We start from the raw sequence: 132,756 nt of genomic DNA on the forward strand, positions 1-132,756 counted from the left end.
TCTCCTTTCATTTTTTTGGACAGGCATATAATTTACATTGCGGCATTTTCACCAAGTGATGGGCCACGTACCAAATTTGCCCTGCATGTGAAATAGACCACAGTGAGGACCTCGTTACAAGTCAAACCAGGTAAATCAAAAAACTGTTATATGCAACATGCACTATAAGCGCATATTAATGATGGGTTAACTGCAAGCATTTTATTTACTTCGTTATCCCTGATATTTCATTACATCCGCGTTCGCTATATCAACATTTGATTGTGGATGGGTTTCACTGCCAAGGTACATTTGAGGCTTCACTGATGGAAGCAGAGTGAAGTAATTATTTGTGGTTAGAATGTTCAGGCTTTTAAAACACAAGACGTACAAGAGGATGTTGATACAAAAATAAGCTAAGTTTTCAGCATATGGAATACCCTAAAGAAAACTGTCAGAACATTGGGCCCACAATGAGGCGATCAGCGCATTGCACTTGATATAAAGCATGCAAAATATGTGTATGGCACTCCCTTTATTTTACCACCAAATCGACCAAAACTGTGATGTCAGTGCAATCACTGATACACGTGGAGTCTATATCTGAGGGCGCAAACCTTCATTGAAAAAATAAAATTATACTGTTCTGCTGGCATTTTTTGATAATGCTGTTATGCAAAAATAAGCTAAATTTTCAGCATATGGAATACCCTGGCATAGAAAGAAATAACTGTCAGAACATTGGGCCCACAACGCGGCAATGAGCACATTGCACTTGATACAAAGCATGCAAAATATATGTATGGCACTCCCTCTATTTTGCCACCAAATCGGCCAAAACTGCGATGTCAGTGCAATCTTATACATACCGTTGCAATCCAGCATGCGTACACGTGTGCACACCATGGCTGGGCAGAGCCCAACTAGTTGGAATGTAAAGCAGGCACAAGTGCAACGCAAACAACAGTTTTTATTTACATTTGTACAGAAATTTACAAGTCGCTAAAGAAGCAAATGTTTTGGTATAGGCACCGCAATGACACTGCTCGAGAGTTAACAGTAAAATGCAAGCTAGGTGCAGTTTGCACAATTAAAGAGAGAAAAAAAAAAAAAAGACTAAGATGAAATTGCAACAATGCCCGTGTAGAAGAGAGATGCACAACAATTGAAAGAAAATTTAGAAACACCACTCTTCATATTGTTGCCATATCTTTGCAACCTACAACTAGAAGCATTCACAGGGGTGTGGGGGGATAAAGGAGGTGTGGTGCTCGAGCACGAGCCATTAAATAGAAAGCACACTCAAATCTCACTAGAAAGGAAAGAAAGTTTACGAGTCCTTCCAGACTATGACATGACAAACACAAATGCATAGGACATGAAAAAGGAGCTCAATGCGGCCTGGCATCGTTTGTTCGGAGACTGGGAAGCCCAGAGACCAGGTGCCATTAGGTAAAGTCAAGAGATAACTTCGAAGCATGTTCCACGGCTGCGCACCTTGTCGACCGAGACTGCGGCATGGCAGATTGTCACACACTGTAAGCTGCGTGCAGGCTTTGCCCAAGTGGGGCAAGGCAAATGGCAAGCAGCGGAAGCCTGCCCTTCCACCCGATTGGTGGGATATGCATCCAGATGGTGCACCGGGTTAATGTGTGAGGTGCTACATGAAAAGGCAACTAATCATTGCAGACGCATCAGGCACAGCCGAGTTTGTTGGTTCCTTCAACGTCTGTCACCGGCGGCACCTGCGTCACTTGTACCACACTCTCAGACGATCCGCCTCGTTAGTAAGTATCTGTGTAGTCGCTTAAAAGTTGCATGGTGGCAACCCTTCATTCTGCGCATACACGCACGTACATTCAAAATAAGCCTCTCTTCCATTTACATTGGCGCACCCAAAAAAATTATAAAAATACTTTCCACATTTCATTTGTCACTGCTACATGACACCCCCGGACCTTGGAGTACTGGCCTTCCGACTGTGCAAAGGTGAAACTGCCCAATGAGCATATTGCGAAAGCTCCACACCAAGACCAGACTGAAACATCGGAGGTGTCCCCTTACCCTTTTCATGAACCGTCAGAGTTTGAGCCCAGCAATGCCAGTCGGTCCCCTTCACCCAGGTCCTCCCTTATCCAGCGCTGCTATCAAGGCAATGACCCTACCAGTCAAACTATTGCGCACGCCCATTTAAGTGTCAAATAAACTGAAGGGGGGCAGGGTGGGGGGGGGGGGCGTTCTTATGGTACCATCGACAAACCAGCATCGACAACCACTCCGGTGCATGGTGCAACCGCACTGCACTGGCACACCAGCCACTACCACAAAACCCTGTCCACACGAGTTTACTCACTGCAGCACCACCACCACCGCTGTAAACGTGCAGCAACATTGCGGGGTCAACGAAAGCATCCTTCATTTTCAAACTCAACAGCTCCGAAGTTTGCAAAACAGAGGTCAATGGCACACACGCATGCACACACAAACGCCAATGTGCAGTGCCTACATCCTTTTTTGTGCGAGCACCACAGTGTGGCGTTTGTCTGTGCCACTTGGCCCGGCACACATCTCGGCAGAAGCGTGGATGCAGTCGGAAAGCAGACGACGACAGAAAGCTCGACGACCCACGCTGACATAGCTGCACCCTAGCAAAAATTTGCTGCTGCCAGTTTTGCACTGGCTGACTAAGGAGCAACGGGACAGACAGCGCTGGCTGCTCATTCACCGGAACAAATTGTTAGGCATTCAATACAGATACTCGCACGTTTAACTTAAAACAGACGACAAGAGAGATTAAATACTCTGTCTGAATCCTAGCTAAACGAAAGAAGAGAGCAGGCTGTTGATCACCGGGTTTGTTTCTCTCACTGACTGTGTTTTTATTCATATTTTGCACTGCGCTGTCTTGCCACCGCTTCACTGCTACTGGCCCAGCCCACTAACCACACACTACCGTTGCAAATTATAAAGACAAAAGCTACATCCCAACACTCCTTCTGTTGAGGGCTTCTATTGTGGGCATCAAATTGAGCAGGGTCAAAGATGACGCTCGCTGGTAGTGAATTGTACTATGAACCACCAGGTTAGGTTAGGCACACAATACAAGACTAGTCTAGCAATCTGTGCATGCATACATGAGGCTGCATTTCACGAATGCGCGTCAAATAACCATAAAACAAGCTTCGGACCACATAAAAGTTGTTAATCGGTGCAAAGTGCGGGAAAGAAAAAAGGAAAAACAAAAATTGCATGTTGTTATCTTCCATTTGGATAATGAATTAAGATATGTGTCTTTCACCAGAAGACACATTACAAGCAGTGAGAATAAAAGTTAGACGTTTTCAACACACACGTGAGCACGCATGTGATTTGGGGATAAGTTGTATCTCTGAATAACACGGTAGACTTGTAATTTCTTTTCGGTATATATTAAACATATGAAAAGCACTGTGTGTGTAGTTCACTGAAGTACACTGTGTCTGCAAACTCAAAAGGCTTCTCCAGTCTATTTTAATTAAATTCTCTTCTATGTTGTACTGTATATTAATTTTACATTTATTTCTACATAATTTAGAAACACCTTCACATCCAAATGTACAGACTTCTCGGTACCTGCCTCAAGTGAAATTGTACACTTCAGACAACTCGACAAACGAAAATAAATTTTTGAAAATAAAAAAAGATCTTAAATGTCAATTAATATTACTCAAATTCTTAGGACCACGACAAATTAAAATCGGGATACATAGGTGGCAGAAACTGTGACGACTCGTCGACTAATGCAAAGCAGATGTCTTGTTTCAGGCCCCAGCCCAGCAGCAAGCACCCAACAGTGACCAAACCAGTTGACACACCTAGCGAACAATCAGAAGAGGGACTCTTGCCTCTCCTACAAAAATCTCACGGCAAAAGAAAAAAAAAAGCGTAAGAGATGTTAACGGTGCTAAAGAAATGGGGGAAAATAAAGAGAAATAGGGTGTGTACTTATGCGAGTACAAGGGAGGGGGGGGGGGGGGGAATGACACGAAACGTGCAGTGGAAGGAGTGGGTCATCCAAGAATAGAAGGAGGGGGAGGGGGCTAGGAGAGAGAAGGTAGGCCCTCTTCGCGTAATGCTGCCTCGAAGTGCTTGGACGAGGCGAGTCGTCGCATGACTTGCTCGTAGGCGGCCGACAGGTTCGTCACCCGGGGGACGCTCAGTGGAGACACGGCCGGCGTGTCCGCCCCGGGGTCCAGCAGCTTGCTCAACATGTCCTCCAGCTGCTCCTGCTTCTCATCTGCAAAGGGAAGAGGAACAACGTTTTTGTCACCGGTGTGGAAAAATCCGTTCGCTTATTCAGCTGCCACCGAGCTTATGCGAGAAGAATCTCGCAATGGCACGCTCCTGGGTTAACTATGCTATTTGCTGGTAATAGACTTCAATATTGAAGGTCTCCCGTGGTAGACATCGCGATGCTGTCACGTGAGCTTAACCCTCTGATGCCCAGTGCTGCTCGGGAGCAACAGCTCAAAGAATATTTTCCTCCTCGTCGAGGACTATAAATTCCTAAGAGATAGCGCTATCTCGGAGATGTACGCCCAAGTATCCTCAACCTCATCAAGGCAAATCGCAAGGCACTACCAGCTCCTTGTTTTTCTCATTGTTGCTGAAGAACGAAGCTCGTACTACGGTTCCTGTTGGCTGCATCACGTGCCGAGAGTGGGTGAGTGATTTTTTGCTTCCAAGACACAAACGGGCTTTCTTGAAATGAATTTTCACTTCTTCCTGTCTCAGATGTCATTATATAGTGAAGTAGGTAAAATTGTCAATTTCCTTAGTTATATCGAAATTTCGTTGTATTGAAATTCAACCTTTTATGCAAATAAGTACAGTCACCGATAGATCTCCCTTACATGAAAAGGGGCCGCAGAATTTTCCAAATTGTCGGGCAATCGAAAAAAGGAAATCTTAATGAAAAATCAATTTTTTGATGGATTTGGGAGTCGGCAACAAATGATACGGTTTCGTGCCACATCGACAATATCTTCCCATTGGCGGTGCGAAATAAGCGAGGCCAGTCACGCTTTCAGGTGCACTCCGCCCCCGGGGCTGATAGCGTCACCAGCACCGGGACGGCGATATCGGGAAAAGCGCCAGCAGCGGGGAGCATATGCTGCGTCTGCTTCTCGCTCGACCGGGTCCTTGAAACTCGGAGATTATGCAACATCGAATACTAAACACTAGGCAAGATAGCCTACAAGGTGTGCCACACGATCTCGGTACGCCCACTCCTTGTACGTTCGCCAGATTACCCCTAAGGCAGGGTGCGCGGCTGCGTGTGCGCTCAGCCGCGCTTACAGCCAAGCGCAGCCACAGCCAAATCACGCGCCAACTTGTTCCCCTCTCTGGCCCCTCCCCCCCAGCCCCCTAGGGCACACACGCTTGATCACGTTACCACGACCTCGCAACCCCTCTTTCCCTTTGCTCATGCAGGAAGGCAGCACTGGTGAAGCCAGCATCCTTCTTGTCTCACCCTCGCACACCTTCGCTTGCACCAAGCACACAGTGTGCGGGGCGCGATAGATCTGGCCGTAGTTGGACTTTATACGGAACATGATGAGAATCCACCTCGGCAGTCACTCTTGTTGCGGAACGGCCACAATTTGAGAGGTGCGTTTGTGAACAGCCGCTTGTAATTCAATCATTTGACCGCATCCACAGAAGTTTATTTTTCATCTCTGCATTCCTTTGCTGCAGAAGTGAAATTTTGTTATATTGAAGTCGCATACAAACACACTTCGTTATAGTGATGTTCTAACTACATGGTGTTCTACGGACAAGAAATTATGAAAAGTTAAATACTTTGTAATACAGAGAAATTAATTGGTAAAGTTTTGGACATCAAAGGTGGTCACAACTCGCAATAAAAAATTGCAGTGACTTTATCCAAACAACAAACTTTCACTAATTAAACAACACAAACAATCGTTGTAATGCCCAACGTCTCAACTCCAAAACAAAGCAATATCCATTTGGCAGGTGAAATACCGTACAGTGGGCTCTTGCAAGGGCTGAACATATTTTTTTTTTTTTCACGATCTGGACAGAGTGTGGCCCTTAGACAGGGACAGGAGATTTCAGTCCCAATTTTTACGCTTGTGCCCAATTCTTGCACTCCTGGCTCACGTCAGGCCGTGAGCGCTGTTTCAAGTAGCGTCGTCGGCTATGTGGAGCGCCGTGCAAGAAGGAGAAGAAAGCACACGAGAGGAGCGAGCATGCCATGCTGCACGCGCATGAGAACAAGAATTAAGCAGAACACGAGGTGACACTCCGTCTCGCAGTCCGGTAGGCCTCGCCTGTCCCCTACGATGCGGCCAGGTCTTTCTTCTGAAACGGCCCCGACCCTTTACAGTCCTCGTGAGAGCTTTGTAACAATAGAGCAAATGCTGCTGTTTTAATAATGCATGTATTTGTTCACGCGCACACACCACGTTCAGTGCAAAATCCTGCACCCTTCTTCGTGCAAGCATCGCAGCGTGGCGCTTGCCTGTGCCGTGCGCCCTGGCACAACTTGGCAGAAGCGCGGATGTATTCGGCCTGCCTAGTCCTCACCGCTGTCACTGCCACCGCCGGTCGGGCTCGGTTCGGTAGCACACTCCTGGATACAGCCGCCCTCTGTGCCGTCCGTGGCATTAGCTAGGCCCGAGACTTCAAGTCATTCCTAACAACGTCCAGCTTTCCCTCCCTCCTTTTTCCCCCCCAATTGGCTGCCAAGTTGGGGGTGCGGCTTTTACTCAAGTATAATGGGAATCCATTTAGCAGGTGAAAATAAATCCTTCGCAGGTGTACCTGAGCGACTGATAGATCACGGAAAGCAGAGCTGCATAAGTGGGTTCCAAAACCCTTCCTCATAAATACTAGGGGCCTCTGTTCTTAGATGTGATTCATCACTGACGCCCTGGTCGTATGGCTGCTTCAGGGCTCCCCCACAGGCTGCATTGCTGGCTGCTCTTTACCACTCAAGACATAAAACCTCCTGGCTGACCTCCAACGTGGAGCCAGTAGAACACGATGTGAGATACAAAAGTACAGTTTACTGGCAAAAAAGAAAAACAAAAATAAATATGCACAAGGAAGGTGTTATCTATTTGTGTGACATGTAAGCAAGGTAACCTTTATTTTATTAACACTGATAATTACTTTCCAAAGCAAGAATTTGGAACTACGATGCTAGCTGGCCTTTACCCACGGAGTAAGACATTTAGGAGGTGAAACTCCCGTCAGCGCGAGCGAGCGCGGGCGACCAGATAAGGTCACAATTGTTGTATGCACCGACGGGGCCGCATACAGTGGCGGCGCCATGCGGCGCGTCGTAGAAGCCGCAGCGGAAAAAAAAAAAAAGAAAGAAATGCAGCGCCCGGGCAGGCGGCTCCAGCGCGCTCTCAACTCTCAACGGCGGTAATTTCTTTCCAGGCCCCCAGCACGATAACGGCTCCGCGGGCTTGTGACCTTTTCTGGTCGCCGCAAACAGCGAAGTTTCCACTGCTAAATATTTCTTGCTCCGTGCCTTTACCACACAAAAACTGCTGCAAAACCCCTCAAGGGGGGATCCGGGTCCTTGGGACTGAAAATCGGCCCAAAATTCGAATTTTCAATTTTTATTTTCCACGTTCCTGACGTGTTTCCGCGCTTATCTCCAAAATTTGGTTACAAAGTACAGCATAGTTCTTCTGTTATCATGATCTAAAGATGTGAATCAGCAAGTGTTGCCCTTTAAATTGGGGACAAATCGCGCCCGATTTTTGTTGCGCATAACTCGGTAACTATGCGCTCTGCCAGCGCCGTTTTGGTATGATTCGAAAGCTCACATTTCTGGCTTCTTTATTCGTCGGTCGGAAACATTGCTGGCACTGCGATCACGAAATAAACAACAGAAAAAGAAATTTGCGGCACACGCTTTTATTGGCCAGTTTGATCATGTGACCAAGATGGAGAGTCATGATTGGCTCCGAGGACCACGAGTGCTCAAACGATGAAAACAGTCACCATTTTGTCTTAGTCTCGCAACTGTGACGGTGGATATGCTGGAGGTCAGACAAAGTTTTGTTCTGTGAATCGTTACGGGAGGAAACGTACGAGACGCAATAAACTTTCGAAAGCGATTTCGTCGTTGCAGTCGGCACAGGATACCCGGCAGCTTGCCGCAGAACGCCGACGCCTCATTGCTTTGCCTGATCACGCATATCCACATGCCGGTTACACTCGCGTAAGAATTGAACGCGGCTGTCGTAAAGAGGAAGTGGACAAGATAAGAGCACATGAGAAAGCTATGCACAACAAGATCACATGTATGACGGCCACGGAGCGAGAAATTTGGCGTTTTGTTGAAGATCCGACTGCCGACAGTGCAACAGCCTCGGTCGCAAAGCCTGCTACTCCGTACGTTGTCGTCAGACTTGCAGCAGTGAACAATCTTCTCGGCGTTTTCTCTTGTAATAATTGTAATACTTGCGGCGGTTCTGGGTAGCTGGTGCAGAGCGATCAAGATTGCGGTCTCGCTACTAAACTGCCTGTGGTTTGCGAGATTTGCGGTGAAGTTGCGTCGAGCTTGCAGGGAATTGAGGACCCGAAAATGTGCAATCCTTTTGAAGTGAACATAGCAGTGCATGCTATGTCATCGACCGACCGGCAATTTCGAAAGCGGTATTCGGACTCTTCAGGTGCAATTCTCTCGTAAACTATGTCGTTTCTTGCCACGAAACAAGCGTGGTGAGGTTTCTGGAATGGTATTTAAGCAGTCCACGTCGACTTAGTATTTTCCTTTAGTGTCCCTTCAACAGGTTTGCTGTAAGAAGGGAAAAAAAAAAAAGGAAACTGTGCCCCACCCACCTGGCATGGCGAGTCCCAGCATGGCGCACCAGCGGCTGCGCACCTCCTCGACGGCACGCGTGTCTTGGGCACCCGCCACGGGGCTCATCAGGGGCGCCAGGTGCGGCAGCACCGTGTCGGTCATCAACCTCAGGGCACCCAGAGCATCCCGCAAGCTGCCTTCCTCGAACTGCCGCGCACAGTAGTCATTCAGCGCCTGCAAGTCGTAACAAGCATCACGGCTCAGGGGGGGGGGCAAATTTCCCAGTGCGGAATGTACAGTCTCTCTAGCTAAAGCACAAGACATGTGCGTAGCTGCCAGTCTTTGAACTTCAAATTCGAAAAACTTTACACAACGAGGAACACCGAGGAAAACACGGAGGGGGGGGGGGGGGGTTACAGCACATTTACTTCTTTAAGCTTGCCTAGAGCACAAGCCTTCCAAGGGATGCGCGTACACTTTATTAACGATGACTGATTTGCTTTTAGATGCAGCGCAAAGTCGGCAAAAGACTTGGAACAGCAGAGCCCGACAAGCAACGCAGTGCTCTTAGATCACAGTGACTCATTCAGTGACTGCAATGTTACAGACTTCCCCTGCTTCAGGCACTTGTCTGTAAGAACTCGCTCAAAGCAGGTACCCTTCGGCTGTTCTTTCACCAAGACTCTCTAGGGTATGGTTAAACCGCAATATAACAAAGCTGGTAAAAAAAAATCGGCACGTTACTTCGCTATATTGAAATTTTGTTATATTTGAACAATCTTTTATGCAAATAAATACAGTTGCTGGCAGATTTTTCTTACACAGAAGGGGCCACAAAATTTCACTACAGTCAACTTCCCTTAATCCAACCCTGACGGGACTAGGTAATGGACCGAATTATGTGGCAGGTCAAATTAAACAAGGTGCAGAAAAAAAAAAAAAAAACATTAGACACACTGCCGATTCATTTGGCAGCATTTTCCCGGTTCTAACATGCCCCCCAAATAAAGGACTTTATATATGTCCAAAGTAGGAAACTAATGTAGAAATGACATTAAAACAACCACTAAGCAAAGTAGAAACCTAATGTGCACCCTATCTCTTAACAAGAAAAACAGGCAAGGATTCACCACGTTTTCCGGTGCATAAGTTATGTTTTTTTTTTCTTTTTGAATTATTTGTTGGTGCATCTTGCAGAACGATGCGATTTATATAAGCCAAAATCGGATTGGTCGCTATGGCCACGCCCTTTGTATCGAGCGGCCATCAAATGACGCTCCAACGCACGTCACCTTCTGCCATGCACAACAACTACACTTCATTGCAGTCGTTACCGTTATTGCTGCTCTCTTTGCGTGTGTCGTTGCAGCCTCGCTAACCATGATGCCACTAACCAAGTGCTAGCAGGACTCCAACCTGAAGTAGCTGCATTGTTTGTAAGCGACTTGGAGGAGGACGACTTCAATGGCTTTGACTGAACGCCACCACATAAGCTATCAATAGCAGTTTCATGATAGCAGAATAAAATATTTCGCAAAAGTATAGCCTAGCCGTCGGAAGGCACTTGCATGTGCGTCGGCACTGCCTACCGTGGCATGCATGCAGAGGCGGCAGCCGCTGCAGGCGTGACTTTCCTCACACTTCCTCACGACCTGATCTTCAACGAGTTTTTAAGTCACTTACCGAATTAACAGGCGCCTCTTATAAACAGGTGCGACTTATATACGTGTTCTTTTCCGGAAAAACTGCCGTTTTGAAGGGGCTGCGACTTATACAAAGGTGTGACTTATAGACCAGAAAATACAGTAATATGTCTTGGACAATGACAGCTCGTTTTCCAAAGTCAGCATCGCCCCGATACATTTGTGTTACAGTTGAACCTCGCATTAACGAAATTGGCGGCAAACGAAAAAAAAAATTCGCTTTCATAATAACTTCACTGTTGCGAAATGAGACAGCACAGATAGTACTGTATTGCAGAATGAAACTTTGCTGCCAAAATTCCGTTAGCCTACTTTGCCAAGCTTGTTCAAGGATATTGTCATGTAGTAGTGACAGTACAAAAAACACAGCAGCAAAACCGTGAATAGATTAACTAACGTTTTATTGGGTGAACCTGTGCCCACAAAAACAGGTTGCGCTCAAATCACGACAGCGACAAACACAGTCATCGATTGTCTAAATGCAATCAGTGGGTCAAGCTCGTCGGCTTTTATCACCCGTCGAGAGTTCTAGTGTAATCGCTGGTGCCCGCATGCCTTCCAGAAAGTACTACACAATTTGCGTCGCGCATAAGATCAGATTACACAAGGTTCAGTGATGACAGACAACAGCTAGTACCATCAATAACATTCAAGCAGCATTCAAGCAGCATTCAAGCAGCATTTTTCCAGCACACACTGTCTCCCATAGGCGCCAAAGTGTCTGGTGCAATCGCGAAAGTGATCGTATCTCGTATACCTGAAGGATCGAGATTACGGCCCCTTCACGACACAGACGCTAAATCTGCACACAATACCGGTTGGGTGGCACTGAAAACAGCCTTCTTGAAGCAAAGGATGCGTATTCCCGGACGGATTCCAAACGGTCACTCAGTCATGGCCCGATGCGTGGCACTCCACAATACAACCGCCATCTCAAGCGCCTTAAACAATTACATGTTGCTGGGACGTCGATTTCCTTGTTTTTGCAGCATTTTTCTCCCCGAGGCGCACATTAAGCACCGCACCAGGTGTGCAAAAGCCATTGTTACATGTCAATAGCAACGTGCGTGCCCGCTTCAAACGGGCAATTAATAAACAAGATGGTGACCCTGATGTGATTCCAGTGCATGCAATCTTTTCCAGCGCTTCATTGTTTTCGCAAACAAAAATGGCAGTGGCCATGCAAGTGTAATGTGGTGGTATTTTATGCAATTTTGGTGCAAAGCAATCACATTTGAGCACAATTTGGAGCCTGCTAGCCTTCCACGAGTGGGTAATATGCGGGGTTACAGTCCGGCAAATTTCAGTGATGCGGAATTGTAGTAAAGCGACATATTGTTGTCGAGAGGTACAAAATGCATCGAATCCTATGGGCGTTCGCCGAAGATAAGAAAATATTTCGTCGTCACGAGAATTTTGTTGTCGCGGGATTTCGTTATTGCGGGTTTCAACTGTATGCGGTTATATGAATGCTGTGAAGGTGGTTTTGGGTTTAGATCCAAGTGCACCGTGAAAGCAATTTCTGGCCCAATTTTCTTGAAATAAAGCAAATGTAAGGGTTACAATCGGCTAAGTACTGTAATCAGACAGTGTGAGCTACGGTTAATGCTTGAAAATCTTCCTAACGCAGGCTGAAAATAGGCATTCTCAATGAAAAATTATGCTGACAATGATTCACTGCCCTCTACGCTCCACCGAGACAGGAACTGCCACTAAAGGGGTCTTCGAATCATCCAGCGAAGGTCAATTTCAGCATTGAAATAATGAAAGCTAGTACCCATAGAAATGCATAGGCACTAGCCAGGTGCTTCGGTTGGGATCGAATTAATTTAAAGAATCTAACAAACCGAAGCCGAATTATGGAAGCCTACTGTATCAGGCAAGCAGAAAAAACAAATTTCAATGTGAAAAAAAATTCCACTTCATTGAATTTGGGATTTAGTGACGAGATACGGTTTTATGCCATGCTGACAATATCTTCACATCGGAGGACACAAACGCCTGCAATGCTTTCGCATTCACTCTCTTTCCCCTCTTTCTGCTCGCCCAGGAAGACAGCGGGCATCAAACCACCGTCCTTCTTGGCTCAACCCTCGCACGCTTTCCCTTACACTCACAGCATAAGGCGTGGCATGACAGGATTTTATTGCACTTCGACTTTACACGGAACATGACGGCAAGAGGGTTTTGCTGCTATGCTGCTCCTCTTCAGCGGCTGCTCTCTGTTGCGCGCCACGCAATTGGAGATGTGCGTTCGAAGCAGCCACATGTACGGTCAACGTCCGATTCTCTGGATGCCCGATTATTCAGACGTGCCCAATAATTTGGACTCCTTCGCTGCCCCATAGAGCCAGTGTATAAAAATGTCTGAAATTTCGGATGCTCAAACCTTTCGCCGTCCAATTTTTCGAACTTTTTACCCTTAGCCACAGAAATACGTATGGTGTATTTTCTGCATGCATTTGAGTTTTCGGACGGCCGGATTTATCCGACGTCGACTGCAATTCAACCATTTGATTGTCTGCGTCCACGGCAGTTTCCATTTATTGCCTCGGTATTCTTTTGCAGCAGCAGTGAAATTTCATAACATTAAAATCATGTACAAACACACTTCATTATAGTGAGTTATAAAATATATGGTCTTCTATGAACAGGAAGTTAAAAATAGTTAAATACTTCATCTCAAGATTTTTCGTCATATGGAAGTTTGTATAACGAAGTCGGTAAAATAGGCACTTTGTTATATAAAAATTTCGCGGCATTGAAGTTCGACATTGCATTCAAAGGAGTACAGTCACCGGCCAATTTTTTCCACAGAAGAGCCATAAAAAAACATCACAATAACCAAGCAGGCCGAAAAAGGCAAATTTGGATTAAAAAGAAAAGTTAGTTTTGTCAAATTTGGAAGTCGGCTACCAAAGTCCCAATATGACACTCTGTTGATGAAGATCTCTTCACAGTGGCCGTATGGCACTCAAAAAGTAGAGCAATCATAATGCGAGTCAAACGCACTGTACCGAGAATGCCACGGCTAGCAGCCGTTGACGCGTCCTGGCGCTAGTCACGTGAAATGTGGTGAAAATAAAAACATCCCCAAAAGTGATTATCCGCGATCGCAGCAAATCTTCTTTTGGTAACTTGCAGAACAAGGTCACTTATTTTTCGACATCTTTATTTTGCACGCCCGATTACTGGACATGTAGGTGGTAGCCGTCGAGTCTGAATTATTGGTCAGCGAATGTGCTCACGAATTACTGTTTTGGCCTATGCCTTTGCGTCCTGAAATAGAAAAAAAAAAAAAAAAGAAAGAACACCGTACCAGCAGCGCCATGCGTCGGCAGTAGGCCAGCAGCCTCGGGTCGAAGCCCAGGTACCGGGAGTGGGACTCGGCCGGCGGGGGCCTGGCGAGCAGAGCCTCGTTGAGGGTGCAGGCGGCGCCCAGCAGGTGGACAGCCGACGGCAGCCGGTGTGCCCAGTAGTGCTCCAGTCCGATGGTCAGCGCGCTGGCCAGGTGCCGGAAGCGGCAGTACAGCATGTGCCAGCCTCGGTACACCGCCTCCATCTCCACGTCCCCGGCGGCACCCGACGGAGACAGCTCTGTCAGCCAGCGCAGGGCCTCCTGGAAGGTGGGTTTAACAATGCTTGCCGTTAGTCATACCTCACTATAAAGAATGTGGATGTGAGTCAGTCGGAGCTCAATATAACAAACAAGAATATAAAGTAAATATAAAATTCGCTTCAATACAGTATTCTACTACTATAACAAAATCGAAAATGGGGGATCCAACACAGCATTGGTTATAGCAAAGCAAAGTTTGTTCAAAAGCGCCCCGAATATATATCTTCTGGAAGCAAAAAGCTTAAATGCAGTCTCAGTCCAATTTTTCAGATGCCCCATTTTTCGGACCTACCCGATTTCCACGGCACTGTCACCAACCTCCAGCACCAATGTATAATGGCAAAACTGAAATTTTGGACTCTGCACGGTGCTTCGGGAAGGGACCCGAGCGCACGATGGCGTGAACATCGCAGCCACGAACTAAGTTGCCGCCATGCCAACAGGCCCAAAACCACAACTTTCGCTGCAGACTCCCCACAAACTGGCGCTGGTTGTGCCTAGCACCCTAACCCGTGTGGCCACAGGAGTGCTTGGTGATGGGCCGTCGCGGTGAGCTCGCCATCAGTATATTCGCACTCGTAGGTCTCACCAGCAGGGGTGTGCAAATACTTGAATATCACCAAATTAAATCAAAAAGTGAATGTTTCAATAAATCCATTCACAAATCGAACATCTACTATTCAATTTTTTGAATGTTCAATATATACTCGGTATGGAGACTCATATAGTGCCACATATCGCGGACACTGCGGAGCCCCTCGTGCTTGATGCTGCTCAAGCAAGCGTTTCACTTCTTTTTTGGCACTAAAGAAGCTTTGAGTGTGCCACGAATGGGCCGCCCCGCTGATGCAGTAGCGGAGTTTGTCACTGAGAGTGCTCCGTAGGCCAGGTTCGCCTCTGTCGGTACTACAAGGTTCGTCCGGGTCAATAGGACCGGTCGAAATGATAACGTGACATAGACAGAGGCAACGGCAACAAAAGCGGCATGTTTTTCATAAAGTGTGAAATCACTTGCAAAGATCGGGCCAATCAGCCGCTGAGAGACGCACACGCAGATTCTGTCGGATATGCGGCGACAAACTTCACATCGCTGCAACAGCAGTCAATGCCCGATGAGCCATACGCATGAACATATTGGCAACATGCATTTTGCGATGGTTTGCGGCCCTTTACCATGTCGGCCGGTGACTAATTATTGTCACGGCCACGCTGCCTCGGCCATTAGGACTGCTTCGTCGGACATCAGCGACTAAAGTTACGGTTTGGTGCGAAATCAGCGCAGATGTATTCGCAGCAGCAGCACGACATTCGGAAGGCCAACAAACCATCTCACAAATGAAAGCAACAAATGGTGGATGAACGAGGAGGAGGAGGAGGAGGAGGGGAGAGGCGTAGTGAACATTGCACGAACTTGCCGTGACTCTCCAGATTTTAGATTCACTGCCAGGTGTCAGACCGCCCCAAAACTGACAATGAAATGCTCTTTACCGTCACCACCAGCTACACGCAGAGCGGTGATCGAGACACGTGATATGTGGTCCTTTCATCTGTTGCGCAGATTGACCTTACGATAATCCAACTGCCTTCAGACAGTTTAGCCCTTTTGTATATCAAAAACTGGAAAAAAACAAACTTTCCGTGCAATAAATAAAAGATTGCCGGAAAACACGGGTCCACTACTGCGAACGTCATTTGTATTCAGTACAACAGGATGTCACTAATTCATCAGGTTTGCCCTTCTTTCTGCGTACGCCTCTTTCTTACACGCTTCTTTCTGCGGCCGTACTAGCTAAATGCGTGAAGGAATGTAACTTCTGTACTCGCGAGGATGCCACATGGTCGCACCTTGTGCTTTCCAGATGGTGTTGCTTTCGCCTGCTTGCGTTTTGGAATAGTTCAGGTGTCCACCTCGAGTGTGACAGTTGGGGGGGTGTCCATGGCAAGGAATGTGAAAAACAAACAAACAACAAAAAACATTGCGCTCTGGAAGCGACATAGAGCTTTCTTTTTTGTCGGCAGTTTTCTTAGCATCTGCTTTGCACGCAGCGCTCTTACTATACAGTACTTCTGTGGTGCATGGCGGCAGAATCTGTGGAAGAAAGCAACAGTGCGGGCCGAGAGCCAACAGCGACGTTTATATTGATAGCTCAAACGGAGACGACTTACGAACTAATGGGTAGATGGGAGGAAGGGTTAATTTTGGGGCTTTAACTATAACGACCTTTCAGAATAACGTACGATTCTCGGCGGTCCCGTGTGGTTTGTTATATCGAAATTTTACTGTAACAGAGATAGAAGGCCAATGCAGGAAGCTGAGCTCTGCTTCTTGCTCAGTGCCCCTGCGTTAATGTTGCTCGAGTTTAGATGGGTTGCACCTTCCCTTGCCATTGTGAGCCATGCCTTCAACTGTGCGCAGGCAAACATGTGGGCCTGTGGGCAAACAAGTGGAGCACTAGCAAAGATTTTGGGCCCAATTTGAGCTCCAATGTCGGGCCGACCCGCTTAAAAGACGTATCACTGTCGGCCAGAGCTCGGCCCATGACTAACCAAAAAAGCTGCAGTTTCACCCGAAAGGCACAGCAATGATAGCGACAAAAAAGTATTGGACAGCTATATAAACCTTGTTAATACGTAGTTGGTGGGGAATGTGGATCTAGTACACACTAGGCGATGGTACTAATTAACTAACGATGGCAGATGAGCAGCTATAAACTTACAAAAAAAATCTTAATTTTCACTCAAACACATCCGCAGAGAAGTTTTATTTGCGAGCAGGCAGCAAAAAATCAGATTTTCAGTTGCCACTACGGCGGCCTTGCGGTGATGAGGTGATGACAGCATTTTCAAACTTGGTAATTTTTTCCGTCAGCCAGTCTTTCCATAAGGCCTCACATCAGATACGAAACGGCCATCATCCACCTCATCATTGTTATGGACAACATGGAAGTGTCGTAAATTATGCGAGCAGCAAACACGTCATGGCTACCATGTTTTGACATCGCTATTGGTGGCGACTGCACTTCGTGCTCCGCAATTTCACTATCCATGGTCTGCTTGCACGACATTTCGCCGATTACGCACTTGTATGTGCCGAAAAATGAAGTAAATATTACGCACCAACTGTTTGGCATGCAGTAAATGGCTACGGCTTAAGCAGTCAACCAATACATTAGGTTTGATGCTGACAAGACTAATTTATCACGACTAATTTAAACTGGAATCACTTATTAAGTGGGTACGAATTAATGAGGTTTTAGTGTACAAAGTAAGGTTGGTATGTTTACGGTCATATGAACTGCAGTAAACATCCACTTACTAATGTAACAAGCACACCTCTAGTTTGTTTGTTTTTTCCCATTCATTCATCTGTAGCGCCGAGTGACCGTTTCTGCCTACAACGGTAGCATTGTGCAAGCAAATGCCAATGGGCAAAAAATTATGCGCAAAAGAGTATTTCAAAATACAGCACTAAATAGCTGAAAGAGCCTGCGTACTGCTGCTGCAGTTAACAGTAGCCTGGATACGTTTTCCAGCAACATAAGTCTTTGAATTTGCATACTGAACCACAGGAGGTGTATGCATACACTTAGTTTTTTCGTAAGAAGCAAGCACCTGCGATTACATTGTTGGTGGACACATGGCAAAGCATGAACAATGGTGTGAGGATGAGCAAACAACAACTCGGTCACACCACAGACGTGAGATTGGACGCTGTAAGAGGGTGCTTTCGTAAAACTTGGAACTTCACATTGCAGTCCTGTTTGAGCAGCAGGTACGACTCGTGGTTGTAATCTTTGTGAGCAAAATTACATTCACAAACGCGCAAATTGCCACTTGATGGAATGCCAATGCGTTCGAGCCAGGCACAATGCAGGGCGTCCTCCTGGGGCAGCTGATGTTGCATCTTCTCGTACTTCCACTCAGTACTTTTGCAGCCAACAGCAAACGGATAATTTTGGCCTATAACGATGTAAGATTATAGAACTATTGTACTCGACATGCAAGCAATGTGGAACTGCAAATCCCAAACCAAAATATGCAACACATGTGAGCACTATAAACAAGCAACGAAGTGAGCAGGCGTGTGCGACTGCATGGAAGTGCGCTAGCAGACGAACCGAAAGTCGTGCATTCTTGCAGGTCGACCAATTGGCAGTGCTTATTCTGGTGACATCACTCGGAGCGCCCTGTTGACATCATGACGCATGAAGGAGGCACTGAAAAGGCCAGGAGAGGAGCACATTCTTTTTTTTTAAATTTGTGCCGTCCCCATGGCGCCTAGCACTTCCGTCTAGCACTGCCGCATTTGCCAAAGATGATCGTCATGGCATTCTGTACACTATGCCCGTTTATTTCAATCGTGTAAAAAAGTGTCGGAGGTGGTTTAGGCGCTCTTGAAGAAGTGGCGATGGAAAGGCGCTGCATTTTCTTTTTAAATTGGTGATAAAAGGACCCATCAGCACCAAGCTAGCTCTGAAATGTCAGGTATGTACAATAGACATGTTTTGACTGAAGGCGTCTAATCTCTAATGCATTATTAACCCAACCAAGACTCGGATACTGTTCGGCTCTGCGCGGATACGGCTGCCTCCCAAAGTACCGCACCTGTCGCAGGGGTGCCCCAACGGGGTCCTTCTCCAAATCCGGCTGTGCAAACTGCTCAAGCAGCACTCGGTGCAGGTACGGCTGCACGGGGGCGCCGTTGAGAAGCAGGAAGAGGCCAATGTGCTGTAGCCGGGGGTCTTCCTCGTCGGTGCCGCCCAATCGACTCGGCCACGGCGACACAGCCGCGCGTTGCTGCGCCAACCGAGCTAGCCGCTGCAGGCGCGCAAGCTCCTGCAACAAAGTTGATGCGTGGGCGAGTTGGAATGGATCCGCTACGGATTGGTACGGGTCTATTACGCGTTGGTACAGATCGCTACGAGTTGGTACAGATCAGTTACCAGCTGGAATGTATCAACTACTAATTTGTACAGGTCAACCATCAACTGGTACAGATCCTACAGATTGACGTATAAGATGGTACATTAGGAGTTGGAACCTATAAGCTATAAATTAGTAAAGATCCTACAGATCCACAACTCGGTACAGGACAACTAAAAGTTGGAGCTTATCAACTAGAAATTAGTACAGATCCTACAGATCCACGACTTGGTACAGGACCATTACAAGTTGGAACTTATCAGCTACAAATTAGTACAGATGGATCGTCAATTGGTGCAAATCCTACAGATCTACAAGTTGGTACAGGTTAATTTGGTACAGTACAGGTCGCCCCCCCCCCCTCCGATATAATTTGAAGTTAGCTAATAGAGAAAGCTGCTAAAAACACTGATTGTGGGTGCATAAGTTCTTGAGAATGAAAAATCATGTGCAAAGCATGCAATACACTGCATTTGACATTAGCAACTTGTACACAACAAGAAACAAGATAAACGGCTCCTGCGAGCTCACCTGGTCGAGTGCCTTGGCTAATGCTCCCCGAGGCCCCTCGGCAGCCAGGGTGTGGCTTAACTGTGCCAGCCTGCCCTGGGTCCAGCCCTGGGCCAACTGGGCATGCTCCTGCTGCAGCGCAGGCCACGATGGGCTGGCACTTAGCACTCCACCGCCAGTGCTGTGTTCTGTCGTTATTGGCCGATCCTGCAAAAACGATCATCCCCAACAAGGAGCTATATAATGCTTGTTTAAATGCATTAGCATTACGAGCATCAAGTGGAAAATACAATGTGAAGTGTGGGCGGCCGGCCACGTGGTAGAGGTATATATTGTCACATATACTCATTTATCCTTTTCTCATCGACTGCATTTCACCCACTAACAACTTCAAGTTATCGCTCAGCGCAAGAAGCGCCAGCATGATTGGAACTTACTGGAATGTTATCGATAGTTCTATGCGTCGTCTGTTGTCACCGAAGCTTGTGTAACCTTATTGTATGCGCGACGCAAATTGTGTAGTACTTTCTGGAAGACATGCGGGCACAAGCGATTACTCTGCAAACTTTAACGACTCTTGCATACAAGCCGACGTGCTTGGCTGGCAGATCAGATTTCCGACGATCGCCAACTGTGTTTGCTGCTATTGTTGTTCTTTGAGTGTAGCCTGTTTTTGAGGGCATAGATTCGCCCAATGACATGCTACTTTCGTCATTCACAGTTTTGTTTTTTTCACTGTCACTACTATGTGACACCATATGTGAACTTCACTCTTTGAAGAGGCAGGGTGTGTGAGCTCCTGAACAACACTTTGCAATGTGGTGAAAGCGGTTTAAATCACGGATCTGGGACTTTAAAGAGGTGCAATGTAACACATTTCTCATGCATTTAGTGCGAAATTGCCAGTGCATTTTTTTTTTTTCATAGAACTTCAACCGCATTCTAATTTGCCACGTGAGTATGTCTTGATGTCTGCAGTACTGTGTATTGTGTGCTATTAATTTAATGTGTGGTTTTATTTGCATAGTGTTCATCCCCATTAAAAGCCAACTGCAATGAAATGCTGGACTGCGTAAAAAGCCCCGTTTGAGATAATTTAAACAGACACTAGTCTCTGCAGAAAATGTTACACTTGAAATGCAAGTGGGCACTTTACAAAACGCTAGCAAAAACCAATGTTTTTCATACCAAAACTGAAAAAAAAAAAAGCCATATTCTTCGAGTCAAGCCTGTATTATCTGGTTGTTTGCATTCAACAAGCAAGGCCTCAATGCGTTCGCATTGGGGTGGCCAAGCTGAAGGTGTGGATATAGTCTGACTTAACGCAGACGCGATCCACGAGTGATGCAGTTGCACTACATTCGGGAAAATTGGATGATCTACAGTCTAGTTTGGCTGGCGCAGGAATAGAACCTGTCCTATCGCACGCCCGAGCCACTGGAACAGGCTGCGTCACACGCTACCTTGGCTGACCAGTAGTATGCTGACCCATCTCGAGCGTGTCTTGAGCGTGGATATCTCGAGCATGGATTCGAGCGTGTCAGGTTTGTGCCTTTGACAAACAGCAAAGCGCTCGCTCGCCGCACACTAGTGCGCTTGCGCTACGGTAATGACTGATCGCCACGCTGCTGCAGGCCACTTTTAAAGCGCGGGGTAACATTTTAGCAATCTAAGTGTCTCCGGCATGAGGTATCCAACTTCTCCGGCCACTGCCTGGCATGCTAGAAACGCCGGACTCATCAACTGATATGAAAACTACTGCCATCTGTAGTGAAGGATGATAAACACAAGTGAGGCTCGGCACGGCCAGGCTAGAGGGGTCCACCCTCAAACCCCGCTGTGGGCTCAGTGCAAAGTGTGCGTAAACTCACAGCCAGACAGGCAGGACTCCAGGCGTGATAAAATTTTCCCCCACTTCGCTGTCGCGGCATCACATTCCTGCACGGCTTGTCGCTGCATCGAGACCAGGGCTGCCGCGTTGCATTCTCCTTTGTGACAAATGCAGCATGCGGTTCCTGCTGACAGCATTTCTGGCGCTGGGTCAGAAAGGCTTTTTCGTTCCGTATTCTTTGACGCATCCGATGTAGAGATGCGTGAGGTGTGTCGAAGATGATGCCCTACTGGAAATGATTGCTTGAGAATACTGCGCCTCAATACAACGTGCCTTTCCACCCGCTGCGGTGGCGTAGCGGCTATGGTGTTGTTCTGCTAACCACGAGGTCGCAAGATGTAATTGCAGCCCCGGTGGCCACATTTCGATGGGGAAGAAATGCAAAAACGCCCTTGTCCTGTGCACTGGGGGCACGTTGGGATCCCCTGGTGGTCAAAATCAATCCGGGGTCTCCCACTACAGCGTGCCTTATAATCAAATCACGGTTTTGGCACATAAAACCACAGAATTCATTCATTCGCAACTTACCTTTGGTTTTCGTGCGCTATCGCAGCCTATAGTACTTACAGTAATTCTGAGAAAGCATTTGCCAAGCAGATCTTGAATGGGCGAGTGACCGTGCAGCTGAACTGCAGCTAGCGCAGCTTTGTCAACTGCAGTTTACATGCTGTCTGTGCATTGGCTGGTCAGCATCGAACTTGCCTGCTGTGGCTTACATTGATAGTATATGCTAAGCATTCGTAGGCAATTTAGCCCAAGTGAAATTTCGTTGCAGTTGGCCTCTGAAACATCTACGTTTCTTCAAACAGCCTTCAATGTGAACCGTTATGCATTCATAGAGCCTGAAAAACATTTTGAAAGGCTCCTCACCAAGTCTGACCATTTTGAACTGACAAGCGCAGAGCATACATTGCGTGATAACGATCGTGTCTGTAAAGTTTTACATCACTACATGCTGTGCAAGTATCTGAAATTTCAAACCGAACGCCGTTTTCCCTTCTCCTCGTGACCACCGTACTCCAAGCCGGACGGTGACGTAGGCCTGTCTGCAGTGTGTGACATCACTTATGGTGATACATAACTTCGAGAATTATTCAAGACAATATCTGCTATCTGTGCGATCTGTTGCTTGAATTGACGAATTGAAGCTTAGAGAAATAATATAACACACAAACGGAATATCTGCGTGTTTTTTGTTTTACTTCACACCAAAAGAAGAGAGATGAACTTTCGCTTCGTCTGCTTGTTCCCACAGTCGTGCAGTCACGTGTGCAGGTACCGAAACTATGCCATTTACTACCGTGTTCCAGCGGGTGATCATGCCTGCAATCCGCTTGTTCTGCCTCAGTATTCGTGTAGCACTGAATTACACCGCTAGTCGTGTTTCCTTGTGCCCACCACGCAAAATCGTGCGCTGCGCGAACAAGACGACAGCTCGTGCATGGCGCTGAAGGCGGAAGTGCCGCCAGGGAAAAAAAAAAACGTCACGCGATCCTCGAGATCCGGTATGGGAGAATGCAGGGAAGGAATTTCACTTGTGTAGGCTAGGCAGAGCGAGTGGAGTGAGCGTCTTGCTTGGCAATGGAGCCTGCCTGCTGAAGTAATCGGTTCGCGGCACTGAAATATTTCTATCTCAACTATTAATGAGCCGACTTGAAAAATTTTTGCGACAGAACGCTCCCTGGAGGACACGCAACAACTTCCAGCGTATAACTAAAATTTGCTAGGGAGCTGGTGAGGGCCCTTTAAGGACTCTCTTTTCCAATGTCCCAATGGCAAAGCACAATCTCCTCATCTGTTTCAATTGCCTACAGGCAAAAACAAAGCGTAATAAAATTGCTCTGACAGTGCGTTGGTCAGATGTGCAGTGTCTGTATGTATGAGGGACATTCCAAAACTAACTTTCGTAATTTATTTTCACACGAGAACTTTGTAAAAAAAAAAAAAAGAAAATGCCATGGCATCATGAACTATACACCTCACACTATTTCTCCACATAGTCGCCACTGACATCGAGTCATTTGTCGTAGCTTGCTATCAGTCTGAAGAAACCACTCTTGTAAAACTCGGTGCCCTGCAATGCAAGCATTGAGACATGACCTCTTCATCATACGCGATCTGTAGGTGTTCATGGATGACGGACACATTAGTCCCACGTGCCCGTTCATACCGGATGACAGCACGCACTTCCATTGGCGACAACTTTGTCAGTACACGTCTGTCTGCCATCGTGATTTGTACTCGAATAACCTCGAGCACGCTCGTCTGCCTCTACTCTCTCTTCATTGGCGCTCTGTGCATGCAGAACTCCTCCTCCGCTGACGCTTCTTCTGTCGTTTAACCAGAAACGGGCGTGGATTCTTGTGGCGATTGTTTGTTTCCCCTGGTGTACCATCTGCTCTTTAAAAGAAATTGACCACACTTACTCTGAGAACATCCCTCGTAGTTATTTTCTCAGCAAATAATAATATGTGGAAAATCTGAGGCTATTGTTTGTGTCTTGTCCTAGATTCTGATACTCTCTTGCACAGTAAAATTCATAGTGCTCAGCTGGTCGTTGCCATTTTCTACTATCGCTTGCTGCCATTCTTAAAAATCAGCTGTTTAATGCCAATACTTTGCATACATAGCTACATCTGCTGAGCGGCTGTTCATAACACGTCCACACCATTGAATACCTGCCTAGTATCTGCAAACATGAAAATTCTGCAAAAGAAAAGTCCGATGAGCACAGCAGAAAGGGGGTTGGGAGGGATAGTACGCCTTTCTTCTTTTTAATGCAAAGCTTTTTTTGTCTCATTTCTGGCAGGTAGGTAGGTTCCTGCCTCGCAACGCCTAATTAAAAAGGAAATAATATGTGATCGACGGTGGAATCGAACTTCTGCAGTCGAGCACAGCAGCCTGGTGCTCCAACCATTAGGCCACAATTGCACGAGTACTTCTGTTCCAAAGCCAGCCAGCCAGCTCCTTGAAGCGCTCTCTGTGTGCGCCCCATTCCACCTCCATGTCTTCTTTCCTCGTGACAGCTTTCCTTGCTTTGAGGTGCCGTGTTATGCTTGATTACCTCCAGGACGAGCCCACTTTCCTCAGTGCTTTCCTCATAGCATGCTACGTAGAAATTGGGTGACACTGCACCAACTTCATGATCACCCAAGGCAATCATGCTTTAAGATTTCTTCGTCGGAGGGCAAATGCCAACGACATCTTTACCTACGACACGTGACATAGCCATGGGTACGTAAGATTGCATTACCCGTGCTTGCTGATGACGTCACAATCCGGGTTTCGCTCGCCTACGCTCGTACGCTACCTATGCTCAACTCAACAATCGTCATGTCATAAGCTCACGTCGAATGGCCGGCGTAGAAATCATGTCGCTGCCGCCGTACGATCGTCTTCAATGCGATTGTCATTACAGACACACTGGTTCACCTAGTATCACTTTGCAGAATCCCGAACAATGCTGGATTGCCAGATACCTGCAAAATGCTTCACAAAGCATCGATTCCCACACTGCATGGTTTCTGCACAACTTTTTTAAAGTTTCGCATGCCGTGACTGCGAGGTGCACATCTTTTGTGAGATACATACACGCTTTATTGATGGTAATTAGCGTCCTTGCATACCGCGAGCCACATACAGGAGCACTACAGATGGTTTACTTCTGCCCCTAATCAATGTCGTGAAGTGTTGGGGCTGTGGGAGAGGAGGATAAGAAAATTGGTTGGACGGCAGTGCCAGGCCATTGCACAGGCACCTAAAAGTACCTCGCGCTACCACAAGAGGGCGCAGCTTGGATACAATTTCTTGTTTTGAGTGCTTTCTTTTTCTTTCTCTCTCTCTCTTTTTTTTTTCAATCTTGCATTGCCTCATCTTTGAGCGCTTTTACAATTTTTCACACTATGTTCACTGACCTTCCTAGTGCAACAGCTCCTTCTAGTAATTTTTTTTGTAGGAAACTCTTATGGTGCCAAGAACAACGAAATAGCTGGCTCACCTGCTGCGACCGCACCGGGGTGACCACGATGTCGTTCCCACTTGTGGCAGCATCCACGGCGACCTTCTCGCGGTTGCCGAGGTCCCACTGCTCAAGCTCTCTGCGGAAGGCGGCATTGTCCGCTTCCACATACTGAGCCAGGTCCGGCGGAAGCTCCAGCTCGGAGACCTTAGCACCTGTACCACATAGAGCAAGCTGTGTTCACACTCGCTTGGAAGCTCTCAAGTAGCCAGCAGTTTTAAGTCACCATAATGTGTCTTTGTTTACTAAAGGTGTCTGAATATTTGAAATATTGATTACAAATCAAACAGTCTTTGCTATTTGAACCTTAGTCTTTGCTGCAGTATATTGCCCTTAGCTTCATCAACGACTCTTACAATCTGCTACATGTGTCTGGGATTGTGCTGTTCCTTTTTTATCGTTACTGTCATTGCCATGGTGCACCAGATATGATCATACTTTCCTTTGTTTCTCAATTACAAGCTGCACAGGTGACCTGAAGTCCAAGTGTTAACTGCATTACAAGTATAAAATAAAGTAATCAAGCCTTTTGTTGCCAACCACACTCCACGAAACATTTCATACCATTATTTCGTTTTTAAATTGGGAATATTTGGTATCCCCCTCTATATTTGAAGGTCGCTTTTCTCAAATAGTATTCATATTTGATTCGATCAGAAAATTTCACTATTTGAACACCCCATCTGATTACCTTCAAACTGAATGTTTAAAAGTTTGTTTGTATGTCGAAATGTATGTTTTTTTCCTTTAATTATAAACACTTATGTAGACATAAATGTTAAAACACACAACTTTATACGAAGCTGGTGCTATGATCTCAAGCTTGTGTTAAAGTTAGAAGTGTGCGAAAACTCTAATATCACCGAATGATATTGAATAGTAAACATTTAGATAATTATACTCACAAACGGAATATCTACTATATAATTTTTTGAATGCTTTTGAATATTTTTTTATAACAAGCTTCGTCAGTCGGCAGGACCGAATGAAACGATGATGCAACATGGACAGAGGGAACAGCAATTAAAGCAGTGTTTATTTCGGAAAGTGCGAAAGCATGCAAGAAGATCAGGTTGGTTAGCCGCCAGAAAGTACACATCGTATCGGATGTGGTGTTTGCTCACACGTATACCCACATCTCAAAGTTTTCTGCCCACACACAAGATTAAGTGCAAATGAACTTGCTGCACAAGCCCGTGGACCTGAACGCCAATTCAACAGCTGCCAGTCAGGCCATTAGGCCTAGCTGGCGCTGCTCATTGATTGTCGGCGACTAAAGTTAGGGTCTGATGCCAAATCAGCACTGTATCTATTCACAACCACCACAGGATACACAGAAAGTAGACCAAACCACCTCACCAAAAAATTAAATTATGGGGTTTTACGTGCCAAAACCACTTTCTGATTATGAGGTACGCCGTAGTGGGGGACTCCGGAAATTTCGACCACCTGGGGTTCTTTAACGTGCACCTAAATCTAAGCACATGGGTGTTTTCGCATTTCACCTCCATCGAAATGCGGTATCCGTGGTCGGGATTCAATCCCGCGACCTCGTGCTCAGCAGCCCAACACCATAGCCACTGAGCAACCACAGCGGGTAAACCACCTCACCAACGAAAGCAAGTGTACGGAATGGCACCAACAAGGTTCACGGCCACCATCTTAGTAACACACCATGTGGCAGCCTCTCGTTCTCGATGCCATTCATAGAAGAACATTAGCCTTTTATTGCAGCTTCGAACAATCCCTCACAGGAACTAGCTTTAGATCTTCACAGTGGGTACGAAAGTTATGTGATTAAGGCGGGTATTCTCGGGCAATAATTTTCGGAAAGTTTCACTTTCGCAAAGCTTGGCTTGGCACTGTGAGAAGGTGGCGAGCTTGGCAAAGCGCCAGAATCGCTGTCGGTCATATACGAGGATGTCGCCCCTGTCGAGTCTTTGCAAAACTGAGCCTATCTCCAAAAGCATTTGCCCAAGAATGCCAGCTGTAGCGCACTGCAAACATCTGCATGGTCGGTGGACTGCCAATGGGAGCAGGGAAGGGGACGGGCCCGAGTGAATTTGGTCAAGAAGCCCCCCCCCCCCCCCCCCCCCCGGTTTCAAAACCTTTCACAGGTGGCAAATGGTGCTGAACTGACAATGAAAAGGCAGCTGCTCTTCAACGACGTCGGTGCAACCATGGTGGACCGGAATGACAACGATGGCTATGCGCGAAGCGGTGATCGAGTCATGTGGTGCACGGTTCACGTTTTCATCTATCGCACAGACTGACCTTCACAAGCTGATTACCAGCAAAGCCCGCCTGTTCGTAAAGGTAGAAAATCCTTCTGTATTTTGGAGGAAAAAGGAAAATTTTCTGTGCAATAAAAGATTGCCATAAAATAGAACTGTTCAACTGAAAACTTCGTAAGATATTTGGTACAGCAGTGGTTCTCATACACGGATGTGTCGGGGACGTCTTCTGGACCAGTGGAAGTGATGGGGGACCCTTTGTAATGATGGGGTGGGGAGTCAAAGATTTATTTTCTTTTCAGTGAAAAAAATTGGCAACAAACATTGTGATGTGTTTCATGTTTTATTTATCTTGCGCGGATTGCTGCCACAATTCTGGGAGCAGGCCCCAGAACTGGAAACTGAGTCGAGGCTAACTGGCCTCCTAACAACATGCAATAAAAAATTTTTTTTAGGGGTTTGCAAATATCAAAATGTTTTAATACGAATATTTAAGTTTAAAATATTGAACTGAATATTAAGTAATGATATGTACATTGTTCAATTCAATTCAATTTTATTTTCCCATCTTACAATACAGATGGAGGAGTTGGAGAAAAAAAGCTACACCTGGTGTTATGCCTGGTGATCCCTCGGAGCAAAGGATGCTTCACCGGCAGACACATGCAGCTGTCACGGGTGCTGATCACGCCTCGTCGTTCACTCAAGGTGTCACTCGAGTGAACATTCAATCAGCGTCACCCGAGTCTTACAGACAAGCAGTCATGTTCCAGATCTTCGGCTTTTCAAACACCCAGAAATGACAGCTCACTTCAAGACATCGCCCTCCGACTACCACGAAGGCCGGTCTCCCGATCGTGACATACCGTATTTTCCGGTGTATAAGACGCGGTTTTTTTCCAAAAATCTTGCTGGTGCGTCCTATACAAGGGTGCGTCTTATATGCGAATTTTTCGGTTTTTTTTGCGGGTTCAGAAATTACTCAGGTTCATGCTCAAGCTTTTTTCACCGAAAAAATATCACTACCAATGATGCGGTAGTAGCACGGTTAATACTTCAATACGGGGACCGCCGTGCGCAACTTTTTTTAGGTGAACTTTATCATGAAACGGCGGGGATGACGACTTCCAGAATCGCAAACACGCGGTCGTTTCGTAGGCGCAAGCAAAAGTAATATGAAATTCCCAAAGATGGCGACAGTCGCGCTTCTCGACATTGTCAAGACAAGCCAAGCCGGCGTTCTTTTTTAGTCATTCTTTGCAACTTCGCAACCGTGTACGTATTACGTCTGTGTTGGTGACTTCGCCGTGTGTTTTCCACTACCTACACCTGTCGTGCTCAGTCTTACTACAGTATGCCACCGAAGTTGCGCAAGAGCTACACCGCAAAGTTCAAATTATCTGCGGTCGAGTATGCTACCGAAAACGGAAATCGGGCTGCGGGCCGCCATTTCGACGTCACCGAGAAGATGATTCGCACGTGGCGACAGTCGTCCGCCAAACTGCAGGCGATGAAGAGCGGAAAGAAGGCTGACCGCGGGAAGAAGGCGAGGTGGCCTGAACTTGAAGACCGGCTCCTCAAGTGGGCTCTTGAACAACGGGCTCAAGGTAGGGCTCTGTCAACCGTGCAGTTGCGCTTGAAAGCACGCACTTTGGCGAGTGAAATCGGTGCCGCTGATTTTGTTGGTGGGCCGTCATGGTGCTATAGATTTATGCAGCGCAAAGCCTTGTCAATAAGAGCGCGAACGACAATGTCTCAACAACTACCAGACGATTTCGGAGAGAAAGTGGAGAAGTTCCATGAATTTGTGAAGAAGGAAGTCGAAAAGAATAACATCATCGACAGCCACATCGTAAACATGGACGAAGTGCCTCTAACATTTGACATCCCTATGTCAAAAAGTGTCGCTCAGAAAGGTGATAAGACTGTCACAGTACGAACAACTGGGCACGAAAAGTCTCACTTCACTGTCATACTTGCGTGCTGTGCTGACGGAACAAAGCTGCCGCCGATGATAATTTTTAAAAGGAAAACGATACCAAAAGAAAGCTTTCCGCCTGGTGTTATTGTCACAACTAACCAGAAGGGCTGGATGGATGAGCAAATGATGGGAGTTTGGCTCGAAAAGTGCTTTTCGAAGCGCCCGGATGGATTTTTTCACTCCCGGAAAGGCCTTCTGGTTATGGATAGCATGCGGGCGCACATTACTGACTTGACACTGAGGCAAATCAAGGCGAAGAACTGTACCCCTACAATAATACCCGGTGGTTTGACGAAGGTTCTACAGCCTTTGGATATTTCCGTCAACCGCAGCTTTAAAGCTATTTTACGACGTATTTGGGAGGCGTGGATGACGGAAGGCGAGCACAGCTACACCGCAACTGGACGCATGAGGCGCGCTTCTTACAGCGAAGTTGCGAAGTGGGTCCATGAGGCCTGGAGTGCTGTTAGAGTGGCAACCATAACTGCAGGGTTCCGGAAGGCTGGCCTGCTAGCTTCATCGCCAACCGAGCACGACGACAATCAGACCAGCGGTTCTGAGTATGAAGAGAATGCTTCAGCCGCGTTGCCTCCAGAAATGGGCGAGCTTTTTGAGAGCGCATCCGAAGATGAAGACTTCGATGGTTTTAAGTAAAAATAAAATGTTGTTATGGACATATGGGAGAGTTCTTTCGTCGTATTTTTCTTTCTTTTTTGCTAAAACGTGGGCGGGTATGGCGTGAGTGTTGCCTTTTGCGATCACTTAGCGTTGCTTAAGAACTTCTCACAGGCCGCTGCGGTGGCTCAGTGGTTGAGTGGTGATGGTCGATCAAGCGTGTTTAATTAACCCTGACTAGCCTAAGTGGGTAAATTGGGGTGCGTCTTATACACGGGTGCGTCTTATATACCAACTTTTTCAATGAGAGCCTTCATATATGGCGAGTGCGTCTTATACAAGGGTGCGTCTTATACACCGGAAAATACGGTATTGATTGTCGTGAAGAGGCCACTAATCAATGACAGAGTCATTGTCAAGGACTCCCAGGAAAAGGGCGTCAACATCGGGTTCTCAGTTTGCCATGTGGTTGCCTCATACTGTGCAACGTTGGAGACAAGAGAGCCGGTAAAACGGTGCAACGTTGGAGACAAGAGGCTCGGCAAAAATAAGTGGGAGTACTGCAAAAAGGTGGTACGTTGAAGCCGGGATAGAATGTGAATGGTTCGGCGTTTGTGACTGGCTATTGAATTTCCTCGACAAGTGAAAGAGAGAAATAAATGGCACAAAAAGCAGATCTGGACTAGTGTGTAGGGACACTCGGACATGCCAAGACTCTAGCATGTAGTGTGCTCTGAGAGTTGGAGCCGCGCTTGTAAAACTTTATCATGTACTTTTGTTTATAAACCTTTTTTTCATCTCTTAATCACTGCTTGGACCATTTCTTTCTTCCAGCACCTGGTACGGGCACCATCCATGGAACCTTTGTGGCTGCATGGACCTCCGCCTTCTCAACAACATGCATTTATTAGCAAGTTGGGTTCATTTGATTTACTGGAACATGGCAATTACACTGTCAATGTTACAAAACTAGACTAGTAAGCCATTATACTAAAACATTTGTGCATATGGCTCAGGTTAACTTGGAAAATAGAGTAATTCCCACTAGCTGCCCTCACCACCCTTTCTCTGCCTTAATATACCGCATCAAATGCCCGTAAACTCGGAGGCACTTGACCCTGCGCCAGTCGTCACTCATTGCGCTTGCTTTCAAGCAATTAACTCAAAATTAAGGGTGGCGCTGACAAAGAAAAAGAGAGAGAGAGAGAAGAAAAAGGCCCCCTCTTGTCCACAAACCCGTGCCCCTCGTTAATGAGAGGCTGGCTTTCCCGCACAATTTATAAGTTTAGTGGCTAAGTGTGCTTTATAGGCAAAATGTTGTAAGCAGCACGAAATTATTACAAAATTCAGTACAATACCGCAACAATATCCTTTGATTGGACAGCGCCAAATGCTAAGAAGCGTGTTTATTCCTGCACAGTCAGCAACATATTCGATTTGATTCGAATATTCGTATCCAACCGAATAATTCAACATTTTTGAATATCCATTTTTCAAATCAAATTCTAATATTGATTTCTTTCCCTTTTTGTTTTTCTTCTTTTCTTACAGGCTTGGGTTTTGTGGACCCCCACTTGAGAACCACTGAGGTAAAACATAATTTCACTAATTCTTCAGCTTCAGAGGGCACAAAGCACTTGATCCAGGAGACATTCTATTGGTTAAAAAAAAATGCACCGACGATTACGATACTCCCTAATGCGGAATTTGAGCGCTGTTCTGTACGCATTCTCATTTAGCGATGTATTGACTGGCGTGGACAATCGGTCTTGTGAGCCACGTTGCAAACAGAGTGAGCTGTGGCCCGACTGCCTCGCTAATCAAGAGATCTCAAGAAACAGAGCGTGGATGACACGTGGGCGCAACTCACAGCAGCTGCCATATACAGGCCTCCCTGACTATGCGTGCTACTCTGGCGCCATCTCGTAGCCATTGTCGCCGCAGTCATTAGACAGTTTTAGTTTAGCATTTCCAACCAAATGTAAATGCATTACGTATGTGAAGAAATAGCGTTGTCAACACTGCGCATGCTCTGAACAGTATTGGGTTTCTGCTATTTACGTGTGCTATGATAATGTATGTTATTTGGCAAGTTTAACGTTAGAATGTTCACGTACGCTAAGAAATGGCGTTGTTGAACATCGCGGCACGCATGGCTCCCGCTTCAGCGTGAATTCTCATGATAGCTGCACTCTGACTCGCGTTGATTGCCAGTAACTATAGAAATGAGCTTTCACTTTCTCTAAACTCACCTGAAACATTAGTTATGAGCGCATAGCGTGTCCAATTTGTGAGAACGTTCGCTGATTCCAGTGCCCGTATGCCTAACGAAATGCGTCGGCGTAGCAACAACTGGTGCGGCGGGCCCGGGAGACAGCAAGAGCCGCAGGAGCCCTGGACTAAGGGCGCCTCCCGCACAAGCAGAAAGACACCTGCTTGTCCTTTCTTTTTAATAAATGTTTCTCCTCCTCCTCCTCCTAGCAACAACAGGATGGTTGCTAATGGATTGTCTTGGCTTGAATACGTTTGGCACGAGGCACCAGACGGCACCCTGTTTTATAACGTCTTCTTTACGTTTGCGTTCCCGTACGGTAAACTAAATGGCTTGAAAGGACGTGCACCACAACATCCCACAAAGGCGCTTACGTTTAACGTACGTAAGGCGACAAACGCTGTTCTGAAACTGTCTATTGTGTTGCACGGCACTGCGCTTTTCTTCTCACGCTTTCGCCACAACTTCCTCCTCCCCTTTCCTCCTCGGGCTCTCTTCTATCTCATTGCTTTTTTTCATCCACCACTGCACTCTGCATTCGCTCTTTCGTCCGCTGCACTTGTTCACTCAGTTATGCCAGGAATGCCAACGCTCGATGCAGGAATGGACGCCTACGAGCTGCGCTCTAAAGAATATTTCTAGGCCTTCACATAAGACTACGTTATTATCAGTGCTGGCATGACAATTTGGTGTTCCGTTTAATAAGCGTAGACCATACTGTACATCTTGATTCCTAGATACCCTAGTTACTGATAGCTTGCAACATTCTTGTTATGCAGTGCTAGTAGACTCCCAAGCAAGCGCAGCACTGTGTTTTCTTGCCCAAAACTTGGAAGTGCTAAATTTTATGATAAACTTTCTGGTATTCAATCTTCTTAATTAGACTCGATACCCAGTATGTAGTATTTGCACGCCCCTAATGCAAAGGTTTATTCAACAGAGCCAGCAGAGCAAGGACACGAGGCTCACCATCGAAGAGATCACGATTGTTGCGGTCCACGTACAGCAGGCAGTAAGCCGACGTGCAGTGATGGCCCCCGACCGAATCCCGCAGCAGCTCGGCCCACGTCACCTCGGCGACTGCGACGTCATTGAACTTGAGCCAGGCTGCACGGCGCGGGCAGTACACGAAGGCCCAGTAGTGGCCCGACGCGGCCTGGCCCTCGTGCACTAGGACTGCGTGCAGCCGGTAGGGCATCTGGAAACAGGAGCAGAAAAAACATTCAGTGTTGCCAACTCCTTTCTGGACAAGTCTCTAGACTGAGACCAAGAAGCTCCTAAATCTACTGCTGCCCTGCAGCAAAATTCCTACTTCGGAAGTCCTGCTACAGCTGTCGTGCAACAGAAACGAGGACTGCAGGGAAACAGTCTCCGCGTTGCGTCCGTTTTTCTCACACCGAGACGCTAATACGTTTTCTAACGGTACAACTCTAATAGGTGTCAATATCTTTATATTCAAGCAGAAAGGAATAACTGACAATTTAAATAGTTAGTTCCTGTTCGATGAGTATTCAAAATATTTAATATTCACACACACCAAATAACAGTCACTCAATCTCCATTCAGTAGGAATCAACCATTTCAGAAATGGTAAGAACATTTTTCGCAGACTTGACTGCCTCGGTGCTGTCCTCTAGTGCTCCTTTATAAAGCTCCAGTCAAGCTCACCTGTAGTAATGATGGCTCCGTGTAGATGTCCCGAATGGTGGCGTCAATGCGACTCATGCTATCCTGCAGCTCTACAAGAGAAGCACGGGAGAAGTCGGTGATGCATGGTGAATAAATCCCACAGATGTGGTGCAAGAATGACAACAGGTGTTAAACCACACTGAAATGAAGAGATACACACCACTGTGGAGCCAGATCTCACTTGCACCAGCTAAAAACAAGAACACTTTGATTTGCGCATTCTTTAATTTAAGGGGTCCCTGAACCACCCTCGGGCTTGGTGAAAAAACACAGTCCACTGATAGCATGCACGAACATTTCAACCAAATTTTGCAGCTGTGCATGGCTCGTGGCGCTCGCAAGCGGAGCCCAAAATCACCCTTCTCTCAAACGCTCTCTTTTCAGCACAAGCCTGTTTTTCATTCTTTTCTGGACGCTTTATTTCGTAATATAGCAGATTCCTACATACGGCTGCTATTGGTCAATAGCCGACGTCAATCAAGAAGGGTGTTTGATTTAGTACATTGGTTCTTACTGTTACTGGGTATACTTACTGACAAAGATTAATCAACAGGCTGAATGAAGTAAGCGAAAATCTGCTTTCGAATTTCGATAATAATTACGTACTTCTGGAAGAAGCCGACTATTATCTTCTCGCGCTCGGACACCCACGTAAGAATTTAGCTTTGGCCATGCTCCTTATTGGTGTCGTATCTGTCAGGTGTTGCTAATTTCGACTGGTTTTGAATGCTCAACTACGCCTCGAACCACGTAAAATGAAGTCAGACCCCATGCACGCTGGCCAGCTCACTCCTGGCCACTCCAGCTTAGATGCCGTGGCAGACTTATTGTTAGCGCTTCAAAATGTGCAAGCTGCATGCGGCTACTACTCATCGGTGAAGCTGGTGAAGGACAAAGCCAGTTCGCACCGAGTAGCACGGTCAGACTGGAGCATATGAGCATGACTCAAGCCTTGTCGTGCACAAAACAAACGCTGCACACACGCACTACAGTTGCATGCGGCTGCAGTCTGCTATGTAGTGTAGAAACCGCAGCCCCCATGGGGTGCCGTGACAAGCCCACTGGCTAGCACACTGCAGCTCGCCGAGGACAACCATGTTTGGCTTACGTTTGGGCATGTCGCAGGCATCAAGATCAGTAGTGTTCTCTATGTTAACCTCCAAAATCAAATTTGAGCTGCGTGCCATGGTGACGTTCAGTAGGCAGGCCGTTGTGGGCACACCCTGGTTTGCCGTAGCCTTCGCAGTGAAAGGCATTGAAGGAGCGGAAGCACTGCGAAGGGTGTGTTTATTGCCAATAACTCTGTTTCAGCTGAACGCATTGAAGCACTTTTTGCAGCAAGGTATTTCTGAAATAGCCTAATTTAATTTCGAATGCATTTCTCCACTTCGATAAAAAGGTGGTTCAGAGCCCCCTTTGAGGGACACAAAACGCAATGATTGACACTTTCCATACGAAAGACAAGCTGTGAGAGTGAAGTGAACATGCAGCCAGAATGTACAGTGAAGCCCACCTTTGTGCAGTGAAATGCACACTCGCTACAGTGTAACGGAAATATTTTTTTTTTCTAATGAACTTTGCTTTTGTGATACAAACTTATTGCTTGGTCTTGCTTTATGTGATCAACAGAATTGTTTGCACCATAATAATAATAAAAAAGGCCTTCCTTGCAAGTTCTTAAAATATTTTTGCAATCTTTAAAGCCCAAGGGAAAACGCTGTCTACCCATATTGAAAGATTGGACTTCTTTAATAACTAATTCATCATTCGTAGTGAGAACAGCTTCTTTAAGCAAGAAAATGACGAAAATGGGAAATTGCAGGGGTGCCACCTGATGGTGACTAAGGTACCTCTCGTTTGACGTCAGCACTGGCCAATACAGAGAGCGGCATAGAGGAAGACCACATGGGGATTGCTTATACTCATCCGTTTTGGTGCGGGCAGTTCAAATTGAAGCGACAGCACAACGTTCGGTGGCAATTTCCAATGTGACAAGGTGATGTAGTACTGGCACAGAGAAAACAATGATAGAGTTCTAGACGAATAATTTATCGACATAGCTTGACTTAATATTTTCCTTTAGTGTGGTGGGCTAAAGGCCAATTGCAAAGAAATTTTCGAACGTATAAGGAGCCCTGGTTCCAATACCACAGATATAGAGAAGCCTCCCTGCGACTACAGTCAAACCCACTTATCATGGTACCGGTTTTAACAATGCATTGGATATAACAAAAAGCAGCAGATGCGCCTTCAAATATTGTGGGTGTTCAAGTGTTAAACAAAACGCTTCCTGCGATGCTCCCATGCAGTGTTATCAGTTACAGCAATTAAATCTAGCTACTGGGTGTGCGTGCCAAAACAAAAAAGAATGCAACACCCTCGATAAAAAACGCTGCACCTGCTTGCATGCCGCACATCTTTGCCACGCCCACAATTGTGCTGCGCATGGCACGGCTCCGTTGCATTATCCTGTGCCTCGCCAGCCTCCCACACCTCTCTCCCGTCATTTTTCCGTCCCTTGGACATCGACACAGTCAACCCGTACATTGCACTAGGAGCTTGTACACTGCTGGATGTCCCCACAGGCAAAATAAACCTGCTTTCGTTAACTCGGACAATGCTACGTTTCTTGCGGTGCAGTGCTTGGTATACTTAAGAGGCTGAGCAAGTGCACACCGTGATGTGCTAGATTACATGAGGTGACAGTTGGCACAGCCCTGCGACTCGCTAAGCCTGAGCCTACAGCAGTTGGTATTTCTGCGAGTCATAACTAGACACCCTGTGCCCTTAATTTTCTGTTTCCGCTAAAGAAATAGGATCAAAGAGCGAGCACAGCAGCACCGTGACTAAAAGTGGGCTCACCCTTGACGTCGTGCTCGACCTCGGATTGCCACCGCCGCAGGCAGTTCTGCAGCAGCCGGAGTTCGGGCTCTGCCACGTGGCGTGGGCAGGGCCCCTCATTCACGGTTCGGGGGCTCCCTCCTCTCGAGTGGCCCTCGTCGGGCGGCGAGGTGCCGGGGGAACCCACAGCCAGGCTGCAGGAGGGATGACAGAGACATTGCCTACCAAACCTAGGATTGCGCTGCCTGCCTAATTGTCCACCAAACTGGCAAAGTAAGTACCAAGCTGGAAATCTGCTGCTACCAAATTGCCTACCAAACTGTCACTGTGCTGCCTACCAAGATGTCTATGGCACCAAGCTGCATATTCAATTACTACCAAACTGAAACTGAGCTGCCTGCTAAATTGACTACCAAACTGGAAATGCGAGGCCTATCAAAGTTGTGCTGCCAGAAAAACTGCCTAAAATTGCACTGCCTACAGGACTGCCTGCAAAACTGGGATTTGTGTGCATGCATGCAAACTTGTGACCTTACTTCATAGAAGTCCCGTAGACACAACAGAGATGGTAGAGGGCCAGGGGTGAGTGCAGCGTGCATTTTTAAAGATTTGCTCTGTGCACGCACGCACAAACACACACACACACTTTAACGATAACTTACCTCCAGACAGAGCAAACAAACAGCAACAAATTTGTAGCAGCAGAGAGAGTCTGACAATACTGTTTTCAGACCAGTGACATTGCTGTTGCTGTTTTAGCCTGCTTCAGAAACTTGTCTGAATAAACTTTCTCAAAACAAGCACACCTCCACAACTTATTTTTTGCGTTTACTTTTTGGAACCTTGTGTTGCCCCATCTTTTAAGTTTTAAAACATCGCTATAAACAGAACTTATTTTTCCTATAACTTGATCCAACATTAAATAAATTGCAGAATGAGCCCAAGTTTGTGAAACTTTCAAGAGACATCTGCGAGAGTTGGCAGGTGCCTACAAACTGCCGACCAAAGTGAATTTGCATTGCCTACGAAATTGCCTATTTCACTACCAATCAAACTGCCTATCGGACTAGAAATGCATGCATGCGCCTTGCAATACGGTTGCACATGCATGCACAAACTTATAGTCGCTGGTGTCCAAAACATGTGACATTTTATCCCCCACTGCTTCTGACAACCACAGCCTTGTACCAGTGCCGTACTAAGGTAACACAGTCAAACCCATAAATATGCCAGAGAGTTGGACACAACATATAATTCGATATCCAAATTTCTTTTTGTTCATCAGAAAGTACTATAATATTTGACTACAACAACCGCATGTAATGTTTTCTCTCTCTCCTTATCAAGGAATTCACATTTTCAAAAGACACACTGAAAACTGTTGTGTGAATGTTCAGATGCCACCTTGCATATCTATTGACCCCCAGAAACCCATGACACCAAGTCAGCCGATGTAGTTGCATGCGAATTTGGGAAGGGTTTTCGGCCCACTCTGCCTAGTGTGTGGGAGCGGGGGGTGGAACCCACAGGGTTCATGCGCTCATGCCATGAGAGAAGGAAAAGTTTTTTTTTTTTAATGTTTATTCTTCCATCATGAAGACGCTATAGTATCCGTCTGTAACAGGAATTCGACTTCCAAAGTCATTTTGCTGCAGACAGACTTGTTTTATAGGATGTAGATGTTTTTATTTAAGATAGCCGTACCTTCTGTAATGTATACTCGCTGTATCTTCACAATGTTCAGAAATAGCTCTATATGAGGAATAATTATGATTAACTAGGTTGAATACAACTGGGTTTATGGCCAGGTAAGCCAACATAGACACCAAAATGAAAGATGAGTGGCAATGCCACATTAAGGTTCTCACACCATCTCGTCATGATGTCACTGGTTTTGACAGCACTTAGTCTAACTTAGCTTAGTGTTTATCAGCGAAGGAGGACTACATGACACTGTAAAGAAACCAAAAATATCAAATCAAATTATGGGGTTTTCAACGTCCGAAAGCAAAGCACTGCCTACAAGGGAATCGAACCCACAACCTCGAGCTCAACAGCACAATGCCAGAGCCACTACGGCAGATTCCTGTCAGCTGCTCTCTAGGCAGCAATGTCACTTGTCCTGTTCAACACTTTCACGCATCAAAGCGCACATACTTAGTAGCATACATTGACTGGAGCACTACTTAACACCACATTCACGCACTGCATGCACTTTTGTACATGTCGGGAAAACACATAGTGTCGGGAGCACTGATGAAGATAATGTTCTCAATGCCTGCAACAGATCGTCACACCTCACTGGACATGTGTACTAAGATTTACTGCTACGTGCCAAGCATGTTAGTGAAAAAGAGTCGTAAGATGAACATTCATACAACACTGCTGCATTGTCATGCAATAAGGCTTCTCTTCGTTTGTCGTTTTTGACAACGATTACGGCAACTTCTGATGTGACTTGCTGCTCTGCTAATCACAAGTGCACTTCATGTGAAATACCTGACATGGTCCCTGCACCTCAAGTACTTCTCTTTAAGAAGCTGAGGTGGGGAAGTCCATATCTAAGGGTGCAACAAAACTTGCTAAAAAAGAATTAAGGATTCCAAGCTTTTTCTGTTGCTACATGTCTTTATTGACGCTACAGATGAAAGACACTTGATAAAACAAATTTTCAATGCAGAAAATTATTTGGCGTCAGAAGGGGACATGTCGAATGTAGGGCAAAGATGGCGAAGCTGCAGTGTGTGCCAAGTGCCAAAACACACCTACAGGCACCACAGTCGGTGGCAACCTGACAATGTAATGGCAAATACACCTCTGTACAACTTGTGAGTCGCGCAGATGTGCCAGCCAATCCTGTTGTCTCATTCGACATCATGGCAGACTAATCAGTTCCGTGGAAGCCCGCAGAATGGAGAAAGTTTCATGAGAGGGAATAATTGGCATCGACCTACACTGTAGCATGAAGATACAAAGGAAATGCATGCACGGATATCTCAGAAAGTTCATAGTGAAACTCTCCAGGTCCAATGCCTCAGAAAGGCATTGGTCCCGGGTTCAATCCCCAAACCAGGACAAAGCATGACTTTAGCACGAAACTACAAAGGAAACCAATACGGGAAAGCTCAGAAAGAAAGCTCTGAAGTTGACTTTACCGGGACCAACGCGCCCCAAAAAAGGCATTGTTCCCGAATTTGATCAGACCACGAATCTACAAAGGAAACCTATACGGTTTCATCAGTTCTCAGAAAAATAAAAAAAAAAGCTTTGAAGTTGACTTCCAGGACCAATGCCCTGAAAAGGTGTTCATCCAAGGTTCGATTCCCAGACCAGGACGAACATTTTCAGGACAAACTTTTCTTTAACTTCGAAGCTTTCTTTTTCAGAAACATACATGGGTGTTGCTTGTAGCTTTGTGCTCTAGTCCAGGTGGATGCCAATTATACCAATTATGCCCCATCGTGACATCACGGCAGGAGTGAATTTCTTTCCAACACGGGCATCTCTCGGGAGGTCTGCTTTGAGGCATGGAGTCAGGGAGGGCAGGTGCAGTGCAGTTTTTCAGGGTGGAGCTTGCACTCAATTCTCGGGTGGCTGTCTACGCTTACACGAGTGGCAGGTAAATACCTTGACGATGGTGAGCCCATCTCGACCTCCTCGCTTTTCTGCTGAGCCGCTTTGCTCTCGACAAACTCGAGCGTGTATTGCAGCACATCTTGCAGGGGCACCCGTTTGGGCCCAGAGCCATACTGGATGTACCTGAAAGAAGCGGCACGTGGTAGAGAGACAAAACATCCCCCCACATTCCTTGTCCCAGTGGACACAAGCACAACTTGTGCTTTGGGTGAAAACACCGACCTTCACTGAAACGAAGAGATCCGAATCAGAGGCACACACTGCTAAAAGCCTACTTGTGAACATGGCTGTAGCAGGACGGTACAGTGGAACTCCAATTACGTGACCGTCTCGGGACCTCGCAAACACAATGTGTAACTCGGGCAACGTGTAATTGAACAACAAAAAGTATGTCTATAATAAACAGTCTCACACAACAGAATTCCAAGAAGATTCAATTTAAGTTAAAGCTAACTTAAGTTAAAGCTAACACTCCGCAGGATTTGGGAATCAAACCTGCCCCCCCAAAAAGGTAAATCTGTAAAGAATACTGCAGTGCAGGTGCCAGTCATGCTTTATTAGAGAGATTAATTGCATACCGTGCAAAGCGATCATTGCCTGCCAGCCTGCTAAAGTGTTCTTTCACCAACACACTTTAAAGAAATTATAGTGATGTTGCACTTCGTGAACGCGGGTTATGCGCAAGCGTATAGGCGTTGTTTCAATTCTAAACTGTGCCGTCTTGCCTGACACCCCCGTATTGGTGCTTGCCGACAGGGGTCGGTCGACTTGCGCTCGGCGTGCCGCCACCTGTGTTGCTGCTCCGGCCTTCTCGCTCGGCGCTCTACCTCTCAGTTGCCAGGCGACTCCGTACATCCACAGCACACACAGAGTCCGTAGCAACTGCCAGAGAAGGTGAACCCAGTGCGTCTCTGCCTACCCTGTTCCTCCGCAACGCTCTGCATCCTTCCTCGGCTGCGAGTTCCTCTCCGCCTCCAGGCACCCTCTTCCTCAGGCGCTCGCTGCCCTCTCCTAGCTTAGTCGCATCAGGTTTAATCTTGCCGATTTTACAGACGAGGCACGTATTTGCGCATAAAAGAAAAGATTGGTCAGTTCCTTCTGGACCTTCTTCGAGCCACCCAGCAATAGCTTTCTTTCGAGCGCAGCAACGACCGGAAGGAGGTCACCTACACCGTCGCCAGCGCAGACATATCTCTGAATGCTGTCGATGTGCCGCTGCTCTTCACCAAGCGTAGGCACACACAGAATCTGTGCCTTCTCCCTCCTTGTCCAAGGTGGTCGGGGTGTCGGCATGAGACAATACCTCCTCAATGGCATTACCCAATGACAGCTGGCCACAGATGGCAACGTTTTCATTGGTGTTAATGAACTCTGCGAAGGTTAATGGAACGTTTAACCCTTCAAAGTCTTCCTCGCCGTCGGCTGCGAAGGCGCAAATCGGTCAAGGTTGTCGCTTCGTAGTCAATTCATAGTCTAGGTTGTGGCTTCGTAGTGGAGCAGGCACAGTCTCACCTTAAGCCACAGTACTTCAATGAATTCGTGACGGTGGTCTAGGAGACCACGTTCCAAGGATGGCGATATAGTGCATAGTGTCCAGTAGAGAAATGTTTCTCTCAGGATAACTGTGCTCCACAGCCACCAGTCGTCACTGGACTGAAAGCTTCCTATAGCGCTGCTTCACACACTGTATAGTCGCATCATCCAACGGCTGTGTCCGGCTCATGCAGTTTGGCAGCAAGAAAACTATTTTCATATTTCAAAGGCTAGATTTGTCTGGTGGATGTCACGGCAAAGTGTACAGAAAAAAAAGTGGCACAACCCGTCACACGACGACTGGCGATGGTAATGCGTTAGCACCGAGTCAGTATAGCAACACAGCTTCAAAATGAGTTATGTATGTACTGCAGCGGGACTCCTCTTTTGCACTTCCCTAAATGCGCCTGGTGCTGATCAGGTGCTGACGCCACAAAGCCTGCACGGGGCCTCCGAAATGCATGGCGCACCGGTGTGTGCGAATGGTGAAAAACGCTACATGCGGCAACTGGGCTCCTCCCTCGCGCTTCTTCCTGGACACGCTGCACCATCTAGTGGCACTGCCAAGAAACCTGTGCATGGCCTCCGAGACAAGGAGCATGGTGTGCCTGCCAATGCTGAAAGTTGTTCCCTGGCTTGCCGTACACTCTGTGGCACATACTTGATGACCCACGTTGGAGAGTGGTTCCTTAAAGAGTGGCACATACCTAGCGCATTTGCGGCGCAGCCAGCTAATGCATCAGGTTATCATCTTTGAGCAACCCTTGTGATGTATGTTCGATTCCACTCAGCATCGGGGATATTTGAGGGATCGTTTTCGTCACTGTAGAGCAGCACATTCCCAGTGGCACACACCTCATCACCCAAGTTGGCGCCAAATACATTCGCTGAGGAGTGGCACTCACCACTGGCACACAACCAAAACTGGTATCAGAGAGAGCGCTAAAACTTTATTACGTCCTTGATGGGGTCCAGGGGTGGCGGGGGTTGGGAGACCAACCCCTAGTCCATCCCTTCCTCAGACAGCACCCAGTCCTTGCTTTCTGGCGGCGTCTTCGGCCATCCCGACGGCCCAGAGTGGCATCAGAGAAGTTCACTGAAGACTATCACAGACCGAGCGATACATACCCAGTGCTCCAAGTCGGCATCAAAGAGAGAGAGAGAGAGAGAGCAAAAACATTTGTTTGGTCCATCGAGGTCGTTGCTCTTGAGGTTGAGTGGGTGGTGTCCTCATTCCGGGACTTCACTGGCCATGGTTGCTCGACGTACTTGCTGGACGAGAGCTTCTTGTCCCGCCAGGGTATCGCTGGTCAGCTGTACCTCCCACCGCTCAAATGACGTGCTAGGCGTCCTTTAAGTGTTGTGGTTTGCCCCCGCACCCCCACGATATGTGAAAGAGTGTAGGGTGTTGTGTCACCTCACCAGGGGCAGATGCCGTGATATGTATGTGGGAACATTTTACTGTATCTGTGAAGGTTTGGAAATGTGATGGTCTGAATAAGTCTGAGAGCTACTGCCTCTTCAGTGCTGAGCTTTCTGTGAGGGGGAGGATAAATCCTGCGGTTGAGTCGCTGGATCTCGAGTCGGTCGCAGTAATTGGATGGCAGGGGCACGAAGGTAAATGGTGGGGATTGATAAAGTTTGTTCGAACAACGGTGCCTACCCAGTCCTGCATCTACAGTGACCCACGTCAGTGTGAAAGAGGTTCCTCGAAGAGCGGCACTAGGCACACATCACATACAGCATAGACTGCTTATACCTTAAGTTGCCGGAATCGCGAATGTCTGCACTATAACCAAATCAAGTGTTCAAAGGCTGCAACGAAGCATGTGACCAGGAGCTCTGCATCAGTTTAAATTTACGAGCGTTGAAAGGTTAACATCCTAGTACCTGCGGTCTTTGCACGATGAAGTCAAAGTAATTTTTTTTTTTTTTGTAATATTGACGGCGACTGAAATTTCAGACGCAGTTCAGTGTCCCACCCGATTTCTCATACTGATCGACCTATGCATGGTGTAAAAAAATTCCGACTGCGACTAAGCTGCCACCATTCAAGTGTTGCCCGTGCACTCACTTTCGTTACCAAGGCGGTTTCTCCACTTTCTGTGTGCCATACAGCCACTGAAACGCGTTTCTTTGACACAGGCACCAAACTACAACTTTAGTCGCAGATGAGGAGCGCTGCTTAGGCCTAGCCGGCGGGGGTATACAGCAGCATGGCGTCGCAGGAAGCTCACCCTTGCTATGTTAGCATCCATAGATGATCACGCAGAGATTGCACACGTGATCATGCACACGGTCTGAACCAACAGCAGCGCGTGGAAATGCAGTTTGGTTTTTCGGACGATCAGCTGTGGCAACTACTGCTCACGCGTACCAAGTCTGTATGTGCTCACACTCGTAGGAGCGGTGGAAGCTCACAAGTGCACATAAAGCCAAATAGCTCCACACTAAATCTGTGGAACACTGCTTAAACTGACCATAGTCAAGGTCGCACGCTCAACATCTGCACATCACGACAACGCACATCGTGACGGGTGCACAGAAACTGAAGCCACGTTCAGTGCAGAGCACACCGCCGATAGGCAGCCGAGCAAAAGCCGTCTCTAACGCCTACGCAACCACTGCACGTCTGCATCACACTGCTGCCATTTTTTTTTCCTGTTCATTCGTTTGCTCGCCCGTCTCATGCTCCTCCTCCTCTGCACTGTCCTCGTTGCTCTCCCCTCCCATCAGCTGGCACACCTCGTTGAGAAGCATGCTTTCTACCGTGCTTGTTGCCGGGATTTTCCCACGGAAGCCGCATTATAACCGGCATTTCATCTCGCGCAGCTGCACTGTAAGCGGTATGTCTATACATGAAGTTCTATGGGATGGTAAATGAGAGTCAGAAAAGGCCGCGTTGTAGCCAGTTCTGCACTATAAATGGTTACGTTATAAGTGGTCTAAGCTGTAGTCAGTGACCCAAGTTGGTCCGATGGGTGGTTTCGAACCCTCTTACCTCAGCGCAGCAGCCCGATGCGCTATCATTCGACCACAAACTACCAAGTGACCCAAGTAGGCGGGAAAACGGTTAGATAAAAAGACACACACACACACACGCACGCACACACACACGCACGCACGCACATGCACACACACACACGCACACACATACATATGCACACACACGTATATAGATAGCTCACAGAAAGTGTGCGAGGTATCCTAAGAGTGCGAACGCCTTAATAGCAGTATTTTTCTGGCGTTGGCTAGCTGCTGCATAAATGACGTAAAGATCAAGCCTTGGTATTAAGTTATAGCAGCACAGTAGAGTCTTCAGGTTCTTAAAGCAGCATGGCTTCACGAACTTCCTGATAGCAAGCACAGGAAGCTTCACCGTACCATCCTCATTCATGCAGAAGAGCGCTGTCACACTCCTCGCTCCGTTTACTACCGTGACAGCTGTTGCACTTATAAGTCGGCGATTTGTTCTGGTGCTGCCATCGGCGCTGAACACGTCACAGGGTCTATGCTCCGCGATCGATTCGGGCAGTGACAGTACCCACTTGTTAACTGCCAACGGCGTCTGCAGAGGAACTTACCCCACAGAAGTGGCTGTAAATGCCATTCGGTTTTCTGAAATGGTAAAATGATAAAAGCCAGCCATTCCATGTGTGGAAATCGCTCCGACGCCAAAACGCAGTGCCACCTTGTTAGCCTTGTCTCTCAGGATGCATTGCCTAGATTGATCGCAGAACTGCGAGCCTGGTGCAGCCGCTTTACGAGGACCTTTTCTAATTCCTCGCAATTAACATCTTTTGCCACCTTTCTTTTAAATCCGAACTTGCCTGCTTTCTGCAGTATGGTCTCCTTTGCTAGAATGGTCTTCAACGAAGATTCTGGACTGTTCAGGTCTTGTGCGATGCTGACGTACATGGCTCCATGCATTTGTCGGCTTCTTTTATAATCCACAGTTTGGCCCCGAGCATCAGTGCTATTCACTTCCAGGACATTGTGCATTACAGTTTCCCAACACACTCCGTCGAGCTGCTTGCTCCAAACACGACTGACAAAGATAAACAGCAAATGGAGGACCCCCGCCAAATGACAGAAGCAGGCGCTAATGAGAGTAATGTCGAGGAGTGTGGTTGGGCAGTAAAAACAAAAAAAGATAATAAATAAAGTAAATAAATAAATGAAAACTTGCAGAGAAAGAATGGAGGTACGGGGGTGGTTGACCAACACGAAGGCAACAACGATGAGAGGGCAGCGAACGTGGAAGGAGGATGTCACGTGACGCTCCCTAGTTCGTTTGTTTTTATCTCCCCCCCCCCCCCCTCTTCCACAGGAACGAGGAAAGTGCTGAAACAGGCTGCAAACCAGTCTGGGCTTTCTGCTTGTGAAGTCACGCTCTCCCCCTCCTGACAGAGTGAACGATGACGCACGGGAACTGCCGGAGGCTGGTGATGCAGCTTCGCGCGGCTTGTCATACAAGGCAAGCCATCGTATAACCAAGGTTTTTAAAGCACTGTCTCTATCAGGAGTTCACCAGGACTTCAATAATCCATTGTAAAAACAAGGTCATCACAATTTGGAGGACACATAACGGGGATACCACTTTAGCCGTTTTGTGTGAGCCCCTGTAAATGGCTGGATTAATGCACAATAAAACCTTGTTATGTTTCAAAAAAAAAAAAAAAAAACTAAAAGAAGCGAGAAAACATACTAGCTGGGAAAACGTACGACCAAAAGTTACTAAAAAATCTGCCTAACTCTACTGTAGTTGACATTTATCCAGTATACAGCGACATGCAACGACCCGTGAGGAGATTTGCTGGTGCTGGAAGAGGCAGATGAGTGCGTGCCTACAGGCGGGAAAGTACTGCGAGGAAGCTGCCATGGTGGGCCCCTACTGCTCTCAATTGCCCGTGCCTCATGCCTTTTCTTGTTCACATAGAGTCTAGTGCCCAAAAACCTTATCATACAATAACAGTCTGATGATGTACTTAACGTTGGTGCGAAGAGACTCTCAAATGAAAATGTTGACTCACTTCAACGCTGATTTATTATAAGTTATTTTCTTCTGGTGCATGCAGCACACATGACTGATTAGCTCTACATCTTCCACTTTGCGCAAAACCTCATTGGGTTCGTCATTGTATTTAGCTATGAAGGCGCGGAATTTGTTCATGTGCAGTAAAACATCAAAAGTCGATGCGATCTCGTCTTCTTCCGTGTTCAGTGAGCCACAGTCATCTTCCCTCAGGTCATCATTGTCAGCAGAGACGCCACGAACGCTGTTGATGATCTCCTCGGTTGTGAAGTCCACCGAAGTCGGTGATACACTGTTGCTCTCCACATAGTTGTTGAAGGAAGAGAAGGTGCGCTGCAGTTTCGCAACCTTGGTCCACGGGTCTCCTGGGTTGCCGTCAATAACCACCACGTCATCTTCAAGCTGCACAGGCGCTTTTGACAAGCCCTGCTTTTCGCCAGCAGTTGCTAATGGTAGACGCTTGCAATTTATGCCAAGCTCCCACGAGCACTTCCGCTGCCTGACAAACACTGATTGTAGTTGGCTTCTTTAGGCGGAGGCTGATTATAAACCGCTGCACAAGGCACTTACGAAATTCTGCCTTCTCACTCTTTATAACGCTTTGGTCTAGGGGTTGCAGCAAAGACATGGTGTTTGGCAGAAGAAACTCCAGGCGAATGTGCATACAATGAACATTCACAACATGAGCAGGGCAGTCGTCGACCACCGAAATAATATTTCGGTCAACCCTTCTCATTTGGTCGTCGAGTGCGAGGAGCCGCTCGGAAAACAATTCTCTGGCCATCCAGGCACGCTTATTTACATGGTAGTCGTATGGTACAGACATGACATTTTTCATGCAGCGAGGCTTCGTGTATGTGCCAATGACAAGCAGTCCAACTTTCTTCGTGCCTGTTGCATTTCAGCAGAGCAGGAGCATCCCATGAAGATGCGACTTCTCCCCTCCTTTGCACCACTGTCCTTTGAACGATCTGGCAGGAGTTGATAAATACACGCGGTCTCATCTGTGTTGAAAATATCGTCTACACAGTACGATTCAGCCACCTCTCGGAAAAGATTGTTGGGCCAGAAATCCAACAGCCTTTTCCTTGCCCAAGACTATCTGCCAAGTTATTCTATTTCTTTGACAGAAACGAAAAAGCCAACCTGCACTTGCATTAAACCCAGTTATTTGTGCTCTTTTTCTTGGGAGCATTGGGCCAGACACAGGAACATTTTTCAGTCAGACATCTTTGTACCACATGGGAACAGCTCGGTCCGTATTTTGAAAGTTTCCCAGTCACAGCCGTTTTCTCATAGGAGCAAGCTGCAACTCCTGATGAAGTCTGACAATCTTGTCTTGGTCTTTCAAAATGGCCACAACAGTTAATGGGGCAATGCCATGCTGTCTGCAGAAGTCGATTTGATTTTTCCCTGCATCGATTTCTCGCAATATGTCCAATTTTTCCTGCAACGAAAACTGCTTTCGCTTCTTGGTGTTGTTGCTAGCTGCATTCACTGTCGGATCTTGCACAAAGTTTGCAGCAAAATAAAGAAAAAAAAAAAAAGCCCTGCCCACACACTTAAAAGGCGCAAACAATGACCGACCGGCCAACAACACCCAGCACAATGAGAGAGAAAAGAGGAAAAGGCAGCAAGGCCTGCTAGGCTACAGCACATTAAACCACAGCGCTGTGGGGGAGACCCGGTGATGATGATAGCTGCTGCCCTCGGGCGGGGGGGGGGAGTGGCACACAGAAATGGCCGTTTCTGTTTTATGCGAGAGTTGTGGCGCTGTTACTTTTAGCCGAACTCTTAATACTGGTGTTCTTTATTATAAAGGAGAAAACAAATTACCTATGTTAGTGTGAAATGTGCACTATATCGAAATTTGTGGTTCCGAAATAGTTTTACAATGAAAATATGGGCAATCTGGTGGCGATCTTTAAAATATTTGTAAATTTGACAAATTCGCTAATGTGGTGTTTCGTATAACAAGATCTTACTGTAACCGGGGAAACGTACGACCCAAAGTCACTAAAAAATTTGGCCTACTCAACTGTACTTTACATCCACGCAATGCGAAATGTTGTCCAAATCGTTGCAGCACAAGACGCAGAAGTGCACTGAGCTGGTGGGCTTAGAGCAGCCCAAGAATGTGCATTGTATTTTTGCATTTGTGCTTTTCGAATACGGCCTGGGTCGTCAGCATCCTAAGGCTGGGCATTCTGGCAAGAAGTTTGGACATGCCCGCTGTCGTTTTCAGAATGCGTAACGTTTCGAGATGGCGACGTGAAAACAAAACAAAATCAAGCTAAACAGTGACGCCGGAATGCGATACCGTCAGAGCAGAACATGACGCCCACTTCGCACTGCCTGCAGCAAGGAACGCCTGTGCATTTCGGTTATCGGCTATTAAAAGTGTGCAGTACACTTTCAACAGCACTACGCCACGTGTGCTGTGAAACAAATAGGTGATGTTTACTGCAATAGGGTAGGTGACAATAGCTGTGTATGTGATGCGGCACCGGAAAAGGAAACTGAATGCATGCTGACATAATTAAGCGACACGTGCAGGTGAGAATTGTGAGTAGCCCATAAGTCGTCAACTGCGCCTGCCTCCCGCCTTTTCTTGTTCACGTGAGATCTCGCGTCCAGAAAACGTATCATGCAATAGCAGTTTGGCAATGTACTGAACGCTAGTGCCGTGAGTAACTGTATTGTTTTTTTTTTTTTTTGTTATCAACAGTAAATGCTGGGGCCAGGAAATTGTATGAAACAGGATCCTATCAATGAGGTTCTACTGTACCACAACTGTACATTGGGCAGTTTTGGTAACACCTACTGTAATGCATTCTACGCCACCTCATTTAGAGTACATGGTTGTGTTCCGTTATCGGAAGCACAAAGCTTTGTTCAATCCTTCACGCAAGTGCAATAACCATGAACCGTAGAATAGATAGTCTGAATCTAATGTTATGGGACCAAATAAAAGCAAAGTACAAAACTGTCCTTTGTGTTTCTTTAAGCACAAAACCGAACAGACTAATTAAAGGAGGTTTGTTATGCCATGCAGGCTGCTTTAAATTAAATAGACACTAAACAGTAATATTAAATTGGTTTAGACTGATTAGGGACTCTTTCAAAACTCTAACTGCATTGATTTTGTGCCGAAACTCGAGAACCTGCACACCAGTGTGGCTACACAAATTTCAAGATATTTTCTTGCATTCATGCCATTGTGGTGCAACAGAAATTCAAGTATTGAAACTTGCAAATTTCGGACTTGGGCTCCTTAAGAACACATTCTAGGTTATCTTGGAGCCCAGTAAGAATCCACGAGGTTGCAACAAGCTGGTTGGAAACTTATGGCGGGTGCGGTCACCCATCCTTTGTTTCTGCTTTCTTTCCTGGCTTGCCAAGCCCACTCTGATGGCAAGATGGGCTTTTTGGTATTGCAGAGGGGTAATATGCTTATACAGCTAAATTTTTTTTCAGTGTCCCTTAAATAATGCCAAGACCATTTATGAGAGCAAAGGAATTGCTAAAGAAAAAGGAGGCATAAAGGTGTAATCCCACGCATGCGATTTTTGAGCGCTGGCGACAAACGACGGCAACAAGAGACAGGCTTTGCCATTGTGGAGGGTGATCTGTCACTGTCGTTTTGTTGCATTGTCGGTTTTTGGCCAGCCAGAAAATTTCCCGTCACCCAGATGCCTCCACAGTGGCTTTCGCCAGGGACAGCATGATTGTGTAATGACATGGCAGCAATCGGTCCGCCTACTTCAATCTCAATTCAATTTTGCAACTTGCTCTCTACCGTCACAGCAAAAATAAATAACAAAATCTGCCATCACTTCGTCCCATCTCAAGCAGAGAACAAAATATCGGCGTTGTCATTATTATTGAGATCAGCCTTTTCTTCTGATGCTGTTAGGCCTGAACCACAACTGAAAGCCACGAAAGTGTATTGAGTTCCCCTCACCAGATGGCGACACTGCATTTTATACTGGCGGCATAGAACGGATTTCCACTGGTGATCACAGCATATTAAGCCAGACTCAACACACCTTGGTTAGAACATTGGTCTCGTGGTATGTTTGCAATTTCTCTACTGGCACATGACTGTTTATTAAGACAACAGTGGTAGAACAGCCACTTCACGTTTTGGCTCAGGTCCTGGCGCAAGCAAAAAAGCCGATTTGGCGCAGCAGCAACCACTTTTGGCGCATGGTCCGATGCACACATGCTTGCCGTATGCCATGCAAATATTAAGCGATATGGTCGACATGTTGTGGATACGGGTTTGTGCAAGGCTTACCTTGCAAGCACAGTCGGGAAAGGGCGCGATGCACAAAGGACGCCGCGGCTGGATTCGTCGATACGGTGCAGAGAGGGTACCACCGACAGATCGTCAACAAGCACGTGTTTATTAACAACTCAGGATGCAACACAGGTGCGACAGTCCCGGCTTGCGGGTGAAGGCTTGCTGCAAGACCTGTCGAGTATGTGTGCCTGCACTAAACAAGACTCTGCCGCTGTTGCGCAGAGGCACACCAGTTCTCAAGCACATCAACGCATTGGAGCTGGTAACTTCTGCTTAACACGTCTCCAGCTGTCAATGAATATAGATGCCCTGTTTCGCGGCAGCCTGTAAATTTTCTAACTCAATTCTGGCAAGGAATCTTTTTTTGGGAGGGGGGGGGGGGGGGGCATCTCACCACGTCTTCATGCCATTAAATAAGAGTGGTGTGCCTGTTGTAGGACACTTATCTCCTTCAATGAACAAAGCAAATCTGCATATACCTCTATAAGTGTATGTGAGGTATGCCATTTCTTTAAGTGCTTCATTATTACCTCGTACCAATTACTCCACATTCTGTTGCGCGATGAATACGCAAGCCTGAATAAAATGTTGCGCCAGATTTTTTTTTTTCTCTGTTAGTATATACAGTCACCAAATGATTTTCTGGACCCCAAAAATTCGGACATGCTCGATTATTCGGTCTGCTTCGCAGCACCGCCATTCTCCCCAAAGACCATAATGTATAGCAACTGCTGAAAGTTTGGACACCTTGCAACCTCTCGTCTGATTTTTTGGACACTCCTTGAGCCAACTCGATCGAGAGCACCATGCACCGACTCTGACAGGTGCATGGTGCGACTTGCTGAACGACATTTTTGTTTTTAACAGAGCCTACTTGCTGCCCCACGAAGTGGTGCTACTGCAAATCCCCGCTCATCATCATCGTTTCTGCCTGGTTTGTAGCTACAGCAGTCCCGGTCTCAGCTTAGTAAGCCACGTCAAGACAATCGAGCAGCTGATTTGTTTCTTTCATCATGGACGACGCTGCGAGTAGGCCACGTTTTTCGTTTGTGCAACTGGTGTCGGTGTGACGGCGTGGTGACATTTGCTTTGTGTGCTGCGTCGAGGCTGCGGTAATGCAACGCGGCATATGGAAACATCGCGTCAAGTGTCTAATGGCACCGACAGTGCCCGCGCAGACTGCGCTGGGGCATGCCGGCAAGCGGGTGCTGGGAGGCCTAGGATTTGTCGCCTTCCAGTGTGCTCCCTACTGATGCCGAAAATGTTCTGCCGAGACCTGCGCAGTGGTTGCATTGCGATTCCGGACACCGTCTCATTTGACAGTTTCACAGGTCCTGATACTGCTGTACTGACGTGTGCTGAACTCGACGACGGCGAGATCATTCGTTAAGTTTCTGCTGCGCAGCCAGACGATGACTCCGAGTCGGAAGGTGACACACCATGTGCTACACTGCCGTCGCATGCGGAGCGTGTACAAGTGTGACTGTGCTTTCAGCCGCCTATAGTGACCGTATGACCTTCTCCGAGGTTCAGGCTTATCTGATTGCACGTAAACGGAACAGCATGCAATGGCGTATTCACGATTTCTTCAAGCCTAGTGTTGAGCCCGAAAAAGTGCGTGGAAATAAAGGATTTCTTTTTCTTTCTTAATCTGTTTTTTTGGACACCTGTTTATTCTGACATTTCTGCAGTTCCCGTGAGGTCCGAATGAACGGTCGGCAACTGTACTTTCTGTAAACCTGAGAACAGCGGAACAGGGCACTGAATGAGGCGAATGCCTTTTATTTGTTAAGGTGGCAAGCAGCAAGCGTACAGATTTTTTTTTTTTATCTGCATTTCGCAAAAACTACAGATAGAAAACTATATGGGCAAGTAGTAGCAGTAGTAGTAGTAGTAGTAGTAGTAGTAGTAGTAGTAGTAGTAGTAGTAGTAGTAGTAGTAGTAAATGTTGATTGCATGAAGGGGGCTGAAGCGTTTGTGGGTGGGTCCCTCAGTCCAGGGCTCCAATGGCCCCAGCGGCTCACCGGACAAGAATACACACGAGAGACACGTGTTGCTTGAAGAACAAGCAAAATATCTGTTCTACAAGGCAACCACAATAACATAGTTGAATGAAAGACGGAGCGTGCGGCCGCAACGTACATGCAATCACCACGCGGCATAAAAATAAAGAAAGGCATTTATTCTTAAGACATAAATACACGTATGTAATTATCGACGCCATTTGAGCGATCTGATCAGAAACAGTAGTGCGCAAAGCAGTACTAACAACCACGCCGAGCAGAATTGCGGGCAATTTGCACTTCGATCACAGTGCCACCACAGCATTTTTTCGTTGTGGGGCCCCTCACTGCAAAGCACGGGCTGCTCCAACCACTCGTCACACTCAACTTTACTCTAGTATACTCTAACTGTATGTCTGTCCGAGGAAAATGCGCGAATGACGATCGGGACGACTCCGAAAGATCTCTGCTCCCTTCTACGATGATGGTGATAGCGTGCTGTTGGTTTTGATTTCAGTTTTGCTAGCTGCAACGCATCAACGGAAGGAGGGTTTCGCTCTCACGTGTGCTTTGGCACAGGCTTGGCACAATTTCCTGCTAAAATGCCATTTTAGCGTGCCACAGCGTAAAGGTAGACTCTCGGCGCAGTTTGGCGCAATTGGCGCAGCTGTTCCACCACTGGGACAACAATGTAAATTTGTTGCTACTTTCTTTTTCGGCCGATGTCGTGGTCATGTGGCTGCTCCACGACCTGACGTGATGCTACGGTGCGATAGGGTCTGCCTGTTGCTGTGGGCTGAATATTGCGAGCATGAAGTTGTTGCCTAATCGAAGAACTTCTCCAAGTGACAGGAAACTGGTCAAATGCAATGATACCGCAAGGTTTCTCCTTTACGAGCTCCAGCTTCCGCTTGACAGTGGTGCCAAAAGAGCCCTCGCGTTTTAGGGCTCCAAGCTACGCGCATTCCAAAGCTTAGAAAAATTTCACAGTAGCTGTATAACTGCAGTAAATATGGCTTTATTTGCCATTTCGCAAACACTCTTCTACTGCCTCCCTGGCGAGTCACAGAATCATAGGATTACGTGAAAAGTCCTTAAAAGCTTCAAGGGAACAGTGCAATGTGATCATTCATTACTAAATGATAAAGTTCCAAGGTACCACATGTCAACTTATTCAGTTGTGTGACTGTGCTAAAGGCATGGGATTGCACACACAGCCTTTCTGCATCACCTGCACTAAGCAAGCCCTTGTCTCCATCCCCAGGATATTCTTTCTGCTGGTGCCAAGTAGAGATGCTTGTCTGAGCTCGAACACCGGCACCGGTTTCATTCATTAGCAACTGCGAAACTGTTCTACGAGTACAAATCATGAAAAACCCTGCCAAAATGCAACAAGGCGGGTTCATCAGAAGCAAAAGAAAAAAAGAAAGGCAGAAAGAAACGGCAAAAATTTGGCCGGGAGCGAACTGTGCTCATCCAAAGTCTTCGAATGGTTACATTTGAAAGGCACCCTTTTTTTCTCACGGCAAGCTCATACACGTTGACAAAAAGATGGTGCTTGAATGATTACATACTTGTCAAGTTGTCTCCTGAGCCTCTCCCGCTCAGCTTTAAGCCGGCGAACTTCTTCACGTTTGCTGCGGGTTATGTTCTTGTTGTATTCCATGTACCTGCAGAAAGAAACAACAACCAATCAGCTAGGCACTAAACATCGGTGGACAGACACATTCTCCAGTTAAGAAGTGTAACCGGAAAATAAAACTGTCAATCACACTGTCTCAGCGAGGGCCACCATCTCAAACGTGCAATTTAGGAAACGCATTGAAAACAGAGTCATCTCACATGTAGCTCTAGGACTCGCAAGAAATACAATACTTGCATTATTTTTCTTTTGCATAGCAATTCCTTCTGCAGTAGAATATTCAAAAACTACTTTGTTCATGATATCATGTCGTAGCTCTTCAATCAAGCACTTCTTTCTAAAATAAAGCTGGTTTATGACTTTCTTAAATTTAATTTACAATTTATTATGCAATTTCTAACACAATTATTTTTTGTTACATTTCGCAAGATGGAAGAGAATTTGACAAGATACTGTTATATTATACAGCCCTAGGTTCCTTTCTTTTCTTGTTTTATTTTTTTTTTCAGACTGCTTTCTGCAGTCATTGGGTTATTCAGTGAAGTGTTACAAATATTATTTAAAGTACATTACAGGCTTCCATATGAGGTAGTTAGTAAAAAGGGGCTAGTACAATGATACAGTAACAAAGAAAAGCAAACTGAACTAGAAAATGCACACAGCTCATCAATAATACACATACAAATACAAGCATACGTAAAAAACTACAGGCAACAATATGAGTATAAATTCACATGTCAGGCAGTTAACAAGTATTATGCAACTACAACCTTTGTCCATAATATTCTTAGCGAGTCCATAGAAAAAAAAAGAAGGCATTCAACATTTAAATAATCTGCATAGCTCTTCTTCAAAGTAGTCTCCCTAGCAGTCTATACCAGTTTCCAGCGTTTTTCGAGGTCGTGGAAGCACTTAAAAGAAGCTTCCTTTGGCATGGCTCTTACTGCCTTTGTTGCGACGTCTTCAAACCCTTTCCCTACAGCTGAAAAGTATGCCACGGCAACTAACACAAAAATGCACAGACTAGACCCAAGAGATATCAACATATGTTTTGGGGGACCACCTTTACCACAAAATATAGAGCACGGGACTTCATGGACAAATGCTGTACGCAAGAACCTAGAAAAGCAGTAAGCGCTCTTCGACAGAGGACCAACAATTAAAAAAATGGGCAAACCTGTCCATATAGAGCAACTCTGGAAAGTCTAGCCGATGATGAATCTTCTCAGGCTTGCCGACGTGCTGATTAAAACGAAAGCGAGAGAGCTCAAAGACCAGCACGGGCGGAAGTTTCGTAAACCACGTCTGTAAGATAAACAAAACATAAAAGACAATACTTTTTCATGACAGTACAGCTGTTTCACAGCAAGGTTAGCTCGCCAGAAGTGCATTTTGCAGTTAATAGTCGAACCTAGTTAAAACAAAGCCACATCTGACATGAAAATACCTTCATTAATGTGATATTAATTATAAATATACAAGCATAACATCTAAAAAAACCTAAACATAACAAAATTCTAGATAAAGTATTTAACTTTTTGTAACTTCTTGTCCATAGAGCACCCCACATTTCGAACCTCAATACAATGAAGCGTGTTAATACACAATTTCAATCTAACAACATTTCGCTGCCACCGCAAAGGAGTACGGAGACGGTGAATGGAAACTTCCACGGACAGCAGGATGGCACACGTCATTTTATCGAGCACAGCCATGGCTGCATGTGGCTGCCAGCATGCAGACCCCGTGCCTTGTTTTAGAGGTAATCTGCCGCGTGTGCGAAGACTGGGCAAGCCGAGATGGCGTGCCATTGCGTGCTGTCTTCCTGCGCATTTAGTGCCAGAGGTTGCGCAATCTTGAGTTTCGGAGATCGGAGATGCGTTGAAGCGAGCGGCAGATGAAGCATTCGCTCCCCCTCCCCTCGCTGCTGGCGCTTTTCACGACAGTGACGTCCCACTGCGGGCAACACTATCAGCCGTGGGTGCAGAGTGGACACGAAGGCATGACTGGTTTCACTTCGCGCCACCGATGTAAAGATGTCGTCGACACAGCATGAAACCATATCTCTCGTTGCAGACTCTCAAATTTCATAAAATAAGTTTTCTCCCATACTTGTTTGTTTTTCCGACTGCCCGATAATTCGGAAAGCTTTGTGGCCACTTTTTTGTAAGAAAGATCCATCGGCAGCTGTACTTATTTGCATAAAAGATCAAATTTAAATAAAACAAAACACACTGCCGATATTACGGACATCGTTATATCGAGGTTTAACCGTACCTTCAATGACCGACTTACTGGATGGAATTCAGACGCCCTTTCGGCTCCACCACATATCCTGCAGAGTCAACGTATAAGAATGTCTGAAATTTTGGATGCAAAAACACTCTGCTGTGTGATTTTCTGGACTTTCTGCCATGCCCGTAGGTCTGAAAAGGCGTTGATTGAAGCCACCACCGCTGCCATTTTGATTGTCTCACTGCTTCGACCAGGTGCTTTTGCATGCACGTACACCGGCAGCCATAGCCACCCCTGTGGCAACACTGGGCCTACCTGCTTCGACATTTGCTACCAGGCGTTTTGCTGTTTGGTGCCATGTTTTTCACTGAAAGAATGCGCCACTGTCAGCAATGGCGCTGACTCCATTTTTGTAATCCTCGCCAATGGCTTACAATCTCGTAAAGCATGATGCACTGCATAACGCTGATTCCCTAAAGTCAGCTTCGCCTCAATAAAGAAAAGTTACGCGGTGAAGTCTATCAAGAGTGGGCCGAGGAAATTGAAGAGACGCGCGTCATTTTGCCGTCTCCTGTCACAGTACGAGCACTGATACGCCTAGTAACTGTACCGGCAGGCTTCCAGGCTTATTTTGGATGTGCCTGTGACGATTTGAGTCCTTGGGGGCAGTAAAAGGCATGCATTCATCTTTTTTTCGGAGTGCCTGATTTTTCTGACGTTTTCACGGTCCTTAGGGAATCCGAGAAAAACGGACGTTGACTGTGTTTGTGACTGGGCCTATCCAAAGTAAATGCAACTGGGGTGTGTGCGACAGGCAGCCACAGCAGCTCTTGTTGACATTGAAAGCCTGTTGACGGCTTGCAGTGCCAATATGGGACATCCGAGCAACCCTTACTTACAAAATGCACGCTTCGCACCATCCTTCATGCAGAATCATGATAATAGTATGATGACACAGAATCTGCAAGACAATTAACGGCAGTAGACTGCACACTTAAGTTTAGGTGTATGCTAAAAGAACCCCAAGTGGTCAAACTTCATCCAGAACATGGACTAACAGTCGGCGCGATGAACGCGCGGACTGAGCAAGAGCCATCTCGACGTCGGGCATGTCGGGCCACGTTGGCCGCGTCCTGTTATGTTGGCTGCACCAGTGCTTCAAACTATAAACATTCTCGCCAACGTAATGTAGTATGTGGTATGTAGTAGTATGTGGTAATATGTGGTATGCAATTTGGACTATATATGCACCTTAAAGGGACACTAAAGGTAAATAAGTTGAAGTGGATTGTTTAGATACTATTCCAGAAACCTCACAACGCTTGTTTCATGCCAAGAAAGGACTTCATTTACGAGAAAAATGCATCTGAATGGTCCAAATGCTTTTTTTTGAAATTCACATCTCCTGCCACCCAACCGGGGCAGCAGTGATGTTGCATACGCCATCCCCACCCTTTGCTGCGGTCAGGGAGTAAAACGACCCCTGACAGACTGCGATACCGAGCCAAGACAGAGTGGTGGACTCACCGCTGCAGCTGCTTTTTGGTCAAGTGGCGTGACCGTTCGGGCATCCCGCGCAGTCACATAGAAGTTTAATTCTCTGCTACTTCCACTTCGTGCGAGTTTTGTGGGCCTGCAAAACTAGTGCAGCACTATGCAATAACGAGACTGCTGAAACGCGAAAGCGTGTGCGGCACAGAGTCAAACTAAAACGACGCCTTTCAATGTGCCACGTCGTTGTCAAGGATAATTTCAATTAGTTATTTTTCCTAAAAATGAAATAGAAGTGGACAAGTAGCATTTTATTTCGTCTTATAATACAGTACAATGATGTTTTTTGCAACAAATGGTTGAGTACTAGTGACAGAATTTAACTTAGGAGTATTTTCGTCATCGGGCAAGTACTTGAATGTCCCGAGGGAGTCTTCTCTGTTTGTGATGATATTGACACCTTAGAGATTCTCAAGCACTAATCTATCGCTTTAGCTTGACTTAATATTTGCCTTTAGTGTCCCTTTAACCAAGCGACTTTTTCTCTCGACTTTCATTAGTTCGAATTTCGTACAATTAGGATATTCGTAGCATGCCCGCGGAATTCGGATGAATGAGTTTTTACTGTATAAGTGCCCTTTAGGTAAAAGAAAACTTAGGGGTGAACACAACAGGTTTGTACTTAACTGTAAACCTCGATATAATGAAGTAGGTAAAATTGGCAATTTGCTTCGTTATATCGAAATTTTGTTGTCTTGTATTTCGACCTTTTATGCAAATAAGTACAATCGCCGATCGATTTGTTTTACACTGAAAGGAGCTGCAGAATTTTCTAAATTATCGGACAATCGGACAAAGCAAATTTGATTGAGAAAACAATTCATTTTGATGGATTTGGGAGTCGGAGACGGAAGGTACCACGTCAACAACATCTTCATATCGGCAGTACGAATTAAGCAAAGCCAGCCGCGTTTCCACGTGCACTCCAGCCCTGTGGCCGATGGCGTCGCCTGCACTGGGACGACGCTATGATGAAAAGCGCCAGCAGCAGGGAGTGAATGCTTCATCTGGCTCTCGCTCCAACAAGTCATCGAAGCTTGAGATTACGCAAACTCCAATACGAAACGCGTGGGAAGGCAACTAACCTGATGTCACGTCGTCTCGGCACACCCCTATTTGCACACGTGGCAGATTACATCTAAGGCAGGGTGCACGACTGCGTATGCGCTAAGTCGCACTTACAGCCATGGCTGAGACACGGGCGAGTAATCACGAAGCACCAACTTACACGTCCCCCTCCCGCCGCCCCTCATGCATGCTTGATCGCGTCACCGCGAGCGGGCTCCTCTCCCCGTCTTTCCCTTTGCTTGCACGGGAAGGCGGCACTAGCGAAGCCACCATCGTTCTTGTCTCATCCTTACACACTTTCACTCGCACCTATAGTATATTAGTGAGCTGGGCGTGATAGGATCTTATCGCACTTGCACTTTATACGGAACATGATGCGGCTCCACTGCGGCAGTCGCTCTTTTCGAGTCACGTGCGGTTTGAGAGGTGTGTTTGCAAGCAGATGCCTGTAATTCAATCATCTGACCATTGGCGTCTCCAGAAGTTTCCATTTATCATCTTGGTATTTCTTTGCGGCGGAAGCAAAATTTTGTTATATTGAAAGCGTACACAAACCTACTTCATTATACTGAGGTTCTAATTACATGGTGCTCCATGGACAAGAGGCATGAAAAGTTATATATTTCATTATATAGAGAATTTCATTATATTGAAGTTCATTATATTGAAGGTCATTATATCGAAGTTTAACTGTAAATGGACAAGCTAGTGTGCATTTATGACAGAACATCAATAATACACGCAGTGACAGAAGGCAATAAAATTAGCGCATGTGATCACTCTCAGCTAATCATTGCATTGGAAAAATATGCACAGTTGACAGAAATTGCAAGTGGTTTTTTTAGCAATACTATGGGCACCCTGCTGCGCGTACAGCTCAGACCACTTACCATATTTATTCGAATCAAGGCCAATAGCTTTTTTTCAAATAATCATGCACCCAATTTTAGGGTCGGCTTAGATTCGAGGATATTAAAAGATGCGCCAGTTTGTAATCGAAAATGGTCAGTATGGTGCATAGCTAGCACCATCTAGAAAAGTCAATATCGAAGACCCTACTGGCCGCGCCAGTACCCAACTGAAGTACAGAAGCAACGTTGACATTTTGACGTGTCGCATCGGTGTGCGGCGTGGCGTTAATGTAACCACTATAGCGCCGCTTCCAAGCGAAAAGTTGTGCTAGGCGCAGAAGCATTGTCAAACATTCAAGCCGTGCGGGACTTCAGCATCAATGAGAAAAACGTCCGTGGTTGGAGGGGGCAACTGGAGACGCTTTTTGCGTGTGTTGCAATGAAAAGATGACAGCGATAAGGAAGATAAGCCCGCGATAACTGAGAAGTGCTGTTCACCGAGATCGCGCCTTGTTTTGACGCGTACAAACCTTGCCGCACTGTCTGCGCCTCCGTGGTTGCGTGGACACGAGCTTGCCCGCGTCTGCAAGCGTAACAAATCTAGCAGCGGTGATGACGTAGAGTGAGCTCGGCAAGTTCATATTAAATGAATGCTGTTTTCATTTTGTGAACGCTGTCCTCACTTTTGGCCTACATTCAAGGTAAATTTTTTTCTTTTTTTTTTGCTTTGGACATTCAAGGGTCGGCTTAGAATCAGGGCCCCAATTTTAAGTCGACCGAGTAAATACGGTATAATGTAACTGCTTATAGTGCATGACCAGATATAATGCTGTCTTTTCTGACTCCCACTTATTTTCCTTTACAACTCAATGTATATGCATACAACTTATAGAGTAGCCAGGCGAGATGATATGTCCGTTATGATGCAGTTGCCGGAAAATTCAGCAGACAAGCGAAGGAGCGAGCACATTTCTTAACGAGGTGCACCGGCCGAGGCGAGAAGGTTGAAGACGATGCCGATGAGGAGGAAACACAAGACGAGTGAGCAAACAAGGCACGGGGGAAGCCAATAAGAACAAAACATGACGACTGCCTAGGTGGTGGAGCAGCCTTCTGCTTCAGCCGCTTGTCAGCAGTCACTCTTTGGCTTTTCAGTTTGTGTGCGGAAGGTAAATACAGTTGTGGACTGATTTTCTCGGACATGGACAGGGTTGGAAAAATCTAAAGTACCAGGCAGACTGAAAAAACTAATTTCGACGGTAAAATCAATTTGTTGTTTTTTACAACTCCAGCACTGCAGAAATCTCAGTCGAGGCTACGAGTGCATCTCGCATTCACCCGTCACAATGCGCATCGTTGCGAAGTACAGATACCGGACTTGCAGACTTGACTCCGTGACACCGTCTCATTTGCGAATTCATCAGTCCAAAACAATGTCCACACGTGAGCTTTCGCCGTTGCTACCAGTATACACACATATAAACTTTTGCTATACATGCTTGTGGTAGTTGTTGGTTGATAGGTCGCAAAACCCACTTCACCCGTACTGCTGTCAGCTCAGCCTGTGTGCACGACCTCATGCCATACCTCCACGAATTTGTCTACGAACACAAACATTTGTAAAAGACGAGCTTCCCATGACAGCGTACCGTCCATCGCCCCCTCCAGCTAGGCCTAACCAGCGCCGTCTCGTTGGGAGTTGGTGGGCAAATCTGCGGTTTGATGCAGAGTCAATGAAATGTTTCACAGTGGCAGTACGGTGCTTGGAAATGGAAGAACCTTCTCACCAACGAAAGAGAAGGTACATCCCAGTGGTATGCTTTGATTCCCGGACACAAGTGGCTGCTTGATCCACCTGCTTTGCACGTGCAAAGTCTTGGAAAAATGATGTTTTGGTTATAGTGCGGTACCACCTATAGTGCGCAAATTCGTGACTCCGGCGATTTTTGTTATAAGTGGTCTAAGCTGTAGAGGAATAAATATACAATGGGCTCAGATGTTCGCGACAGCATTGTCTAGCAATTAAGCCAGGGCCGTAGTCTGGACTGATCAGTTGTCAGGAAGGCCACATTCCAAGAACACTTAGCCAGCAGACAGAACATCCATCATTCCTATGAAGCATCATACTGAATGTCATGTCGCGCAAAAGCAATCTCCAAATGTGTTCTCCAATAGTAATAAAATTGCGAGAAAAGGCTACAGGTTCATTTAGCGAGCTCAAAAAGTGTTGCTGGGATACTTTTCACAGCACACACAGCCGAACCAAAGGCCAAACCAAATCGTTTCGCAAGCTGACCTCTTGGCCTAGTCGCCGAGATGATGGTGTCGACGCACTCTCGGGTTCCAGGGTGGTGGTGGCCGCCTCTAGACTGTCGTGGATGTCACTGAATCCATTCACCTGGAGAGGGTACTGGCCAAACGCTTCCTCTCGCGAGAAGTGCCGACCTAGACAGCAAAAAAGAAGAGGGACCTCTTCAAGTACTCTCTTAATGTCAGAACAATCCGTACAAGCTTTTCGACACATTTTCACACTAGAATTAAACATCAATCCAACGAAGTTCGTAAAATTCGCACTTTACTTTGTTATAATGAAATTTCATATTAAAATTCTACCCTTTATGCAAATAAGTACATCACTAACAAATTTTTCTTATGCAGTAAGGGCCTTAAGGTTTTCCTGATTACCAAGCAATCGGAAAAAACTAATTTTAATGAGAAAAAAAAATTTTCCTTTGTTAAAACTTGAGAATCGTCCACCACAAAGAAGTGGTTCGGTGCTGTGTAGAGGATATCTTTATATCGGCGGTACAAAGCGAAGCCTGTGAAGTTAACACGTCCATTTTGCCGCAGTGGCTGATAGTGTCACCCGCCGTAGAAACGACGCTAGGGCAAATACTTCGTCTGCCTTTCAGTTCATCGAGTCTCTAAAGCTCTAGATTACACAACATCCAGTTCTAAATGAGTGGGAAGACAGTGCATTAAGGCACGACCACTTTGGACACCGGTGGAAATACCCTCCAAGAAAGGAGCGGGGGCCGGGCTAGAGGAGGAGATACCGAAGCTGCGCGCCCTATGCTGTATGTGCGACTGAAAGCATGCGAGGGGAGACGACGATCACGGCTCTATGTCACTCACACGTAAGAAACGGAAGCGGAGAGGAAGCGCGCTGCTTTCTGTGGCATGCGAGGCACCCAACGTTGCGAGGCACCCAACATTGCGAGGCACGGGGGGGAGAGGGGCGGCGTTCTACTCTCGCTACAACTGCACGTGTGACGGCTTCATGCGTTCGCACGGCCGCATCTCGCGAGCAATCTGCTTGGTGGCAGAGTTTGGGTGCGTCGACGGCTCGTAGCTTTGTGCATGCTGTGTGTTCTCGGAGCTCACTTTGCGTAGAAGTGACAGACAGCACAAAGGCCACTTCGCTCGCTGCTGCTGCCACGTTTCCTCAAGCCAGCATTCTGACAGCGAGTGTCCATGGTCATCGAGTGTGATGTGTTCATATTTGCGGTGCGCGCTGGCACCAGGCTTGTTAACATAGTTAGGAAGCAACTGTTTACAAGTTTATATGGCCGACAAAAGTACTATCCTCACATCATATGGCTGTCCGCTAATTCGCTATTGCAATCGATGCTTTGCCTTTTCGTCAAACTGGGAGTTCTTGAAGAGTATGTGCTTCACATACCGTGGACGTTACCTGCTGCCCGTGTAAAAGCCTGAGCTGTGCCCATACATACCATATTTTCTGGTCTATAAGTCGCACCTTTGTAAAAGTCGCACCCCCTCAAAACAGCAATTCCGCCCCCCCCCAAAACTTATACAAGTTGCACTGGTGTATAAGGTGGACCTGTTCATTTACTAAATGATTTTTAAAACATACAATGACGTTTCACTTCGTGAACACGGGTTACTTGCAAGTGATGTGGGGATGCACGAATCTCACGCATCTCCTGATATTTTCCCCGCATGGCTCCCATCGCATGTAACCAGGCTTCGCCACATGATGTTACGGCCGTGGTCGGCGTGTTTGCAGAGCAACCGTGCAGTTTGCGCAGCGGCGCGCGCTGTATCTTGAAAGCGATCTGTAGATGCGATGACTTCGGGGTCGGTCAACTTGCGGTTGGCCTTCCGCCGCTTGCGTTGCTGCTCCGTCCTTCGCGCACGGCGCTCAGCAATGTGATCACAAGACAAACCCGGTACCTTCATAGCACGCACACAACCCGTAGCAACTGCCAGAGGAGGTCAAACCAGCGCGCTTCGTTTTTTCGTGTTTCGAGAAGTGCATTTTAAAGTGCAGCTCTTGTTCCTGGGGCGAACGTCGGCACGCGTCACGTGCGGCCAGTCACACTACGGCGCTTGCGCTGCGCCAACCGAAATGCCATCCCCTCTAGACTTCAACGCGCGTGCCGTCGGCTCTTCTCTTTGAAGCATGCGCAGAACTATGTCCAACCCATGCACCGCTTTGAACAGCTCCCTGTGACCATCGGCAAAACGGTGTGGGCACCCTTTGTTTTACGCGCCGTGCATTGTGGGTTGGCGCAGTCGGCACGCTGAACGTGCGGCTGGAGCAAAAGCCATCTCGACGTCGGGCATGTCGGGCTGCGCTGGCTGCGTCCGGTTACGTTGGCTGCACCAGTGCTTCAAACCATAGATGTTGCTCTCGCCAACGTGACGTATCGTGTGCTCGCACACTCACACTATGTCGGACTATATGCACGCCTTAACCGAGCGTTTTTTTTCTCCGACTTTCATCAGTTCGAATTTTGTATAATTCAAATCTTTGCAGCATCCCCGCGGAATTAAAATTAATGAGCTTCTGTCTATACTACAGACTCTGAACAAATATGAAAGGGCAGCAAAAGCTTCTGCATCAGAAGTTTAACCCTACTTACAGTGAAAGCTCATTACTACAAACACTACATAACCAAAATTTTTGGAAATCCCCTGCTGACTGCTTATAGTTTCAAGCAAAAATATTTCAGTAGTACAAACATCAGAATACCGAACTTTTCAGAATAATGATCATAATGAATTCAGTTTCCATGTCATGCTAGTGCCTCAGTACCATGAACTAATATTCTGAAATCTGGGTATTCTTAGATTTCCATGTACCCTTTATGATAGCCAGAACAGTAGGCTAGCAGCCAACAAGCGGATGCCATGACACATGGGCTCTGAGATGGTCGCAGAGGCAGGGGAAAAAACCCAGGAAAAGGACTTCTTAAAAAAAATTATTGTCGAGGTGACGACAGTTTTGCGAGCGCATGCTCCGCCCAGACAATTGTCGCCTAGAAACAGAGGCATGTCTCTTCCTTCTTTCGCCCTTCTTTCTGCGCATGCCTCTTCGTTCTTTCATGCTTCTTTCTGAAAGAACGATACCTGTGTTCGCAGGGATCTCACAGACTTTCCAGACGGTGTCGTTTACGTGCGCTTACACTTTGAAATAGTTCAGGCGTCCACCTCGAGTGAGACAGTTGTGGTCTCCAAGGCAAGGAATGTGAAAAACAAACAAACAAAAAGAAGCATAAAGCTTCATAGCTGACATGGAGCTCCTTTTTTGTTGGTGGTTTTCTTGGCATCAGCGTCTCTTTTAGGCTTGCCACTTTCTATACGGTGGTGTGTGGCTGTGGAATCTATGGAAAATAGCGAGTGCAGGTTGAGAGCCAACAGCGATGCTCTTGTGGATAGCTCCCACGGTGACAACTGATAATGGGTTAATGGGCTAAACGGTTCATTTTGGGGCTTTCATTATAACAACCTTTCAGAATAACAAACAATTTGCCGCGGTCCCCAGAAGATCGCTATATCGAGAATTCGCTGTAGTAAACATGTTGGGCTCCTCTCGACACGTCACGAAGTGCCCAACTCTTGCGTTCTGTTGCATGCACTGAATTTTTTCTTTTAATTTAGAAAAAAGAAAGAATTAAAGCCCAACCTTAAAAGAAAATAGGTCTTTACATGAGGCTACAAGCGCTAAAGATCAATTGCTCTTACCTTCATTTTCGCCCTCACATCGAAAGCGCCCGTAGAAAAGGTCCAGCATTGGGTTCGTCTGCTGCATGCGAGGTACGCTGCAAGTATGGCAGTAAGCAAAAATAAAACACCTGTTCTTGTCTCTTGCTTACTGCCTGAAATCTTCATACACTCGAAACCCTTTATAGTGAAGTTGAAGGGAGAGTCAAAATTACTAAGGTGTGCGAATACGAAATAGTAGATTTTGAATAAAATACAGTAAAACCTTGTTAAACCGTACCTGCTTGAACAGTAGTTTCGTATTAAAAGCAGTAAAGTCAAATCCCCAACTCAGCACTCATTGAACATAATGCGTTTTGTAACACAGCTACGATATTCACCCACCTTTAGCGGAAACGTGCTGCATTAGGATAGTAGTGAAGAGAAATGCCGCTGTTTCTGCAGCATGCCCTCCCTGTATTTCAATGTCACTGGCAGCTAAGCGCGTCCATCTCTGTTTCTTTCCCCTCAAAATGGACATGGCTATGTTGCTGTCGCAAACTTGCCAATATTAACAATATTATTCATTACTCATATGGAAGAAACTGTTTCAATGCGCGTTATGTACTCACGAGAAGAAAAAAAATTTTGTTCGGCACCTTCGGTTTTCTCCGCCGGCCGCCATTTTTGTTTTGGTGTCCCGCACTGTTAGAGCGGAAGCCGCCTGTTTGTTGACCTGTTGTCATCCCACAGCAAACGTGGGATAAAAAAGAAAATTCTTTTCGTAGGAAATTTAACCCGCGTAATGATCGCACCCCTGAATTTGCATCAATTTCTTTTACAAAAAAGTGCGATCATTATGTGAGTAAATACAGTAGATATTCGATTCGCAAATCAAATTATTCGAATGTTTGCTATTCGATTTGAAATCGAACGTTCGAGTATCGACACACCCCTAGAAATTACTTCCATTATACACATTGATTCCCTTCCTTTATTGCAATATTGTGCACTGCTCACTCACGAGCCTGGGCTGGCAGCACAGTGTGCCAACTGGAAGGCGTCCTCCAGCCACTCGAGCAACTTGTGCGTGAACTCGGACACGTCCTGCTGCTGCTGCGGCTGGTGCTGCTGTGGCTGCTGCTGCGGCTGCTGTTGCGGCGGGTGTGGCTGTTGCTGTTGCTGCTGTTGCTGCATCTGCTGATTGTTGGGACCCTGTGTGCAAACAAAGCGTGTGATTATACCGAGTGCTGAGTAAACAAGAGCATCGAGTGTACACAACACTTTCGGCAAAACCATTTCGTGCCGAGGTACGATCGTACCCGGTTATATCGAACTCGCTAAAAAACGCCTATCGGTTCGATATAGGGCCTAATTCGATGAAAGCCTGCTAAAGAATTAGGCGTCATAAAAGCACATACCATTTACAAAAGCGCTTTATTGATGAAACTAGCGAAGTTTTGCATGACATAGTCCAGTATCTTCTTCCGCTTGGGCAACTTCGCTGCCTACGACAGCATATACTTCTCCACATTGTCTAAAGAGTTGGAGCAGCAGAGGCCGAACCTTCCACATTCGCGCAGAAGCGCCAGACTAATTTGAGTGCACCAATCACATCGGAGGGTGTGGGCAAAGGATCGTCGTGGCTTTCCTCATTGTGCCCAGTTTCACTTGTGCTCGGTACGATGTCGGCAACGTAGTCTTCATTTTCGGGCTCTCCCGTGGTTGCGACACAACCATCCGCACTCACAAACTCATCGATCGTTGATCCGTCAACGGCTTCCGGAAATTGTGACAGCTCACTCCAAACTTCGGTGACAACCACAAGGGCTTCGTCGTACTCACTAGCATTTTTGGAGTCATCCCCGGGCACGCAGAAGCTGACACGTCTGAAGCAGTTTAGGAATAACCACTTGCACACAGCCGCCTCGACGTCACGGCTGTACATATGTGTCAGGCGCCACAGGCACCAGGTCGTTTGTCTGCTTTAGCCCTAATTTTCCCCTTATTTTTCAAGATCGTGCTGAGAGTGCACCTCGGAATCTTGTACGCTGCGGCGACATCCCACTTCTTACCGCGTTTCACTCGATTTACGATTTCGAGCTTCACGGCAAAAGGCAAATTCAGTGCGCTTCACGCTAGCCATCATGGCAACACTGCGGGAGAAGGCCCAGAAGGCACAAGAACAATTAACGAGAAAAGCAGCGAGGCAACTCGGACTTCCAGCATCTCGCCTGACGAGGGCACAAAAGCCCCTCATTGGCTGTCTGAGCAAGCACAGAGGGCAGGCCACAATCATTTTTTGCAGGGGCCTGTCGCCGATTTGCCTGACGTGTCGTAGTCACGGTAGGGAGAGTGGGTGGATGGAGCCGCGCCGCCGGGCTAAACCAGTTTTGAGATGTGTCAGCGCGTTTCCGCACCGCCTCGGGGAAAGCCAAGTTCTGGGGGCACTTCTGCGCCACTTGACGTTCGATATACTATTGGGAGTTGCTGCTATTTTCGTTCAATGTAACCGTAACTTGTGCTACATATACTCATAGTAACAATACCGTGTTCAGAAATTGTTTGATATAGAGGATAATTTGATGTAAACGGCTTCGATATAGTCAGGTTCGACTGTAGGTAGGCCATGTTATTACACCTTCAGTTATTTCGCGTGCCTGTTCCTCCGAGCCAAATCAGACATGCGCACCGTTTGTAGTGACGCCAAATATAAATACAAAAAAAAAGTTTTGATATTGCTGCAACGGAATGGTGTTGCCATTTATTATTGTCAGGGCAAAAGATTACATTTGCTGTGTTTGACTTTATATGAAAGTCAGTATGGAGATTTCGTTTCATAGATGAGTTTGCCTTTTTGGAGTTTTGGCACATGTGAGATCATCTAACTTTTATGCATGCCTCAACAGGAAACAGCATTCACACAGTGTCGTCTTTTGAGAACTGGCCCACCCCTCACATCACTTCCGAGGTTTGTGACAAACTTTTGCAACAAACAGCTCTCAAAACAAACAAAGCAAAGCCTGCACAAGGTGTATGTGCATGCAATTGTCAATAGAATTTTATTAGGTTAGGCAACATTCTTGAAACAAAAAATGACACCATACACAGTGGGACTACTTGGTACGTTAATACACGAGCACTAGCTTCACACCTGCAGCGTAAGATATTTTTCACTGTAAACATCTTGCTTTCCCAACATACTGCTTGGCCATGTTGGTAGGGCATGAATGCAGCTTTTTGTGCACAAGACGAGCACAAAGAAGAGGCTAAGACACACGAGCGGTCATGTGTCTCAGCCTCTTCTTTGTGCTCGTCTTGTGTACAAAAAGCTGCATTCTCAGCATACTTCGTCCATCAGCCCGCAAAGTTTGAATCCGTCTGTCAATGAATAGAAGCAGACAGAATCTGTCTGGCAACTAGCTAAATCCAACAGAATCTGTCTTTCGACAAGCTGAACCAGCAGAATTTTCCTGATAGACAGAATGCTGTTACGCGTCTTCTCATGGCTCTCCAAGAAAGACGTCAAACCAAAGCTTCAAATCCCAGCATTCCCATACGCACAAATGCACCAGAGCGCACATTTTTCCTCTAGATACTTGCAAGAAAATCTATGTTGCAATGAGCAAAAGGTCACACCGCACCAAGCTGCCAAAAGAAAAACAATGCGCAGGAAGAGTGAACAAATGATGTCACTCGAGCCGACGATTCAGCAAGTGGACTTGTCGTCGCCAGAATCGAGCATTCCTCTTTCCACCACTGTTGATACCTTCAAGCCTCCATCTTCCTGCGAAGCCCCGGCTTGCTTGGATTCAGTAAAAAAGGTGCTTGAAGAGATTTTCCGAGGCATGCAAAGATGGTAGACAGAATCGACGCCAAGTGCAGCAAAGGTTGCTAACCACCTTAGAAGCACCAATAATGCAAGGCGTACCTGGGATCCACCGGCGCCTCCCGCCGTGCCTACGAAGGCATCCCGCAGGAGCTCGAGCGCCCGGCCGGGGTCGACGTACTTGCGCCGCGAGGCAGCCAGCAGTGCAAACAGGGGCCTGAGCTCTAGCATGAGCCCCAGACTGCGCTGCTCCTGCAGGGGCCGGCCGTCCCGGGCGGACGCACGGAGTGGCTCGAAGGCCAGTACCAGGCGCCGGAACATGGGCAGGTGGTACAGGGACTGGATTACTGCCGAGAACCTGGGCCCGGCCGAGATCGTTTCAGACATTGCCGTCAAGGAAAAAAAGCGAGCGACATAAAAAGTACCAAGTGCAGAGGCTTGGAAGACACGTGCAACAACTTTGAGCAAGGAAAAAAAAAAGGTCACTGATGGCAATAAGTGGGCCCCACTCACACATATCATTACCTTCTTAGAGGGCAAATGCCAACCAACGTGTTCCCCGGAGTCACATATTTCATTGCGGATCTAAGGGAAGACGCGGGTCTTGAAACAGCAAGAAATTACAAAAAGGTCAATTTTTGGAAAAGTGCATTTTTGCTACATTTATACATTCAAGATTCCCTCCGCAAAATTTAGAAGGTAAACTTAATCGGAAAATAATAAAAAATCGCACTTATACGGGCCAGGGTGGATACGAAATTAGAAAAAATTGACCAAAAATGTTCGGCCATCACAATTTGTGAATGCGGTGGCCGGTGGCTGCCATCTTGCGCTTGTTTTGAAGCCGTTTTCTTTGTGCAAATTTTGCGCCGGTTCAAATCAGCGTCGGCAAAGGGAAATCAACCCTATTGCATCGTTTCTGAAGGATGCGTCCGTGCCGCTGATTGGCCAAAGCATGCACACCCCTCGTGCCTCGCTCCTATTGGTCTGGCGCTGTTTGGCGCGCACATGACCGCTCTCATGTTTCACTATGTTTGTTTCTCTGTCTCTGGTTTTATCGTGCTGCTGTCTATGCTGTCTGTTAGTTCAGCCACTTGCTTCACGATGACGTTGGATAAGGCATCTATTTCACTGCCCAAATGGCTGGAGGAGGTCGTCGACTCAGAGTTACTACGCATCAAGCGTTCGCGAAAGGGCTATGGAATGTGCGATGGAAGGCTGCTAGGCCTGTCATACTCCTGGAGTTGCCAGTTGCTGGTCTGCCTGGAGATTCTGCCTGGAGATTCTGTTGGATTGAGTTCCGAGCTGCAACCTGGCATGTCTAGAGTCAAGACTTCATCCGCCCACGCCTCGCGTGGGCGCACAGATCGTGTACACGCCATTTTCTTCACAACTGAAGAAAGTAGTGAGCACGCAGCGATCGCCAGTAACATGAAAACGTGCCTGGCGTCGCAGTCTGCAATGGAGCAAAAGTTCTAGCCGCTGCGTATTGACACGAAAGAGGACGTCAACGACAGCGGAACTGAATTTGCAATTATGGATTTATCCATCGTACAAGAGTTCATTGGACTAGTGCTGTGTCCCGGGTGCAGCAATAAAGCGGCGATGCTTTCAAAGGATCCTACCAAGGAGTACGGGCTCTAAGCAAGGTTCTGACTGGTGTTGTAGAAGTCGCGGGGCACTTTTTGCTGCTGGGTGCTTCTGTTGTTGCGACAATAGACTGGATTTTTTTTTTACAAGTACTGCTCCAGGAGGGCACCTGAGATTATAACGCTGTGTGTATGTACATGCTTTGCTTTCATTCGCTAGCTCTGCAGCTCTTGCCTACCGATTTTTGCATGTGTTTTTCCAGAAGGACGTTTATTTAGCTCAAAGGGGAGCATTAAACAATGCTTTTGAAAAGTCGCAGAGGGAAGCGTACGAAAAGCCTGGCACCAAAGCCAGGAGAGCAGGCCCGGTCTCTGCTACGGGCCCCACTGCTCCCCCAGGAAAATCAATGAAGTTTGTGATGGAGTGCTCCACCTGTGGCATTCGCGAATGGTGAGCCGAAGCCTTGGAAAGGCTTGTTGGAGGCTTCACATGTCTGATATGAATCGCACGAATAGAAATGCTGCGACAAGCAAGCTTGCAAAAAGGCACAAGCCAACAACGGACTCTGCCTACAGTCCCGGGCTACTACAGGTCTGGGTGTGACCAGTGCTGAATGCACAATTGTGTGAACGTGCAGAAGATGTTTTTTGTTAATTTGAATCCTGGGATTTTATGTGCCACAACCACAATATGATTCTGGATTAATTTTGATCACCTGGTGGCACAACAGGAGTACATGAAGCTTTTGCATTTTGCCTCCATCGAAATATGGCTGCCACTGGTGGGATTTGATCCAGATATTTTGTTGCAGCCATAAACTTTCTGCAGAGGACATGTTTTGTTCTAGCCACGAACGCTGCAAAACTTTATCAACACAGATCCCAATTGTGTGCGCCCTGTTCAACAAGGATCTATACAAGAGAAATGCGAAGTGGATAGTGCTAGGTTTCTTGCATTGCTTTCTAGGACTATGCATGATGTTGCAGCAAATATTTCATTGTTACTTTTACACAGTGGTCACATGTATGTGATGAACTTGTTGCGGAAGGAAATGGCTACATGGTGATGCAATTCAAATTGCCATATTGCTAGGCCAATAAAAGTTACAGTGGACTGAAAGTTTAGATTCGTTTTTCTCAGTTTAATTTTTTTTTTTTTTCGGCACTGCATTCTGCCTTACGGAGCATCTTCTTATGTTCTAAGTACAAGCAAAAAGTTTGGTATCAATTTATTCATATCGAATAGATCTATCTGATGACGCTATTTATTTATTTCTAAAGTTAACTGCTTAATTGTAATTGGCCCTAATTAGAAATGAAAATTAGCAATAACATTGCATTTTCGCATTATAAGTGCACTCAGAACAATAAAATCAGCATCACCGGCTAGAGCTACTCTGGCATTCTCGCCATATACATTGTTTTCGCTTTTGACAAAGTGATGTTTTTGAAAAGTCCTGTAAGAAATAGACTGGATTTCTGAATTAAGAACTTGGTGTTGCTTGCTCTAATGCAGACATACAAAATCTAATTAGATATCTACGATCAGCAGAAAAAACAGAACAATACTGTTAAACATCATAAAATTCACACCAAAATTAACAAACTTTGTCTTGGAACCCACGTCTCCGCTTAAACTCTTCACAGAGTGCGACTTATATTTAAAACAAGCAAGTAAATATTTAGGTGAAGGAAAAGCAACAAGAACATTTTTCGATGTGTGCAGTTTCACAAATGGTTTACTGTTGAATGTGTCAACGAACTAGTATAATTAATTTTTCACAAATTCAGTAGAGCTCACGCAGCTTATTTTTTCTGTAAATAGGTTTGACAGAACTAGGCCCATACTTTGAAATGCGCCACTTCATTTTCCACTTTGCCATGTAACTTGCCAAGGGTGCAATTCCAGAAAAAGACAGTACGTAGCGTGAGGCAGCCCCTAGGCCACGTCTGAACTACTAAGGAAGGGCCATAAGCATGGAACTTTTTCCAGTCTTTTTCCAGACTTCTTCCAGCCTAACACCGCCATAAACGAATGCCTCAGGGCGAATGCATGTATACAAAAAAGAAAAGAAGTGGGTCATAAGAGAACATGGCGCCAGGACACACAGCCATTATGAAAGCAAAGCGTGCCGTGCGAGTGGCCACAAGCAAACTCAGCGGTGCCCACTCGTCAAGAAGAAAAAAAAAAGCGAGTGAGAAACTTGCAGTGATTGACTGTTAGTTCACGAGACACGATTCCGTTAGTTCTTGAGCATCTCACAAAAAAGAGACAGATGCGGCAGCATCCCAGTGTGTGAGCGCCCCGTGTAATGATTGAAGTACATTAAAACCTCTAAGTCCACCGGTCCACAGAAAAGACTTTCAAATTAAGCAGTTTTTTCAAATTACCCAAAAAGAAGAATAAAAAACCCAGAGAAATAAGAGCAAAACTGCGCGACAGAAGCATGTAACATTAATTTTTCATTGAAGCAGTACTACTCAAGTAATCACTTATGCGGGATTGCATGGTGCGGTGCCTCGCTGCACCAAGGGTCACGCAGCAGTATTTTTGGGTAATCACTTTTGGAGATTGTTTCACTTTGGAGAGAACTCACGAGCACTGGCGTTGGATGCATCAAAGCACTACGCCCTACAGGCTGTAAAACAGATAGGGGAAGATGCTTATCGCAATGGCATTGGCAGCAATAGCTGGGAATGCAGCGTGCGATGACCTGGGAGGAGATTCGACAATACCAGAATAAAAAAATGAGTGCGCACCGGCGTTTTCACGAGAGATAGCAGGCGAGTATTGCGGGGAAGATGCTGAAGCAAGTAGCTTCTGTTCTCGACCACACACACTGTATATGTTTTCTTGTTAACGTGGGATCTAGCGGCCGGAAAATGTATTTTACGATGGCAGTTTGGTGACGTACTGAACGTGGGTTCCGAAAGAGCGTGTTTTTCGGGAATATATGAATTTTCGGGAATATATGAATCACTAAAAAAGAGGCGTAGCCGTATTGGCCGATTATTTCGTGTTCTCGATCGCAAACATTGGCGCTGGGAAATCGTAACTAATGGGATCGTATCAACGAGGTTCTACTGTAGTGCTGGACTACCGTGGTGGCAGCTGTCATAGAGCGAAGCAAAAGATCAGTCTTGGTGGAAGCCGATGGACGGCAGTACAATAAGAATTTTTTTTCTAGAAGTCACAGAAGGTTAGCACCTCTAGAGCAATGATAGGAAGCGCTTCGCTCTGACAAAAAAAAACATGTTTCTTTCAGATGTTCTGTCGCCACCGTGACACTCGAAGGTTATCACTGTACAGAAAAAAAAAAAAAAAAGAACAGGAATCAGAAAAGTGAAACTAAAGAAACTGTTTCTATATAACCTATTAAATGGTGCTAGCTGCCCGATAGCTGCTCGGGGAGCAGCAAAACACAAATTTGCAATGATCTATAAAGAACTTAATCGATGGAAGCAGGCGAGGGCAGGAAAATGTTAACTCAGACAGAATGACAAGTTGAATATGTCATGTCCGCACTTATCTAGATAAAATCAAGCCAACCCGCAGGTGCTTACCAGCAGGTGTTGCCAACGTTCTTGATGCCCACGGGCCAGTCTCCCAGCCGCCGGCGTTCATACGGGTTGGCCGGGTCCAGCCAGGCTTCGGCACCCCGCTTGCGTTTGCCTCCGAGGCTCTGCTCCAAGGCCCGACTGATGTCCTGCTCCTCCGCAGAAACGCCGGCCACCTGGAAGCACGTTCCAGAACCACAAGCTTCATCGACTGCTTAAGCTACACATAGCCACGTTCCGACGACTCCACAACAGCGTTCACCAGTTAATGAAATCAATAAAGTGCGAACCACCGGCAGCAGATCATTCTCAGTGCAGTCTTGTGTGTTTTTAGAGGGACAAACACTCATTTGTGCAACTCTCACTTTGGTGGCATTCTAGCTTCCAGTGCTAGTAGAAGCTATCCATAGGGTCGTAGAAAGCTGTCAGCGCCACCAACCACAGGTCATCTGCTGCAAAGGCCGGCGACTGTACTCTTGCCAGGGGCCAAATAAAATTTGCAGATGCCATAAACCCTTGCACTTTGTTAAACAGTGGGCTGCAGTGTACGTCCTCTTCGAACGAAAGGAAAGCCTACCACCAAGATACCTTTGACAGTTACTCTTATTTCCAACCGTTTGCAAAATGGCAACAACACACTTGGGAGAGAATGCATCATCGCACTTGGAATAACCAGAAACACTGCGACCTATATGATGGCATTTAGTTTCCTTTACATACAAGCCTGCAGGCCACCACAAGTCTTTGCTTGTGCCAGGTTCCACATCTTGCCGGTTGTTTTGGTCCCCCTAGGCCATGTAATGCCTTATTGACCTGCTATGCTCTAAGGACCCTTTAGCTTAGCTAATTCAACTTTTTTGCCTAATTCAAACGCGCTGGAAAGTCCTGGCGAGAAACCGACATTGCCATGGCAAGAAAATTCGTTTAGCTTAAATTCGAAAGCCTGCTGCTTCAGTGAACTCTATCGCCACCGACCCGCAACAGCGGCTTGCAGAGTTTACTACACTCCTAAACTTTGTAGGAGTGTGTAGGTCATAATGTAGTTTGCTACACTATGAGCTTGAAAACTGGGCTTGCGCAAATATCAATTTTTTGGTTCGAAGCGAAGTCAAAGTGAATAGTGACTAGCGTTGAATGATCTCAACGCAAATAGTTTGGACAGCTGTGGGAGTTGCACAAAAAGCCAGCTGTTAACAAATCCAAGAAAAGTTGGCTCCTTGACTGAAAAAAAAAAGAAAACAGGTTGGTCTCTGGAGTCAGTTTATTTTCTAATTGCTGCAATTAAGATATTTTCATGCAAGAGTGCAAATTCAATGTTTGCAACAACTACCGCTGCACATAAAATTTGTTCACAAGCTCTTGCCCACTGTTGTACTTTCGTCTAGCTAAAATTTTGCGCTGGTTCAGGCTGTGGGGGCATATTGTGTTTGCCCGTCGTGCGTCTTTGCGATGTTGTGAAAGGCTAATGTTGCTACGCAACAATGGCAGTTTATGCTCTGTTGAGGAAATTCAGCTTAAGGCTTTTCATCTACATGCGAGCTTATCGTGTTCCAGTATGCAAGTGCACAGACGAAACCATTTAGAAAAATCTAGCAGTGAAGTCAGGGTGCGAGTTATATGTGAATTTAGAAGAGGTGAGTAACAGAGCAGCTGGCCAAAGACGTGCTGCGGACGATTCGTGCAAATGTGAATGGAGATTGTTTTTACAAAAGCTCAGGCATTGCATGCAGTTATTTCTGTGGGCTATATCCGTGGATTTTTTCTTTTCCGGAGTGTTCTAACTGCGGAGTTGTGGCTCATATGCAAAAAAAAATACACGCAGTTAAACATCGACACAACTAAGTCAGTAAAATTGGCAATTTGCTTCGTTATATCAAAATTTCATTATATTGAAATTCGACCTTTTACGCAAATAAAGTACAGTCACTGATGGATTATTCTTACACAGAAGGGGCTGCAAAATTCCCCGACTCATTGGGCAATGGGAAAAAACAAATCTGAATGAAAAAAGATTTTTTTTTTTGTTGCATTTGAGAGTCGGCAACGAAAGATACGGTTTCATGCCACGTCGACGATATCTTCACATCAGCGATATGAAGCAAAGTCAGCCATGCTTTCGTGTCCACTCCTTCCCAATGGCTGATAGCGTCACCCGAAGCGGGATGACGCTACCACAAAAAGTGCCAGCCGTGGGCAGCCAATCCTTCATCTGCGCCTGGCTTCAATGCGACTCTGAGACTCAAAATTATGTGACCCTCAGCGCATCTGATGCACGATGCCATGCCACCTCAGCTCGCCTAGTCTTTGCACATGCAGTAGGTTACCTCTAAAACAGGTTGAGTGGGCTGAGTGTGCACTCAACGACGCTGACGGCCATGCACAGCCGCAATCGCACTAGAAAAGGAGACGTGTGCCAGCCTGCCACCCTCCCTCCCTCCCCTCACGCAGGCTTGATCCCATTACCACGAACTTGCTCCGCTCCCTCCCTTTCTCCTTGTTCACTTTCGAGGATGTCACTTATCAAGCTATCATCCTTCTCACCTCACGCTCGCACGCTATCACTCGCACCTAAAGCATCTTGTAGTTAGTGGGCATGACTTGAGTTCCAGCAGCTCATCTCCGAGATTCTTTACGGCAGTGCCTGGTCTCGGAAGTCATGCCAAAAAGCCATGCGCTCTGAGTCGTGCATCACTTTTGGCAAGCGGTAATGGCAGATTTTTTTCTTTAGTTTTGGTTTCAAGAATGTCTATTTTTGCAAGCCTTTTGTTATGTGTCTACTTGTATTTCAAACATAAAATTTTGCCTGGAGGCTCCTCTATACTTGCAACATCTAAAATGAAGCTTTTTTACATTGCCCACGATTTCGTTGCAGTTAGCTTTTATTAGTAAGCATAGCAGTTTGGGTGGGTTGGTAATGCATGATTCCGTGCAGGTAAGAGCACAAACAAAGCAATGAATAAAGCATCGACAGGCGCGCACGCACACACACAGACACGCACGCACGCACACGCACACACACACACACATGCAAGTCTCTTTTAGGGCTCTAAGTGTAGCGCTACCTAATCTCGAATTGCCTTGAAGGGAACGCTCCAAAAGCAAGACTGCCAGCAGAAACCAGCAAGAGTGCGACAAGCGGGTGAGACTTCTGGAAACGACTCCATGAGAACAACAAGCCCAAATAATGCTCGCACGTAGATACACAAATGTTAAAACTTGGGCCTATTGTATGACCACATTAAACAGGGCGACGGCAGAAAGGGTTCGCCTCCCACCAGCGGCAAGTTGTCTTTTCTTGCGCTTTCATTTTCCACTCCATTTTATTTTTACACTTCAATTGAAAAAGCACTGAACTTTTCCCCTACGCTTCCCCTGGCTTGGTTGGTTGTTACAAGCAATAAATTGAGTGACTGGGTTCCCCTGATCTTTTTTTTTTTGCATACTGTATCATAGTCCGAAACAGAACAAGTACGCAAGAAAAAGAAGCACCGCACCATTACACCTTTTTCTTGTGCTCTCATTCTGTTTGCTACTGCTCTGTACCGAATGGCATCTGGTCAACTGGTGGTAGCAGCAGCCTGACAGGGAGGCTGTAGGCACAAGTAACCCCCCACCTGCTGCTCCTGAAGGGAGAGGGCAATCGCCTTCTGGAGGTCGTCCCCTTCTCCCGTGAGGTCAATGACCTTGGCAGGGCGCTTCTGCGGGGAAGTGGCTGCCCCTGGATGGTTGCCAGGCGCCGCGGCCCCGTCGCCCGCCACCTGTGGCCTTGCGCCAACCTGCAGGCAGGGGCCAGTGAACAGAGAGCATTTGTACCACTCAGACCTCCCAACCTCGAAATTTGAAAGTTACCGCACTCTGGTTCCCACTAAGCAGGCAAGACCATAAGACGCTATGGAAGTAGGGAGCTCACAGCAATCTTACTCCCCACATTTCGCAGTGCGGTTGTTTTTATCCGGGCTGCTTTCTACGGAATACCTACGTCACATACTACAACTTGTGGATGCAAAGTTATGCCAAATCACACAGTGTCACTTGGGCATCTTTGTGCTTCAAGTATGCGGTGTACTACGATTGCTGGTCACGTAAGCATAAGCAAGTCACTCTGCTTGCTCGGTGGTAAATAGGTTCAGGTCTGCAACACTTTCCATGTAATAATTACATCACATTTAGCAATATAAACGCATAAGAAAATGTTACATCGAATTACGTGACACACACCTACATCTCTTTTTCGTGCGTGGTGCAATGTTTTTTTGTTTATGCATGCTAGCAGTGAGAGAAGTTTCCCAGGCATTAGTAACATTGCCTATGACTACACTCGTATTCTTTCAAAATATAACCTGAAATTCAAAATTATGGGCTTCTGACAGTGTTAAACAACCTCTAAAAGTCGGGCATTTCATAAAATCATGAAAGTTGGCAGGTATGAAAACTCCACTGTGCTTCTGCTTCAAAATGCCAGACCACCTGGCTAGATGCTAGACTGAGATGCTAGCTTGGTGTGTGCACCAAGCTGGCATCTCAAAATCACAATTACTCACAAAAACCCCAACGTTTACTATGTGCTTGATGCATCCTGTGAGACTTCCGACTGGACCTACACTGAGTATTTCATTAATAACCGTGAAGTGTGGACTGCTCGTAAATTAAGAATGGGATTCGAAGAGAAAGCAATTTTTGTTCCCGAAGATTCACATCGAAATTTAAAGAGTGGCCTAATTAACCTTTCAACAGATTATCTCAGCCTATACTGCAACCCAGCCATTACTGAAGCTGTAATTGAATCCACATGGCTGACAGCATTGAACATGACCTTTACAAGGGAATCTTTTAGTGAGAGCACTACTAAACCCATTCTCACAGAGCGAGTCTGCTAAACAATTACTTTTGGCAGCCTCCATGATTACCCTAGCCATATAATTACAATGACTAGGAAACCTTCTTTCTGTATAACGTACTGCACAAAACAGCAAAAACACAGCTCCACAAATGGCTTGCTCCAAAATTTTAGTTTAATATGTATAGCACCACCAGCTGTTAACGAAAACACCAGATGAGTATTGCAGGATTAATTACAGCTCCATTTTGACCACGAAGGCCTCAAAAACAATTTTTTACTAACACGGTGCAGGTCTACGCAATGCATCACATCAAGCACTTTTCAGAGCGCAGCGCTTAGGCACCCGCTCCAGCGTTGAGCGTCGACGTGACCGGGCGAACGAGCACAACGATGGATGAAAGAGAGAACGCGGAGCGCAGCAGGTGATGAAAGACAGCGATAGCAAAGCGAGCGTGAGGAGAAAAACGGAGGAGGAGAGTATGGCAAAAGGGTGAGGAAGAAAGCATAGTGCCACACAAGGCAGGTTCTGCGGCGATGACTGCTACGAGATGATGCCGAAGTACCGCGCCATCACCTGCTCACTGATGGCATGCAGCAAGCACATCCACCGATACCATATATGGAAACAAAGCCCTGCATGAGTGGAGGTCTGTCTGCGGTGGCTGCTGTGGATTGCGCCCACGCGTCACCCACACACTTGCCTCTCGCAATCTCCCGATTAGCAAGGCAGTCACGCCACTCTTCGCTCCATTTGCAATGTGTCGCACTATACAGATTGCCCACGCCAGCCAATATATCACGAGATGGAAGCACTTATAGAGCTGTGCTCAACTGATGCATTAAAGGGACAGAAAACCGCTCAGAACATGAACTGAAATAACCATGCTGATCGAACGATTACCTATCATAGTGGCTAAAGTGAGCCATGTCTTTTTCATTAAACGTGGATTCATGTTTTTAATTCGTCACTAAAAGTCATGAAAAATGACCTTTGGCACCCCATGTGGTAAAAACATGAAGCTGTATAAGAGGTCCACCACGTGACCTTCTACTAGTGTACGCAGTTACTGGTCTTAGTATTGAAATGCAGTATATTTTTTATTATTATAAGTTTTTTCTGACTTATAATGTGCAGCTAAGCCTTTGTTTGTAGTGAGCAGAAAAGTTACGCTGCCTTCCCCTTCATTTCCAACGAGTTGGCTTGGCTTATCTATCGATAGAACAACGGCGACAGAGGCCAGCCAGCCATGACATAAGCATGAACTTTGGGAAAAATGCAAACTCACTGCACCAGCATTTTATTTTCAAAAGTGGTTGACAAGGTCAAAATGTAGGTGGTTAACCAGTCACACTTACTCCGGTGAAATTAGAATGATGGGCGGCTTTCACAATTTGCAAGGCGGACTATCGACCTCGCTCTCACTTATTGGCGTTGCTGGAGGAGGGACTCTTACATTTTAGAGGCTTCACAGATCGAAAGTTCTGCTTACGAAATATCCATGCTCTTTTGGAAGTAACCGCTGCAGATGTAAACACTACCGAGGGTGAGCTTTGCATTCCGCCATAAAAAAAACTAGGTCCTTAAAAATCAGCTGTCAGTCCCTTTCAGGAGTATTGTAATCGTCAGTGAATTTTTTCCTATGAAGTCAATTAAACATTAAAACCGAGTTGATCTGGATACTACTCAAACATTCCGTTTAAAAGTGCACTGTGCCTTAGCACAACACTTCCTACACCCTGCTTTTCGACTAATATATTCTACTTGTCATTCCGAAGTGCCTCAACAACAAGCACCAATCTAAATACGTCGTCAGCAGCATACCTCAGCCTTTCCCCACTCTCATTTGTGAACAGAAAAGGAGGGCCCCTACCTGAGACACGGAGGGTCCGCCATCTTCTTCGACCAGCATGCTGATGGCGTGGGTGAGGTCATAGTTGCCCGAGACCGTGCGGCTGGCCTCCAGGGCCTGGCTCAGGATGGCCGGATCCTCAACACCGGTGATTTCTTTCAGCTGGTTGATGACCTGACGAACCGCCTCCTCCTGCTGTTGCTGTTGCTGCTGCTGCCACGTTAGGATAATAACAACAATTTTACACCAACACAGCAGCGAGTGAGCTTTTAAAGTTTTCATTTCAAGTCTCAAGAGTTGCTGCTCAGCTGCTAGAGGCAACAGTGTAATGCAGGAATCAAGATTTAAAAGAATTGATAAAAGGCAGCACTAAATCAGCTTAGAAGAACACATGCTCACAGCAGCGTACATGTCCCAATATTTTCCAGTCCTGTAAAACCATAATTTTTTAAAAGCATGCATCACAGCTCGAATAGATAGGACATAACAAAGGCTTACGCAACACACACAGGTGCCATATTCCAAATGCCTACATTGATTGATTGATTGATTGATTGATTGATTGATTGATTGATTGATTGATTGATTGATTGATTGATTGATTGATTGATTGAGTTTTGTGCCCTTATAGAAACACAAGGGCTATGGGAGGCATTGTAGTGGGATGCTGTGAATTAATGTTGACCACCCGAGATTCTATTACACCCAAAGCACAGCACAAATAGGCATCTTTGCATTTTGCACCCACCTGAATGCAGCTGCAAAAGCCTGGAATCATGACTCCCAATCTCATTCTCAGCTGCACGAGCCTATGACTGTTCCATTGTTTAGAATTCCAATAAAACCCAAATGAAGGGCACACTTGGGTGATGCATATATAAAGCCCACCATCGCTACAGCTCACTGATAAGCTGTATCTAGGAACAGGACATTGGATCAGCACAATAGCTACCTTCGTGCTACCATATGTAATTTCACACAAGTGGGCGATTGTCAACTTGTGTCCTGTTCTTGTGTGAGCATTTGCAATAAAGGTTAGTCAGACAAAAGTGTCAATTTTTGTGTCCTTTGGGTTCCTGTCCGATCCATCAGCATGAGTGCGACACCAGCTATTGCTAAACTGTATTGAAGCAAACAGTAGACGACTGACCTAGTTACATATATGATAAGGAAGGACCCGCATTAAACCAGTCCACATTGGTAAACTGCCCTTTAAAAACACTACTTTCACTCACTTGAAAGAAAAATTCTGATTAGAAAAACTGAGAATGAATTTTTTCTCACACCAAAACCTTAGCACCAGTACATCAGTGTGATGTCACGGAAGTATTTTCGCACATGGTTCATTATGACATAGAAAAATATTTTCTATAGTTGCAAAGCCTTGATTCTTACTCCCCGTACTCCCGTATTCTCAAACAATCCTCGACTTGGAAGCTGTTCTTCCACTCTAGCGAGCTGAGCACAGCACCGCCCCTGAATTGCAGACATTACATTTCTAAAGAGTCCCCATGGACTTCCAACGAAGCCCAGTGACGCTTTCTGTTGAAGGATGGCACTGCCATCTACTTTCTCTAGTCGAGGTAAATGCTCAATGTTGCGACAAGCTGGTTTCGGCACAGTGGTGCCATGCTAGGCATGTATTCCAAAATGGCGTTGCATTGGGCTAGTAGGTGATTTTATTAATTGAAATGCTGGCAGCAGAAGAGGCACCACAAAGACTGACAACAATGAAGCACTCTGAACAATCAATGGCAGTAGCACTCAACTGTCTTTCGTCTTGCTTGTGGCACCTCTTCAACACCCAACATGTTCAACTCATGCTAGGGACTTAAGGCGTCATATGTCTATTGCTTCCAAGTTTTTTTTTTTCCAGCTTACAAAGCATCCTTTTGTGGCAAGCTTGAAAATTTCAGTATACTGCAGAAGCATAATATTCGACTACAGTATAACTTGATACTCTGCTTTGGCATCCTTTTAAAGCTCAGTGACTGAGCTTTAAGATGATTGTTCGTACAGCACTGTGCCTTTGTTTAGGTGGCTCTTCTGTTTGTTGCACAAGTTTAGCTGCAGCCCATTATGAAATAATCCACTACTTCCTTGACGCTTTGTTCCATGTAGGCTCCAATAATTGCGATATCACTGTGACTGCATACCTGGCCACAAATGAATGCTTTAGAATGCCAAGTGTTCGAAATTATTACGTCAGACAAGCAGTATCTCATACTTGAAATGTCAGGCATAAGATTTCATACTCGTATTCAAGCACGAGAAAATAGTGCTACAGCACCGTTTGCCTGACAGCCATCTCTGTCGCCGTAAAGCAAGGAATTACGCTGCATTGTGAAATTCTTCATCTGTAACAGAATACTAAAAGCAAGGCAAATCCGTGAGGAAAACCGCACCACATTAAATGACGGTTCACTGTACCGGGTTACCAAAAGCAAGAAATGAATGGTAGGGTGTGACATACCAAAGAAACGCACAAGATATAAAACATGTCTTAGTGGGAGGGCTCCGGATTATCCTTGGGCCCACGGGTTTCCTTACCGTGCACCCAAAGCAGAGCACACGAGCATTCTTGCATCAGTCAACAGGCACAAACATGCTCCACCCACCCAAAAAGCAGCTGTTAGCAGCACCTTTTACACTGAATAAATTGAGTCTGTCATTACTTTTGAAACGAAAACTATTTAGTGCCGTCAATGAATGAGAAAAATAGAAAACATAGTTCCTTCACATAGTTCAGCTCAAAGCAACAGCTGTTAACCTGACGCATACTTCTGATTCAGACGGCATACTGGCCACGCTCAGGCAATAGACAGGCGTCTGAACTGTTCAGTGCAGCTCAGAACACAATCATTGTGATGCAAAGCATTTATTATTTTAAATAAGTTTCCGCAGAATGTCACACTTCAATCAAACAATCAAGATTGTCTTCGTTATTCGCGATAAATGTGGGTACAAATTAAGGGCAATAATTCCACGTTAATGCCTAACCTAATTAAGCTGACTAAAGCAAAACGAGGAGACAGATCATTAGTTTAGACTCTTTAGTAATTAATCCTCTTGGATCACGTCTAAACATTGTGTCCAGTTCTTTCACTAACGACCGGAGTTTTGCTCAAGGGTCGGAGGTGCTGCGTCTGTCCGTCTAGGCTTCCGTTCTCTCAGCATGCGTTTCTGGAAAAGCTCAAGACTAGGCCTTAATGCCCAACGCAAGTTTCAGTTTACGCAGCGCCTAGCATGGGAGCTCCAAAGTGCAGTTTACACTTTCGCTTTCCGCTCTCGCTCGACGAGCGCGAAGCACGCAAACACGACAAACTCGTGAAAGGAAATGGTCGCGAACTTTGTCGCTCGGTAGCGTTTCGCCTAGTTCAGCTCGTTCTAACAACAGATGTCGAGGCGGGTGGAGCCGGTTTCAAATAAGGAAGAATCGACTGTAACGCTTTTTTTCCCCCACACGTGTGAATACTGTACCCGTTTGCAGGCACGGCGTTACCTCCTTCCACGTTATTTTACGCAGCACGTCAAGATCGGCACACGAGCAGCGTTCAGTCGCGTACTCGTCGCAAATGGCGACGAGCAGTAGCAGTACAAACTTTGACAGCCATTTTTATTAAAACCCGCTAATGCATCGCAGCGTTTTCCACGAACGCATGCCCGGAGAACGCTGCAAAGCCGCGTCACTTCGGCGACTTCCGCTCGCCGGCAAAAGCAACCTCCGCATGCGCTACCGACCAACGCCGGTGACATTCGAGCTTCTTTACTGCACGGAGAATAAATAGAAAACCCGGAGACCAAAAGGAAGATCGCAAGCAGAAAGAAAAACGTGGCAGGCTGCCGCACGTCCAGGTCACGGGGGCAAAAATATAACTAAAGCGTCATCACCGAAACCGCAACGTGAAGGAAAGAGAGCCGCATCCCACGAACGCCGCTCGACCTTCGGGTCCTAAGCCTAACGGTGGTTTCAACTCTTCTCACCTTCTTGGCGTGGCTATCCAAGGGAGAGTGTTCAACGGTCATGGTCACTTTCGTCGCCCGAAGCACACGAAAAACTTATGTACAGAGACGGCCGATCAGCTGCCAAACACGGAGATCCCAGTGAGAGTCGAGAGTCCTTCCGCAGCAGCGACTGGCATGGTTCCACAACAGACGCATTTGCGTCGTCCCCAGCGCCGCTTGACACGGCGTCTGCTAACTGCACGAGCTAGAACGGCACTCGCGGACCTCTCGGCGTTTTGGAGCGCGTCATCCTCCGAGTGCGTGAGTTGGGAACAACTCCGGAGAGTCCGCGAATTTAACAAACACGCGAGCACAGATTTGCCAAATAGTTGTAAACGCGCAGGTTTTGGATTTGGATCTTCTTGCACTGAAAGGAGGAGAAGCGGAGGCTGAGAAAGAAAGGTTGCCGACAGTCGAGCAGGAAAGCGCTAAGAAACGCGTCGCGCTTTCACGTTCTGTTTTAAATTAAATAGTCAATCTACTGTTTGCATTTGGCTCCTCTTACATGCTAAGATCAGAAAAAATGAATTGTGAATGTCTCTGTTACGGTTGTAGTAGCCTTATTGTTGCGAAATAAAAAGAAATTACCCGAATCCGAAAGTGGGCGTGGTGGAGCCGGGTGGAGCAGACGCTCAGCAGCAGGAAACGCTAACGCTTCTTCCGCGTAATGTCACTTCGTTTGTAAGAAACATTTCTTTTTTTTTTCACCACCCGCAATTGTGCCCAAGAACACCGCAGACGATTTAAATCGGTGCAGCTTACGGCAGGCTTCCGTAACTTCCTTGACCAGCTTTAAAACAGGTTTAGCGAGAGTGGCGATTGGGCGTGGTCAACTGTTTCGTAAGTGCGCTTCTTCACGGCGGCTTGTTTAATTAGGCGGAAGCTCATATGCGGTGACCTTGGATTATATTTTGTACTTATTTTCTTTCCATGCTTGTATCGCATGGCTCGTGTGCACGCCGGCCGCTAACACGGTCGAGAAATATGCAGTAGAGCTTGAATTGAACGCGAAACCACTGAGATCTTCCCAAGTATGAAACGTAAATACCTCTTTCAGATATAAATAAAGAGTACCAATAGCAACGCGGCCTCAACTAATTAACAGGCGTTAAAGTGCATTGGAATATAATTGTTACATGTTATATTCCCGGCCCTGCACAGAAATGTTTGAGCGCTGTCAGCACGAGAAGTCAGTGGATACACGGAATTAATCGTGCTTGTATATTCATGGCGAGCGTGAATAATCGGATTCGCATTTGGCTAAAGCGTGCGCAAAATGATACGATCGACCGAATTGTTTGCTCAGAGTCATTCGCGATAATTCTGAAAATTTCATACCGGCGCATAGGCGCCGACTACTTGGGGGGCTCGGGGGCCCGAGCCCACTCCGAACTTTTCCGGGAGGGAGGGGGGGGGCGCAGGCTCTGCCAGCAGGCAAAGCCTACGACTTCGCCCCCCCCCCCACACACACACCACCATAAACTGTCATTGTCATAGTTATGACACCCACATCATTTGAGGTTTCTGTTGAGTTGCCTCTGCCAATTCTCACTTAAAATTTTACTCTGGCTAAAAGCTTACTGCATCCTTGTTGGCACGGACGTGCACGCACGGTTTTTAATTCATACTTTCATTTTATTTCTTCAAATCCTGACACAGGAGGAAGGCGCATTAGAAGCACTAGAGTTACTTACTGTATATGCTACCGGTACAGTAACTCTAAGAAACACCAGCGGCGGCTATACCTCATCCGTATTTTCTCACTTCAACATTTTTTTTCTTAATTTACACTGTGAACACCATGCACAAACACAATATATTTAAATATATACAGAGGGCAAAGCTTATTATAATATTTTTAAAGAGAACGAGGTAGCCAACTAATAATTATTTCTTATGGTATATGTATAGCTATATACTCCTAGAGAATTAATGTGTTTCTCCATGTTCACCTCGCTTCAATTTGCTTTGCCTGCTTTTTGGACTTAAAAAAAATATGACTGCAGACTTCAATGACCCCTTCCGCAACGTCTTTTATCAACGGTGTGTGAAATGCCCACGTGTGAAATGCCCGCGTATGAAATGCTGTTTGCAATGGAATACCAGCTAGCCCGTACCCAAACCCTGCCTCCCTATGTCCCTTCTTATTATTTCTTTTTTCTGTGAGTCCCGGTATAAGCGCTCCTGCATGACTGCTGTTGATTCTGATTTCGAGTGAATCCGGCTACTTTATGACCTCTACACGCAAGTGGCGATGTTTTCATTCCTAATAAAGGTCGTAAATTATTAGAAAACACATTAATTCTCTAGGAGTATATAGCTATACATATACCATAAGAAATAATTATTAGTTGGCTACCTCGTTCTCTTTAAAAATATTATAATAAGCTTTGCTCTGTGTATATATTTAAATATATTGTGTTTGTGCATGGTGTTCACAGTCTATGTCTATGTCCCTGTCTATGTATGCGCTGTAAGCGATGTTTGCAATAGAGAGGCAGCAGTTTCGCCGCAAAGTCGAAGCAGTGGTGTAATATCGAAATATAAAGCAATTACACGAAGGAATGAATGAATGTGTGGTTTTTATTGGCGCAAGGGCCAGGTATGGCCAAAGAGCGCCACGCAAGTGTTAGTGATTTCGCGGTGGAGTGATGGGTTCTATGAAGTTGATGTGACGTGGCTGTAAAGGGGCATAAAGATAGTCACTGTAAAGTGCGTAAAATGTACGTGTAATAAGATTATGGCGATGGCAAATGACGTGTACTATGAACATTAAGATGCATTGGAAATAATGACACGACATAAAAAATATGTTGGATGCTGAAATTCACCAGAGCACCACTGCCTCGTTAGAGGCCTTGAGACACAAGGGCCTGGAGGCATGCGCTATACAAATCAACTATCACAGCGGCATCCTCTGGAAAGAGGATGCGCTACGAATTTATTGGGCTCATAACATGTAGGACAACCTCATTGAAACAACGATATGCAAGAGGAAAATGTTTCCTTCTATCAGATTCGGCTTTGCGACACTCCGAGAAGACGTGGAGGATGGTCAACCTCTCACCACATCGACCACAGGTCGGCGGTTCATTTCCAGTAAACAGAAAATTGTAGGTACCAAATGTGTGCCCTGTTCTGAGGCGACAGAATATGACTGAGGTGAAACAGCGCCAAAAAGACGAGGACACAAAAACAAATACCACAGACAAGCGCTGTTGTATTTGTTTCCTTGTGTCCTCGTCTTTTTCGCGCTGTTTCACCTCAGTTCTAAGTATGAACCAACTAGCCCTCATCAAGACCTTACTGACAGAATAGGACATCTGTTCGCCATGATTTTGATGGGGGGGGGGGGGGGGCAAAAACCGAACTGTGGCTTTATGACGCACACTTTATTATTTATTTCTGCATTCCACATGCGTTACCAGTGTTGTCGCAGCTTCTTTCGTAAGAAAGGCCTAAAATATGTGACAGGGACAGCAGGTGTAGGAAAGGTGGTTAGTGATGTGGCCATTTTATCAGCTAGTACATTACCCTCGATGCCTCTATGGCCAGGCACCCATCATATTACTACATGTTTATGTGATATATAAATATTGCATAAGAGAGAGTAGAATTCGTTGAAGACAGGATTTGTATACTTTTGTAAAGAGATTAACGCTTTTACAAGACATAACGAGTCTGTGAATACTATTGCTCTGTCGAGTTTTAATTTATTCATATATTTTACTCCAGACAGTACTGCATAGGCTTCTGCAGTGAAGATACTTATTAGCGGGTTCAATACGTCAGATTTAGAAAAAGAGGGACCAACAGCGGCATAAGATACACCAGCATTTGATTTTGATGCGTCTGTGTAAAATTCAGAGCAGGGGTACTTCGATTGAAGTTCACGGAAATGCATAGCGATTTCGAAGTCAGGAGCGTGCTTTGTAACCTCGACAAAGGATACACCACAATCTATCACTTGCCACTCCCAGGGCGGTAATAGCTTAGAAGGAGGCATTAGGCGATGTTCGAGTACTGGGACGTCCATTTCTTCGCTAAGTCATCTTGCACGGAGTGACAAAGGAAGTCTCATAGAGGGTCTATTATGAAAAAGTGTTTCACATGTCAAGTCGTTAACGGTTGTGAAACACGGATGTGCTTGATTAGAACGCACTTTGAGAAAATAGGTGAAGCTGACGTATGTTATCTGAAGCTGGAGTGACCACTCATCTGACTCTACATATAGACTTTCGACAGGGCTTGTTCTAAATGTGCCAGTGGCGTGGCGGATACGAATTTTATCCCTTTTATTCCTTTTATTTTATCCCTTTTTCTGTATTGAGTTTTTTTCCCCCTGTAACCATTGCGTACTCGCCCTGCTGCCCTAACCATTCGCCGACGTGTGTGGCGCTTGTGGCATAAAGCCAATATTGACAAGCACCGTTTTAACTATCGCGTTCTTTGCTTCTTTTTATGTCCTTGTGTTGCAGTGTTGTATTTTTACGACCTTTGTTCTTATTATCTACCCTGTATACGCTCCCCCCCTTATGTTATACCCCGACAGGGGCCTTTAAGGGACAATAAGTGATGATGGTGATGATGATGATGAGATGATGAACGGGGTCTAACATCTTTAGCTCGCTCTGTGCAGCAGAGTGATATACTACAGCACCATAACCTAATCGTGATCGAATTAGGCTCCTGTAAAGATTAAGTAAACACTTCCTGTCACTACCCCATGTTGTGTGGGATAGGATTTTAAGTAAATTCATAGTTTTTGGACAATTTGCTTTAATATATTTTATATGTGAGATGAAATTAAGTAAGCCTCGAGTCAAGTATAACGCCTAGGAATTTGTGTTCATTGTTCAGAGGTATTTGTTGTCCGCCCAGTTCCACGCAAGGATCTGGGACCAGGCCTCTCTTTCTTGTGAAGAGAACACAATAACTTTTGTGGGGGTTGATTTTAAATCCCTTTTGGTCTGCCCACTTGGACACCTTGTTTAAGCCCTGCTGTACCTGTCTTTCACACACTGTATGGTTGCAGGTTTGAAACGTATTTGTATATCGTCTACGTAGACGGAATAAAGAATGGCTGGTGGCAGTGAAGCACGAAGTGTTGTCATCTTAACAATAAAGAGTGTGCAGCTGAGCACGCCTCCCTGGGGTACACCAGTTTCCTGTATAAATGAACGTGACAGTACATTACCGACTTTACCGACATTATCGACGATTCGACAAATAGCTTTCTATTAGGTTTAGCATATTGCCGTGAATACCCATTTCTGATAAGTCTTTCAAGATGCCGTAGCACCACGTTGTGTTGCACGCCTTCTCTATGTCGAGAAGGCGTCTCCATAAGAAAAACTGTTTGTGTACAAATGCGTCACGGATATATCCTTCAATACGTACAAGATGATCGGTTGTGGACCGCCCTTCTCTGAAGCCACACCGATAGGGATCAAGCATTTTGCTCAGTTCAAGGAAACGGATGAGTCGCCTATTAATCATTTTTTTTCAAATACCTTACAAAGGCAACTTGTGAGGGCTATTGGGCGGTAACTTGCCACTGAGAAAGGGTATTTGCCTTGTTTCCATACAGGGACCACAATGGCTTCTTTCCATGCGGTTGGAAGGTATCCTACAGCCCAAATAGTGTTGAAAAGTACGAGCAGTGTAACTTGGGTGTCATTGTGTAAGTTTTTGATTATTTGATACATGATTCTGTCAGACCCGGTGCAGAGCTCTTGCATGCGCTCAAGGCAGCTCTCAAATCGGCAATACTAAAAGGACGGTTGTACGGTTCATTCTGTCGACACTTTCTTGTGAGTGGCTTACATTCTTCCATTTCTTTATATTTGAGAAAGGATTGAGAATAATGGTTTGAGCTCGACACGCTCTCAAAGTGCTCCCCAAGTGAGTCTGCCTGATCTTGCAGGGTATCGCCTTGTGTGTTTACCAAAGGGAGTGAATATGTTTGTCACCCTCTTATCCTATTAACCTTGTTCCAGACTTTGGCCTAATCTGTGTACGGATTGATACTCGATAAAAACTTCTGCCAACTCTCTCTTCTGGCCTGTCGGCAGGTTCGCCTGCCTTGGGACTTTGCTTTCTTAAAGTTGACAAGATTATCTACAGTGGGAGATGCGCGTAGCAACCCCCACGCTTTGTTCTGTTTCCTACGAGCGATTCTACATTCCTCGTTCCACCACGGGACACGCCGTTTGCATGCCAAGCCATTTACTTCCGATATGCATTTAGATGCAGCATCTATTATGAAGGCTGTAAAATACTCCACAGCAGCATCAATTCCTAACGAGGACATGTCATCCCTCGAGATACTAGTGAGAGTTCGGAATTTCGCCCACTCAGCTGTATAATTCTTCCACCTAGGAGCCTGTGGTGGATATTCGTTTTCTTCAGGTGATCTTAGCAGTATGGGGAAGTGGTCCCTCCCGTAAGGATTGTTGGTAACTTCCCATTCAAGTTCAGGCAGTATAGACGGGGAAACTATGCTAAGATCAATTGAAGAAAAGGTTCTGTTTGCGAGAGAGTAATATGTGGGTGCCTTCTTATTAAGCAGACATGCACCGGAAGAAAAAAGGAGCTGTTCAACGAGACGACCTCGCGCATCTATATGAGAGTCGCTCCACAGGCAGCTGTGGGCATTGAAATCGCCAAGAACAACATAAGGTTCTGGCAATTCATCTATAAAGCACTGAAATTCATGTTTCTTTAATTGGTAATGCGGGAGTATGCAAAGCGAGCAAATGGTGATGAGTTTGTTTAGGAGGCCAACTCGAACCGCCACTGCTTCAAGGGGCGTTTGTAGCTGTAAAGGTTGACACGCTATGCTTTTATGAGTGACAATGGCAACACCACCCGATGAACACCACCCACACGTAGGAAGATTACACCACCGTGAGACGCCAGATTCTTGGTGGTGGGAGAGGACTGAATCAAGCTGTGAAATTGAACTGTCTCCTACCATGAGGTATCGTAAATATTCATATAAGGCCGTCACTATACATGCATACATACATACATACATACATACATACATACATACATACATACATACATACATACATACATACATACATACATACATACATACATACATACATACATACACACACACACACACACACACACACACACACACACACACATACATACATACATACATACATACATACATACATACATACATACATACATACATACATACATACATACATACATACATACATACATACATACATACATACATGGTGTTTCATCTAAGTTGGGCCAAGTAGTAAAAAAGAAACATAGGCGCTACGTGTGTCGAATTGGCGCAGTATTGTTCCGAGCCATATGGAGCACGTCATATTTTTTTTCAATCGACCAAACTGGGTAATTAACAAACATTGCATAATTAACTTTCTAAATATTAACTATGGCGAAATATCTTCAATACAAAAGTTGTAGCACTTGTTTAGAAACATCGCATTATTTCATGTATGCTAAGGTAACTGTCATGCTTAATCTTTTTTTCAGCCTTTCTTTAAAGTGTGCGAAATTAAAAATATACCCCGTGACTGCCGGCTAACGCGCCGCGCTTTTAGTGCCCTCAAATGTAAGTTGAACGAATTAGCAAAGGCTTTACATGAACGTTTGAGTGCAGTGGGGCCGTGCGGGGGCCCAAGGACCTGCGTGTCCGCAACTCCCCTGTGTGCAATAAAGTTATCACCACCACCACCACTCCGCGCACAGAGATCGACTCAATAGGCTGTCGGTGACTGCGATGGGCGTTAAGTGACAGAAGGGGCGTACTGCTTTAAGAAAAATTTTTCAACGAGAAAACGGCCGCCATGTCTGGAGGCATCATTTCACGCAGGGCAGGCATTTTTTTCTTTTCTTTTCGGACTAATGAAGGAGCTCGATGGAGGGGGAGAGGCTGACAGTGTGATGATAGACGGAGATAAAGACGATGCTGCCTCCGGTCGATCGCAGCCCATTGCGGTCACCGATGAGATAATCTATAGATCGGCCTTGCGTTGACTGGTTGAGGCGGTAGATTTCGTTATTGCGATGGGCTTCGACGAGCTCGGCAGTTGTATTGTGTATTCCAAGGCGGAGGAGTTCTCGCTGGAAGGGTGTAGGGGCTGTCCGAGCGCCTTTAGCCGCACGGAGAATGCTGTCCATCTGAGAGGTTTGAGTGCTATTACGATTGGCCTTTGGTACTTTCGTGTCCGGCGGCCTCCTTGACCGAGAATTATCCACCGGCAGACCTGCAGCTAGGGAATGCTGTTGTGCCTGTCAAGCCTTCTGGACGGATGATGCACATCAGCGAGCGCGCAGCTATAAAAGGCCGTTCACGCTGCATCGTCTTTTCAACGCCAAAGAGCTGCCGACGAAACCTGCGTCGCGTCAAAAAAAGTGATTCTGCGTCGCATGTTCGTCTGGTCAATGACCTGAAGCTGTTGAACGACCTGGAGCTCTTTAACGAGTCGGGTTCTGTGAAGGACCCTAAACTGTGAATGGGTCATCGGCATTGTGCAACATTGCTCCAAAGAGCCTACGCCGACAACTTCGACTTCACAGGAACAGCGTCGATGCAGGCTACCCGTGAAATTGCATCTGCGTTGCATCGAGGACGGGTCGAAGCTTGGACACCAGAGGCGGAGGAAGAGAAATGGGCGGGATTTTGCAGACTGCGAGATGGATACGATTGACCGAGAGAACGGACATTGAATTTCCTCGAAGAGAGAAGGGGTGGTTGAAGAAGTGTGCTCGTACTCGTGCTCGTACGTGTAAACCATCGTTATGTAAATTTGTAAATAAACCCTTTTTCTCATCTCTTGGACGTTGCTCCGGACCTCTCGATCGCGCGTCACCTGTTACTTCACGAGTCACGGAACCGTAATAGTGTGGCTGCGAATTCGAGGCTGGTGGTGCTATTTGTGTGCAGGTTAGTCGGCGTTGGTGTTGTCCACTTCTCTACTCTTGTGTCCTGTCTGCACGCCTCACCTCTTTTTTGCATAATGAATCCTTACCAACTAGCTCAGCTTTCTGTCGTTCTTAGTCGGGCAAAGCGGCGACGGCGACCCTTGTTGGGGATCGTCCCGGACGGATATGTTGGATGGCCCCCTTGGCGAGGAAAGTCGGGAGTTCACTATCTCGGTGCGATTTTGGAGCACGCCGACGGCACGTCTGCGTTATTCTCTTCGTGCCTTCCTCTCGAGGGAGCATCGTTTCCAGCCAGCAGAAAGTCAACGTCACACGCACAAATGACTCTACCACTGTGGCCTCTACGTAAGGTGCGCTGTCTGCAACATCACCGATTGTGGCACGTGACTTCGGTAAATCATATCGAATGCATAACACGCAATATCTCCAATGGACGCGCACCGCGCAGAAAAAAAAAAAAGAAGTTGGGCTCATGACGTAAATGTGACGTGGTTCCTTGGCTCCGGTATGGGAGAAGGCAGGGAACGATGTCTCGTTGGCGGACGCTAGTCGCTAGTCGAGCTTAGAGCCCCTATACCGTTTCGTAAGCTGATGAAGGGGCTTTCGTCGAGCTATAGTCGAGCCAGAGGAAGAGAGCGCCTTTGTTGGCAGTGGATCTTCCCTCCTGTCAGTGTGGAATGGCGGCGCGATATTTCAGTCTTTCCTATTTCCTCTAACAAGGAACCAATTCGAAAAATTATTGCGGTAAAAAAGCTCGCAAGACGGCGCCTTACAATTCCCAGCGTTTCACCGAAATTTTCGATGAGGTCTCATTAGGGGTCCTTTAAAGCAATACATTCTCCGCTTTAAAGCGGAAGATGTGGGTTCAGCTCGCCCAACGGCGGCAAGTTGCTTTTCCTTCCGCTTTGGTTTCCCTTTTCATTTGAAAGAATATGCGAAGCGGCCTGTATATCGCCAACTTAGCCCTCACTCCTGAACCATTTACTGTTCAATGAAAAAGAAGTACCTCCCGTTTAGTGTCTATATTTTAAACGGACACCAAAGATGAAGTGGTTAGTCTTACCACGTGAAAAGAGGCTTGGTAAATCAGAAAACGAACAGAAAAGAAAGACGGGTGGCGACGCTACCGCGAAATTCCCGCACTAGCCTGACGTAATGTCAATAATTTTTACAGCGCCTATACGCTAGGGTTCTGCAGATTCTTATCGGTAAGAAAGGGCTACATTGCATTCTAAAGAAACCAGGTACTTGGCGTATAGGATTTCGGAAACAATTCCTATGCTAAAAGGACCTATATATAGTCAAAACTTTATTTAGCAAAACTCGATTTTATGAAATTTGCCATTATATCAAATTTCCGATTTCACAAAGGGATTTCGATTCCTCGACGGTTATTCATAAAGCATAATGAGTTGGAAACCTCGAAGCAACGATGTAAAGTCAACGTCTCACTCGGTTTAAATAAATAAATCACATTTAATCAACCGCAATTTTATTTCCAACGTGATAGTAGCGCGAACTCCCAGGCGAACAGTCACATTAAAGGGACACTAAAGGTTAATATTAAGTCAACGTGGACTGTTGGAATACGATTCCAGAAACCGAAACGCTTGTTTCGTGCGAAGAAGAGACTTATTTTAAGAGAAAATGCGTTTTGAAGCGTCCGCGTACCTCTAGCGCAGTTCAAGTCCCCCGCCCTCCGACCGAGGAGTGGTGACGTCATGGTCTCATAGTGACGTTGCGCCGTCGGCGAGTAAAACGGCGCCCGCCGACGGCGCTACGGCTTTTCTGCGCAAAACGCAAATGCGCGGCCAGAAACAGAGCCAAGACAGAGCCAACAGCAGCTCGAAAGCGGAACTATATTAGGGTGGTCACCCTAACTATATGGTGGTATGGTGTTCTAGAAGGGTTCTTCTAGTTCTAGTTCACTATAATGGTGGCTAGCAGAAGGGCACGGAGGAAGACATCTTGGTCCGTGCAGAAGGGAAAGCGCGCGACGATAAGCTGGTTCTTTATTTTATGACGCCAACTTTGACGCTCGTTGCAATGGACGACTCTGACAACGACACATCGGCTCGCGATGCTGGGATCGACTTCAGCGATTTAAGCACTGATGAACGTGATCTGCTGCTAAGGGCTCGCGCTGCCGGCGTCGTTGCGTACTACTACGACGGCAACTGTATGTTATGTCTGTGCATATTTGCACCATTTGTAGCTTTTCCTTTGTGAAAACCAAATGCCGCACTCACCGCCCCGTCTTCGACATGCAGTTGTTCTTGCGCTTCGGAGAATGCAGGCAAGACCGACGGAACAGCGCTACGGGAAAGCGTTGGTTTGAAAGGCACTCCACTCGACTTCAAGTAAGTCGGCATTGAACTCGTTATCCCCTGGACGAAAGTGTAGCGAGCACACTGTGCGATTTTTTGGTTCTTTGCCAACGCGCTGTGGCAGAAGTACGGCACTTAACCACTTCGAACGGAGAGGTTCACTCGTTGGCACACAGTGATAAGTAACGTTGGATTCGCCGCTGCAACTGCCCTTGGCCAGGTTCCCCGGACCGTTCGCGCATACCACAACATCACATGGACGTGTTATTCTCGCGTTCTTGTTCCAAATGCAGGTTTCGCGAGCCAGCAGAACCAGTGCAGCACGACGCGATAACGAAACAACTAAATCTCCAAGGCGCGCGGCGCAGAGTCGAGCGAAAACTACTGAAAGCTACTGAAGGGTAACGTCAAAATGTTATTTTTTCTTAGAATCGAACAGAATTAGACAAGTAGCATTTTCTTCCGTCCTATAACCTAATGAAATGTTCTTTTTAATACCAGTAGTTCAGTACTAGTGACATAAATTATGATGAGGAGTGCCTTCGTCATCGGGCTAGTACAGGAATGTCGCTGGGGGGTCTCAAATAGTGTCATGCATTTACCTCAAATTCTCGGTTACTAAAGCTCTGTTTGCGATTATATTGACGCCTTAAAGGTTCTAGAGCATTGCTTTATCGCTGTAACTCGACTTCACAGTAACCTCTAGTGTCCCTTGAACGGTGCCTGGGGCCCGTGCGCGAGACAGTACGCATATGTATTAACGCGACAGCGTTAAGGGCGCCATTTCCAATAAAATCCGTCGTCGGCGTCGGATGTCGTTCCGGCAAGAAAGATTTCCGAACCACCCATATCCGGGCCCTCCATGTGGCGCAAGAAAGGCTACTGAACTAATTGCATTTCTCAAGCTAAAACACGTAGAAAAATCGCAAAGTACGACTTACACACAACCTACAGATATTATAGCGTCGGATTGTAATTTGTCCATACGAGTAAACACAATTCTCTTACGCGAAAACTCAAAGAAACCCCTTTTCCAGCGTTTCTACCCTTCATACACCGGCCACGGTGTCCGCCATTTGCGCGCGCCGAAGCGCAAACCCGAAGCGCCAGGTTTCTATACCAGAAAGCCCGTCTTCGTGCATATATCATTCGCGGCCAGCGTTCCCCGTTAAACATTACGGTTATATACACTCCAGTTGCCGGGAAGCGTGAGAAGCAGTCAGGGATCTTTGAATGCTATCGCGTTAAACTCTTAATGGCGAAGCTTAAGAGTCCGCCGTCTTTTTTATACAAGGAGCGCACAGAATACAGCACACAAAGCAAGCACATAAATTTAAAGCAGTGGAGAAAAGGAAGACAGATAAGAATACTAATGAAGCGTACGTATACGTACATTTAACAGACGTAGGTGTGCTGCAAAGCTATTTCCAGTTGGTGTGCATATTTATTTATTTGTAGACTTACCTCACAAGTTCCAAAGCTTGAAACATTGTCTGAGGGGGGGGGGGGAGATTACAGCGATAACAAAGCGAGTAGATGATACATAGCACAAACAAATGCTCACTTTGGGGTATAGGGTACACAAATGTACCACTAAAAACAATGGAAACATCCTTTTAGAAAAACCAGTATTCAAAGAACACATCTGTTGAGAATGCATATAACTTAAAAATTAACGAAAACAGAAAACAAGTTTTATAGAATGAACTATAGTAACAGCAATAAAAGCAAGTCAAGAGAAAATAAACTTTATACAGTACTCAATGTAAAATTTCATAGGCATGCTGCAGATAAAGAGCGGCATGACAACCTCATACTAGAAATTAAAGACTTAATTAGTATATAATAGAAACACATCGTTACAGAATCACATGCAGTACCTTTTCTTCCTCGTCTAGTTCATCGGGGAAGAAAAAGAAAGGCAAACCGCACACGTTTACTTTTAAACTCGAACGCTCAAATTGTTAACTCCCTTGTTACTATTATTATTTTTATGCACCTAATAGAACCACCCGATTCTTGGCCAATCCCCCACTGTGGGTACGTGCCACGGCCACTTAGGACAAAAACAACAATAACAACTAACACCACGAGCGAAGTTCCACGGCACGTGTCATATGGTATGTTCGCTTATATGTAGTAGAGGAGTAGGAGAATATTTCAGGTGTCGAACGTCATACCTGTTCAGAAGTATTGCCGCTCACACGGCGAAAAACAAGACGCGTTCAGCGGGCCCACCATTTACGATGAGTACATACATAGACAGGTAAAAATTATAGACCTTTCTTGCTCTTGAATTAGTACGTTATGTGTTCGTATATATGTTTTAAATATAAAAGTTCTCGCTTTAAGGAAGTTTTCGAATTATGTAACTATCAGGTTCCGTCAACTTCCCTAAATCGAGGTTTAAATGCAATACTCGGAAATCTTTAAAGTACTTTGAAATCCATGACGGTACAGTGACATGCGGGCGCTCAAATTAAAAAATCCAATTTATATTTAAAAAAAAGTTAGGCCTTTATATTTACCACTTATAGCCATTATCAGCCTCTCTTTTTCGTTTTCACTAGATTAATAAGGCTGGAGTTTTGAAGCAATAACTTGCCAGCCTAAATTGATGTGTAATGTTAATCTTTAACGTCCCCATTTCCACTGTTGTTGTAGATGTAAGCCCTGATTATCTGCGAATCTCTAAGCTCTTACAGTTTATTTCAAAGCTCCAGTCGGTCACGCGCCGCGGTTGCGCGCATAATGTGTATGACTGAGTCAACGCGTCGCCGAATCTCGGAGGCCTTCTTCCTAAGTAGTGCGCTTATTTGCTACTCCCAAGAGTCACCCCTCAAGCTTTACGCATGATTGTATGCGAAAAAGAACACACACACACACACACACACACACACACACACACACACACACACACACACACACACACACACACACACACACACACACATATATATATATATATATATATATATATATATATATATATATTATGTGGGCTTCTCATACCTAAGTGCTCGTACAGAAAATATAAACACGAGGCAAAGGTGGAAGGTTGCGCTGGAATGTACGGTGACGCATGCATAAATTAAATACAGAAAACACTTCACGAATTTAATCAGATTCGACGAACTGCCGAGTGCACGCGCCTTTTTCGTTGTAATTTGATTGCTGTCTTCCTTTCGGTGCACGAGGAGTTAAATTCTTTATTCACACTTTCTGGTGGTAGTGTTTCCGAATTCTTCAGCGGCGCTGCACCGTGCCGATATAAAACCAACTGGCCACCTGTAAATCATCCTCGATTACAGTGGGTGTATTAGGCGACCAGTAATGAAATACGCGCATAGGCCCTTTTACATGAGAGTCAGGCTCCAACCACCACACATATAGCTGTCCCATAATCGAATATTCGAAGAAATAGAATATCAGATCCTCGAGCGCAACACTTCGATTCGAAAGAGACGTATTCGTCTTCGAAATTTCGGATTCAAATTCGTATAGCGCCCGAAATAAGAGAGATTTACAAAGACACGCGCAGTGCTTCGTGATAGAACAATGCCATCGTCGCAAAGGAACCGCAACCAACCAGTCAGAGAGATCATCGAAGTGGAACTGATAATTATAGGGTCGGTAAATTTTGTGTGTCGAAACTATCAATCGCGCTATCTGAAAAGGAACTCGAATATTTTTGATGAAATATCAATGTTGTGGGCATGCGAGCAGCTAATTTTGCGTGCCATGTGCAAGGTTTCTCGTCTATAAGCCGTCAGTCGAAAGTCAGCGATACGTGTGTTTGCTTCTCTCAGTGTGCCCTCGTTCCTTTCTTCTTCTTTTTTTTTTTTTCGTGCGCAAAGTATGTGAGGTCGAGATGTGTACCAACTCGTGGAAATCGCCACAATCGTCGAAATTCGGAATGTTCGATCGCTCTGTCATGACAACACAGGCGCGACCAAACGTATACCCGTTCCCCCTGACTTTTACCCCGGCTTTGCCGACAGAAGCCGGCAGCCATTCGAAGAGGCGAAGCTTGCTCACTCCGCAAACAACAATGAAACAAGCGAATAAGATGAAAAAATTTCATATAGTGCGGCGCGACAACAGTTCCGGAGAGGGGACCTTGACCCTTTCGGACTCGATCACCGCATGTTATATCCTTTATTTTCTACTACTTCTTTTCGTTGGCGCCGTTTTCTGTAGTGCTGCCTTCGAGTCTGGCAGCTGAACGACAACAACAACAATAAGAACAAAAAAAAATAGAGAAAGAAAACCATATAGGAGGCGGCACAGAAACAGCGAGAGGACGATGGTCTCTCGCAGTTGTCTTCTTGACTCGGAGTCCTTACGCACTTGCGCGTGCTCTGCGCAGAAGAAAAGTGAAAAGTTTACGCTTCTTTCGCGACCTTCATTTCATTCTAATGTTATATTATTCTTTCGTAATAACCTCGGAAAGCAGGCAAAGGCCACGATAGAGATGTGGACACCGCGGTGCGAAAGTCACCGGGGCTTTTTTTTACAAGTATTAAATTGTGATTCTTTTATGCGAAGCATACTAGCCTCACAACCACGCTCTTCCTTGCTGCGCCGCGCGCGGCCGCGTAGCTACCATATGACGTCATAACAGCTGCAAAGCGGACGCTTAAGCTTCGCCTTCAAGAGTGGAACGCGAGAGCGTTCCCGTCGAACCGCCAAGGGGTGTAAGACCATGCGCAGCGACTACGCGCCCCGCATCGGACGCGGTGAGCGTCGAGCAACACAAGCGTTCGGCGCGACAACGAAATGTGCGCCTGAGCAAGCGACGCACGCCTGAGCCGACGCCGACGACACCGGCTTTTCTGCGACACGAGCTCCTTAACGCTGTCGCGTTAAAATAAAGGCTAGTATGCTTCGCATCCTGGGCTTAACCTTAGCTAAGCCACAGCCATTTTTTTTTTTAAGTAGGAGTGCTGCGAATGAACACGTGGCATATAACGGTATCTAAATTTCCTGCTAATGAAATGCTGAAGTTAGTACAACATGGCGTACTGCGTCTCCTTCGCGTCCTCGTCAGGCGTTCACTGAAATACTTTACTAGTATAAGTTTCCCAACGCGCCCTTCCGAATAGAATTTTATCGAGTTTGAGTTTGAGTGGCCCGGCTGAGTGGAATTTCGGTTTTCGTGAGTCTGAGTCCGAGCCAGTGAGGCTGAGCAAAACTTTAGTGAGTCTGGGTGAGCTCGGCGGAGGAGCATTTTGATGAGTCAGAGTCCGAGTGAGCCCAGCCAAGTAGAAATTTTCTGAGTGAGTCCGAGTCTGTTACGTTTGTTTTGCTGACCTTTAATGGCACCTGCTCGTATTGGATTGCGCACGTGCTGGCGGAACTAATCTTGCCTTATTTATTCATAAAGGCTCGAACCTTTCGAAGCTGACTAGTTGCATTAAAAAAAAAGTTAGCGGTGAATCATGATACAAAAACGTTAGCAGAAATATGGGCTAATCCGAGGGGTCTACAGCCCCTTTCCTTTAGTGGTTATTTTTTATACCCAAGAGGTTTTCAAAAAGCTCGCCTGGCAGATATCGCTTCGGAGCGATTACATGAAGAGACGACCGTTACTTCCACGGCAAATATCAGTGTTCAATGACATAATTCATAATTAACGTGTCGAACGATTTGAGCCCCAGGTTATGAAAAATCCTGGGTCAAACGGCAGCGGCTGCAAAACGGAGGAGGAGGGGGAAATGTCGAGCCCCCTCTCCCCCTCCCCTAAAGTGTGTGTAGGTGGAATGACTCCTCGGCTCCTGCCCACACTAAAAATAAACTTCCGGAGCCCACGACAAACGGCTGTTTTGAAGTATACCCTTTCAAAGAAAATGGGCGGTCAGATACATCGGCGTTCCAGTCAATTACTATTTTCCCGAAAGCGTCATTCACGCACTGAGGAACACTGTAGTGAAGAGCCGGAACACCAGTGTATTCGGCAGCGCACATTTTGGGCCCGAATCCATCCTCGTCGCACTAAATTTATTACCAGGCGGTCGAAAGGCGCATTCATGCGTGCAGGTACAGGAATAACTCACTCCCTGCGGTGTCGGCATTCCTAGCTGCCTGATGCGTAGAGCGTTCCGTGCTCGCTAGTTGCGTGCAGTGTGCAGAGCTGCATGGATGCTGAAACCATTAGGCACAATGACGAGGCCAAGCTTCGCATAACTCCGGGATGCTACGTGTGGTTCTTTCGTTCTCGCGTCGATATTTTCTGACGATTATGCGCAGAAGATATTTGATTTTAAGGCCTGCTATACTCATGCTGTCTTAATGCCGGCAAAGGATGAATGTTATTTCTTGTCGTTTTCTCTTTCTAGTCTCTCGTACTGTTACTGACGCCAAAGGATGATTTTGATGATTTATTGATTTTTCATTTGCAATTGACCAACTGCTCGACCGACCGAAGGACCGAGTGAGAGTGAGCTAGTGAGTAAGTACGTGGGTATGTTAGTTAGTCGGTGAGTGAGTGAGTGAGTGAGTGAGTGAGTGAGTGAGTGAGTGAGTGAGTGAGTGAGTGAGTGAGTGAGTGAGTGAGTGAGTGAGTGAGTGAGTGAGTGAGTGAATTAGTAGGTCATTGAGTGAGTGAGCTAGCAGGTGAGTGAGTGAGGGAGTGACTGAGTGAATGAGTAAGTAGGTTAATGAGTGAGGAAGGCGATCAGCGAGTGAGTAGGTTAGTAAGTGACTGAGTGAGGGAGTGAGTAGGTTTGTGAGTGAATGAGCCAGTGAGCGAGTGTTATTGATTGATCGATTGTGATGTCCAAAAAAAGATATCAGCGACAAAAGGCCATCGCTTAATTCTTGAATGAATGAAAAGATTGAATCGATCATAGCAGTAGGTATCCATATTCTCCTAAGGGCAGCAGCACTGTCAGAAACACCTGAAGTGTGCAAACAGCATGGCTCACTTTTTGGCACATGCAGCGCTGCATTTCACCGCAACGTTTGTTGTGACCCTTTCGAGTCGGTCATGCCCGCTTTAGTGGCACCAGCCGATACCTTAATTAATTTTATTTTATTTTAATTATGATAAAAAGACAGTTTGCCGCAACTGTTCGCCCAATAGCCGAAGGTAGTGAAGGACCATGAAACAATTGGCAGCACATCGCATATATATAAATATATCGCGCTGAAACTACAGTAAATATATAACATGTTCAAGTAATCACTAAACTAATTAAAACACACTAAAGCGAACAAAAAAATAAGACGTATTGAAAATTACAGCCAAACTAGAAGATCCTAAAAAAATGCTGTTTGAATAGACAAACATGAAATGCCTGCCAAAACTATGTTAAGAATATCGCAAGACATTTAAAGGATAGTTGAAGCGAAGGAGAAATTATGGCAGACGTTGAATTAGCGTCAGTGGCATCAATATTTTGCAGCAAAAGAAAACAACTTATAACAGCAAGAGCAAATTTGTTAGCCGTTTAGTTTCAAGTTGTATTGCTTTCCACATATTTATTTGTTCGCTTCAGCTTCTCAGCACGTGGTCGTTGGTTCGATCCCCTGCCGCGGTGGCCGTATACTGCGCGCACACACACACACACACACACACACACACACACACACACACACACACACACACACACACACACACACACACACACACACACACACACACACACACACACACACACATATATATATATATATATATATATATATATATATATATATATATATATATATATATATATATATGTAAACACGAGATAGTCATATCCTAAGAAGCCAACAAACACTAACAACATAGGGGAAATTACTTGTGCTTAATAAATAAAATAAAGAAGCGATAAATTAATGGAAATGAAAGCGGGTGAAAAAACAACTTGCCGCAGGTGGGGAACGATCCCACCACCTTCGCATATATATATATATATATATATATATATATAACCATAGCACTCCACCTGAACGTTTCTCATAGCCTGATAGCCAGTGCGTTACTTTGAAACGTTGCTTTGAGACTTTGAGACGTTGCTTTGAATTAGTCAAGTCGGTCACGAATCCTCACGGCATGTATACAATATGCACCAAATTCCACGCATCGTACGTGCTTCGCTGCTCGCATTTCAATCGGTTCCCATAGCACTTCCTTAACAGCCGACGACTACGGCTTTCGCCAAACCTGTGCGCGTAGGACTGAAGAAAATACTGGTTGGAATCTCGCTTCCTCTTTTCGGAGCGGGCACCATACACCGTGTAGCCACGCATGCAATATGCAAATACACCGGTCGTGCACGTGTCGTGGCGCGTGGTATGCGTGTCGACATGACAATGTGCGTCGCGGAATGCAATTCCGACTGAGCGAAAACAACCCGTGCCTACAGTATGCGTCACTGCAGGAAACGACAGCTGATGATCGAAAGACAAAGTTTGCGGTGAAGAAAGATGTTTTTTTTTTCTTTTTTAATCTGCAGGCAGGCGATTCGGAGCTACACCGTGAGGCTTATAGCGCGTGAAAAGACAAGGACGAAAGGAAGACGTGACACACACGGGCGCGAACTTGCAGCAATCTTTATTTCGAGCAACGGACCCACACATATATACGACTTTATCGCATACATCATCATACATGCGCTGTTCGCAAAAAAAAAAAAAAAACACCTTCCACACCATTACGTAGGTAAGCTAACTCTTTGCGGGAAAGTGCAACTGAAGGTTTGGAACACCGTTATCCCCAGGCCTATCAATCATTTCTGCTTCGATAATTTCGCGAGTTAATCTTCCTCGGGCTCTTCCCACGATGGAGCAGTCTCTATATGCTGGAACACACGTCGAGTAGCCACCATCATCCGCCCCGGCAACGGCGCACATGCAATGCCTGCAGTGAGCGTCAAGGAACCGACACCGCTTTTCTGCTGCATTATATTGGTGTTGCTTCAAACGCTCGTTGGGGCACCTTCCGCTTTGCCGCACGTAATTTTTCCCACACTTTACAGTGTGGGAAAAATTTGCGCACTTTACAGGTATAATGTCCTCGCTAAGCATAAAACGTATACCATGAAATTTCTATCTGATAGTTCTAAGGGCTAGTTTTGTGATTTCTACATACCGCGAGGCCTCAATTGACAAGACCAAATATGCAGTCACTGCCCCGGACTGAACGTGGCCTACACGAACTACTTCAAGTGCGAGATTCAACTGACGGACCCGCCGATACGCTTTGAATGCAACGCCCCCTGAAGACTCGCAACATGTTATGTGCGACTGCTGCCGCTACGCGTGAGAGAGAGAGAGTGAGAGTGTTTGAAGGCGGCAGTGCACCGCCAACGGGACTCGAGCTTGCAACTGATCTTGGAAGAACGCCAGCACTGCTGGCGTTCTTACGGGCCAAGATTCTTAACGAAAATTTTCTACAGTGCACCTATGTGCGTATGATTGTGTGCGCTGTTAAACGTTTATTACTGTACACATCATAATAATCACTCAGAACCTGGAGTAGCATGTCAGGCGAACAGCCAGGCTAACATGTCCAGCATATCATTAAAGCTTGTGTCTCTCTTACGTTCCAAATCAACACTCACGTTAAAGGGAAGCTGAAACACTTTTTGAAAAAAAAAATGAGTTCCCTGCGGCATTTTACAGTTTTGAGTCCACTGAACACGAATATCTCGTTTAAAAAGGGCAGAAACAAACGCAAGCGGCTGTTTTTTGCAAGCAACGCGCACCAGCGCCTCAGGGCATCGCGCGAACGCCGCTGTTGCCCGTGATTGGTCGGTACCGCTTTGACGTCATTCACGGGGATCGCCGGTCGGCGCCGCCGTTTCAGAGCGTAGCCTTCTCTATGGCGCAGCACGTTGTTCTGTTCTGTCTTCACAGCTGAGTTGTAAGCATTATGGAACGTTCTTGCTGTCTCGGAGAGCTTGTATTTTCGCCGTACATGTTCGAACCGACAGCCGATACAGAAAACGACGGCGGCAACGGAGCAACGACGATGTTGAGTGTGCCAACAGCGAGAGCGATGTGTGCACCTTCTCGCGCGTTGGAAATCTTAGCTGGTACCGTACATATGTCTCTTCATGTAGCTGCACGTTCCAATGACGGGAGAAAAAACGCGCTGAAGTGTCACTGGAAACTTGCTGCTGGAAGAATGCCGAAGCACTAACATCTCATCAGATTGTAAATGCGGGTGCAATTCTGCGATGTCATGCACCTTGCCGCTGCTTGTCTAAAGTTCCGTGGTTTTTTGCGTGTTGATACACGATCGCGAACATAAGTGCCGCGTTTGGCTACTTCAAGCTCTTCAACATTATCTGCCTCTGTCACACTGGCTGCTTCAAACTCATCGACTGGCGATGGTAGTGGAACAGGTTCATCAGGGGCTCGGTTCTCAAGGTGCTCTGCTAGAACCTGAAAGAGTGCAAGGCATGGATGTCATGAATTTCAGCATATCATGCATATCAGCAAACATGACAACAGTTGGATTACTTACAGTAATTGAAATACATCTTCAGTTATTTATGTGATGGATTAGTTGTCTAGTGATTTAGTAATGTGAATTATTTGGTGTCTGTAATTTCATGGCTAAAGTAATTTATTAATTGCGTTAAAGATGCACCAGTAAGCTGCGTACGGCGCCAGAACGTTGGTAGTGTCGTGAGGTGTCGTGGAGGAACATGGGGGTTAGGGCATGAAATGTTGGCAAGTGTATGTTACCTTGAAGAAAGGTTGGCGTCCCTCTATACTTTGCTTTTTGCTTCTTGTATGCATGAAAACCTTTTGGAAGCAGTCGTAAAGTAATGCCATTACTTTTTTGAAAGTGGTAATTGGTAATGTAATTCAAATCAATGAGCGTAATAAGAAAATAATGAGTAATGTATTATATTTACTTTCAAGTAATAATTTTGCCATGCGTGATGCATAGCCAGTTAATGGCAAGAAAACATTTTTTGTCCATGACTGTATTGGGCTAGACCACGTCTAACGCTCACAAGTTCAATACCTCACAACGTTACTTCATTATTTGAGCCCGTTCGCCTTGCCACGGGCGCGGCTGTGCCGACGCTCGTTTTTGCGGCATTTCGCTGCTTGTAGCAAGCTGTGATTGTGAAATCTACGGAACGAAGTTTTTACACGCCGAGTTCAACTACTCTAACGCGAGCATGAAAATATTACCGTAACGCCTTATGTCGTGCGATATGAACACGAATGCTGAACAGCTAAACCTGCGGTCACCGCGTGGTAGGACGAATAGCAAATATCACTGAATGCGCAAGCGTACCCCCGGCGAGTTATTTCACCTTACCAAAACAGCGCCGAACAAACAGCCGTAGTACAGTGTTCCGTGACAAAGCGGAGTGGAAAAACAGGATGAAAACGGCAAGCACTTGGCACGCATGCGCATATTCCCGGCTGTGCCTCCGCCTCGCTTCATCGTAGGCCGCTGTAAGGCCGTTTGTTCGGCACTCAGGTGATCACCCATTTAAAAAAAATGGCCCGTGTGCACATCAAAACCCTTACCTCACCCTTTCTCTTCTTGGCGAAGGCCGCTCTTGGAAGTGGCGAGGTGTTTCTCTTGTGGGAGAATATAGACAGAACAACACCGGGCCTTCAGTCGCGCCTATTTAATTGGGATACCGATTGCCCGCATCATTGTCAAGCTCCGATGACAATCACTGTGGCGGAAATGGTCCGAACACAGCACATTTGATTTCGTCGGCAAGAAATTATCTCTCCTCACTGCACGGACCCACTGCGCTGCAAGTTTCTTGTCCTTCGGGAACATGTGAAACACCACATTGTCTCGCCCGCCTGTGTTCGCACAGCCGAATGCTGCACAGAACGAGGGCATGTTGGGCGCCCTTGGCTGTAGGCACTCACGCAGCACAGAAAGGAAGCACAGTTCACAAAAATCGCAAAAGAAAACAAACGTGAGCGGCGGCAGATCTCTCGTAGCATCGTTTAGTAAAGCGCAGGACGGAAGGAAACATGCCAGCACATGCCAGCACGCCGGTCCGGCAGTACGGTCCTCGGGAATGACGTCACCCTCGCCGGTTCTTTCCTCCGGCTGCCTCCTCACCCGGCGCTCCGGGACGCGACGGGGGCGTGTCCGCCGGGGGGATTTAGAAAGCGATTTCTGCCCCTTATATTGACAATACAAAGAAAAAAATTCAGGACCGTAAATTAATAGGTCTGTTTTTCCCAACCACAGCAATTCATGGCAATTGAAAACCGTTTCAGCTTCCCTTTAAGGGTGGCTGATGTAATGGAGGGCTCCGGAATAGTTTTAAGCACCTATACGCGTTATTTCACGCTCACGAAGATGTATATGCACCAGCGGTTTTGCATTTCGCCGCCATCTGAACGCGGACGCCGAAGCCAGGCGATCGAATCCGCGACGTCGTGCTCAGCAGCAGCCACTCAGAAGCGCAGCAAGCGGTTCGCATCCTTTCATCTTGCGAATTCCAAAGAAATTGGCACCCATCTCATTCCTCGCGCTGCCATTCCGTCCGCACTAGTTTGGAGACCTCGGAAAACCCAACAAACGAAGGTCCAGCTTTAGATATTTTAATTGTGGGGTTTAGCCCCTAAGCTGCAATACCTACGTGACCTACACGAGGGCACGCCACAGCGGGTAGTTCCGCATTAATTTTGACGATCAGGGTTTCTTTAATGTGCACTCGAGAGGAAGCGTTGGTTCTGTACCAACGCCGATTCCGCCTGTTCAAATACATGTGAAAACGCAGAGGTGCTTTCATAAGGAAACCGTCCGACCGATTTGAATTAAATTTGTTCTGTTTGAGAGAGAAGGTTAAACTCTAGCAATTCTAGGAAGCAGAGCTTTGATTCATCACCTAAAGATCTTTGACAGAAATTGCCGAAGATTGGCAAGTTAAAACAAAAGTTGTTTAGACGAAGTTTATAAATATTGCACACACACACACACACACACACACACACACACACACACACACACACACACACACACACACACACACACACACACACACGCAAAAAAAGGAAACAGATATCGCAATTCTTTAAATTGCTGAATCTCCGGCGGGCTAATGCGATATACGAATTCATAGCTTACGTGAAGTTATGATTAAACGGACATCGCGCGGACACAGCTAAAAAGCTTCCCAAAGCCGTCGCCGAGCATTTCGACCAACCAGGTCATAACTTTGATGAACTTAAACTCTACATCTTACAGTAAAATTACCGTTCTGAACAAGAAAGAAAATACAGAGTATCATACCTTATCCATAAGTTCAAGACACTGCAACCAATAGGCATAAAAGTTTCAAAGGGAGCTTTAGAATCTATTCGCTATGCTAAATTTCAAGCTATAAGCCACAGCACTTAGTTTGGTTTCTTAGCGTTTTTCTTCCTTCTTTGTACCCGCCGTGGTTGCTCAGTGGCTATGGTGTTAGGCTGCTGAGCACGAGGTCGCGGGATCGAATCCCGGCCACGGCGGCCGCATTTCGATGGGGGCGAAATGCGAAAACACCCGTGTACTTAGATTTAGGTGCACGTTAAAGAACCCCAGGTGGTCGAAATTTCCGGAGTCCCCCACTACGGCGTGCCTCATAATCAGAAAGTGGTTTTGGCACGTAAAACCCCATAATCTCTTCCTTCTTCGTATTTCCGTTTTTCCCCTTTGTTTATTTATTTATGCAACTTCCGTATTTTCCTTTTTTCCTTTTTTTTGCGAGCACCGGTTTCCGCCGCTCCTTTTATTATCTTGTTCCGAGACGCGATAGCCCACGCCCACCAGCGAAACAGGTAATAGAGGGCTGCTGTGCACGCCGTTGACACACAGGCTGACACGCGGGTGTTGACACGTGATTGACAGACAGCCGGGTCCCTGGCCTTGTGCACAGCCCTCCTTTATTCTGAATTCGACACGCTAACACACCTTCGCTCGTTGCCGCACCCACCCGCCTTACGCCCGCTCCCATTTAGAAGAACCCCACCTATATATACTGTGGCGAGGAAAGCATATGGCGCATTGAAGAAGACAAGTCCACTTGTCGAAACGTTGGCTCCTGTTTTCACCTTGTTCTCGTTTTGCTCAGCGTCTTGAATTTCCATCTCCCGCCCCGTGTTTTCCCTGAATAGGACAATGCCTTCTACAAATAGAAGGTTGCTGAGATATTCGCCGTCGATCCTTACACCTAAGCCTTCTCAGTTTAATAGCTTGAATGCTTCCAAGCACGCAGCGAATAGCATTGGAGAGGCTGTGCCTCCTTGTGTCAACCTTCTCTGTGTAGGTATCTTCCTACTTTACTGGTGGAGAATTAAGGTAGCTGTGGAATCTCTGTAGGTACTTTCCAAGATATTTACGTAAGCGTCCTGTACTCCTTGATTACGTAATGCCTCTATGACTGCTGGTATCTCTACTGAATGAAATGCCTTTTCGTAATCTATGAAAGCCATGTAGAGAGGCTGATCTTACTCTGCGGATTTCTCGATTACCTGTTTGACGACTTGGATGCGACCCATTGTAGAGTATCCCTTCTCGAAACCTGCCTGTTCCCTTGGTTGACTAATGTTGAATTCCAATGGCGGAGTCGGAGCAACCGTCGGACTCCGCGAGCGAGCACTCGACTCTGGCGTAGAGCAACGCCTCCAAATCCGCGGGTGGAACACAAGCTGCGCCGCCGGAGCAAGGCGGAAGCGGAACTTCTATCTCCGAGTTACCCAGGATGCCTTGCGTGTTGTCATTTCCTTCCGCTGTTTGCTCCCAGCACCGCCGCACCGGTCACTTGTCTCTTCAGCGCCGTTCACCTGTTGTTGTTTAAGTGCGGAATGGATATCTCGCTAAGCGTGCAGCAGCTTTTGCTTCCTCGCGAGTCGTGACCGGTGGCGCCTCCCAGCAGACAAACGTAGTAAAGGAAATACGTCACGCAGAGTTCCGGTCCACTCCGCCGATTTTGGCGGAGCATCTCTTTTTGCTCCACGGAGTGACTCCCGCTCTGAATCCCCTCTGACTCTCTCATCGGAACCACCTTACTCCCGCCCTCACTCTGTCATAGGAACAAACTTGCTCCGAAACGAGCAGAAAAACTTGCTCCGACTCCGCCATTGGAATTCAACATAAAGTCTAGTGTTGCCTTTGTTCTATTGGAGATTATCTTGCTGAATATTTTATCTAATGCTTGGAGCAAGCTAATGGGCCTATAATTTTTCAATTCTTTAACGTCTGCTTTTTTGTGGATTAGTATAATGTTTGCATTCTTCCAGTTTTCTGGGACACTTGAAGTCGATAGATATTTCATATAAAGAGCCGCCAGTTTCCCAAGCATTATATCTCCTCCACGTGCTAAACAATCACGAATGGTCCGGCAACAATGTGGGCCCGATCCCTACCCAAAAGGTACCGCGCAAAAGACACCGGAGAGCGGAAGGAGTGGCTTCAGAGGAGGTTGGCTTGCCTAGGTTAGCAAAATCACGTGACGCTCCCTCCTAGCTTTTTTTTTTTTTTGCTTCCTCCACGTATCTGATGGCAAAAACGATCGTGACCTCATCGAATCCACTTCGAATGTAGCGCTCACGTGACCCCCGTATGGGCACCATTTCTCCGCGTCCGGTTTTTCGACTCTACGCCCTACGCGCGAGGGGGGTGGAACTTGGCGAAAATTTAAACGGCGATTGCGGCGCTGATTATCGAGAAAATAACTTCAGCAGCTGAATTCTACTGTGGCAGCTTTGTAAACCACCGTAGGTGTTCCCGATTCCAAAACCTCGGGTGCTATGCAGGATGCCCTGAGTTTTCTTGTTCGCCTCAGTTTGCTCGACGACTCAGTCAACAAAGATAGCACGGGACCTGCGAAATCGGCAAACAACAGCATGTCGAGACAGATATGTCAGCACGAGGAGCTCCGCACACAGTGCGCACTGCTTCCTCGTTTCAAACACACAAATCCCGGCAATGTGTTACGCGCCAGCGCCACTTATTGTTATCAACGCCATAATAGCGCAATATCGCAATACCGTGATTGTCCCGCTATCCATCTACACTCTCAGCGCAAGCCACGCCTTTCGGGGCCGTGTCGCGGTCGTGCCTCCCCTTTGCGATATCATCTGTCTATCCACCCGCCGAATGCGAACAGTGCAGACGTACTACGTGGCCCATTCTCACGCCAACCCCTTCTGTTCTTTCGAATACGTTAAAAAGGTAAAAAAGAGAAGAAAAGAAAAAGAAAATTCATAACTTACTTGTACAGGTAATGCACTGGGTGGACTAATAAACAAATAAAAGAAGGCACTGACTGTTTAACCACGCGACTCCTACTTTTTCGGCCGTCCGTGAGCTAACTTCCATAAGATAGTAACCCAAGATTGAATCCATTAAGCCAATGAGACCATAGGCATGCCGAAGGTTGAATTCTATGTCTTGATACCTTTAGCTCGTTGATCTGAGGGCGTCGCCTGATGCCGAACTTTGCCTTAGTGCATAGCACCTGCGCTCAGCATCCCTTTAACCCCTTAACCGTTTTGGACGAGCTGTGCTCGTTCTTGCCAGGCCGTCCCCAAACCGTTTTGGACGAGTGTAGCTCGTCCGCGCTGAATACGTTCTTCCCTCCAGCGTTTCGGACGAGCGGCGCACGTTTGTGGCGTAGCTTGCATTTTTACTCGACAGATGGCAGCACTGACCGCTTAATTTCTTTTTCTTCAACCGCGTAAACTTTTTTTTTCGTAGGGCAACCTTGGTTTTAAAATGGCATCCAGTGGAGGCGACACGTGTATTGCTGGCCCGTCTTCTCGGAAACGGCGCTTTTCTTCGTCGTCATCTTCGTCAGACGATGGTGATTCAGACACTGATGTGTACATTGTTTCAGGGAGCGAGGATGACAGTGATGATGTTGTACTCAGCAGCTCTTCTGATGAAGAAGATGATTGCTCGGAAGCGAACTATGCGAGCGCGCGTCAGTGGATGAAGATCGACGTCACGAACATTCCTACACGACCTCCTCGGTTTCCTTTTCTGGCAGTTCCCGGTAAGACGTTCACTATAAGCTCGCCTGGTGACTTGCTTGAATATATTCAGCGTTTCCTCGATGATGAACTCATTTCAATGGTGGTCGAAGAAACTAACCGCAATGCTGCTGAGAAGGTGAAGGGCTGCGGTCCGTGTGAGCATAGCCGCGTCAAAAAATGGGTGCCGGTGACTGAGGAGGAGATGTGGGTGTTTCTTGGTCTCTTGCTGTTGCAAGGAATTGTGCAGAAGCCACGACAGGATTGGTATTGGTCCAGGAACAAGCTCTTATTCACACCTATTTTCGGAGAGGTGATGAGTGGCAACCGGTTTCAGCTCCTGATGCGGATGCTGCACTTTGCTGATAATTCCAGTATCAGCGACCTTAGCAGTCACCCGCAGCCGAAGCTGCACAAGATATGGCCGTTTCTGGTTCGGTTGTTGAAGAACTATCGCTCAGCCTACGTACCGGAGCGAGACATATCCATTGATGAAAGCCTTATGCTCTACAAAGGAAGGCTTGGCTGGGTACAGTACATTCCCCTCAAGAGAGCCAGATTTGGCCTGAAATTTTTCATGCTTTGTGAGGCGTCATCGGGGTACGTGTGGGATGTTATCATCTACACAGGAAAAGGCACCAACCTCGGCACACCAGCAAATGTCGACCCTACGTCTCCAATGGGAACGAAAGTGGTGATGAAGCTTCTGGAGCCCTTGCTAGGCAAAGGCTACTGCCTGACCGTAGATAATTTTTATACGTCACCAGAGCTCGTCGACCTCCTCCTCCTGAACCGCACAGATGTCTATGGCACAGTCAGAGCAAATAGAAAAGACATGCCTCCCGAATTCCGCACACAGAAGCTGAAAAAGGGAGAGATCCAAGCTTACCAGCGCGGTAAGTGTGTCGCCCTCCAATGGCGCGACAAAAAAGTAGTGACTGTCCTGAGCACTGTGCACAGCGCAAACATGGAGACGTTCAAAGACTCGAAAGGGAGGGACGTGACAAAGCCAAGCATCGTGCGGGACTACAACCACACAATGGGCGGTGTCGACAAGTCAGACCAGATGCTGGCGAACTACCCTGTCCCCAGAAAACGGCAGAAAATATATTACAAGAAGATTTTTCGCCACTTGCTTGATGAGTTGACATTTAACTCCTTTGTTTTGTATCAAAAGGAAGGAGGGAAGATGAACCACCTCGACTTCCGCCTCGCCCTTATTGAAGCAATCTTCAATAGGTACCTCGACCCCGCGCGAAAGATAAAGCGTGGCCAGCCTTCTGGCGTACTTGATCCCATACGACTTCAAGAGAGGCACTTTCCAGCTTACATCCCTCCAACCGAAAACAAGGCAACTCCAACCAGGAAATGCTTCATTTGCTGCAAAAAGCAAGGAGACAAAGGCCGGAAAATTAGGAAGGAAACACGATTTTGGTGCAAGAGCTGCAACAAACCGCTATGCGTGATCCCTTGTTTTGAGATTTACCACACCGTCCCAATGCTTCCTCGGTGAAGCAATCAACTTTTTGTCACCACAACTCAGTGAAAGAGTTAAGAAATCGGTGGCTGTGGTCATTCTTTAATTTTTATTGTTCATTACCAGCAGAAAGTTCCTTTTCTTTTTTCTGAGAAACAATAAACTTGAATATGCTACTTTGACTTCGTGTTTGCTTTAAATATTTTTTTAAGATCGAATACATGCTTTTTATTGCAATAATAATCGAAATCAGGAATAAAAAAAATAAGCAGTTTTGTGGAGAAATTCGTTGATATAAAAAAACGGTGAAGGGGTTAATAAAGATTGATCACAGCCTTTCTATTTTAACACTAGCAGCGCAGAAGCGTTGGCTGCATTTTTTTTTTCTGTTGACGAAATTTCGCTTCCTAAAACACTACACGTTTAGCAGAAATTTGCTGAGTGATGATGATGGTGAGTTGCTCGAAATTGAGTCCTGTTTATATTTTATAAGTTTCTCTACATCTTCCTTCTTATATTTTTTTCAGCCATACCTTTAATTTACCTCATGCGGTGCCGACTCAGCCGTGGGACGGGGAAAAAGGAAGACAAGCCCAGATTTTATGTTTAAAGAAAAATCGTATCAGACCTCGAGATTGTGCTTTGCTAAAAAAAGAGCTTTGATGCACCCATATGACTCACTGATAACCAATTCAGTACGCCATTGGAAAGAGCGAGAAATAAGTGTGCATATATATCTGCTGAGATAAAATGGGGTCGCCGCATGGAACTTAGCCAAGCCACAGGATGAATTCCGCCAGGACATGGTCCATCCCTGCATTACGAATCAAACTGAATGAGCAAAATCTGGTGGCTATTTACATTAATAAAGAGAACTCACTAACTATACAGTCGCTAAGACTCCGAAAAGGCAAAGTATTCGTTAACATGACTAGAAACTCGCTATATTTAGCGACCTTCTCGCCAAGTTACCAATCCAGATTTCTTTTTTGCATTGACCTTTCGGTTTCTGAAGGTTTCGACATAGCTGTAGCGCAACTGCAATTGGCGTTAGCGGCAGGTCACGACGCAGATGCTGCAGTCATCCGATGCAGAGCGCCAGCACCTGCATCATGACGTCATGCCTGACGCCAAACGTATTTGTGTTACCGCTGTGTCCTGACTTCTAGAAACAGGGAGTCCGTGTGAAATAGAAATATGTAAATAAAATTACAGGACACTGCCGGTTTTTAGCACTCTTACACACACAGTCAAACGGAGCACCTTCGATCGTGATCGAGCTCGATCTGGGTCGAATTTCTCGATCGCGACTGGCTGCGTCGCTCAGAATTGCGCAAAAGAGCCAATCGCGATCGAGAAATTCGATCCCGGTTGGACCCGATGGCGATCGAAAGTGCCTGTGTGACACGAGGGCTGCTTCAAATCCATGATTGTATTCCAATTAATAGATGCACGCCTTGCACTGACTTCAACTTAGCCGCCGTCATGAAGGGACCACCTCGATGATAAGCTGCTTCCGTGATGTCTCGATTGGTCGTTCTACATTGTAAGGTAATTTACAGCCTAAAAAATGAATAAGCGTATGAATCAATCTATAATTGACACTCTCACAATCTTTTTGGGTATAAGGGTGTGAGTTGTAGATATTGATACCCTTGTTCATTTTAAGAGTGTAAATTATTTGACACTGCACCGTGATTCTGTCACAGGCACCAACGTCGTTCTGACCGCGTCACTATGAAGCAACCACGATACACTGACGTCATCCTAGCCACCATCTTGGAGCACCAGAATGGTGAGAGCAGATGAGAGAATGCGTTCGTGACGTCATGGGCAAGCTACGTATGGAAGGCGCGGTCAATTTCAACATTGGCACTACGTCTTGAGAAATGTTTTCGTATTGAAAAAAAAAAAATTGTTCTAAGATTCGAAAAGAACACTGCCGCCAGTGAGGATTGAACTCACGACCGCTGGTTTACGAGACCAGCGCTCTACCACTGAGCTATAGCGGCGACAGCTGTACGCGGCGCTTGTTTTGATTTCTTTGGTAGGGACCAAATTGTTCGCTGCACGGCGCACTAGTCGCGCTTTTTGTCTTGCCTTTGTTGTTTTACTCTTGTAGTAAGTTCCATTTCGACATCAACCCCAACTATATAGCAAAAAAGAAAGAAAAGCGCATACGATAGGAGTGCGTGTTAAAGGAGTACTGACAGAAAGTTTTTGTCTTGTTTTTGAGCAACAATTAATTAGTTACGTTACCCCTTGGTGCGACAAGTTCGAAAAGCTTTAAGTGCACCGCAGCTTAGGATTCAGAGGTAAGAAAGTAGACTGATTTCGCCACCGGAACCTGTTAAAATCTCCGTCCGTTCAGCACTCGACGGGCTAAGACGGTAGTGCCCCCTCCCCCTCCCGTCAGCTTTTTCAAGGGATAAGCGAACACGTGGAATGACAACGTTTGACAGTGTACGCCGCAATTTTCGCCTTAGGTCTAGGAAAAGCATACGAAGATTCATCGCCCAGGGCTAACTGCAACGAAATATTGGACCGCGCAAAAATTCTAGTTTAGGAGAATGTACATTTAAAGGATCTACGCAAATGTTTTACTTTTGAAATACAAATGGAAGGGTCACAAGAAGCTCACTAAAATGGCCGTTTTGGAAAGGGAAACTGAGGGAAGAAAAGCGCCGCCATCGCGTAAGTGACGCATGACGCGCGGCTCCCCAGCATAACCTCGAAGATTAGCCGATGACAGCGGTTGGCCACGGCGCGCTGAAAAATATCGGAGGCAACGTGCTGGGACAGATGTCATCGCCGCTATCCACCAGGTGCGAGCGTTGTCCGATTTAGAAGTGAGGCGGCTAATATGAAAATTACACAATGACCAGCCCCGTGGCTTTACCTAGATTGCGTCGATGATATATGCTTCTCACTTATAACCAGTTTAGCCAAAGTGAAATTTCGTCGCTGTTGGCCTTGAGCTCTTCGAAATACGTTATCAATTACAGTTCCCGCTAAAATGCTACTCCAGACATTTTCGAGGTTTTGGAACCCTCACCCTAATGCTACGTGTTCTCCTTAATACAGCGAAGCTGTTAGCCTCTAGGTGGTCGGAATTTTCATATCCATCCGTGAACAATATTATCATCATCAGCAATGCCACATGCAGCGCCCCCACTCCCCCCCCCTAAGCAAGCAAAATATACAATGGTTCATCCCCCCTCGTAATGCTGAGGCTGCAAGCACTAAGCAAAGCGGAGCGAACAGTGCAAGCATTGATTGGAATCATGCATACAATGTGCAGAACAGCGTACGTTTCAATAAAGAACAAGCTCAAAACAGGCATCTATCGTCATCAGCAATCGCTCATAACCCCGTCAGCAAGCAAAAATGCAATGGCTCATACCTCCCTATGGCGGATAATACGAGCGCTCAGCAAAGTGAAGCGAACAGTGCATACATTCATTGGAATCATGATTACAATGTGCAGAACAGCGTACGCTTCAATAAAGAACAAGCTCAAAACAGGCATCTATCATTATCAGCAATGGCTCATACCCCTGTAAGCAGTGGCTCATACCTCCGTAAGGCGGACGCTACGAGCGCTCAGCAAAGTGAAGCGAACAGTGCATACATTCATTGAAATCATGCGTACAATGTGCAGAACAGCGTACGTTTCAATAAAGAACAAGCTCAAAACAGGCATCTATCATCATCGGCTATGGCTCATAGCCCCGTAAGCAGGCAAAAATGCAATGGTTCATACCCCTGCAAGCAATGGCTCATACCTCCGTAAGGCGGATGCTACGAGCGCTCAGCAATGTGAAGCGAACAGTGTATACATTCATTGAAATCACCCATACAACACACATAACAGCATACGTTTCAATAAACAACAAGCTGAAAGCAAGCATCGGAACCATCAATACCATCAGCAGTTGTGGTGGTTTTGCAACAGCTTAGCTGGACGTCCGCTTTCGCATGGTCGAGACGGCGAATAAGTTTTTTATTCTGATCGTCTGTGCCCCAAACGATACGATTGAAAGTGATTTAGTTTCACCTAACATAAATTTTAAAATAGCGTGATACATGCTGCCGGCTCGTGCGTGAGCGCCTGCTAGAAGACGAGCGTAGCCAAGGAATAGGTGTTTGATACCTTTAGTCGTCTTGTGGAAACGCTCGTCGTTTGCAAGAACCATTTTTCGATCTGCAAGCGTAGAGTATTAAAGGGACACTAAAGCGAAAAAATAAATCAGTTGAGACTAACAAAGCATTGTTTGAGAACCCTGCAGGCAGTCATTTCAAAATAATAGTTTGATTATTACATGGGCAAATTAAGGTCGAAGTATCAGTATTTGAATTTCGCGCCGAAACCCCGACGCCGGTACGTGAGTGTGACGTCAGGGATTCCAAAGTATGTTTTTGCACTTGGGACGCGTTGGCTGAGTAAAGGTTCCCGAAACTTGCCATGTTTAATATTTGGTTCCTTTAGAACACAATGCAGTCAATCTGTACCGCTGTATAATTAAGCAGGCCGTAGAAGATGCCATCAAAATCCATGACGTCACAGCGGCCAGGTGCGAGAACTTCAAGGATGCGTCGCCACCTGTCTTTCGTTCTTGCCCTTTTTCTGGTTTACCAATCGTCTTGTCGTGGTAAGAGTGGTGTTTTTGGTGTCATAGAAAGTTAATTTACCGATGCAGAAGAAATCGTTTTTCTTTTTAGTGTCCCTTTAAATTGCACAGGTTTTACATCTCATATGATATCGAATGGCTTTTATTTTCCCATGTTTCTCATATATTTTAACTTCTATTTATGATTTCTAAGCAAATTTACCCGCGGTACGTGCAGCAGCTGGGATGATGCCCAAATAACTTGAAAAGCACTTTAAAAAAAATACGGAGTAACCTTGTAGATGTGAACAGCAACGAGCATGGTGGCTTTATTGCGCCGGTGACGGGCGGCAGCGTTGACGCTGTGCGTTCCTATTTATTTCCCCCATCGATTGCGGCCCCATCTCACGGTTGGTATTGCAAGTGGCCTCCGCAAAGAAGGACCCCTCCACTTCCACGGAGTCTCCTGTAAGCTGCTTCGCGGTCAGACAAGCCAGACAGATTCGTTAAATGGCCAGGGGGTATGCAAATGAATGATATCGCATAAAAAAGCGAAAATACCCAATGCAATAAAGGCCACAAAAGATGACCTTATTCCACTCGATTTAACTAACGTTTTATTATTAAACCATGCGCTCACACACACACACACACAAAAAAAACGCATACTTTGGCCGTATCTCCGAACGCCAGTAGGGAGGGAGCACACAGCTATGTGAAAGAACCAGAATTCCTCTATAACGAACGCCTTTACACCGAAATGACCTGTATAACGAAAGAATAATTATGTCCCGGTTCTATTGCGAGCTGTGCGGTTCGCGGCCTAGTACGACGAAGTAGCCCGCATAACGAATGATGTCCGGGGCGCCAAGCACTTATTTATTTTTTATTTGTTATTATACCCCCAAGACCCAGAGGGCGTTACAGAGGGGATGTGTGCAATATAAATGCAAAACAAAATGATAACAAGGATTCATTGGAAAATACATTAGTTTGTAGCTACACCAAAAGAGTGTTGAGTAACTGCAGACTTGCATAACAACGCTTGGTCCTCAGTGGCAGCGATGAAGGGGTGGGGGGATGTGATTCCACTCTCAACTTGCCTTCGGAAGAAAAGAATATAAAAAGACATTAGTGCGGCACATAAGGATGGCTATAGTATTTGGGTTGTAAAGGCGTTCGACAGTTGAGCGCACTTTTTACCCACGTGGTTATACCGTATCGGGAATACCACCTCGCCGCACGCTAAATCTTTCCGTTCGGTAAAACGGAGCAAGCGTAATTGTGTAGAGGCTCATAACTAATTGGCAGCGTTACTACGTTACGGCGCCAGTAATTGTTACTGCTGACGACGGTGACATGCGATGAGAAATGGCGGTCAGCGTCAACGCACTAAATAGAGGAATAAACTCAGATTGTGTTGTAAATCGGCGGTCGCGTGTTCAATGCCGGTTAAATTTTACTATAATAATTTCTGACCCTGTTAACTCATTAAAAAAAGAAAAGGTCTGATGGGCTTTCGTGCAAGCAAGATGTCTCGCAATTATTAGTCTATTTTTAATGTAAGTACGAAAGCCGCTTAATAGATCATTTTAGCATAGGGTTACCATTACCACCGTGCACTGCGCATGTGCGGTAAGCCTGTTATTTAACAAGCTGTATTAAGCAGCTTTGGTCATCTATCTTTAAAACAAGGAAATATTTCCGGACCAGCTCGATTGGGCCAAGCACAACACACACACATAAAAAAAATAAAAAAGATAAAAAATAGCAAAAAAAAATAGTAAGCAGCCGCCAGTGAGGATCGAACTCACGACCGCTGGTTTACAAGACCAGCGCTCTGCCACTGAGCTATAGCGGCGACGGCGACCGCGCGCCTTATGAGCGACATCATGACGAGAGCTGTTTTTTTTTTTTTCTTCTTTTCTAACGGAATAATTTGTCACGAGCCGCGACACACGCGTCATCTCTGAAAAGGCGCGCGCACTGCTCCCCGGCAGTTTGCTCCCATGACATGCCATTGTTGAACTCTATTGTCAAAACGCGAGCGAATGCCGTATCAACGCGGATTTAAGCCGCCTACTGATGGGTTGCCTCGATGTCCTTCTCGCCCGCCGCCTTGCAGGGCCTTTCTCTCCCTTCCCCCTTGTGCAGTGCAATTGAGGTGTCCTCTAATGAGAGGCAGTTACCGAGCTGTGCTTAGCTCCGCCTTTCACTCCCCAACCAAGAATCTCTCTCTCTCTCCTAGCAGGGGTCGGTGCCGCTGATTCTTGGCGCGCCGGACTGACTGGCGAGGGGCGGCGTGAGCTCTCGTAATCACGTTCCCGCCCTCTGCGAGGACGACGCATAGCTGCTGCGTCTACCAGTGCACGAATCACGCCGCCAATGGCTGGATAATGTCTCCGCTTCCAACAAAAGGATCCGAAAATAAGGTTCCTGTGGAGAGTACAGGCATGCATGCATCCAAACTGAAATGTCCAGGCACCAACTTCGTACCTCCCAAAACAAAGCCGGCCGCATGCCCCAGTGCACTATGATTATAGCAGCACGCCCCACAGGTTGTACTTCGCAAAACGACGGCCTAACCATAAGGCACTCCGTGATGGGGGACGAGCATTTTTGCACTCCGCCTCATCAGGAACGGATCTCGGTGCCTACTTCGGAGGGGGGGGGGGGGGAGGTACTGCGCGGCTAGAGACACGTCTGCAGATAAATGGCCATGATTTGTTCTCAATTGAATCCCTTAGTGCATTTTTCGCCAACATATAACACCCGTGTACCTAGATATAGGTGCATGTTAAGGAACCCCAGGTGGTCGAAATTTCTGGAGTCCTCCACTACGGTGTGCCTCATAACCAGAAAGTGTTTTTGGCACGTAAAACCCCATAATTGGTAAATTAGTAATTAGTTCATAAACGTCTTGCAGACAACCATGTGACCAGCTTGAAAACTATTTATTGACACCAATGGGCATGGTCGAATGATGTAATAGCACTAAAAGTAAAACTAAGGAGACAGAAATATGGAGGTACAAATAGCTTTTAACCTCTTCACTACGGAAAAAAAGGTAGGCAGGAAAAACAAACATTTTTAACATTTCATTTCAAATGGTTTCAGAAAAGCAGTGAAAAAGATCGTGAAAATTTTTTTTTTTATTTTCAAATGGTAGACATGTTTGAAGAAACGTGTACATTAGTTGTGAGCCTGTTAAAAAAACTTTCAAAAATTGGCCTTGCAGTCAAAACAGTCCATTTCATGCACCAAACTCTCGACATTTCTTTGCTGTCTTTGTTCCCCTGCATCGCATTGCATATTCAATTTTACCAAGATTCTGGGAAGTGGTCAAAACAATTTTTTTTTTTTTGTGCCGCCGTCATGCAGCTTGGCGCGTCTGGTCTCTGAAGCTGCTGGTCTACATTCGTACTTTTATTGCCTCGTAGCATTTCGATTTGGGTTCGATCTGGCTAATGCCTTGACTACATCCTGCTTGAAAAACAGGAGAGACCGCGCCTCTCTCTCTCTCTTTCTCTCTATTTTTCCTTGTAGGCGCAAAGCTGTTGCGTTGCGACTGTGTTAGTCCCGCACATTGCAGGCAGCAATGTCGAGAAAAATGTGTGAGCACTTTAACGGGCATTCCTAGCATATGCAATATACCTGTCGATGAGGTCCCCTTCATCAGTTGGGTTATATTCCTGTACACTTCCCAGGTGCGGTACTAATCTTTCTTTCTTATTGAGTTTCATCCTTCGACCAGCACTTGCATGAAGACACAGGGTCTATTCCAACAGCACTGGAAAAAGGAATTTACGCCTTTGTTATCTTTCCATTTGACCGGACACACGTTTCCGTTGTCACACAGGAGGGAGGTAGATTCTACGCGGCTTACTTTGCTGTCATTGGGAAGGTTCAAAGCAGCGCCTTCAGTGGGGTCCAGTCATGACTCATGACTCAAAGTTCATGACTCTTCCAGTTATGAACTTTTTCTCTTCTCTTGAAGAAAGCAATCGAAGCTCTCCAATTCGGCAAAATGCCGATTCGTGAAAATATGTGACTTCTGCGCAGATGTCTCCACAAGCTTTATCTGCACTGCTCCGCCTAGGCTACTGGCTCTCACGTCATCAGAGAGGACTGTACCTTTCCAAGTGTGTGTGTATATATAAACATGCACAAACCTACCTGGAGAGGTTGAAATGAAGCCCGTGAGATAACGTGCCACGAAACATGGAAAAAAGAGGACGAATCTCCACACCCCAAACTTACGTCCACGGACGAGGGACACCGAGTGCTCTACGTTCACGACTTCAGTCCACAAACGTGGACGCCCTTTGAACACGTCTGATGAATGCGAATTTTGGTTTCAGTCAGTGTGTCGAAACTTTGTCAAATGATTCGAAAGCATAGGGCCATAAATCTTAGCCGCTGTATTCCATATACAAGAAATACTAACTGCGAAAAATTCGAAACGCTTAAGCGTTGGTCGCTGCCAATGTGTTTGTTTTATATCAGCTGCTGAAGGAGACTTGTGCTTAGTAGCTACGGTGTCTGGCTGCTAAGCACGAGATAGCATAAGATTTTTACCATGCAAATGCAAAAAGAATTATACGACAAATTTCTAATCTTGAACACACAGATACCACGAAAGAACTATTTCTAGAGGATAATTTACTTCGCGCGGATAAAATGTATGAATTTCGGTTATTGCAGTTGTTTAATTTTTCATCAATTCAAATCGTTAATTACCTCTCTTATCTGGCATCATTACAACGTTACTCGTCGACTGTTAAGACGCGCTGCACTGATATGTGGGCGATACGACATTTTCGTACGAATTACAAGTTTCAGTCGTTGGCTCACAATGTTCCCCTAACACTTAATAAGCACCAAAATACTGTTGGATATAGTAGAAGGTAGCTTCGAACATATGTTGTGCAATTGTAACTAAATAAAAGATCCAGCGTATTGTGAGTGACCTTTCGGTTTGATACCGTGTTTCTGGCCTATTGTGCATTGTTTATGTACAGAGTGTTTCTGATTGCTTATGTATCGTGTTGTAAGTGATATTGTTTTTTTTTTATTTCGTGCTTTCATGCCTATTGGTTGCGTACAGTGCACTTGAACTTGTTATTTGAGAATGAACTTCAACTTTGTGTCTTTTCGTTACCTGTTCCCAACTTTGTTTCTTTTCTTTCAATACTTCATTTGCTGATCTTTGGCGTATCTTGTAAAACTGATTTCTTAAATTGAAATCGTGTTTGATTCCATTGATTGCGATTATACCTGTTTTTTATGTGTCTTGTTCGCTATGCCTTGTAACGGCTTCCTGCGCCTTTTGTCAAGCTGCTCTAGCAGCTTTTAGCCAGGAAGCCGTCCAGATGCTTCTGGGAAATAAAAAAATTGAAAAAAAAATTGAATTAAATCGCGCTATCGAATCCTGGCCACGGCGTCCGTATATCGATGGATAGCGAAATACGCACACACCGGTGTCCTTAGATTTAGGTGCACGTTAAGGAGCCCCCAGCTGGTCCAAATTTCCGGAGTCCCCCAGTACGGCGTGCCTCATAATTAGATCGTGGTTTTGGCACGTAAAACCACGTAATCTTTTAAGAAGGGGGCTTGTGCTGCCCTCTTTCGGAGCATGAGTAAAACACACTCTGTGCGACGAAAGGCGCGATTTTGAATGACGCACTGAACGGTTTCCAGATCATTTGATGCTGAAAGATGACTCGAACCTGTACGGATTCCCAGCACAGCAGGGGGGCACGTGTCCAGGTGTAACGTGGCACGTGTGAAGGAGGACACAGCACGTGTCATTGCTGCCACGTTAATGGCCCCGCTTACTTAAACTACCTTCTACTCGCTGAAGGGGCAAAATTGGAGGTGAGGAGGAAGCACTTAGCTCGCTTTCACAAAGCAGGCGGTTGCCTTAGCCTGTTTCGCGCCTAACAAAAATGTACACGTGAGGGTGCTTTGCTCGTCGCAGACAGCGATGGTAGCCGCAGCGGCCTAAAAAAAATCCACGTTTCGAAAAATCGCTGTGAAGAGAGGCGTAAGGAGGGGCGGGGGGATTCGTTGCTTTGGGAGTCGCTACGGCGTCGCACTGCTCAGGTCGCGGGTTCGACCCCGACCGCGGGGGTCACATTTTGATGGGAATGGAATGCAACATCACATGTGTACATATATATTCAGTTGCACGTTAAAAACAGCCTAGGTGGCTAAAATTAATCCGGTCTCCCCACTGCGTCTGATAGCACGCGCCTGATATTCTATTGTGGTGCCTGCAAGAAAAAAAAAAACACACACACAAGCAAACCAATAATTAAATTTTAAGTAATTAACCGTTACCCTCTTAATTACGCAAAGTAGAGCAATAAGATATGCGAACCCTTGCTACGTAAACGACGTCTCATTTAAAATTTAAGAGTACGAAAACTAAATGTATCACATTTGCTCTCCTAATTTCGTTAGAGCAAAATGCAATAAAACGTTCCCATCGTCAGGAAACATATTTTAGGCCCGCTATTGGTGGATCTACATTGTGGGAAGCATGAACACCGGGTCGCATTGTATTCCTTTCAAACACAGCTACTCGAGAAACTGAAAAACGTGGTGGAAGTGGGTCACGCCGATTCCACATGTATATGCAGTGCTTAAAGTCAGGGGGGGGGGTGGAGGCGCCCCCCCCTCCTACATTAAGGAGAGGCTTGGAGGCTCGGCCCCTCCTCGGCAGGTCAACTGTAGCACTGTGACACTCATTTGAGAAGCGCTGGAAGCGATTTTGTTACCAGTTGTGTCAATTGTGTGGGCAATATTTATTGTTTTTCCTATATATATATATATATATATATATATATATATATGAACGAGAAGGAAAGGAACCCAGGGGCCTGATCTTTATTAAGCATATCATAAGAAGCCAACTACAAAAAGACACCAACGACAACATAGGGGAAATTGCTTGCACTTACTAGTTGAATTAACGAAACCATAAATTAACGGAAGTAAAAGTGGAACGCGCACACACACCTCTAGGCGGTCGGGATTATTTTGGAGGCGCGTCCACACACAAAAAAAGAGCCCTTCAGCGATAAAAAAAAGAAAGAAAGAAATACCTTCAGCGATTGAAGTGAGAAGTGCACATATTTCTTCGTAATCCCACATAAAACACACAGCGCGTCATTCTCTTCAATAAAGAACAAGCGCAAAACAAGCATCCAAGCCACGTCATCGTTGATAAGGATAACCACGCGAAGCACGCAGCGTTCCGCGCAAACGTTTCCCGGTAAAGATTACTCTTGCGCAAGCTGCCTCGGCGACGGCGGCTTGCGCAACAGCAACCCTCCTCGACAGTTGTAGTAGTGGTTTTCAGCAGCTTCGCTGGACATCCGCTTTCGCGGGGCCGGCCTGGAGGGCGAGTCAATTCCTTTCTTTTTTGTTAATCACGACCATATGTAAAACCAGCAGACAACGAAGCCAAAGAAAGCATCGGGAAAATTAGAGCTGTGGTTGAAATGGAATTGTAGAACATAATAAAGAAGCTGGAAATGAAAGTGAATAAAAAGATAACATGTCGCTGGTGGGAGCCGCACCCACAGCCTTCGCATTGCGTGTACGTTCAACTACCAAATGTGCTACGGCGACCGCTATCAATCCGTCCACTAAATCGAGTACTTATGTTTACTGGATCAAGCCCGGGGAGTGTAAGCCAGCGCCACTCAAAGCTATGGTAGGCGAATGTAGAACATCTTTTTTTTCTTTTTCGGCACATCAGATATGTCCCACATCAGACAGACATGAAACATCCATCACACCATTGCCTTGAGTGGGATGGTTCTTCGCGAAAACTATCGCAAAGAACCAGAAGTTGGTTGGAACTATCCTAATGCAAATCGTTCGAGCTCGGCGCTTACTCCGAACTGCCAACTCGGAGCTTGGCGCACTGTCCACTACCCCAACGGTCAATGCACTGAAGTCTCGTGATGCATCCCGCACCTTGGTTCATGTACGCCACCTGGTTGGAAGTAAATTTTTTTTAATCGGGTGTGAAACTAGGTACGATGGCAGATATTATTTGAGTATACACTATTGCCGTAGTTCTTTCATGTGGTGTAATAGGTGAACCCATTTATCAGTTTTCTGCATTCAATTGGCTCAGTAAAAGAAATGGAAAAAGAAAGTGTGCGTTTTCAGAAATTTCATGCATAAAGACCGTTAGCGTTTAAGCCACAACGTTTTCAACACTCTTTTTCCACGTTGCTATAATTTACGCTAAAAAATAATTTACTTCCGAATTTGGCAAAAAGTCCGTTTTTGGCGATGTTCAGACATAAATTACGCATTGGCCTGTCAGATCAAAATACGTGAAATAGGTTACTACACACGCCATTCTTTCATCTCTTGATCTGAAAATATCAATTCGATGCAATTTTGTTTGAGGCGAGTAATATATATTTTGAAGTCCCCAACCAATCTACACTGGTAGGTATTCCCTGACTGTGCCTTTACTGCAAGACTCGTGCGGCCGGTAATTGAATTATTTCCGCGCTTATGAACTCTTTATGCATAAAATATGGGTGCATGCATTTTTTATGCGCAGTAGACGGCAGTAAAGTATCTGTTTACACTGTTGTAAGGTTGAAGCCCCCGCAGCTAAGGTTTACAATAATACATTTGTAGCCTAACTGCGAGTCGGCCTAGTTGAAAAATATTCATTTTCAAACAACCTTTTTGTGCGAAAAGCAAACAAGGACAAAGAAAAGGAGCAACACAAGGACGAGCGCTTTCTAACAACTGGTTTTATTTTCGAAGAACCACCCGCTTAAATACCCACAGATCTGCTCGATCCAGTCAACAGAACACGCCAATAGCGCATATAACAACACTTGTGATAAAATGCCGCGGATCAGCGCTACTCGGTCAACATAAAAACAACAAAACGCATAACACGAGCACTTAAGATGAAAATGCGTTAAAGATATGATTAAATACATTTGTGTCATGAGAGCAAACTATGACTGCTTCTAGGTCGTCGTCTGGACTGGATAGTTACCGGCCACGAGATATTGTACACGGCGCTGATTCATTGCTTCGAAAGTCCTGCAGGTCAGCAGATCACGAGTTGGATAAGAAGAACCCGAATAATCGACACTCCGCCCCAACTATGGCAGTAGAGGACAGAAGTCAAGAAATTTCCAGCTTGCAGGCTATAGTCCGCTGTGAGTGTCCGTGGGCCTGGTCAGGCGCCGTGTTTATTCCGCTCTGAAGCAGCAAAGAAGTGACCGTGCGATTATTCTGCCTCCGCGTACGACAGAATAAGGCTAAGTTAGCCACTATACGCCACCAAAATAATCCGCGTTTGCCAACCGAGCCCCCCTCCCCCCCCCCCCCCCCCAATTTAGAAGGGGTGAACAGACGAACGTACGCAGCTTGCGATGTATTTATACTGATGTCGAGTGATACAGCATGCGGTCGTTTGGCAAATAGCCCCAATGCATGTGCGCGCCAAAAATATAGCCGGCGGCACATACGAGTTTAGCAGTGTAGACACAGTTCGGGAGTGCCTTCAAAAATGCAAAAATTTTTCTCGACTAGAACAAAATTTTGTCGAGATAATATTTCTAGATCAATATGTAGGCGCGTATGACACTGTATCACCTATTTCACGCATATTTAGCTGGAGGGCCTTAATGCTTGCTTTAGGTCTGAACATCGTAAAAAAAAAAAAAAAAGACTTTTTGCCAAATTCACAAGTAATTTCCCGCAAAAATACTTCACTTCGTAGTCAAACATTTTCTTTAGCATAAGTTATACAAACCGAGAAAAACAGTTAAAAATTTTCTTGGTGAAATGCGAGCTATTTTTATTTTAAAAAATTCTGAAAACAATTTCTTGCTTTTTAACTGAGCCAATTAAACACGGAAAATTAATAAATCTACTCACCTATTACATCACATGAAAGAACCACGGCAGTATAATAATCTAAAGTAAGCCATTGTACCTGTTTTCACACTTGATTAAAAAATTACCTGTAACCAATTGTTGCTTCTTCGCGGAAACGTCAAAGGGCGCTTAGGTCACCACAATACATTGTATGTGAAAAATACTTTGGGGAAACCTCATCCACACGATCACCAACAAGCCGAGTTTATTTTTTTTTTTTTCAGACAGAACCAGTGATGGTCACTTTTCGGGTCGGGGACGTTTCGCGCGGAATGACACACTGCCAAATGAACTATCGCGTGTATTGCGAGTCCCTGTTCATAAGGTAAGACCTGTGTTGCTTCAATTACTAGAAACGTACGAATCAGACGATGAGCTCATGCAAGTCGTGGTCGGTAACACGGAAAAGCAACACCCAGATACTGCCGCCTTAACATTCCGGACGTAAACCCGTGAGCAAAAGTATACGGACCAGGGATTGCCCGCTAAAGCCGATTGTTTTTCCTCTGCCTGTGAATGCAACTTGAAATTGATTGTGAAATCGAGGGTACGACGGAAGCCCGTCTGGTCGGGATGAAGCATCGGCCACGAAAGAAACCTAAAATCGCGGCTGTATCTGGAATCACTGGAGATACAAAAAACATGTCACACGCTCAATCGAAATGAGGGAACCCTCCCCCCGTCATACACGCGCTGCTTACGTCACGTTCTGTAGCATACATAAGCTTCCATGAACCTTCCGTCATCCCATTGTGAACAAGGCTTCCGTAGCGAAGCCGAAACGTCTTTTAGATTCATTCATTTTTTAGCACTTCTGTTGGTCAGTGTCCTTCGTTTTATTTCTTCAATGAAATTGATTGTGAATGCAACTTGAATTGAGCACTGCAGTCCAAACTTGGCATTGCGCACTTTCCAGTGTACTCGTAAATTTAAGTTTATGCATGTTAATTACATAGAAATGTTTTTTCGGCGACCCTATGGTCCGTATACTTTAGCTCACGGGTGTACAGCACCAGCGCCTGTTCTGCAATGAAACACCTCGTGTGGGATAACACATGTAGAGCAGGCAGCACATTTGCATCGGACCAAACATAACCCAATGCGGGCGGAATACGGCACCAGCACTGGACCAACGCGTGGGTAATGAGCTGGCCACTTCTGCGCTGGCCCATTGCTAAAACCAGAATTGTGCGAACAGCGTGTCACTGTATCGGTCAAGATGTTGCTGCCGTAGGGCTAGTGCTGGGCCATATTGTTGCCATTATCAATGCCAGCGCTGCGCCAATGGCCGCTGTATGAAGTATACTGTAAATGCACTGGCTGCAGAGTTCGCAGCCATTACTACCCCGAACCTTCTGCCGTCAGCATGTTTGATAGCAATCGTCTCCGATACTGTTACATCAGTTAATAGCTAAGAAAACGGGACAGAAATACATTCGCGCAGGAAGCAAAAGTACTGCATACATGCAAATGAGAACTGATAAGAATACTGAACGATATTTTATAACAATTTATTTACAGGCGTCTTCAGTGGATTCAGATGGATGACGGTGTGTTAGCCAGAGCTCCGAGAATAGGAATTCGGTAAAGTGCCGAGGGCGGCAGGCTGGCCAGGGCCCTGATGACGGCGGGCCGGTTAGAGCCCTGGAGGCAGAGATGAAACAGAGAGCTGACAGTGGGGCTGGCCGGAACCCCGAGGGCAAGCATCAATGGGCTGTCCTGCTGAAAAGGCTGGCGTGAAGCGTCTCTTCCTGACACCATCCCGGCCAATAGACCCTGGCAGCTATCTTATTGTGAAATATTGAGCTCACATTATGTCGACACCTTTTTTGTTCGCAGATGACATCTGTAAAGAACACGAAGGACACAATTTAGTCGAACTTGCGTTGCAGTAAAGCATCTGCGCAGGACTTCAACAGTGCAAAATGTGG

General features: G+C 46.1%; 1 protein-coding gene and 2 non-coding genes across 6 annotated transcripts; all 3 read right to left on the reverse strand.

Moving 5' to 3' along the window:
* Nucleotides 1-929: 929 nt before the first annotated feature.
* On the reverse strand, nucleotides 930-86,980 carry LOC142583276 (ubiquitin carboxyl-terminal hydrolase 25-like). Of its 4 annotated transcripts, none has more exons than XM_075693672.1 (20): nucleotides 86,565-86,980; nucleotides 82,602-82,790; nucleotides 79,505-79,666; nucleotides 75,897-76,066; nucleotides 70,846-71,101; nucleotides 67,939-68,129; nucleotides 66,957-67,033; nucleotides 63,262-63,410; nucleotides 56,438-56,565; nucleotides 55,193-55,288; nucleotides 40,733-40,864; nucleotides 37,127-37,299; nucleotides 34,244-34,314; nucleotides 33,545-33,773; nucleotides 25,453-25,628; nucleotides 19,586-19,771; nucleotides 18,737-18,967; nucleotides 13,832-14,131; nucleotides 8,848-9,043; nucleotides 930-4,255 (listed from the first exon to the last, which is right to left on the reverse strand). In XM_075693672.1, the coding sequence occupies exons 1-20, from the start codon at nucleotides 86,604-86,606 to the stop codon at nucleotides 4,059-4,061; spliced, it is 3,351 nt and encodes a 1,116-aa protein (XP_075549787.1). In that variant the 5' UTR covers nucleotides 86,607-86,980; the 3' UTR covers nucleotides 930-4,058. The 4 variants fall into 4 exon arrangements, with proteins under 4 accessions (XP_075549787.1, XP_075549786.1, XP_075549789.1 ...); XM_075693671.1 differs by having other exon boundaries at nucleotides 82,602-82,793; nucleotides 86,565-86,979; XM_075693674.1 differs by lacking the exon at nucleotides 79,505-79,666 and having other exon boundaries at nucleotides 82,602-82,793.
* Nucleotides 86,981-118,219: 31,239 nt separating this feature from the next.
* TRNAT-CGU (transfer RNA threonine (anticodon CGU)) lies at nucleotides 118,220-118,291 on the reverse strand. The gene has a single exon. It is a non-coding gene; the product is annotated as a tRNA-Thr (tRNA).
* Nucleotides 118,292-122,678: 4,387 nt separating this feature from the next.
* On the reverse strand, nucleotides 122,679-122,750 carry TRNAT-UGU (transfer RNA threonine (anticodon UGU)). The gene has a single exon. It is a non-coding gene; the product is annotated as a tRNA-Thr (tRNA).
* Nucleotides 122,751-132,756: the final 10,006 nt, after the last annotated feature.

This window comes from Dermacentor variabilis, chromosome 5 (assembly GCF_050947875.1).
Source record: "Dermacentor variabilis isolate Ectoservices chromosome 5, ASM5094787v1, whole genome shotgun sequence".
Taxonomy (NCBI): domain Eukaryota; kingdom Metazoa; phylum Arthropoda; class Arachnida; order Ixodida; family Ixodidae; genus Dermacentor; species Dermacentor variabilis.

Excerpts from the sequence above, each read along its gene's own strand:
- LOC142583276 (XM_075693671.1), bottom strand. The coding sequence starts at position 86,606 with ATGACCGTTGAACACTCTCCCTTGGATAGCCACGCCAAGAAG. Across the intron at positions 55,289-56,437 it reads GAGTTGCTCTATATGGACAG|GTACATGGAATACAACAAGA; the intron begins GTTTGCCCATTT and ends TTCTTTCTGCAG. Across the intron at positions 18,968-19,585 it reads TAGCCAAGGCACTCGACCAG|GAGCTTGCGCGCCTGCAGCG; the intron begins GTGAGCTCGCAG and ends ACTTTGTTGCAG.